Below are 144,179 nucleotides of genomic sequence, written 5' to 3'. Positions count from 1 at the left end.
GATCCTAAAAAGGGACCCCCGCATTGCCAAAATGATGAACGATGACGACTACTGGTTGGCCAGCATCCTGGATCCACGCTATAAAGGCAAATTACAAAACATCATGCCACAGGAGAACCTTGACCTAATATTGGCTAATAAACAAGCAACTCTGGTAAATCGGTTGCTTGAGGCATTCCCAGCACACAGCAGCGGTGATGGTTCTCACATGAGCCGTACGGGCCGGGGGCAGCTTGGCAGAGGTGTTCGTGGTGCACACAGCAGAAGTGGCGTTGGAGACAGGGGTTTCATGACAATGTTGTGGACTGATTTTTCAAATACCGCTCACACAACTGGTAATACTGCATCGATGGAAAGTGACAGGAGACAGCAGTTGTCAACTATGGTTACAAACTACTTTTCCTCCCATATCGATGTTCTCCCACACAGGTCATTCCCCTTTGACTATTGGGCCGCTAAACTGGACACCTGGCCTGAATTGGCCCAATATGCCTTACAGGAGCTCGCTTGCCCAGCTGCAAGTGTGCTATCGGAAAGAGTCTTCAGTGCAGCTGGATCAATCCTGACAGAAAAAAGGACCCGTCTGTCAACCTAAAATGTGGATGATCTAACCTTCATTAAAATGAACCACGCATGGGTTTCCAAGGATTTTGTCCCACCTTCCCCTGATGACACATAGGGTGACAGAAAAATGGCTTGCTTTGGTCCACCTCTTCCTGGTACTTCACCTATTTCGCCTTTTGCATCAGCTGAATGTCCAACATCAACATATGCCACTTTCTAAAACTCCCTAACTGTGCTGCCTCCCCCCCCATGGCCGGGGTCACCACCTACCGCACGACACCGTGCGAGTGCCGTTGCCCTGGACAGGTGGGTATGCCGACTCTTGGGCGCGGGCACTGGCACAGGGTCCCTCATAGTGCAATCAAGTGTCTCTGACGGTGGTGGTGCACACCCGCCGTCAGACACACCGCTGTACTATGAGGGGCCCAGTGCCAGTACCGACGCCCACGAGTGGGCCCCCCTTGCTTGGGCAGGGCCCCAGCATTTGCAATCTTTACCTCTCCCTGCTCCTCCGCTGTGTAATCTGGGCCGTCAAATCCATACTGTGCCTGACACCGTCTGAGCCTGCCTCCTGAGACATATATTTTGAATGTGTACGCTATCCATACATGTTATCCGGGGATACGGTACCCTTTCTAACCTTTGTGCAATCACGTGCAATCCATACTGGGCCTAACACCGTCTGAGCCTGCCTCCTGAGACATATATTTTGAATGTGTACGCTATCCATACATGTTATCCGGGGATACGGTACCCTTTCTCACCTTTGTGCAATCACGTGCAATCCATACTGGGCCTAACACCGTCTGAGCCTGCCTCCTGAGACATATATTTTGAATGTGTACGCTATCCATACATGTTATCCGGGGATACGGTACCCTTTCTAACCTTTGTGCAATCACGTGCAATCCATACTGGGCCTAACACCGTCTGAGCCTGCCTCCTGAGACATATATTTTGAATGTGTACGCTATCCATACATGTTATCCGGGGATACGGTACCCTTTCTAACCTTTGTGCAATCACGTGCAATCCATACTGGGCCTAACACCGTCTGAGCCTGCCTCCTGAGACATATATTTTGAATGTGTACGCTATCCATACATGTTATCCGGGGATACGGTACCCTTTCTAACCTTTGTGCAATCACGTGCAATCCATACTGGGCCTAACACCGTCTGAGCCTGCCTCCTGAGACATATATTTTGAATGTGTACGCTATCCATACATGTTATCCGGGGATACGGTACCCTTTCTAACCTTTGTGCAATCACGTGCAATCCATACTGTGCCTGACACCGTCTGAGCCTGCCTCCTGAGACATATATTTTGAATGTGTACGCTATCCATACATGTTATCCAGGGATACGGTACCCTTTCTAACCTTTGTGCAATCACGTGCAATCCATACTGGGCGTGAGAACGGCTGGCGAGCTGTTAAGCAAGCTACAGCACCTGTCCAGACAAGTACAGGGATTCCCTAGCGAGGAGACTTATTTGATTGTTTTCAATGTTGGGACAGCAATTTTTGGGGAGCACTATACTCTGGAGAATGATGGATGGGGCCCACCATACACTGGAACATTCCAAAGGTGGACATCAGACACTGGAGCAGCATTTACAGGGCCCATTATACACTAGAGCATTAGAAATGGGGCCCATTATGTTTGGAGCATTATTTGGGCCCATAAGACAGTGGAGCTTCATCCATGGGGACCAACATATACTGTAGCATTATGTGGAGCTCATCATATACTGTTTCAAACATTATATGGGACCAATGATTCTGTATGGAGAAATAGATGGGCCTCGTCATGAGATGTAAAAAGTGAGGTATTTTTCATTGTACTATACCGCTATTTATCTGCCGTATCGGAGCATGATGAGTTGTGGTATGTGTTAAAGGGGCGCTCTTTCGCCCAGGGCACATGAAAACCTGCAGCCAGCCCTCCCCCCCCACAACTTTAGCCAAATAACCCCCATTTTTCAGTGCGTAACTTGTATTATGAAGTTAATTAAGGTTGACAAGCTTAAGTAAGAAGAATTGATGCTTTTGGCATTCAAATGGGCACTGTAGGTGTGTTTCCTGTCCTCCTCTCACTGCCGACTTTTATTCCCCATTGACTTACATTGGGTTTCGTGTTTCGGGACGACCCCGACTTTTCCCTATAATCGGACGATCTTGCTCGACCCGACTTTTGGAAAAGTCGGGTTTCACGAAACGAAACGCGACCCTAAAAAACCAAAAGTCGCTCAACTCTAGATGTGACCATTAGGGGTGGAAGGGTGTCACAGCGTTTGGCTCAATTATATTCTGGTATATTGGTATATTCTGAAGACAGAGCAAAAAGAGACATAAGAATGGAAATTCAGCACAGCCCCAGCAGGGGCTGGCTGACCACAAAACTGAGTAAACCAGACCAAACCTCATGTGAAAAAATGGCAGAGCACAATTAGCTTGAGAAGGCAGGAATAGAACTGGAAATAGGAACCTCAGGGCGGGAAAAATTCACCAGCACAAAATTAGGGAGTCGGCTGTCTTAAATCCAGTCAGAGACTCCTGATGTCCAATCACAGTCCTCCTCCTCAGGTGGCAGGTCTCTGCCATTTAGATCAGCTTCATTACCTGATGGAGAACTCATGACTCCTCTGTCAACACAGCCAGCTCCACCACCCTCACCAGAAGCCAGAGGCAAACCAGAAAATGAGTTCACAACAGCTCACCACACATCTAGATAAGTTCTTTAGGGGGTCTAGTTTCCAAAATGGTGTCATTTGTGGGGGGTTTCCATTGTTTAGGTACATTAGGGGCTCTCCAAATACAACATGACACCCGCAGAGCATTCCATCAAAGTCTGCATTCCAAAACGTCACTACTTCCCTTTCAATCCCCGACGTGTGCCCATACACTAGTTTTCTCTCACATATGGGGTATCAGCGTACTCAGGACAAACTGGACAACAACTTTTGAGGTCCAATTTCTCCAGTTACCGTTGGGAAAATAAAAAATGGGGACTAAATGATCATGTTTGTTGAAAAAATATGTTTTATTTATTTTCACGCCCGGTCTTTATAAACTTCTGTGAAGCACTGGGGGTTCAAAGTGCTCACCACACATCTAGATAAGTTCCTTAGGGGGTCTAGTTTCCCAAATGGGGTCACTTGTGGGGGGTTTCCACTGTTTGGGTACATCATGGGCTCTCTAAATGCAACATGACACCCGCAGACCATTCCATCAAAGTCTGCATTCCAAAACGTCACTACTTCCCTTCCGAGCCCTGACGTGTGCTCATACAGTAGTTTTCTCCCACATATGGGGTATCAGCGTACTCAGGACAAAATGGACAACAAGGTTTGGGGCCCAATTTCTCCTGGTACCCTTGGGAAAATAATAAAATTGGTGACTAATAGATCATGTTTGTGGAAAAAATACGTTTTTATTATTTTCTCTCCCGGGCGTTATAAACTTCTGTGAAGCACTGGGGGGGGGGTTCAAAGTGCTCACCACACATCTAGATAAGTTCCTAAAGGGGTCTAGTTTCCAAAATGGTGTCATTTATTGGGGGCTTTCACTGTTTTGGTACATCAGGGGCTTTCCAAACGCGACATGATGTCCGATCTCAATTCCAGCCAAAAACATCAAATGGCGCTGCTTCCCTTCCGAGCTCTGCCATGCGCCCAAATAGTGGTTTACCCCCACATGTGGGGTATTGTTATGAATGGGTCACCGAGGAGGAAAGCTAAACAAGCTAAGTCACAGAAAACCAGAGAGGTTGGTAACTATGCAGATTGCAGACCCCTGATCCTAACCACACAACTAGCAGCAGCCGTGGAGTGTTCCTATAATGAATCTAGACACCGTGTCACAGCCGGAGGACTAAGTAAGCCTAAAGCAAGAAAAGGGGAAAACTAACTGCCCCAGAGCAGACCCCAAAGGAATAGACAGCCCCCACACATGTATTGACGGTGAAACAAGATGAAAACACAAACACAGGCAGGAAAATAGGCTGAGCAAACGATGGGGCCCAAACTAACTAGAAAGAACAGGAAAGGAAAGACACTGTCTGCAATTTACCCCCAAAACCCTACAAAAATAAAGTCCAACACTTCTGATAACAAAATTAACCCTGAAGTCACTAGACTTCTCCCACTATATCAGCACTCTGAAATATTCTGAGACAGAGCAAAAAGAGGCCAATCTAATAAGGGACAAAAAGCAAATTGGCAAATACAGATAACTAAGAGTGGAAATTCAGCACATCCCCAGCCGAGGCTGGCTGACCACTCAAAAAACTGAATAGACCAACTAAATCAAGTGTGAACATTAGCAGAAACAATTAGCTTGAGATGACTGGAACAGAGCTGAAAACCAAGACCTGAAAAGCCAGAAGGAATCACCAGCGCCAGAATAGGGTGTCGGCTGTCTTAAATCCAGTCTGAGATTCCAGAGATCCAATCATTATCCTCATCATCAGGTGGCAGATCTCTACTAATTAAATCAACCTCACTACCTCCTGTTACCACCAGAGGGAGACCGGAAGGAGAACTCACAACTGGTAGACCAGAAAATGAGCTCACAACAGTACCGCCCCTTGAGGAGGGGTCACCGAACCCTCATCCACGCCACCAGGCCAATCAGGATGGGCCCGGTGAAAAGCACGAACCAATCTATTGGCATGAATATCAGAGGCAGAGACCCAAGAATTATCCTCCTGGCCATAACCCTTCCATTTGACCAAATACTGGAGTCTCCGTCGAACCAAACGAGAATCCAATATTTTCTCTACCTCATATTTCACATTGCCTTTAACCAAAACAGGGTCAGGAGGTGCTGCCATAGGAACTACTGGCTCAACAAACCTCTTCAACAGTGATTTGTGAAATACGTTATGGATAGTGTTGAGCATTTCGATACTGCAAATATTGGGTATCGGACAATATTCGCTGTATCGGAATTCCGATACCGAGTACCGATATTTTTTCAATATCAGATACCGGAATCGGAAGTTCCCATAATGCAATGAGCCACTGTTGTGGCTGTGATTGGCTGCTGAAATGATGTCATCATGATGCGCGGTCTGTGCCGACTGCGGGGGGCCTGTACTGACTGCAGGGGGCCTGTACGGGCCTGCCGGGGGCCTGTGCAAGTTGTCGGGGGTCTGTACAGGCCTGCCGGGGGCTTGTGCCGGCTGCCGGGGGTCTGTGCAGGCCTGCCGGGGATCTTGTGTGTGTGCAGGCATCGTCCGATGGGACTATAAGTCCCATCTGATGATGCCTGCTACAATGACAGTGATTGACACATTAGCCAATGATGGGACAGTAGTAGTCCCATCATCCGGCTAATGTGTTGAATGTAAAACAAAAAATATATATATATATATACATACTACATACATACTACATATATAGTACATTCATACTACGTACATACTACATACATACTACATACAAACAACATGCTACAGACATACAGTACATACTACATTCATACTACATACATACTACATATATACTACATTCATTCTACATACATACTACATACATACTACATATATACTACATTCATACAACATACATACATACTACATACATACTACATATATACTACATTCATACTACATACATACTACATATATACTACATATACACTACATTCATTCAACATACATACATACTACATATATACTACATTCATACTACATACATACTACATATATACTACATTCATACTACATACATACTACATACATACTACATACATACAACATGCTACAGACATACAGTACATACTACATATATACTACATTCATACTACATACATACAACATATATACTACATTCATACAACATAAATACTGCATACGTATTACATATATACTACATTCATACAACATACATACATACATATATACTACATTCATACAGCATACATACATACTACACACATACAACATGCTACAGACATAAAACATACATACAACATACATACTACATACAACATATATACATTCATACAATACATACTACATACATACTACATACAATACATTCATACTATACATACATATAGACATACAGTACATATAACATAGAGTACATACTCACCAATACTTGTCACTTTGTTCCCGAAGTCAGTGTCATCTAAGAAAAAATATGAAAATAACAAACAAGCCATATACTCCCTGATCCGTAGAAATCCACGTGTCCCACGCCGATTTCCCGTGGAGAACAGCAGCATCAGCTGATGCGACTGCTCTCTACGGGGCTCCAGGAATCCAATAACGGGAGGTAGGTATCCTTCTGCACTGTATTCCTCCGCCACTGTAAAAAAATAGTCCCTGGTCTCACTTTATGGCAAAAGCTGTGTGGGAACTTTTTCACACAGCAATGCCAAAAGTAAGACTAGGGACTATTTTTTTTTACAGTGGCAGAGGAATACAGTGTGGAAAGATACCTACCTCCCGTCATTGGATTCCTGGAGCCCCATAGAGAGCGGTCACATCAGCTGATGCTGCTGTTCTCCACGGGAAAACGGCGTGGGACACTCGTGAATTTCTGCGGATCAGGGAGTAGAGTTGAGCGACTTTTGTTTTTTTAGGGTCGAGTTTCGTTTCGTGAAACCCGACTTTTCCAAAAGTCGGGTCGAGCAAGATCGGCCGATTATAGGGAAAAGTCGGGGTCGTCCCGAAACACGAAACCCAATGTAAGTCAATGGGGAATAAAAGTCGGCAGTGAGAGGAGGACAGGAAACACACCTACAGTGCCCATTTGAATGCCAAAAGCATCAATTCTTCTTACTTAAGCTTGTCAACCTTAATTAACTTCATAATACAAGTTACGCACTGAAAAATGGGGGTTATTTGGCTAAAGTTGTGGGGGGGGGAGGGCTGGCTCCAGGTTTTCATGTGCCCTGGGCGAAAGAGCGCCCCTTTAACACATACCACAACTCATCATGCTCCGATACGGCAGAGAAATAGCAGTATGGTACAATGAAAAATACTTCACTTTTTACATCTCATGACGAGGCCCATCTATTTCTCCATACAGAATCATTGGTCCCATATAATGTTTGAAACAGTATATGATGAGCTCCACATAATGCTACAGTATATGTTGGTCCCCATGGATGAAGCTCCACTATCTTATGGGCCCAAATAATGCTCCAAACATAATGGGCCCCATTTCTAATGCTCTAGTGTATAATGGGCCCTGTAAATGCAGCTCCAGTGTCTGATGTCCACCTTTGGAATGTTCCAGTGTATGGTGGGCCCCATCTATCATTCTCCAGAGTATAGTGCTCCCCAAAAATTGCTGTCCCAACATTGAAAACAATCAAATAAGTCTCCTCGCTAGGGAATCCCTGTGCTAGTCTGGACTCCTCATCGTCCCCATCTTCCATCTCACTGCACAGTATTTCAACCTTGCAAGTGCTGTGATCCTGAGCAAGCAGGGGGGGCCCACTCGTTGGCGACGGCACTGGCACAGGGCCCCTGATAGTACGGTGGTGTGTCTGATGGCGGGTGGGCCGAACCTGCACTTTCATCTGCAGCTTCTTCTTTGTCACCGTGTAAGATGGAACTGTATATGGGAAGGGTAACCTGAGTTTCATCAGGGTCAGATTCAGGCCGTGTAGCGTGCGAGGGGAATGTAGTGGTCTGGGTCAATGTACCAGCAGATTCATCGAGCAGTGGCTGGGCATCAGTGCACTTGTGTCGCCCCCAGGAGTACGGTCGCCACAGTGGCATTACCTTCCTCCTAGGGAGTGTGATGTCATGCTTGGGAGCAACGAAGGATCTCTCTAGCAGGTTAACTGATTGGGCGGCGTTATTCCCACGAGTCATGACCCTCCAAACAGCGTTCATGAAGGCAAAGTGTTTGTTTTACGTGGGCAGTATGGTTGCAAAGCTGAACCTTAAAGGAATGTCCAGAAGGGCACCACCAGGAGTGGAGCCTACGGTTAAATTCGACTCCACCTGGGAAACCTCAACCATGCCAGCTACAGAAAAGATGCACACATTGCAAGCTTAATTCCGTTAACGAACGAGACTCCGTCATGCCCCGCGGTCCGAGTCCGGCTTACTAGAGGGACACGTGAGGCTCTGGCACATGAGATTGGCCAATAACTGGTGTGTCAAGCCCTTACATGACCGTGGCTGCATGTGCGCTACACTGAAAAGGCCAGCGTTTGTCGCTTACAGGTGCAGATAACCCGCTGAACAACGTTAGTGATGGGGATCACTGATTACAATTATTACCCGTGAACGATGATTTCCCAGTAAGTGCAGGTCAACCGCAGTTCCGGAATTAGGCCTAACCGTCATTCCTGAAAAAATGAAAAACTTACGTGTGCAAACCACAGGTGCTGTAGCTTGCTTAACAGCTCGCCAGCCGTTCTCACGCCCAGTATGGATTACACGTGATTGCACAAAGGTGAGAAAGGGTACCGTATCCCCGGATAATATGTATGGATAGCGTACACATTCAAAATATATGTCAATACATCAGGAGGCAGGGTCAGACGGTGTTAGGCCCAGTATGGCTTGCACGTGATTGCACAAAGGTGAGAAAGGGTACCGTATCCCCGGATAACATGTATGGATAGCGTACACATTCAAAATATATGTCAATACATCAGGAGGCAGGCTCAGACGGTGTTAGGCCCAGTATGGCTTGCACGTGATTGCACAAAGGTGAGAAAGGGTACCGTATCCCCGGATAACATGTATGGATAGCGTACACATTCAAAATATATGTCTATACATCAGGAGGCAGGCTTAGACGGTGTTAGGCCCAGTATGGCTTGCACGTGATTGCACAAAGGTGAGAAAGGGTACCGTATCCCCGGATAACATGTATGGATAGCGTACACATTCAAAATATATATCTATACATCAGGAGGCAGGCTCAGACTGTGTCAGGCACAGTATGGATTTGACGGCCCAGATTACACAGCGGAGGAGCAGGGAGAGGTAAAGATTGCAAATGCTGGGGCCCTGCCCAAGCAAGGGGGGCCCACTCGTGGGCGTCGGTACTGGCACTGGGCCCCTCATAGTACAGCGGTGTGTCTGACGGCGGGTGTGCACCACCACCGTCAGAGACACTTGATTGCACTATAAGGGACCCTGTGCCAGTGCCCGTGCCCAAGAGTCGGCCTACCCACCTGTCCAGGGCAACGGCACTCGCACGGTGTCGTGCGCTAGGTGGTGACCCCGGCCATGGGGGGGAGGCAGCACAGTTAGGGAGTTTTAGAAAGTGGCATATGTTGATGTTGGACATTCAGCTGATGCAAAAGGCGAAATAGGTCAAGTCCCAGGAAGAGGTGGACCAAAGCAAGCCATTTTTCTGTCACCCTATGTGTCATCAGGGGAAGGTGGGACAAAATCCTTGGAAACCCATGCATGGTTCATTTTAATGAAGGTTAGATCATCCACATTTTGGGTTGACAGACGGGTCCTTTTTTCTGTCAGGATTGATCTAGCTGCACTGAAGACTCTTTCCGATAGCACACTTGCAGCTGGGCAAGCGAGCTCCTGTAAGGCATATTGTGCCAATTCAGGCCAGGTGTCCAGTTTAGCGGCCCAATAGTCAAAGGGGAATGACCTGTGTGGGAGAACATCGATATGGGAGGAAAAGTAGTTTGTAACCATAGTTGACAACTGCTGTCTCCTGTCACTTTCCATCGATGCAGTATTACCAGTTGTGTGAGCGGTACTTGAAAAATTAGTCCACAACATTGTCATGAAACCCCTGTCTCCAACGCCACTTCTGCTGTGTGCACCATGAACACCTCTGCCAAGCTGCCCCCGGCCCGTACGGCTCATGTGAGAACCATCACCTCTGCTGTGTGCTGGGAATGCCTCAAGCAACCGATTTACCAGAGTTGCTTGTTTATTAGCCAATATTAGGTCAAGGTTCTCGTGTGGCATGATGTTTTGTAATTTGCCTTTATAGCGTGGATCCAGGATGCTGGCCAACCAGTAGTCGTCATCGTCCATCATTTTGGCAATGCGGGGGTCCCTTTTTAGGATCTGCAAGGCATAATCTGACATGTGGGCCAATGTTCCCGGTGTCAATGATGCACTGCGAGTGCTGGGTGGAGGAGCACTTTCTGGCAAATCCACATCCCTCCAGTCACGCACAAACCCTGTACCAGACCTTGCCACGCCAACATTTTCACTTGCCCCACGAGATGCATCCTCCTCCCCTAAGTATTCATCCCCATCATCATCCTCCTCCTCCTCCTCTTCTTCCTCCACCTCGTCCAGGAGAGGTCCCTGAGCAGACAATGGCTGAATGTCATCAAGGATTCCCTCCTCCTCTTCCTCCTCATCAACATTGGCTGCAGACGCCTGCTCCTTAAGGTGCGTCAAAGTTTGCATGAGCAGACGCATAAGTGGGATGCTCATGCTTAGGATGGCGTCGTCTGCGCTTACCAGCCGTGTGCATTCCTCAAAACACTGAAGGACTTTACAGAGGTCTTTCAGCTTCGACCACTGCACACCTGTCAACTCCATGTCTGCTCTCAAAGTGCCTGGCCGTGTATCCTCCCACAAATGCATTATGGCCTGCCTCTACTCGCACAGCCACTCCACCATGTGCAGGGTGGAGTTCCACCTTGTTGCAATGTCGATAATGAGGCGGTGGTTGGGAAGGTGGAGCAATCGCTGCAGCTTCTGCATACGAACGGAGTGTACAGGCGACCGACGGATGTGCGCGCACAGTCTTCGCACCTTCTGGAGCAGGGCTGTTAACTCCGGATAATTTTTGAGGAAGCACTGCACCACCAGGTTCAAGGTGTGAGCCAAGCAAGGTATGTGGCTGAGTTTTGAAAGGGCTATGGCTGCCACAAAATTACGGCCGTTATCACTAACCACCTTGCCTGCCTCAAGATGTACACTGCCCAGCCATGACTCAGTTTGTCGCTTCAAGTACTCGGCCAGCACCTCGGCGGTGTGTCTGTCGCCCAAATACATCATCTGCAACACAGCCTGCTGACGCTTTCCACTAGCTGCTCGATAGGGGGACACCTCGTGTGCAACAGTGGCAGCTGCAGATGGAGTGCTCGTACGACTGCGCACTGTGGACGAGCTTTCACTTCTGGAGGAGGAGGAGGAGGGTCGTACGCCTACAGCCAACTGTTTCCTATACCGTGGGCTAGGCAGCACTGTCCCACCACCGCTGTCCCCTGTGGACCCTGCATCCACCACATTAACCCAGTGCGCAGTGATGGACACGTAACGGCCCTGGCCATGCCGACTGGACCATGCATCAGTTGTGAGGTGCACCTTTCCACTCACTGACTGCTTGAGTGCATGGACAATGCGGTCTTTTACATGATGGTGGAGGGCTGGGATGGCTTTGCGAGAGAAGAAGTGGCGACTGGGTAGGTCATAGCGTGGTACTGCATAGGCCATGAGTTCGCGGAAAGCTGCGCTTTCCACCAACCGATAGGGCATCATCTCAAACGAGATTAGTTTGGCAATGTGGGCGTTCAAACCCAGTGTACGCGGATGAGAGACTGAGTACTTTCTTGACCTACTCATAGTGTCTGGGAGGGTGAGCTGGACTTGAGAGCTGCATATGGTGGAAGTAGCGGTGGACAGGGCGGACTGAGAGAGGGTTGATGATGGTGATGGAGTTGGTGTTCTTTCTGATGGCCTAGATTCAGTATTTCGTTGATATAACAGTGGGATTCCCTGACTGCTGTGGCCTTGCTACGACACCTCAACATTTGCTGCTGTGCTAACCGGTGGGCTTACAGTGGGGGAAACAATGTAGCGTTGCTGACTACCTTCTTTGTGATCAGTTGCACATGTGGCACTTGAGGTTTGGTGTTGTGTCCACGCTTGCAAGTGCATGGTGGTTAAATGTCTAAGCATGCAACTGGTATTCAAATTTTTCAGATTTTTCCCTCGGCTAAAGGTCTTTGCGCACTTCTTACAGATAACCTTGGCCTGATCATGAGGATTTTGTTCAAAAAAGTGCCACACTGCACTCTTCCTACTTTGGCAGACATTTTGCGGCCTAGCACGCTGTGATCTTTTGACCCTCTGGACAAGCTGTCCAGCAACTCTTTTGATTTTTGGAACCTGTCTTTGGAGTGCTCCGGGCCTGCCAGATAACAGCTGTTGCGATGTCGATGTCTGCTGTGGATGCTCCTCATCTGAGCTATTGGAAGCAGCACCCTCTTCCCCCAATGGATGCCAATCTGGGTCAACAACTGGGTCATCCATCACCTCCTCTTCAATGTCATGTGCACCTTCCTCTGTGTCACCGTGTATGGTGGTATAGTGTGCGGGAAGGGGCACCTGAGTCTCATCAGGGTCAGAATCTGGCTCTGTACACTGCGAGGACAATGTAGTGCTCTGAGTGAATGTACCAGCAGAATCATCTATCAGCGGCTGTGCATCAGTGCACTCCATGTCAGATTCATCTTGGCCTGGGTAATTCACCATTTCACTTGATAATCCAGGCATGGTATGTGAAAACAGCTCCATGGAGTAATCAGTAGTATGGCCTGCGTCATCCTTCAATCTTGGTTGGGGTGAAGGACACAAGGAAAGGTGTGGTTCATGAACATGAGCCTCCAATGACGACTCAGTGCTTTTACTTTTTACAACTTCAGAAGAGGAGGCGATAGAGCTGGAGGCTGAGTCAGCAATGTAAGACAAAACTTTTTCCTGATGCTCTGGCTTTAAAAGCGGTTTGCCAACTCCTAGAAAACTAAGCCTTCGAAGCCTTATGGAGCCAGACGATGACGCAGGCTCAACACCTCCTGCATTCGGTCCTATTTTGCTCTTGCCACTACCATCAGATCCAACACCATCACTACCAGCTGCCAACCCCCGCCCAATTCCACAGCCTCTTCCACCAGCCTTCCTCATTTTTTGTAGAAATGTAGACAAAATCCAACAAACTATATAGTAATGTAAAACAAGGTACAAGGTGTCTATAGGACAGGGGAGATTTTGAATTTCTGCACACACTTGTGGACACTGGACACTTATGGATTGTGTGAGGCCCACTGAATATCACAGCGCTATGTCACAGGCTCGATGGCACAGGTGTGAAAAAAGTGACTACAGGATAAGGGAGATTTTGATTTTCTGCACACACTAGTGGACACTGGACACTTTTGGATTGTGTGAGGCCCACTGAATATCAGAGCGCTATGTCACAGGCTCCATGGCACAGGTGTGAAAAAAGTGACTACAGGATAAGGGAGATTTTGAATTTCTGCACACACTAGTGGACACTGGACACTTTTGGATTGTGTGAGGCCCACTGAATATCAGAGTGCTATGTCACAGGCTCGATGGCACAGGTGTGAAAAAAGTGACTACAGGATCACAGAGATTTTGAATTTCTGCACACACTTGTGGACACTGGACACTTATGGATTGTGTGAGGCCCACTGAATATCACAGCGCTATGTCACAGGCTCGATGGCACAGGTGTGAAAAAAGTGACTACAGGATAAGGGAGATTTTGAATTTCTGCACACACTAGTGGACACTGGACACTTTTGGATTGTGTGAGGCCCACTGAATATCAGAGCGCTATGTCACAGGCAGAAATTGTCTAGTGTATCACAAACTACAAGGTGTATGTAGAATTGGGCAGAATAGGAATCTCCCTAGAGTGTAGGTCTGTAAGAACGGAACAAGTCCTCCACTTATCCTTCCACAGTGACACACAGATAGCTTCACTGTGGCCATGATAACAGCCGTTACATGGTACTGAGAGGAGCGTGCACGTACACGGCTGTCCGGTGTACGTAAAATTGTCAAGCTCCGTGTTTTTTAAGTATACGGACTGACACACGCTGTCTCTCTATAGTTTTGAATGTGATCAAACAGCAAACATATTTAACTGTTTGAAAGCTAGACAAAACTAGTAGGTGCAGGTCTGTGAGAACGGAACATGTCCTCGACTTATTCTCACAGAGTGACACACAGATAGCTTCACTGTGGCTGTGATAACAGCCGTTACACGGTACTGTGTGAGGAGCGTACACCGCTGTATGGTGTGAAAAAATGCACACTCAGTACCTCAGCAGGAGAAAAAAAAAATTGGGATTGCTTTTAAAAAAGCAGTTTGCAGAGCAGTGGGTATACAGCAATGCAGCTGTCAGGAAGCCTTAGAAGGCAGCCTAACAACCAACACCGCTGATCCACCACAATATAGCCTCCCCTTGCACTGCACACACAGTGACTGGTGTGTTGTACAGGCAAAATCGCTAGCAGCAGAAGCAGTTTTTTTTTCTTCTTCCCTGCCTAACGCTCTCCCTACAGAATCAGCAGCAGCAACCTCTCCCTATGCTAAGATCGGCAGACGTAAGATGGCGGTCGGCGTGCGCGCCCTTTTATACACCCTGTGACGCCCACCAAAGCAAGCCAATCACTTGCATGCCCTTCTGAAAGATGGTGGTGACCCCTGCCTATGTCATCACATTGCCCACAGTGTCCGTGGATCCTGATTGGCTGAAAAAGAGCGCAAAACAAACTTTTGAAACGCGACTTTGGCGCGTAAGTCGCCGACCTCGTGGCCGACCTCATCCTAGGGTCGGGTTTCGTTTCATGAAACCTGACTTTGCCAAAAGTCGGAGACTTTTGAAATTTTTCGACCCGTTTCGCGCAACTCTATCAGGGAGTATATGGCTTGTTTGTTATTTTCATATTTTTTCATAGATGACACTGGCTTCGGGAAACAATGTGACAAGTATTGGTGAGTATGTACTCTATGTTATATGTATTGTATGTCTATATGTATGTATTGTATGAATGTATGATTGTATTGTATGTAGTATGTATGTAGTATGTATGTATTGTATGAATGTATGCATGTTGCATGTAGTATGTATGTTGTATGTCTGTAGCATGTTGTATGTATGTTGTATGTATGTAGTATGTAGTATGTATGTATGTTGTATGAATGTAGTATGTATGTATTGTATGAATGCATGTATGTTGTATGTAGTATGTATGTAGTATGTATGTTGTATGTCTGTAGCATGTTGTACGTATGTTGTATGTATGTAGTATGTATGTTGTATGAATGTAGTATATATGTATGTAGTATGTATGTTGTATGAATGTAGTATATATGTAGTATGAATGTAGTATGTATGTTGTATGTATGTCTGTAGCATGTTGTATGTATGTTGTATGTATGTAGTAAGTATGTAGTATGTATGCATGTATGTATGTTGTATGAATGTAGCATATATGTGGCATGTATGTATGTATGTTGTATGAATGTAGTATATGTAGTATATATGTAGTATGTATGTAGTATGTATGTAGTATGTAGTATGTATGTATGTTGTATGAATGTAGTATATATGTATGTAGTATGTATGTATGTTGTATGAATGTAGTATATATGTAGTATGAATTTAGTATGTATGTTGTATGAATGTAGTATATATGTAGCATGTTGTATGTATGTAGTAAGTTTGTAGTATGTATGTATGAATGTATGTTGTATGAATGTAGTATATATGTAGTATGAATGTAGTATGTATGTTGTATGTCTGTAGCATGCTGTATGTATGTTGTATGTATGTAGTAAGTATGTAGTATGTATGTATGTATTCTGTATGAATGTAGTATATATGTAGTATGTATGTACTGTATGTTGTATGAATGTAGTATATATGTATGTAGTATGTATGTATGTATGTTGTATGAATGTAGTATATATGTAGTATGAATGTAGTATGTATGTTGTATGTATGTTGTATGAATGTAGGATGTATATATGTATGTTGTATGAATGTAGTATATATGTAGTATGAATGTAGTATGTATGTTGTATGTATGTCGTATGTCTGTAGCATGTTGTATGTATGTTGTATGTATGTAGTAAGTATGTAGTATGTATGTATATTGTATGAATGTAGTATATATGTAGTATGTATGTATGTTGTATGAATGTAGTATATATGTAGTATGTATGTAGTATGTGTATACTGTATATATATTTTTTTTACATTCAACACATTAGCCGGATGATGGGACTACTACTGTCCCATCATTGGCTAATGTGTCAATCACTGTCATTGTAGCAGGCATCGCCCGATGGGACTTGTAGTCCCATCGGACAATGCCTGCACTCACACAAGACCCCAGCAGGCCCGCACAGACCCCCGGCAGCCAGCACAAGCCCCCTGGCAGGCCCGTACAGACCCCCGCCAGCTGGCACAAGCCCACGGCAGACCCGTACAGACCCCCGCCAGCCGGCACAAGCCCCCGGCAGGCCCGTACAGACCCCCACCAGCCAGCACAAGCCCCTGGCAAGCCCGTACAGACCGCTGGCAGCCGGCACAAGCACCCGGCAGGCCCGTACAGACCCCCGCCAGCCGGCACAAGCCCCCGGCAGGCCCATACAGACCCCCGGCAGCCGGCACAAGCCCCCGGCAGGCCCGTACAGACCCCCGGCAGCCGGCACAAGCACCCGGCAGGCCCGTACAGACCCCCGGCAGCCGGCACAAGCCCCCGGCAGGCCCGTACAGACCCCCGGCAGCCGGCACAAGCCCCCGGCAGGACCTTACAGACCCCCGGCAGGCCCGCACAGACCCCGCACACACAGACATGCACAGTGTCCGCCCACGCACTGCCCACACTCTTCCCCCTTCCCGAACTGGATGTGCAAGTAAAGAAAGGGTTTTTTCTTTCCGATATTTCTGTCCCATTGACTTGAATGGGACTTCCGGTATCGGAATCGGCGATACCCAATACTTTTTTTGTATCGGGCCGATCCAATCCGATCCGATATTTCTCTTTATCGGATGGTATTGCTCAACACTAGTTATGGATCTTGAACGTAACTGGAAGAGTCAATCGAAAAGAAACAGGATTAAGAATCTCCAAAATCTTATAAGGTCCAATAAATCTAGGCTTAAATTTTGGAGATGCAACCTTCATAGGAATATTCTTAGACGACAACCAAACCATATCACCCACTTTAAACCGGGGACCAATGGTCCTCTGCCGGTTGGAAAATCACTGGGCCTTTTCCTGAGAGAGTGACAACTTATCCACCATTTGGTCCCATATCTGCTGCATTCTCTCAGCCACAGTGTCCACACCTGGGCAGGACGAAGATTCCACTTGCCCTGAAGACAATCGAGGATGAAACCCAAAATTACAGAAAAAGGGTGACATCAAAGTGGCAGAACTAGCTCTATTGTTCAGCGTGAATTCGGCCAAGGGCAAAAATGAGACCCAATCATCCTGATCAGCAGATATAAAACATCTTAAATAAGACTCCAAGGTCTGGTTTGTTCTCTCAGTCTGCCCATTGGTCTGGGGATGAAACGCGGAGGAGAAGGATAACTGAATTCCCAGATTGGAACAAAAGGCTTTCCAGAATCTGGAAACAAACTGGACTCCTCTTTCCGACACAATGTTCTCAGGAATCCCATGTAACCGAACCACCTGTTGTAAAAGCAAGGGCACCAACTCAGCAGAAGATGGCAACTTTGAGAGTGGTACAAGATGGGCCATCTTCGAAAGTCTATCACAAATCACCCCGATAACAGTCATTCTCTGAGAGACAGGAAGATCCGATATAAAATCCATTGAGATATGGGTCCATGGCCTCCTGGGCACCGGCAAGGGCATCAGCAACCCACTAGAACGAGAACAGGGTTTAGATTGAGAACAAGTCCCACAGGACTGTACAAAATTCCTGACATCACGAGATAAGGCAGGCCTCCAAAAAGACCAACTCACCAAATCTCTGGTACCAAAAATACCTGGATGACCAGCCAATGCGGAGCAATGAACTTCAGACATCACTCTCTTTCTCTACTGGTCAGGAACATACAATTTTCCCATAGGGCAACGCTCAGGTTTATCCTCCTGAAATGCCACCAGGGCATGTCTCAAATTGGGCGAAATGGCAGAAAGAACTACCCCCTCACCTAGGATGGTAGTAGGCTCGGTCACATTAAGAGAATCAGCAAAGAAACTCTTGGAAAGGGCGTCTGCCTTAACATTCTTAGTGCTCAGAAGAAAAGAGACCACAAAATTAATTAAAACACGTGAAAAACAAGGCCCATCTAGCCTGTTTAGGATTCAAGCGTTTGGCCGACTCCAGATAAATCAAATTCTTGTGATCGGTGAGGACCACAACTTGATGTCTAGCTCCCTCCAACCAATGTCTCCACTCCTCAAATGCCCATTTCAAGGCCAACAATTCCCAATTCCCCACGTCATAGTTGCATTCAGATGGGGAGAGCTTTCGAGAAAAGAAGGCACAGTGATTCATCTTAGAAGTCACAGGGTCTTTTTGGGACAAAACAGCTCCTGCACGAATCTCAGAAGCATCTACCTCCACCTGAAATGGAAGTGAGACATCAGGTTGCCGTAAAATTGGAGCTGAAGTAAATCTCCGCTTAAGCTCCTAAAATGCTGAGACAGCCTCAGGAGACCAATTCAGCACATCAGCGCCCTTCTTGGTCAGATCAGTCAGTGGTTTGACAATACCAGAAAAATTATCTATAAATTTACGATAGAAATTAGCAAAACGCAAAAGCTTCTGGAGAGCCTTCAAAGAAGCAGGCTGAACCCAATCATAAATGGCCTGTACCTTGGCCGGGTCCATTTCAATAGTCGACGGAGACAAGATAAATCCCAAAAATGAAATCCTCTGTACACCAAAGAGGCATTTCGATCCCTTAACAAACAAGGAATTCTCCCTCAAAATCCGGAACACAATCCGGACGTGTTCCACATGAGAATCCCAATCATTAGAAAAGATCAAAATATCATCAAGATAGATGATCAAAAACTTATCCACAAAGTCTCGGAAAATATCATTCATAAAGGACTGGAAGACAGAAGGGGCATTAGTGAGCCCAAAAGGCATCACTAGGTATTCAAAATGTCCCTCCGGAGTATTAAACGCCATCTTCCATTCATCCCCGCGCTTGATGCGAATAAGATTATATGCCCCCCTGAGGTCAAGCTTAGTAAACCAGCAGGCATTCTTAACTCTGGAGAATAAATCAGATATCAGAGGTAATGGGTACTGATTAGAGATGAGCGACTTTGGCTTTTTTTAGGGTCGAGTCGGGTTTCGTGAAACCCGACTTTCTCTAAGGTTGGGTCGAACGAAATCGGCCGACTATAGGGAAAAGTCGGGGGTCCGACTGAAACACAAAACCCAATGCAAGTCAATGGGGAAGCAAAGTCGGCAGGGAGTGGAGGACAGTAAACACACCTACAGTGCCCATTTGAATGCCAAAAACATCAATTCTTATAACTCAAGCTTGTCAACCTTAATTTACTTCATAATACTATTAACGCACTGAAAACTGGGGGTTATTTGGCTAAAGTTGTTGGGGGGTAGGGCTGGCTCCAGGTGTTCGTGTGCCCTGGGCCAAAGAGCACCCCTTTAACACATACCACAACTCATGATGCTCCGATATGGCAGAGAAATAGTGGTATAGTACAATGAACAATACTTCACTTTTTACATCTCATGACTGATATCGATTTTAAATTCTCCAATAGCTCCAAAAACAGACAGTATATTCCTCCATACAGTAATATGGCCACCGCATAGTGCGCTATACAAAGTAATGAGGCCCATATATTTCTCCATACAGAATCATTGGCCCCTCCACCCGGGAAACCACAACCATGCCACCTAAAGAAAAGATGCACACATTGAAACCTTTGTCGATTCTGTGTGTGGTGTGGTATGTCCGTTTGTAGCGATTTCTCAGCTTTATTCCGTTAACGACAGAGACTCCGGCATGCCCCCGTGGTACGCGTCAAGCTTACTAGAGGGATACGCGAGGCTCTGGCACGCGAGATCAAGCAATAACAGGTCTATCATGCCCTTACATGTCCGGGGCTGCATGCGCGCTACACTGAAAGGACCAGCTTTTTTCGCTTACAGGTGCAGATAACCCGCTGTATACCATTAGTGATGGGGATCTGGGATTCCAATTATTCCCCGCGAACGATGATTTCCCAGTCAGTGCAGGTCAACCGCAATTCCGGAATTAGGCCTAACCGGCATTCCAGAAAAAATGAAAAAATTACGTGTCCAAACCACAGGTGCTGTAGCTTGCTTAACAGCTCGGCAGCCGTTCTCAGGCCCAGTATGGATTCTACAGCATTGTAGAAAGTTGATAAAGGGTACAGATTCACCGGATAACACGTATATATGTAGCATAGTCTACACATTAAAAACCTATGTTTATATATCAGGAGGCAGGCTCAGACGGTCTCAGGCCCAGTATGAATTAGACGTGATTGGACACAGGTGAGAAAGGGTACCGTGTCACCAGATAACTGGTATGTATAGCATAGTTTACACATTAAAAACCTATGTCTATAGAGCAGGAGGCAGACTCAGACGTTCTCAAGCCCAGTATGGATTTGACCAGATTGTACAAAGTTGAGAAAGGGTACATTATCACTGGATAGCAGGTGTATATAGCATAGTTTAAACATTTCAAATCTCCGTGTTCTCAGTATGGATTAGACAACAATCTAAAAAGTAGAAAAAAGGAAATGTATTTGAAGCGTACTCCAGTATACAATTTGGTGGTATTTTTAAATCTTCATATATATTTCTGTGTCAGTAAGACAGTCCAGCCTCTCTGCAATAAGAAATGAGATGCATACAATTACTGACATAAAGTCTAGTGAGTGCAGAAATCTAGGAATTACTAATCACGGGAAAAACTTAATTAAATTAATTTGTGCGTGGAGACGGTGAAAACATTCCTTTGTGAAGAAAGTGTTGCTGTATCGCAGTACCGTTGATCCCATCACCGTTACTCATCTCCATCAAATTTTTATCACAGGGAGAGATGTAAACATGGTGCTCACTGCCTATCATGATCTGTCACGTAACTTTGGAGTGCAAAAGGCAGAAGCCACAGGCCATAGGCCATTCTATTGGATTGGCATGAGAGGGCACATTTAAAAATGTGCGCTGGAATGTCACACGTCTGTGAGTAGGAAAACTGTGAAACCTGATGATAAACCACCACTGCATGTCATTGTGAGTCGACGTCCATAAGAAATGGAAGCCATTGATCATCTGAAGCTAGAGCCCGGCCATTGGGACAGCGCATAGCTACGTCTTAACCATCATCTATCAGTTTACCAAATTTGTATTGGCAGTCCCAGTGAAGGATTTGACAGCCCAGACTACACAGCGGAGGAGCAGGGAGAGGTAAACATTGCAAATGCTGGGGCCCTGCCCAAGCAAGGGGGGCACACTCGTGGGCGTCGGTACTGGTACAGCGGTGTGTCTGATGGCGGGTGTGCACCCCCACCGTCAGAGACACTTGATTGCACTATGAGGGACCCTGTGCCAGTGCCCGCGCCCAAGAGTTGGCCTACCCACCTGTCCAGGGCAACGGCACTCGCACGGTTGCGTGTGCTAGGTGGTGACCCCGGCCATGGGGGGGAGGCAGCCCAGTTAGGGAGTTTAACAAAATGGCATATGTTGATGTGGGACATTCAGCTGTTGCTAAAGGCGAAATTGGTCAAGTCCGAGGAAGAGGAGGACCAAAGCAAGTCATTTTTCTGGCAACCTATGTGTCATCAGGGTAAGGTGGGACAAAATCCTTGGAAACCCATGCATGGTTCATTTTAATGAAGGTTAGATCATCCACATTTTGGGTCGACAGACGGGTCCTTTTTTCTGTCAGGATTGAGCCAGCTGCACTGAAGACTCTTTCCGATAGCACACTTGCAGCTGGGCAAGTGAGCTCCTGTAAGGCATATTGAGCCAATTCAGGCCAGGTGTCCAGTTTAGCGGCCCAATAGTCAAATGGGAATGACCTGTGAGGGAGAACATCGATATGGGACGAGAAGTAGTTTGTAACCATAGTTGACAACTGCTGTCTCCTGTCACTTTCAATCGATGCAGTATTACCAGTCGTGTGAGCGGGACTTGAAAAATCAGTCCACAACATGGTCATGAAACCCCTGTCTCCAACGCCACTTCTGATGTGTGCACCACGAACACCTCTTCCAAGTTGCCCCAGGCTCCTACGGCTCATGTGAGAACCATCACCGCTGCTGTGTGCTGGGAATGCCTCAAACCAACCGGTTTAACAGAGTTGCTTGTTTGTTAGCCAATATTAGGTTAAGGTTCTCTTGTGGCATGAGGTTTTGGAATTTGCCTTTATAGCATGGATCCAGGATGCTGTCCAACCAGTAGTCGTCATCGTTCATCATTTTGGCAATGCGGGGGTCCCTTTTTAGGATTTGCAAGGCATAATCCGACATGTGGGCCAATGTTCCCGGTGTCAATGATGCACTGCGAGTGCTGGGTGGAGGAGCACTTTCTGGCAAATCCACATCCCTCCAGTCATGCACAAACCCTGTACCAGACCTTGCCACACCAACATTTTCTCTTACCCGACAAGAAGCATCCTCCTCCCCTAAATAATCATCCCCATCATCATCCTCCTCCTCCTCTTCCTCTTCTTCCTCCACCTCATCCATTTGAGGTCCCGGAGCAGACAATGGCTGACTGTCATCAAGGATTCCCTCCTCCTCTTCCTCATCATCCTCGGCTGCAGACGCCTGCTAATGTGCGTCAAAGTTTGCATGAGTAGACGCATAAGTGGGATACTCATGCTTATGATGGCGTCGTCTGCGCTTACCAGCCGTGTGCATTCCTCAAAACACTGAAGGACTTTACAGAGCTCTTTCAGCTTTAACCACTGCACACCTGTCAACTCCATGTCTGCCCTCAAAGTGCCTGCCCGTGTATCCTCCCACAAATGCATTATGGCCTGCCTCTGATAGCACAGCCGCTCAACCATGTGCAGGGTGGAGTTCCACCTTGTTGCAACGTCGATAATTAGGCAGTGCTTGGGAAGGTGGAGCAATCGCTGCAGCTTCTGCATACGACTTGAGAGTACCGGCGACCGGCGGATGTGCGAGCACAGTCTTCGAACATTATGGAGCAGGGCTGTTAACTCCGGATAATTATTGAGGAAGCACTGCACCACCAGGTTCAAGGTGTGAGCCAAGCAAGGTATGTGTCTGAGTTTTGAAAGGGCTATGGCTACCACAAAATTCCGGCCGTTATCACTAACTACCTTGCCTGCCTCAAGATGTAGACTGCCCAGCCATGACTCAGTTTGTCGCTGCAAGTAGTCGGCCAGTACCTCCACGGTGTGTCTGTCGCCCAAACACATCATCTTCAACACAGCCTGCTGACACTTTCCACTAGCTGATCGATAGGGGGACACCTCGTGTGCAACACTGGCAGCTGCAGATGGAGTGCTCGTGCGACTGTGCTCTGTGGACGAGCTTTTGCTTCTGGAGGAGGAGGGTCGAACGCCTACAGCCAACTCTTTCCTATACCGTGGGCTAGGCAGCACTGTCCCACCACCGCTGTCCCCTGTGGACCCTGCATCCACCACATTACCCCAGTGCGCTGTGATGGACACGTAACGGCCCTGGCCATGCCTACTGGACCATGCATCAGTTGTGAGGTGCACCTTTCCACTCACTGATTGCTTGAGTGCATGGACAATGCGGTCTTTCACATGAAGGTGGAGGCCTGGGATGGCTTTGTGAGAAAAGAAGTGGCGACTGGGTAGGTCATAGCGTGGTACTGCGTAGGCCATGAGTTCGCAGAAAGCTGCGCTTTCAACCAACCGATAGGGCATCATCTCTAACGAGATTAGTTTGGCAATGTGGGCGTTCAAACGCTGTGTACGCGGATGAGAGGATGAGTACTTTCTTGTCCTACTCATAGTCTCTGGTAGGGTGAGCTGGACTTGAGAGCTGCATATGGTGGAACTAGCGGTGGACAGAGCGGACTGAGAGAGGGTTGATGATAGTGATGGAGTTGGTGTTTTTTCTGATGGCCTAGATTCAGTCTTTCGTTGATATAACATTGCGATTCCCTGACTGCTTTGGCCTTGCCACGGCACCTCAACATTTGCTGCTGGTGGTGTGCTAACCGGTGGGCTTACAGTGGGGGAAACAATGTAGCGTTGCTGACTACCTTCTTTGGGAGCAGTTGCACATGTGGTACGTGAGGTTTGGTAGTCCATCCACGCTTGCAAGTGCATGGTGGTTAAATGTCTAAGCATGCAACTGGTATTCAAATTTCTCAGATTTTTCCCTCGGCTAAAGGTCTTTGGGCACTTCTTACAGATAACCTTTGCCTGATCATTAGGATTTTGTTCAAAAAAGTGCCACACTGCACTCTTCCTACTATGGAAGACATTTTGAGGCCTTGCACACTGTGCTATTTTGACAGTGTGTCCAAGCTGTCCTGTAACCCTGTTGGTTTTTGTAACCCGTTTTTGGACTGCTCCGGGCCTGCCAGGTAACAGCTGTTGCAATGTCGATGCCTGCTGCGGATGCTCCTCCTCCTCTTCTGAGCCATTGCCAGCGGCACCCTCTTCCCCCAATGGATGCCAATCTGGGTCAACAACTGGGTCATCCATCACCTCCTCTTCAATGTCATGTGCACCTTCCTCTGTGTCACCGTGTATGGTGGTATAGTATGCGGGAAGGGGCACCTGAGTTTCATCAGGGTCTGAATCTGGTCTAGCAGTGGCTGTGCATCAGTGCACTCCATGTCAGATTCATCTTGGCCTGGGTAATTCACGGTTTGACTTGATAACCCAGGCATGGTATGTGAAAACAGCTCCATGGAGTAATCTGTAGTGTGGCCTGCCGCATCCTTCAATTTTGGTTGGGGTGAAGGACACAAGGAATGGTGTGGTTCATGACCAGGAGCCTCCAATGATGACTCAGTGCTTTTATTTTTTAAAACTTCAGAAGAGGAGGTGATAGAGCTGGAGGCTGAGTCAGCAATGTATGCCAAAACTTGTTCCTGAAGCTCCGGCTTTAAAAGCATTTTACCTACTCCCAGAAAAGGAAGCCTTCGAGACCTTGTGGAGGCAGACAATGACGCAGGCTCAGCACCTCCTGCATTAGGTGCTATTGTGCTTTTGCCACTACCAGCAGATCCACTACCACCACCAACACCATCATTACCAGCTGGCAAACCGCGCCCACTTCCACGGCCTCTTCCACCACACTTCCTCATTTTTTGGGAAAATGTACCCAAAATTCCACCAACTATATGGTACTGTAAAGCAAGGTACAAGGTGTATATAGTAGTGGGGAGAATTTGAATCTCCTTACACACTTCTGGACACTGTTGGATTGTCTCAGGCCCAGTGTATATTACACCTCTATATCACAGGCTGAATTTTGGATGGTGTAAAAAATGTGTATATAGGCCTGGGGAGAATTTGAATCTCCTTACACACTTCTGGACACTGTTGTATTGTGTAAGGCCTAGTGTATATTACACCGCTATATCACAGGCTGAATTTAGCTGGTGTAAAAAATGTCAATATAGGACAGGGGAGAACTGGAAGCTCCTTACACACTTCTGGACACTGTTGTATTGTGTCAGGCCCAGTGTATATTACACCGCTATATCACAGGCTGAATTTAGCTGGTGTAAAAAAAGTCAATATAGGACAGGGGAGAATTGGAAGCTCCTTACACACTTCTGGACACTGTTGTATTGTGTCAGGCGCAGTGTATATTACACCGCTATATCACTGGCTGAATTTAGCTGGTGTAAATAATGTCAATATAGGACAGGGGAGAACTGGAAGCTCCTTACACACTTCTGGACACTGTTGTATTGTGTCAGGCCCAGTGTATATTACACCGCTGTCACAGGCAGAAATTGGCTAGTGTATGACAAACTACAAGGTGTATATAGAATTGGGCAGAATTGGAATCTACCTAGAGTGTAGGTCTGTAAGAACGGACAAACTCCTCGGCTTTTCCTTACAGAGTCACACACAGATAGTTTCACTGTGGCCGTGATAACAGCCGTTACACGGTACTTTGTGAGGAGCGTACACCGCTGTACGGTGTGTGAAAAAATGCATGCTCAGTACCTCACAGGACAAAACAATTAAATTTGGATTGCTTTTAAAAAAAGCAGTTTTAACACCAGTGTGAAAACAGCAATGCAGCTATCAGGGAGCCTTAGAAGGCAGCCTAATAACCAACAGAGCTGATCCACCAAAATATAGCCTCCCCTTGCACTGCACAGTGACTGGTGTGTTGTACAGGCAAAATCGCTAGCAGCAGAAGCAGTTTTTTTTCCTTTTGGCCTTCCTAACGCTCTCCCTACAGAATCATTATCAGCAGCAGCTCTCCCTGTTCTGAGATCAGCATAAGTAAGATGGCGGTCGGCGTGCACGCCCTTTTATACCCCCTGTGATTCCCCCCAAAGCAAGCCAATCACTTGCATGCCCTTCTCAAAGATGGTGGTGACTGCTGCCTATGTCATCACGTTGCCCACAGTGTCTGTTCTTCCTGATTGGCTGAAAAAGGGCGCTAAAGCATCTTTTGAAACGCGACTTTAGCGCAAAAGTTGCCGGCCTCGTGGCCGACCTCACCCTAGGGTCGGGTTTCGTTTCATGAAACCCGACTTTAGCGAAAGTCGGCGGCTTTTGAATTTTTTCAACCCATTTCGCTCAACTCTAGTACTGATATTTATCCGTCATCTTGTTAAGGGAACGATAATCAATACATTGCCTTAATGAACCAACTTTCTTGGCCACAAAAAAAAACCCAGCACCTAAAGGTGACAAGGATGGTCTAATATGACCCTTCTCCAACGACTCCTTAATATAGGATCGCATAGCATCATGTTCGGGTACTGATAAGTTGTAAAGCCGACCCTTGGGAAATTTACACCCAGGCATCAACTCAATTACACAGTCATAACTCCTATGAGGAGGCAAAGATGCAGACTTACTCTCACTAAATACATCAGAAAAATAGGCCAGAGAACACACTGTCAACCCCAACTCACCACAGACCCAGATTTCCAATCCAAAACTGGATTATGAATTTGCAACCAGGGAAAACCCAGAACAATAGTATCATGCAAATTATGCAGCACCAAAAATTTACAGTTTTCTTGGTGGTCTAGGGCAACTCGCATTATCATCTGGGTCCAAAACTGAGGTATATTCTCCACCAAAGGAGTAGCATCAATACCCCTCAAAGGAATAGGCATCCGCAGAGGCATTATAGAAAAACCACAACGTTTAGCAAAGTCCAAATCCATCAGATTCAAAGCTGCTCCTGAATCCACAAAAGCCTTAGTGGAAAACATGGATAAGGAGCAGATCAGAGTAATTGCCAAAAGGAACTTAGGTTGTACACTGCCCACAGCAAATGTGTGTGCAAAATGTTTCTCTTGTTTAGGGCAGACAGAAATAGTATGAGAGGTGTCTCCACAGAAAAAACACAGCTTATTACACCTTCTAAACTCCTGACGTTGCGCCCTAGACAAAACCCCATCACATTGCATAGGTTCAGACATTTGTTCAAAAGGTGGCAGCGCCTCCCGTATAGTTTTACATTCACGTAAACGCCGATCAACTTGAATGGCTAATGACATAGAATCATCCAGACCAGGGGGAACAGGAATTCCCACCATAACATCTTTTACGGTCTCTGATAAACCCTTCTGAAAGAGAGCTGGCAAAGCACTATAATTCCATGTAGTAAGGACCGCCCACTTTTGGAATTTTTGACAGCATAACTCTGCAGGATCCTGACCCTGGTTTAATGCCAACAGGGTTCTCTCAGCTTGATAAACAGCATTAAGCTCATCATACAACAACCCCAAGGCTTGAAAAAATACATCCACATTAGTCAGAATAGGATTTTCAGGTGTCAGAGAAAAAGCCCAATCCTGAGGATTGCAGCGCAGCAAGGAGATGACAATTTTAACCTGCTGCGCAGAGCTCCCCGATGAGTTGGGCTTCAAGGCAAGAAAAAATTTACAATTATTCTTAAAATTCAAAAATTTAGACCGATCCCCAGAAAACACATCAGGAGTAGGGATCTTAGGTTCAGCAGCATATGACTGAATAAGGTAGGTGGAAATTCCCTGCACTTCAGCAGCAAGTTGCTCCACATGATCAGACAATTGCTTAATCTCCATTAGGAAAAAAAAAATCCTCCTACGGCCCCAGAGAAAAAGAAGAAAAAATACATAAAAAAAAAATTCTGACACTTTTTTTTTCTTTAAGCAATTTTTGCCTGCTTTTGAGTACCCTAGAATCTGCGATATGGCAGGTGATTCTGTTATGAATGGGACACCGAGGAGGAAAACTAAACAAGCTAAGTCACAGAAAACCAGAGAGGTTGGTAACTATGCAGATTGCAGACCCCTGATCCTAACCACACAACTAGCAGCAGCCATGGAGCGTTCCTACGATGAATCTAGATGCCTCGTCACAGCCGGAGGACTAAATAAGCCTAAAGCAAGAAAAGGGGAAAACTAACTGCCCCAGAACAGACCCCAAAGGAATAGACAGCCCCCACACATGTATTGACGGTGAAACAAGATGAAAACACAAACACAGGCAGGAAAATAGGCTGAGCAAACGATGGGGCCCAAACTAACTAGAAAGGACAGGAAAGGAAAGAAACTCTGCAATCTGCCCCAAAAACCCTACAAAAACAAAGTCCAACACTTCTGATAACAAAATTAACCCTGAAGTCACTAGACTTCTCCCACTATATCAGCACTCTGAAATATTCTAAGACAGAGCAAAAAGAGGCCAATCTAATAAGGGACACAAAGCAAATTGGCAAATACAGATAAATAAGAGTGGAAATTCAGCACAGCCCCAGCCGGGGCTGGCTGACCACACAAAAAACTGAATAGACCAACAAAATCAAGTGTGAACATTAGCAGAAACACTTAGCTTGAGATGACGGGAACAGAGCTGAAAACCAAGACCTGAAAAGCCAGAAGGAATCACCAGCACCAGAATAGGGCGTCGGCTGTCTTAAATCCAGTCTGAGATTCCAGAGATCCAATCGTTATCCTCATCATCAGGTGGCAGATCTCTACTAATTAAATCAACCTCACTACCTTCTGTTACCACCAGAGGGAGACCGGAAGGAGAACTCACAACAGGTAAACCAGAAAATGAGTTCACAACAGGTATCAGCATACTCAGGACAAATTGCACAATAGCTTTTAGGGTCCTGTTACCCTTGGAAAAATAAAAATTGGGGGTGAAAAAATCATTTTTGTGGAAAAAATATGATTTTCTAATTGTACCGCTGCACGTTATAAACTTCTGTGAAGCCCTTGTGGGTTCAAAGTTCTCACCACATATCTAGACAAGTTCCTTGGGGGGTCTAGTTTCCAAAATGGGGTCACTTGTGGGGGTTTTCCACTGTTTAGGTACATCAGGGGCTCTCCAAACGTGACATGGCGTCCGATCTGAATACCAGCCAATTTTGCAATGAAAAAGTCAAACGGCGCTCCTTCCCTTCTGAGCTCTGCCATGCGCCGAAACAGTGGTTCCCCCCATATATCAGGTATCAGCGTACTCAGGACAAGCTGCACAATAACTTTTGCAGTCCAATTTCTCCTGTTACCCTTGGTAAAATAATAAAAATTGATTCTGAAGTATTTTTTTTGTGAAAAAAGTTAAATGTTCATTTTTTTTAAATATTCAAAAAATTCCTGTGATGTACCTGAAGGGTTAATAAACTTCTTGAATGTGGTTTTGAGCACCTTAAGGGGTGCAGTTTTTAGAATGGTGTCACTTTTGGGTATTTTCTATCATATAGACCCCTCAAAGTGGCTTCAAATGTGATGTGGTCCGTAAAAATAAAATGGTGTTGCAAAAATGAGAAATCGCTGGTCAACTTTTAACCCTTATAACTTCCTAACAAAAAAAATTTTGGTTCCAAAATTGTGCTGATGTAAAGTAAACATGTGGGAAATGTTACTTATTAAGTTTTTGTGTGCCGTATCTCTGTGATTTAAGGGCATAAAAATTCAAAGTTGGAAAATTGTGAAATTTTAAAAATTTTCGCCAAATTTCCATTTTTATCACAAATAAACGCAAGATATTTGAATTAAATTTTACCACTATCATGAAGTACAATATGTCACGAGAAAACTTTGTCAGAATCACCGGGATCCATGGAAGTGTTTCAGAGTTATTACCTCATAAAGGGACAGTGGTCAAAATTGTAAAAATTGGCCTGGTCATGAACGTGCAAACAAGAGTATATGAATTCCAGGCTCTACCACACACTGAAGGTGCTCTAGGGGTAAAGAATCATGAGCAGACAATAAAGTAAACCCCAGCACTCAAATGAAGAGAAGAAGGGATGTATATGCAAAAGTGAATTTATTAATTGACACACTGCAAAGGGAACCTAACCAGAGCAACAGCACCAACGTTTCGGCATAGAGCCTTTCTCAAGGTTGTTGCCTGAAAAGGTGTGAAAATAACAATAGTGAGTGCGGTATGTACAAGTGATACATAGAATATTTACATACATATTTACATACAAAATAGCACAGATCAGTATAGTGCAAATGGAACATACATCACTGGTCAGAGCAAGGAAACAAGGGTCTCAAAGGACTACCGGATTTTCAAATAGAGGTGAGGTTCCATACGATTTGCAGAGTGTGCTATTACATGAAAAGAGAGTAAATTAGCACAAATATGAATATAACAACATGAAGCGTACCCAGGGAGACAGATTAGATCAACTGGCAAAAATAGTGGAACAGCCAAGGATAGTATCCATATCAGTAGAGGATGGTGGGAAGCAGAAAGGAGGAAGGAGGAGAGAGAAAAAAAAAAAAAAAAGAGAGAGAAAAAAGGGAAAAGAGAGAAGAAAAGAAGAGAGAGAGAGGAAGAGAGAGAGAGGGAGAAAGAGAGAGAGAAAGAAAGAGAGGGAAGGAAAAGAAAAGCAAGGAGCAGGAAGGAACAAGATGGAGAAAGAACAAGAGAAAAAGAAGGAGGGGGAGGAAGAAAAAGAGAGAAGGAAAAGAAAAGGGAGAAAAAGAGAGAGAAAAAAAAGAGAGGGAAGGAAAGAAGGAGAAAAGAGGGAGAGAGGAAAGAGAAGAAGAAAAAAAGAGAAAAAGAGAGGGTGAGAAAGAGAGAGAGAGAGAAAGAGAAAGAGAAAGGGGGAGGGAGAAGGACACAGGGAAGTAAGAGAGAAAAAAAAAAAAAAGGGAATGAAACTGAAAGACAGAGGAAAAAGGCAGGAAAGAAGGAAAGAAAAGAAAGGATAGAGCAACAGAAAGAAAGAGATAGAGTAAAAAATGGAAGTGAGAAGAAACAGAAGAGAAAGGAGGGGAGAGGGGAGGAGAGGAACACAGCAAGGGAGTACAATCGACAACAACAGAGAGGCTACATACCATGGGTGAGAAATGTGATAGGATCACTATGGAGAGTGAATGGACGCCTGGAAGAAAAAGCAGCATGGTGAAGCAGACCAATACATAGACTGAGAAGAAGCCAAAAGGAGCCGGGCAGCAGCGCTACCTGCAGTGGAGGTCCAGGACAAATGCGGGCGGCGTGGTGTAGAGGGCCAGCGGCGCCATTATAAGGAAGCCGGCAATACACAAGGGGGAGGGCACTTCCGGGAATGCAAGGTCTGTGACGTGCATGGTCACATGACCAGGGATGGTCAGTGAGGGCAGGGAAATGCTGTATCCCGGGTAACCAGCTAAGGGGCGTGTGCGGGGTGTGCCACTGGGAGGATATAGGAAAACAGTGTGGATCAGTTGTGTGAGATCTGAAAGGGAAACAAAACACAGGGAGTTAGTACTGTGGATGAAAAAGGAGACATAAGAAAAATGGATGCACGGGTATATACAGACACAAAAAGGCACCTATGTAAATATGCAAGACAATAAGTGCAGGGAATGCCGTACTGTACGTCAAAATAACTCAAGGTGAGCATACAAAATGGATGCATGGGTATATACAGACACAAATAGGCACCTATGTAAATATGCAAGACAATAAGTGCAAAGAATGCCGTACTGTACGTCAAAATAACTCAAGGTGAGCATACAAACATACATTGATGTATAGTAAGGGTCAGATAGGAAAAAAAAACAAAAAACAAATCAGTTAAGTGCAGTGGATAAATAAATCAACGGGGGGCCTCATATTCCCTGTTGAGCCCTAATGGCTCTAAGGTTTGGAGGGTATGGATCCAGAACGCCTCGCGTTCTCTGAGTATTTTAATCCTATTTCCGCCGCGGCGGGGTTGGTCAACATGCTCAATCACTTGAAATCTGAGCTGCGGAATGGTGTGGCCAGCGGCACTAAAATGGGCTGGAATGGGTAGGGTAGTCAATTTACAGCGGATAGTGGATTTGTGCTTATTAATGCGGTCACGGATATGCTGGGTGGTCTCCCCAACATACCCGAGACCGCAGGGGCATTTAATCAGATAAATGACATAATTTGATTTGCAAGTAAAATATCCAGGGATTGGGAACTTCTTCCCAGTACGTGGATGTGTGAAAAACTCGCCTTTGGTAATGTGAGAGCACTGAAGACAGTGTAAATAGGGGAAAGTACCTTTGCGTTGGCTTGAGAAGAAAGTCTGTTTGGCAATTGGCTTAGAGGGGCCAATGTCGGCTCTGACTAGAGAGTCCCTAAGGTTCTGGGGGCGTTTATGGCAAATGAGGGGCCGGGAGATAAATTCTGGAACCGAAGGATAGGCTTGATGGAGTAGGGGCCAATGCTTAAAGATGACACCATTAATGAGAGGACTGAACGGGTGGTATGTGCTCACAAAGGGAATACACTTACGGCTCCGTGAGCTGGCAGCCGGAGTGGGGGGCGAAGGTCTAACATACGGCGGAAAGCCCCTTGCTGAAAATTTAGTATCCATATCAGTATGTCGTGCCTCCCTAACAGAGGGATCTGATACGATCCGGTCGACAAGGCAGTGTTGGGAATGGGGTAAGGACCTCTTGATGTGTCGAGGGTGGCAGCTTGAGTGTAGAAAAAGACTATTTCTGTCCGTAGGCTTAGTGTACAGGTCTGTCGAGAGGGTATGATCAGGATTAATGATAACCAAAGTGTCAAGAAAATTGATGGAATGGTCACTATAGTGGAGGGTGAAAGAAATATTGTTAGTGGCGTTATTGATGTCGGAGAAAAAAGAGTTCAATGATATGGCGTCACCTGTCCAAATGAGGAAAATATCGTCAATGTAACGTTTCCATAGTGTCACCTGAGTATCAAAGAGGGGATGGGAATAGATGTGACTATGCTCGAAGTGGTCCATATAAATATTTGCATAGGGGGGCGCGACGTTAGATCCCATCGCAGTCCCCCTACACTGCAGGTAAAACTGGTCCTCAAAGAGAAAGAAATTCTGGGTTAGGACCACCTCGAGCATGTCAAGACAGAACTCCTTTTTTGAGGAGGAAAAATCGGTGTGGATATCAAGGAACCTGTCAACCGCATGAATGCCTTCTTGGTGGTCGATGCTTGTATAAAGGCTCGAGACATCTAGGGTTGCCAGCAGACATTTGGCAGGGACACTCGGAATGGATCTAATGATAGACAAGAAGTGGTTAGTGTCCTTCAGATATGAGGGAATTTTGGAGATGTGTGGAGTAAATATTTTCTCAAGGGTAATTGAAATAGGTGATAATAATGAATCGGTGGACGCAACAATGGGACGACCGGGTGGGGAGGTCAAGTTTTTGTGAATCTTTGGTAACGTATAAAAGACGGGAGTGATGGGATGGTTGTTTATCAAGAAATCACTGAGTTTGTCGTCAATGACGGCATTCTGCTTGTACATTGTCACTTTCTCCTGTATAAGGGTGGAAATGTGAGATGTGGGATCACGGGATAGTGGACGGTAGGTACTGGAGTCACCAAGTTGCTGGCGGATCTCATTAATATAGAAGGTTCTGTCAAGGACCACAATAGCCCCACCTTTGTCGGCTGGCTTGATGATGATGTTCTTATAATTTTTGAGTGAGGCCAAGGCTCTGCGTTCATCAGGGGTCATATTGTTTTTTAAATGAAAAGTGCCCTTACCGATGTCGGTGGTAATAGCGTGGACGTCCCTAGAGACTAGACTAATGAATGTCTCAATGGGGTGGTAACAGTGAGGAGGTTGATAGCTACTAGGGATCCTGAGGTTGAGACCCGCGAGTGTGAACCCCATAGGGGATGAGGGTGTCATGGAGGCAACTAGAGGTCGGTCGGTATCAGAGATTTTGTTATGAAAATGTGCCTTCAGGCGGAGATTTCTGAAGAATCTGTTAAGGTCATGTTCTAAATTAAAGGTGCTGAAGGCGGGGGTGGGGCAAAAGGAAAGACCCTTCTGTAAGACCTGGGTCTCAAGAGGGGAGAGGGTCTGACTGGAAATGTTGTAGACAATGTTGTCCCTACCTGGGAGCGGGTAGTGACTCGGTCTGAGCGTCCCCTGGTGTTTACGACCCCTCCTCGTCTGTTTTTTCCGGGGCGTCTCGGACCTAAAAAAGATTGAGAATCAGTGGAGAAGTGGTCGCTGTCGGACCCAGAAGAAAAACCGCCTCCACGGCGAGAGTTGCGGGATGGAGCGGACGAGTGCCATCGGTAAATACGATTCTTCAGATAGTCTTCCTGGTCCCGCAAGAATTTGTCGCGTTTGCGTATCTGTAACGTGTCCCTGTATTCAGAAAGCGTAGTATTGCACTTTTTCTTAAGTTCTTCAAAAGCCGTGGCATTCAGCGTCTGGGAAAGTTGTGTCTCTATGTTCTTGATATTCGTGTCAATGCTGATAAGTTCCCTCTGCAGGTAGTCAATTGTAAGGAGAATAATATCGAAGGAACATTTGTTGAGAATGCTCTCAAAAGACTTACAATACTCAGAATTATCTGAGAATAGCGTGGGCCGCAGAGAGACTCTAAGTCCCATCGGTATTCTCTGGGTTTTATGATATTCAGCCAAAGTAGCTGCGTGTAATTCAAGGGCTGTGTTCCTCTTAATTTCCCTCAAATAGTCACGGGTACGGATCTCATCAAGAACATAGAGACACAACTTTCCCAGACGCTGAATGCCACGGCTTTTGAAGAACTTAAGAACAAGTGCAATACTACGCTTTCTGAATACAGGGACACGTTACAGATACGCAAACGCGACAAATTCTTTCGGGACCAGGAAGACTATCTGAAGAATCGTATCTACCGATGGCACTCGTCCGCTCCATCCCGCAACTCTCGCCGTGGAGGCGGTTTTTCTTCTGGGTCCGACAGAGACCACTTCTCCACAGATTCTCAATCTTTTTTAGGTCCGAAACGCCCCGGAAAAAACAGACGAGGAGGGGTCGTAAACACCAGGGGACGCTCAGACCGAGTCACTACCCGCTCCCAGGTAGGGACAACATTGTCTACAACATTTCCAGTCAGACCCTCTCCCCTCTTGAGACCCAGGTCTTACAGAAGGGTCTTTCCTTTTGCCCCACCCCCGCCTTCAGCACCTTTAATTTAGAACATGACCTTAACAGATTCTTCAGAAATCTCCGCCTGAAGTCACATTTTTATAACAAAATCTCTGATACCGACCGACCTCTAGTTGCCTCCAAGACACCCTCATCCCCTATGGGGTTCACACTCGCGGGTCTCAACCTCAGGATCCCTAGTAGCTATCAACCTCCTCGCTGTTACCACCCCATTGAGACATTCATTAGTCTAGTCTCTAGGGACGTCCACGCTATTACCACTGACATCGGTAAGGGCACTTTTCATTTAAAAAACAATATGACCCCTGATGAACGCAGAGCCTTGGCCTCACTCAAAAATTATAAGAACATCATCATCAAGCCAGCCGACAAAGGTGGGACTATTGTGGTCCTTGACAGAACCTTCTATATTAATGAGATCCGCCAGCAACTTGGTGACTCCAATACCTACCGTCCACTATCCCGTGATCCCACATCTCACATTTCCACCCTTATACAGGAGAAAGTGACAATGTACAAGCAGAATGCCGTCATTGACGACAAACTCAGTGATTTCTTGATAAACAACCATCCCATCACTCCCGTCTTTTATACGTTACCAAAGATTCACAAAAACTTGACCTCCCCACCCGGTCGTCCCATTGTTGCGTCCACCGATTCTTTATTATCACCTATTTCAATTACCCTTGAGAAAATATTTACTCCACACATCTCCAAAATTCCCTCATATCTGAAGGACACTAACAACTTCTTATCTATCATTAGATCCATTCCGAGTGTCCCTGCCAAATGTCTGCTGGCAACCCTAGATGTCTCGAGCCTTTATACGAGCATCGACCACCAAGAAGGCATTCATGCGGTTGACAGGTTCCTTGATATCCACACCGATTTTTCCTCCTCAAAAAAGGAGTTCTGTCTTGACATGCTCGAGGTGGTCCTAACCCAGAATTTCTTTCTCTTTGAGGACCAGTTTTACCTGCAGTGTAGGGGGACTGCGATGGGATCTAACGTCGCGCCCCCCTATGCAAATATTTATATGGACCACTTCGAGCATAGTCACATCTATTCCCATCCCCTCTTTGATAGTCAGGTGACACTATGGAAACGTTACATTGACGATATTTTCCTCATTTGGACAGGTGACGCCATATCATTGAACTCTTTTTTCTTCGACATCAATAACGCCACTAACAATATTTCTTTCACCCTCCACTATAGTGACCATTCCATCAATTTTCTTGACACTTTGGTTATCATTAATCCTGATCATACCCTCTCGACAGACCTGTACACTAAGCCTACGGACAGAAATAGTCTTCTTCTACACTCAAGCTGCCACCCTCGACACATCAAGAGGTCCTTACCCCATTCCCAACACTGCCGTGTCGACCGGATCGTATCAGATCCCTCTGTTAGGGAGGCACGACATACTGATATGGATACTAAATTTTCAGCAAGGGGCTATCTGCCGTATGTTAGACCTTCGCCCCCCACTCCGGCTGCCAGCTCACTGAGCCGTAAGTGTATTCCCTTTGTGAGCACATACCACCCGTTCAGTCCTCTCATTAATGGTGTCATCTTTAAGCATTGGCCCCTACTCCATCAAGCCTATCCTTCGGTTCCAGAATTTATCTCCCGGCCCCTCATTTGCCATAAACGCCCCCAGAACCTTAGGGACTCTCTAGTCAGAGCCGACATTGGCCCCTCTAAGCCAATTGCCAAACAGACTTTCTTCTCAAGCCAACGCAAAGGTGCTTTCCCCTGCTTACACTGTCTTCAGTGCTCTCACATTACCAAAGGCGAGTTTTTCACACATCCACGTACTGGGAAGAAGTTCCCGATCCCTGGATATTTTACTTGCGATTCAAATTATGTCATTTATCTGATTAAATGCCCCTGCGGTCTCGGGTATGTTGGGGAGACCACCAAGCATATCCGTGACCGCATTAATAAGCACAAATCCACTATCCGCTGTAAATTGACTACCCTACCCATTCCAGCCCATTTTAGTGCCGCTGGCCACACCATTCCGCAGCTCAGATTTCAAGTGATTGAGCATGTTGACCAACCCCGCCGCGGCGGAAATAGGATTAAAATACTCAGAGAACGCGAGGCGTTCTGGATCCATACCCTCCAAACCTTAGAGCCATTAGGGCTCAACAGGGAATATGAGGCCCCCCGTTGATTTATTTATCCACTGCACTTAACTGATTTGTTTCTTTGTTTTGTTTTTCCTATCTGACCCTTACTATATATCAGTGTATGTTTGTATGCTCACCTTGAGTTATTTTGACGTACAGTACGGCATTCTCTGCACTTATTGTCTTGCATATTTACATAGGTGCCTATTTGTGTCTGTATATACCCATGCATCCATTTTGTATGCTCACCTTGAGTTATTTTGACGTACAGTATGGCATTCCCTGCACTTATTGTCTTGCATATTTACATAGGTGCCTTTTTGTGTCTGTATATACCCATGCATCCATTTTTCTTATGTCTCCTTTTTCATCCACAGTACTAACTCCCTGTGTTTTGTTTCCCTTTCAGATCTCACACAACTGATCCACACTGTTTTCCTATATCCTCCCAGTGGCACACCCCGCACACGCCCCTTAGCTGGTAACCCGGGATACAGCACTTCCCTGCCCTCACTGGCCGTCCCTGGTCATGTGACCATGCACATCACAGACCTTGCATTCCCGGAAGTGCCCTCCCCCTTGTGTATTGCCGGCTTCCTTATAATGGCGCCGCTGGCCCTCTACACCACGCCGCTGCAGCCGCTCCCCCTGCCACCCGCATTTGTCCTGGACCTCCACTGCAGGTAGCGCTGCTGCCCGGCTCCTTTTGGCTTCTTCTCAGTCTATGTATTGGTCTGCTTCACCATGCTGCTTTTTCTTCCAGGCGTCCATTCACTCTCCATAGTGATCCTATCACATTTCTCACCCATGGTATGTAGCCTCTCTGTTGTTGTCGATTGTACTCCCTTGCTGTGTTCCTCTCCTCCCCTCTCCCCTCCTTTCTCTTCTGTTTCTTCTCACTTCTATTTTTTACTCTACCTCTTTCTTTCTGTTGCTCTATCCTTTCTTTTCTTTCCTTCTTTCCTGCCTTTTTCCTCTGTCTTTCAGTTTCATTCCCTTTTTTTCTCTCTTACTTCCCCGTATCCTTCTCCCTCCCCTTTCTCTTTCTCTCTCTCTCTCTCTCTCTCTCTTTCTCACCCTCTCTTTTTCTCTTTTTTTCTTCTTCTCTTTCCTCTCTCCCTTTTCTCCTTCTTTCCCTCCCTCTCTTTTTTTTTTTTTTCTCTCTCTTTTTCTCCCTTTTCTTTTCCTTCTCTCTCTTTCTCCCTCCCCCTCCTTCTTTTTCTCTTGTTCTTTCTCCATCTTGTTCCTTCCTGCTCCTTGCTTTTCTTTTCCTTCCCTCTCTTTCTTTCTCTCTCTCTCTTCTTCTTTTTCTTCTCTCTTTTCCCTTTTTTCTCTCTTTTTTTTTCTCTCTCTCTCTTTTTTCTCTCTCCTCCTTCCTCCTTTCTGCTTCCCACCATCCTCTACTGATATGGATACTATCCTTGGCTGTTCCACTATTTTTGCCAGTTGATCTAATCTGTCTCCCTGGGTACGCTTCATGTTATTATATTCATATTTGTACTAATTTACTCTCTTTTCATGTAATAGCACACTCTGCAAATCGTATGGAACCTCACCTCTATTTGAAAATCCGGTAGTCCTTTGAGACCCATGTTTCCTTGCTCTGACCAGTGATGTATGTTCCATTTGCACTATACTGATCTGTGCTATTTTGTATGTAAATATGTATGTAAATATTCTATGTATCACTTGTACATACCGCACTCACTATTGCTATTTTCACACCTTTTCAGGTAACAACCTTGAGAAAGGCTCTATGCCGAAACGTTGGTGCTGTTGCTCTGGTTAGGTTCCCTTTGCAGTGTGTCAATTAATAAATTCACTTTTGCATATACATCCCTTCTTCTCTTCATTTGAGTGCTGGGGTTTACTTTATTATGAACGTGCAAACCACCCTTGGGGGATAAGGGGTTAATTGCTTATCCAAATGTAGCAGGATAATTTTTATTTTGATAATTTGGTATGACCCACAAATGATGGTATAAATATCCTGTAGCTTCCCCACTCCTGCTTTATATATAAGTTCATGAGTGAAAACATCCATTGTTAAAGCAGTTGACTAAAGCATAAAAATGTATTTTTATTTTATTTCAGATGCATTGGAGTGGTTAAGTTTTACATACCCATAAATTAATCGAGCTAGCACTGCACACTGTATCTGGACACTGCAATAAAGTACTGTGACAGAAATGAAAAAAGAGAAAACTCTCACCCTATGTATCTGGCCAAAACATGGGAACATAAGCAGAAAACCCTTTGACAATTTAACGTCTATGATGAAAAACTTCCTATCATGAAATCATACTCATTACATGATTTCCTGCATGTTATTGTGCATGTATAAAATGAATAATTGTATTGTGCAGACTGGCTTAGCATAACTCTTAGTGCTTGACTTTTTTCACAGAATCGGCATTATTTTTCCTTCTGTTCGTTTTTGCTTCTTTATCCTTTCCTTTTACCACTTGCTGAGTAATTATAACTTCATTTATTTTTCTTGCGTTTGGTACAGTTTTACTTGAGTTTATTTCTTCACCTGTCTCCATGGGCATGTTTAGATGTCGGACAATTTGTTTGGGTCTGGAAACAACTTCTTTTGGACCATGTGTTGCAGGTATGAAGGGCATGCGGGGTACAAACATAGGAAAGTGCTGAAAGAAGCTATTTTGTTGCTGAGTAGGATTAATCTTATCTCTTGGGTACACTGGAAAATGTTTAGTTTCTTGAGTTTGAGAAATTGAAGGAGAGTCAACAAAATATGGCTTGATGCCAGTGATAAAGTGAATCATGTGTGCGTTATAGCTATCAGCTGAAGCCCTAGCAGGCAGAACGGGCTGGTCCAGGGTGTTCTGGGAAACCTCTTTCACAAAGGAATATAGAACAGTTTTCCAAACTCCATCACTCAGTGGATTCAGCGTTACTCTCGGCCAGTGACCTGCAAGACTTTTTAAAGCTTCTTTGTTCCAAAAAGAAGCAGGGAACTCTTCTGCAACGTGGTACATCTGTGAGAAATAGATATCTAAGCGCATCTCTGGGTACCTCATTAGTAAATCATACATTTTACTGATGCAACAATGTCCAAACTCGTTGCAAGGAGTAAAGTTTGTGTAAAGAGTTAAGTAGCCAACTGGGTAATGCTGGTAAAGGAAAACATCTAGATATCCATTTTTTTCAAACATCATTGACTCGGCATGAATGTTAGAATGAGTGCAGTTTGTAGCCTGGCCTTTCTGTATGACGGCTCCATTAAATGCTTTTATTTCATAAAATATCAGCTGTTTATTTTCAGGCATTGTTGGTCCATATGGAAAGCCAAATGCCTCGTAGAACTCTCCATAAGTAACCCGGGACTCTTCTCCTGTTCTAATATGATACGGACATTTCACACAATTGTGGTTTGCATAGAGCCAGTAATAAGGCTTTATTAATGTGCCATTATATGCAGAGAATTCCTGAAAAATAGTTTCCATGTACAGGTGAAAAAAGGTATAGGCTCCAGGCTGTGTTCACCAACTATGAAGTTTTCCTGTAAAACAAATATAAATAATTTATTTATTTTCATTATGAATTGTCAATTGGTTGTAAAACATAAACCAAAGATGATGTCATTAGTTACATTAATACCTTTTTCCAATATATAAACATTTAATGAATTATTTAATTCTCCTTACAAATTCAAAATATTAACTGAAACATTAATTTTGCCAAGCTAGTTTTTTATTAGACTGAAAGTGTGTTGTTGGTGGAGATATGGGCTTGGACCAGAAGAGAATGAGTACCTGCTCTGTTTCTCATGTTAAGAATATAAAAGTATTTGAGGTCTATTTCTTTTAATGTTGAAAACCCCTTTAAACTGGCAATACATATAAAATACAAAATATTTGGAATCCGGCACTCTCAAAAAAGAGCTAGTTTTTATTGAAATCAAGAAATAGTATATCATATATAACATTGTGGTCTAGATGACCTTCATCAGATATACAGTACACTAGTAGCATATATTTTTATAAATGTCTGAAGATTAGACACCAGCTGTCTAAATTCAAAATAGCAGCTCCTGTCTTGGAAACCAAGAATGCCTGATGCAATACCGCGGTTGCGACTGTCGCAATGTTTATCAGCCCAGACTTCCAGTGGGGAAAATGGCCTACGTATCCAGGAATCTCCCTATGGTAATGGCCGTGGACAGCTGAAGTTGTTTCCCTCTTTCCAACTTTTGTTGTGCCTGTTGCGCATCTCCTTGCTGGACTGTAGAAGCATTGCAGCCATTGGAGGGTCCTACACCTTCAACCTGGAAGTGGATCTCGGCCAGTAAGGGAAGATGTCGGTAAGGTACTGTGTGCCTGCCTCGTGGGCTGAGGTGAGGAAAAGGACAGTGTCCCCATCCCACAGGCCGATGGAGGACCAATGGACTGTGTCCTTGCCACAGGGACCAATGTTTGGGGGAGGTGGAATGGACGACTCGATGTTCCAGCCTTGTTGAAGTTGTGCCCATGGTGGAAAGGGCTACCCTTATAGGAACAGACTGTGTTACCAAGTTAAGGGCCATTGTTTCATAACTTCAAACTAACTCGATGGACTGATGTTGGGTAGGCACAACAGAAATCTGGATTCAGAGGGACATAAGTTCTATGGTCCTAACCGAGAGGAGCAGCTAATATTGAGTGAAAACAGATGTTCATTAACATAAGTAATGTGCAGGAAGATAATCAAGAGACTTCGGTGCTAAATGGCCTTGACCAGTGAGAACTTTTAAATTCTAAGTAAAGTGCAGGAGGATGTACTGACGTCAGAACATTTTGGTATATTATAGGCTCCGTATTGTCAAAGACGACTAACATTAAAGGAGGGTGAAATGTAATGATATGGATATGCTGACCACATTTCTCCCTTGAAGAAGTAAGTTTTATTGTGTATTATGTTGTGTGAATAGAGTGTGATAGGCATTGATAATGTAATGTGTTACATGATGTGAAATAGATTGTTGAATATAGGGTAATTTAAGACTTAAAGATTTGGAATAGCCCACAGCACAGTCGGAGGAACTAGTGTAAGGGAAAGTGACAGCTTTCTGCTAGTTAGACAGATAGGGACTGGAGTCTAAAGTGAGCAGTGCCACTTACGAGGGTGAGAGTAGACCAAACAGGAGTCATAGCTAGATCCTGAACATAAGTGACTAAGAGGAAAAAAGTGGCCTTCCGGAGATGGATCCTAAGAGGCAGACTCCTAGCCATGAGACCTTGGGCTTGTAACAGTGAGAAGTAATGGGCCCGAACAGGACTGAGCATGGAGGACTAGTGAAGGATCCCAAGAGTACGTCCCAAGGCACCAGTAGTGTAAGAAAGAGGATGTGGATGCAGAAGCGCTGAACAAGTGAAGTGGACTTGTTAATCAGGACTGTAGCGTTAAAACTGGGTGTGGTGCAGTAAAGCGAAATAGTGGACATAAACAGCCCTGGAGTATACTACAGATGAAGGATACAATGTAGAAAATGCTCTGTACTGTAAAGGAAGCGTCCATAAGACTTTGTACCTGCTATCCCTTGAAATTAACACTTAGCAAATTACCGTTCAGTGAAGAGTTTATTAGTGAATGGTGGTCTCACTCAATGAACTGTGAAACATTTTCAAATTGATTTTTTTTCTTTTTTCTTCTAGCTGAATAACCTGAATAAAATGTTTTATTGGCACACAAAACATGCGGTTTTGCTGCAAAGCAGGAGCCACGGCCGGAACCTGCCTGCAGAAGGTTTTTTTTTTGAGTATATACAGATATTCATTATGTAAACTAGGGGGCAGGTCAGTGAGGGATCAGTGACCTGTCAGCAGTCTGCATTATGAATATCTAATCAGAGCACCACATACACCAACCCCGCTTTAGGGCATAAAAATCTCATTAACAAAAAACTGAAAATAAAGATTAAGTAACAACCATAAGACAGATTTCATCAACCAAGGTCTCATTTTAATCATTATAGCGGTGCCGACCTGACAGTGTGTGTAGGTTACTGTGCACAATCCTGCTGACAGGTTCCCTTTAAGGTTTGAGAGTTTGGCAATACAGACAAAGAAGCAAAATGACACGGTTTCTTAAATGTGTCTATCACTATCCAAATTCTAGTTTTCCCTTCTGAGGGTGGAAGATAAGTTATAAAATCCATGGAGAGGCAGGTCCATAGACTTTTTGGAGTAAGGACTTAAGAATAGATATGAGCGAAAATTTAAATGTTTGATTTGGATTATGATCGCCGAATTTGCAATATTCGCCGATCAATTCATTGAGTATTCGCCGAACATTACCGAACGTCATTCAGGTCAGTGGGAGGCAAAAAGAAACACATGCACAACACCTTATAATGGCTCCAAATGCAGCCAAAACACATCAAATGAGGGGAAGACACCAGGAAAGTGGCCTCAATTCACTCACAGTACAAATTTTAGCATGGCACTGCAGCAATCAGCCAGGCATGAGGTATCGGGGTCTGGGACAGCATTTACAGCTTTCAATTGAACGTCACAGTAAGGCGAGGTGGGTGAGAGATCGGTGTAGGCTTCCTGTGCTGGGAGCCCTGTTACCACAGGCAACAGCTCAACCTACTTTCATACTCAGCCACACTCAGATGGCACTAATTTCATATTAATTTCGTAGACTACTAATGTCAGAAAAATCTAAGGAAAGTAACACGGGTAGTTGAGTCCAAGGAAGTGGATGCCTGATGGTCTCATAGGCCTACTGCTACAGGCAACACGCATGAAGAAGACCCAACCAGGAGTGTTCACGTTTCCAAAAATTACTGTCAGACAAAACAAAAGTGGCATCAGTTTCACAAGAGTAGAAATTGTATAATAGGGACCGATAGGTCTTCCACTACACCCAATCCAACAGATGGACAGCCAACCAGGAGTGTTCACATTTAAACAAATGAGGGCCATACACCACAGATGTGGCATCAATTTCACCACAGTAGAAAAAGTATAAAAGGCACACGTAGGGCTTCCACTAAACCCAATCCAGCATATGGACACCCAAACAGGAGTGTTCACATTTCCAAAAATTACTGGCAGACAACACAAAAGTGGCATCAATTTCACCACAGTAGAAATAATATAATAGGGACCGACAGCTCTTCCACTACACCCATTCCATCAGATGGACACCTAACCTGGAGTGTTCACATTTTAATAAATGAGTGTTTGACACCACCAAAATGGAATAACTGTGACAAAAATAGAAATAGTATAATAGGGACCGACAGGTCTTCCACTACACCCAATCCAACAGATGGATACTCAACCAGGAGTGTTCACATTTCCAAAAATTACTGGCAAACACCACAAAAGTGGCATCAATTTCTCCACAGTAGAAATAGTATAATAGCGATCGAAAGGTCTTCCACTACACCCAATCCAAGAGATGGACAGAACACCCAAGCAGGAGTGCTCACATTTATACAAATGAGGGCCTTACACTACAGAAGTGCCATCAATTTCACCACAGTAGAAATAGTATAATAAAGACCGACAGATCTTCCACTAAACCCAATCCAGCAGCTGGACACCAACCTGGAGTTTTCACATGTTAAAAAATGAGGGTCTGACAACACCGAAGTGGAACAACTATCACAAGAATAGAAATAGTATAATTGGGACCGACACGTATTCCACTGCAGCTAACTCAGCAGATGTAAACTAACCATGGCTGTTCACTTTTCCACAAATTTGTGTTAACATTAGTAGCAGCAGCACCCACAGCAGGCACAGAAGTCACACTAAAGATATCACAGAGTGCAGTTATGTGACATTAATGCATCACACTAAAAATTGCAATATCACCTACTTTAGTCTGTATTGTCTACGATTGGGGTGCAAAAGTCCATGGAGATCCATGACTTGTATATATTGATGAAAGTTAGGTGGCCTAAACTTTCAGGGGACAGCCTGCTGCGCTTATCTGTCAGGATAATACCAGCAGCACTGAAGACACATTCTGAGAGAACGCTGGCTGCCGGGCACTATAAAACCTCCAAGGCGTGTGAGGCAAACTTAGGCTACTTTCACACATCAGGTTTTCGGCGTCAGGCGCGATCCGGCGTCGTGCCGGAACGCCGGATCCGGCAAATGTTTAGTAAAACCGGATGTGACGGATCCGGTTTTCTGCCGGATCCGTCTTTTTCTTGACAGACAAAACCGGATCCGTCTCATCCGGTTCATCCGTTTTTCTATCCGTTTTTCGACGGATTACGCCGGATCCGGTTTTTAAAATTGACCCTTGTGGCCTTCCGAACGGGATTGGCTACTGGAAAACTATATATAGCATGTTCCTACAGCCCTTCTTTGACAGGTTGTAGAGGAGAAAGTGCAGGTTGGAGAGAAGAGCAAGTACTGGCGAAGATGGATGTTGTCATTGGAAATATTTTGAAGAATTTGGCGGATTTTACAGCGGAGGCAAATCGTTTGAGGGTGATTGTTCTGGAGAAGGAGAGAGCGAGACAGCAGCGCATCAGGCATCGTAGACGACGTTTGTGGATCCACCCCATCACAGCCAAGAGAATGACGCGTGGGGTCTATTCTACACTATGCATGGACCTTCGACGAAACCCGGATACATTTTTTGGATATGTTAGGATGAAAATGGAGAATTTTGATTACTTGGTGGAGCGCATTGCACACCTCATAAGAAAAGCGGACACCTATTGCCGCTTCTCAGTTTCACCCGCAGAGCGTCTGATGGTGACTTTAAGGTAAGCCACATTTATTGGATATGATCGCATCAGAGCACACTTTCACTGCAATCTTGTTGGTGGTAGTTTGTATCTCCAAGTGTTATAGGTCAGTTTTGGTATGTAATGCTGTGATTTAAAACTAATTTATTGTTTGTTAATTCCCCACAGATTTCTTGCAACTGGAGAATCCCTTTCGTCACTGCATTTCCAGTACAGACTCGGGATTTCCACCATATCTGGAATTGTGAAGTACACATGCCGTGCACTGTGGGACTCCTTAGCTGAAGAGTTTTTACCAGAGCCCACAACAGAGAGGTGGATTGAAATTGCTGACAAGTTTCAACAGATATGTCAGTTTCCAAACTGCTTGGGCGCTGTGGACGGGAAACATATCCGCATTGTAAAGCCAGCTGGATCGGGATCGGAATATTTCAATTACAAGAAATATTTTTCAATTGTCCTCATGGCCATCGCTGACGCGGAATACAAATTTATTGCGGTTGATATTGGGGCCTATGGCCGCTCCAATGACTCTCAAGTTTTCAATCTGTCTGCCATGGGGCGTAAACTGTATGGAAACACCTTCCAGTTCCCACCACCTAGACCGCTGTCGCAAACATCTGGTCCACCTATGCCATTTGTCTGTGTAGGGGATGAAGCCTTCCAGCTGTCAGAACACCTTTTGAAACCGTACTCTAGCAGAGGATTGACAAGACCAAAACGCATTTTTAATTACCGCCTCACAAGAGCAAGAACAATGGTTGAATGTACCTTTGGTATTCTGACAGCCAAATAGCGGGTCCTATTGACTGCGATCAACCTCAAGACAGAAACTGTGGACGAGGTGATCAAAGCGTGCGTGGTACTCCACAATTTTGTTATCTGCAAGGAACCCATTTCCATTGAGGACATCTCTGAAGAAACCACCTTGCAAGATTACCATGACATTACCACTAGAAGTTCTGTGACGGTTTCAGTAATGAGGGACAATTTTGCACTATACTTTATGTCACCTCAAGGCAGAGTACACTGGCAGGATGACAGAGTGTGAAAGATTTGTGCCCTAACCAAACTTGTGTACCTTCTGTACCAACAGTATATACCTTTGCCAACCAAAGTTGGCTATCTTGTCATGGTCTCTATTTTTAGCTTTAGGCCACAGGTGTGTACCTGGTTGTGTTTTATGCAAAGTATTTCACCTTTTAACAAAAGTTGTGTACATTGTTAGGAAATCACCAACAATAAACACAACTTTTTAGGTGAAATACTTTGCTTCAAACACAACCAGGAACACAACTGTGGCAAAAAGCTAAAATTTACCCACAGTTATATACCTAGTTTTGAATACCATTTCACCTTTTAAATACCCTGTATTTAACCTTTTTCGCCGCAGAAAGAAATGACAGACAACCAGTGTAAAATAATTTAACTTTTATTGAAAAATTTTTTTTTTAGTAAACTTTTTTACAATTTTAATAAACATGTTTAATAAAAATTTTAAACTATAAAACTGAAACCATAAAACTGGTCATTTTTATTTAAATACACACATTATAATTCTGTGTAGTGTGTGGTGGAAATACTGCTGTAGGGGCTGCGGGACACTTGGACACTGGGAGTGTGGAGAGAGGACTGGGATCGTGGTGGGGAAGGAACAGTTAGAGGTGAAGGTGTGGAAAAAACTACAGAATGGGTGGACATGTGGGAAGCAGAAGAGGTGGTGGGTGGTGGAGTGGAGGGTTGGGCAGGGACTGTAGGAGCAGATGATGTTGATGGCAAGTTGTATGGGGAAGGAGTTTGGTACGGGGCAGGTTGCTGGAAGTGGGGAGATGTCTGGTACGGGGCAGGTTGCTGGAAGTGGGGAGATGTCTGGTACGGGGCAGGTTGCTGGAAGTGGGGAGATGTCTGGTACGGGGCAGGTTGCTGGAAGTGGGGAGATGTCTGGTACTGGGGAGGTTGCTGGTACTGGGGAGTTTGCAGGTACTGTGGAGGTTGCTGGTACTGGTGAGGTTGCTGGTGCTGGGGAGGTTGCTGGTGCTGGGGAGGTGGATGGTGCTGGGGAGGTGGATGGTGCTGGGGAGGTGGATGGTGCTGGGGAGGTGGATGGTATGTAATAGGAGGGGGAGGATGGAAAGTGGCTGGAGGTGGATGGTATGTAATAGGAGGGGGAGGATGGAAAGTGGCTGGAGGGGGTGTAGATGTAATAGGAGGGGGAGGATGGAAAGTGGCTGGAGGGGGTGTAGATGTAATAGGAGGGGGAGGATGGAAAGTGGCTGGAGGGGGTGTAGATGTAATAGGAGGGGGAGGATGGAAAGTGGCTGGAGGGGGTGCAGGTGGAGGAACTACTGTGTTGGGAGGAGGAGGAGGTTGGGAGGTAACTTGCTGGAGAGCAGCGTGGCATGAATGCATTACATGCATCTGCTGGGCAGGAGAGAGCGTTTCCATGCGCTCCACAACAGACCTGAAAAAGGTGTGGTTTGGCGAAGATCTTGCTTCTGAATGCATGGTTTGCAGAAGTGTCTTCACCTCCAGAATGCTGGAGTTGATCTGCTGATAGCCTGCGGAGATTTGCTCTGACAAGACTTTTAGACAGTTCTGGAAAGATGCATTCAGATGCAAGAACTCTGGCGCATAAGTCTTTTCCTGACCCCTCTGCCGCTGCCGCCCAGTACCCGCAGGTGTACTAGAGGTGGCAGGGGCAGAAGGGTGGGGTAAAGGGAAAGCGATCTCCTCACCAGCAGCTTCATGTAATGTAGGCGGCCACGATGCTCCTGTGCTGGTGGATGGGACAGATGGGTCGAATGTGTTGGAAGGCTGGGAAGGTGCAGATGTACCGGGGCGGTCGAAGTGTCCCTCGGTGCCGGTCTCCTCAGGGATCGCCTCAGAAGGGTCCAATCGTGCCGGCTCCCGAGTGCTGCTCACCGTGCTGTGGAATAAAGAGAAAAAAAAACAATTAAAATACTGACATGGTATGGCCCTGGCTGAAAAAAAAATTTACATCTAACATTTTTTTTCACATGTGGTGTGTAATATTTACCTTCTGGTGACCATTGTTTCCCGGAGGAACGACAGGGCTTCTGCGTACTTGTACTTGCTCCTGCGTCCTCCAGATCCACTCGGGGCCCGCATCTCTTTATTGAACTCCTTCTTGAGACGATCCCTCACAGACAGCCACCGATTCACAATTCTGTTCCCTGAAACGAGAAAGGAGTGGTTAGTATACAACATCAGTGTTTCCCAAACTCCAGTCCTCATGGTCCCCAGGGGTCATGTTTTCAGGATTTCCATAGTAAATAGAAATCCTGAACACATGATCCGTGGGGACCACGAGGACTGGAGTTCGGGAAACACTGGTTTAAATCAAGCAACCGATACTGTATATACTTACGCTCTGTAATCTGGGCCCGAACATCGAGGTCCTCCCAGCGGCCCACAAGGAGCGAACAGATTTCCTCCCAGAGTCGTCGGGTAACGATCAGGTCAGCGTGGCGGCGGTCAGCCATATTCCAGAGCGGCTCCCTTTCTCTGACGAGATCGATGAGGCGGTCCACATCAATCCCTCCATCCTCAACGTCAGAGTCGGGAGCACGCTGTGAAGGCTGTTAAAGAAAAAGACAAAAATAACATAATTAGCCTCCACAAAAGAAATGAAATAAAAAGTGCAAAAAAACAAAGCAAAAATATTTATACTTACACGGCATTGCATTTCGCCGGATCCGGTTTCTGTCAAAAGCGCCGGATCGCGCCTAACGGCGAAAACCTGATGTGTGAAAGAGGCCTTAGGCCACTTCATCCATTTTGGAAGACTAAAATGTGAAAGAGTCCAAACCTTCCCTGATGGTATGGATACTCCTGCACCGTCTTCTACATTCGTTCACTACGTGTAAGACTTGGACACTGTTGTGCTGGTGAACGAGTTGGACCATAAAAAAGTTTCAAAGGACTCACAGAAATTGCCTCTTCCACCACTGTTGCTGCTGCTAATGTTTTGGCATTGACGAATTGATGTATCCGATGTTGAAGTCTAGAGCTGCGATGCAATCTGTGTGCTTCACTGCTGTCTTGGTGAAAAGTTCTCTTAAGGTTGTGTAAAAGTGTGTTTTGATACTCCAGCATCTGCGGGTCCCTTTCCAGAGCAGGAAACATCTGGCAAAATTTGGATTTGGGGATCCTCTGACATTCTTCCTTGCAGATAATCTCCAGTTCCGTCAGGTTGGATGGTGAACTTTGGTGGACAACAATTTTCAGGTCCCTCCGGAGATGCTCAATTGGGTTTAGGTCAGAGCTTTGTCTGGGCCAGTCAAGAATGGTCACGTTCTGAAGCCACTCCTTTGTTATTTTAACCCCTTCTCGACCTTTGAAACTACGTAGGTATCATGAAAGTCGGTGCCAATCCGACCTGTGACGCCTATGTGGTGTCATGGGGAGATCGCCCTCCTGCGGGTTGGGTGATCGGTGTCATTGAAAGGTCACCCAACCCACAGGTACAGGAGGCCTTTTACTTCACCCCAGGGGGGGTGGCTTAGCCTGCCCCATGCCTAGGATCGCTCTGATTGGCTGTTGAAATTGAAACAGCCAATCAGAGTGATTGTAATATTTCACCGGCATTAACATTGGTGATCTGCCGCCGTCAGTATTTGCTCCCACTCCGATCACCCCCCTCCCCTCCGATACCTCCTGAGTCCCAGTGTCCCTCCCGGTGTCCCTGCTTCCTCCTCTATGGGTGCTGCTATCTTTCAAAATGGCGGGCGCATGCGCAGTGCACCCACCGAATCAGCGGACAGCATTCATTCATTACAGGTACATTTTTTTCACTGTTTTAAACTCTATCCCAGTGATCAAAGTAAAAAAAGTGAATAATCCCCCATTTATCACCCCCATAGGTAGGGAGAAATAATAAAATAAAGAAAATTTATTTATTTTTATTTTTCCATTAGGGTTAGGGTTAGAATTAGGGTTAGGGTTTGAATTAGAGTTAGGGTTGGAATTAGGGTTAGGATCAGGGTTAGAATTAGGGTTAGGGTTAGAATTAGGGTTTGAATTAGCATTAGCATTAGGGTTGGAATTAGGGTTAGGGTTGGAATTAGGGTTGGGATTAAGGGTGGAATTAGGATTAGGGTTAGGGTTGGAATTAGGGTTAGGGTTTGAATTCGGGTCAGAGTTGGAATTAGGGTCAGAGTTGGAATTAGGGTTAATATTAGGGTTAGGGGTGTGTTGGGGTTGGGATTAGGGTTAGGCTTGTGCTTAGGGTTGGGATTAGGGTCAGGGATGTGTTGGGGTTAGGGTTGAGGTTAGGGTTAGGGTTAGGGGTGTGTTGGGGTTAGGGGTGGAACCAGAATTGAGGGGTTTCCAATGTTTAGGCACATCAGGGGGTCTCCAAATGCGACATGGCGCCACCATTGATTCCAGGCAATTTTGCTTTCAAAAAGTCAAACAGTGCTCCCTCCCTTCCGAGCCCCAACATGTGCCCAAACAGTGGTTTACCCCCACATATGGGGTATCAGCGTACTCAAGAAAAATTGCACAACAACGATGGGGGTCTAATTTCTCCTCTTACCCTTGGGAAAATAAAAATTTGGGGGCTAAAATATTAGTTTTGTGGAAAAAAAATGATTTTTTATTTTCACGGCTCTGCGCTATAAACGTCTGAGAAGCACTTGGGGGTTCAAAGTGCCCACCACACATCTAGATAAGTTCTTTGGGGGTCTGGTTTCCAAAATGGGGTAATTTGTGGGGGAGCTCCAATATTTAGGCACACAGGGGCTCTCCATAAGTGACATGGTGTCCGCTAACGATTGAAGCTAATTTTTCATTCAAAAAGTCAAATGGCGCTCCTTCCCTTCCGAGCCCTGCCGTGCACCCAAACAGTGGTTCACCCCCACATATGGGGTACCAGCGTACTCAGGACAAACTGGGCAACAACTTTTGGGGTCCAATTTCTCCTGTTACTGTTGTGAAAATAAAAAATTGTGGGCTAAAAAATCATTTTTTGAGAAAAAAAAAGATTTTTTTATTTTCACGGCTCTGCGTTATAAACTTCTGTGAAGCACTTGGGGGTTCAAAGTGTTCACCACACATCTAGATGAGTTCCTTGGGGGGTCTAGTTTACAAAATGGGGTCCCTTGTGGAGGGTTTCTACTGTTTAGGCACATCAGGGGCTCTGCAAATGTAACATGACGCCCGCAGACTATTCCATCAAGTCAGCATATCAAAACGTCACTACTTCCCTTCCGAGCCCCGACGTGTGCCAAACAGTGGTCCCCCCACATTTGGGGTGCCTAGCGTATTCAGGACAAACTGGACAACAATTTTTTGGGTCCAATTTCTCCTGTTACCCTTTTGAAAAAAAAAATTGCGGGCTAAAAAATCATTTTTTTAGGAAAAAAAATTACTTTTTTATTTTCACGGCTCTGCGCTATAAACTTCTGTGAAGCACTTGGGGGTTCAGAGTGCTCACCACACATGTAGATAAGTTCCTTGGGGGGGTCTAGTTTCCAAAATGGGTTAATTTGTGGGGGACCTCCAATGTTTAGGCACACAGGGGCTCTCCATACGCGACATGGTGTCCGCTAAAGGTTGGAGCTAATTTTCCATTCAAAAAGTGAAATGGTGCTCCTTCCCTTCCAAGCACTGCCGTGCGCCCAAACAGTGGTTTATGACTACATATGTGGTATAGTGTACTCAGAAGAAATTGCCAAACAAATTTTATGATCTATTTTATCCTGTTGCCCATGTGAAAATGAAAAAGTTGAGGCTAAATTTTTTTTTTTTTTTTTTTAAGTACTTTTTCATTTTTACAGATCAATTTGTGGGGGGGTTCAAAGTGCTCACAATGTATCTAGATAAGTTCTGTAGGGGGTCTAGTTTCCAAAATGGGGTCACTTGTGGGGGAGCTCCAAAGTTTAGGCACACAGGGGCTCTCCAAACACGACATGGTGTCAGCTAACGATTGGAGCTAATTTTCCATTCAAAAAGTCAAATGGCACTCCTTCCATTCCAGGCCCTGCCGTGTGCCCAAACAGAGGTTACCCCCCACATATGAGGTTTCAGCGTACTCATGACAAATTGGACAACAATGTTTGGGGTCCACTTTCTCCTTTTACCCTTGAGAAAATATAAAAATTGTTGCTAAAAGATCATTTTTATGACTAAAAAGTTAAATGTTCATTTTTTCCTTCCACGTTGCTTCTGCTGCTGTGAAACACCTGAAGGATTAATAAACTTCTTGAATGTGGTTTTGATCAGCTTGAAGGGTACAGTTTTTAGAATAGTGTCACTTTTGGTTATTTTCAGCCATATAGACCCCTCAAAGTGACTTCAAATGTGAGGTGGTCCCTCAAAAAATGGTTTTGTAAATTTTGATGTAAAAATGAGAAATTGCTGGTCAACTTTTAACCCTTACAACTTCCTAACGAAAAAAAAATGTGTTTCCAAAATTGTGCTGATGTAAAGTAGACATGTGGAAAATGTTATTTATTAACTATTTTGTGTCACAAAACTCTGGTTTATCAGAATAAAAATTCAAAATTTGAAAATTGCAAAATTTTAAAAAATGTTGCCAAATTTCCAATTTTTTCACAAATAAACGCAAAAATTATTGACCTAAATTTACTACTAACATGAAGCCCAATATGTCACAAAGAAATAATCTCAGAATTGCTAGGATCCGTTGAAGCATTCCTGAGTTATTACCTCATAAAGGGACACTGGTCAGAATTGCAAAAAATGGCCAGGTCATTAAGGTCAAAATAGGCTGGGTCATGAAGGAGATAACTGTGAGGTTAGTGTCATTGTCTTGCTGGAAGGTGAACCTTCAGCCAAGTCTGAGGCCCAGAGCACTGTGGAAGAGGTTTTCATCCAGGATATCACTATACTTGGCTGCATTTATGTTTCCTGCAATTGCAAGCAGTTGTCCTGTCCCTGCAGTTGAAAAACACCCCCATAGCATGATGCTGCCACCATCATGTTTCACTGTTGGAATTGTATTGGGCAGGTGATGAGCAGTGCCTGGTTTTCTCCACACATACCACTAAGAATGATCAACAAAAAGTTCTATCTTCGTGTCATCAGACCAGAGAATCTTATTTCTCATAATATGGGAGTCTTTCATGTGTATTTTAGCAAACTCTATGTGGGCTTTCATATGTCTTGCACTGAGGACAGGCTTCCGTCGGGCCACTCTGCGATAAAGGCCTGACTGGTGGAGGGCTGCAGTGATAGTTGACTTCATGGAACTTTCTCTCATCTCCCTACTGCATCTGGGAAGCTCAGCCACAGTGATCTTGGGGTTCTTCTTTATCTCTCTCACCGAGGCTCTTCTCCCACGATTGCTCAGCTTGGCTGGATGGCCAGTTCTAGGAAGACTTCTGGTGGTCCCATGTTTCTTCCGTTCAAGAATTATGGAGGCCATTGTGCTCTTAGAAACCTTCAGTACTGCAGAAATTCTTTTGTAACATTGGCCAGATCTGTGCCTTGCCACAATTCTGTTTCTGAGCTCCTTGCCCAGTTCTTTTGACCTCATGATTCTCATTTGGCCTGACATGCACTGTTAATTGTGAGGTCTTATATAGACAAGTATGTACCTTTACAAATCAAGTCCTATCAGTTTAATTAAACATAGCTGGACTCCAATGAAGGAGTAGAACCATCTCAAGGAGGATCACAAGGAAATGGACAGCATGTGACTTAAATATGAGCGACTGAGCAAGGGGTCTGAATACTTATGACTACAGTTGAGCGAAACGGGTCGTTCAAATTCAAAAGTCGCCGACTTTCGCTAAATTGTATTGGATTGTAGTGATTGGCTTGCTTTGTGTGGCATCACAGTGGCTATAAAAGCCCTGACCACCGACCGCCATTTTACTTCTGCCGATCTTAGCATAGGGAGAGGTTGCTGGCTGCCGCTGTTTCTCAATAGGGAGAGTGATAGGCAGGAAAAAAAACAGATAAGCAGGGAAGAAAAAACATTCTGTGCTTGTGCTGATAGCAATTGTGCTGTACAGTTAGTGTGCAGTGACAGGGGAGGATTTTTTGTGTGCAGCAGCGTTGGTTATTAGGCTGCCTTATTAGGCTACCTGATAGCTGCATTGCTGTGTGCACACTGCTGTGCAGACTGCTTTTTACACAGCACTCCTACTTTTATTCTTTTTTCTGAACAGTTACCGAGCGTTCATTTTTTCCCACACCGTATTGGGGCTGTACGCTCCTCACACACTACCGTGTACCGGCTGGTATCACAGATAAATACATGCTTTTTCCATACATACACCATATAGAGCTGTCCGCTTCTGATACAGTACCATATATCTTTTCTTTGGATTAAGGTCAAATCCATACTGAGACAGCGTCTGTGTGTGACTCTGGAAAAAAATATATGGAGATTTACATTTTTCCATACATACACCGTATAGAGCTGTCCACTTCTGATACATTACCGTATATCTGGTGTTTTGATTACGGTCAAATCCATACTGAGACAGCGTGTGTGTGACTCCGGAAATAAATATACATAGATTTACATTTTTCCATACATACACCGCATAGAGCTGTCCGCTTCTGATACAGTACCGTATATCTGCTGTTTGGATTACGGTCAAATCCATACTGATACAGCGTGTGTGTGTGACTCCGGAAATAAATATACATAGTGTGAGGTAGCACTGTCCTTCAGGGTTAGGGGACACTCGTTTGCAGCGATCAAAAACACATCCGGCACAGGATTTTCCAACAAATCATAGTCCATGAGGTTTATTCATCCTTCATAAACCTCCAGCAGTAATATGCAACAGTCTTATAGCAGACAGTAGGGTATCTTCACACTGGAGCTCTGCTCCCCTATAGCCCTCCTAGTCACACAGGCTGTGCTACATCTAGCCAGCAGGCTATACAGTCTCTCAGTAGCAGTCCCATTTCCGGGTTACCTTGCATGCTGCTTTACACTGCAAAAGTTCCTTCCCTCTCCCTGGGAACGGTCAGGCACACATCGCCATTAGTCACAGCGTCCACACGTGCTGTTAGTGAGGAGATCGTTCTCCACACGGGACCTTCAAAACTGGACCAATCAGGTCCCAGCATTCACCCCCATGTGACCAGACCTCAGGTACCTTATATGGTCCATAACCACACCCACAGATGATCACATGGCTATGACCTCACCCAAGGTCTTATTGCACACAACCACACACAGGTTTCCCTGACACATTGTAACAGAACGTACTAGTCAGCAGTACCTCTGCTGATCATTATGATCTTTCAGTATCCTACACCTATCAGGGCAATGGAAATGTTTATACGGCTGTCCTGGGACACCCACACAGCGCCCCCTAGCGGACACAGAGGTCACTGCACCACAATAGATTTAAATTTTTCCATACAGCGTATAGAGCTGTCCGCTTCTGATACAGTACCGTATATCTGCTGTTTGGATTACGGTCAAATCCATACTGAGACAGCGTGTGTGTGTGACTCCGGAAATAAATATACATAGATTTACATTTTTCCATAGACCGTATAGAGCTGTACGCTCCTCATATAGTGCGGTCAAATCCATACTGAGACAGCGTGTGTGTGTGTGACTCCGGAAATAAATATACATAGATTTACATTTTTCCATACAGCGTATAGAGCTGTCCGCTTCTGATACAGTACCGTATATCTGCTGTTTGGATCACGGTCAAATCCATACTGAGACAGCGTGTGTGTGTGACTCCGGAAATAAATATACACAGATTTACATTTTTCCATACACCATATAGAGCTGTATGATCCTCATATAATGCGGTCAAATCCATACTGAGACAGCGTGTGTGTGTGACTCCGGAAATAAATATACAAAGATTTAAATTTTTCCATACAGCGTATAGAGCTGTCCGCTTCTGATACAGTACCGTATATCTGCTGTTTGGATTACGGTCAAATCCATACTGAGACAGCATGTGTGTGTGACTCTGGATATAAATATACATAGATTTACATTTTTCCATACACCGTATAGAGCTGTGCGCTCCTCATATAGTACCATATATCTGATGGTTGGATTACGATGAAAAACATACTGGGAGAGCGTCTGTGACTAAGGAAATATATACAGAGATTTAAAATTTTCACTACACCACATACAGCTGTATGCTCCTCATATAGTACCATATATCTGCTGGTTGGATTATGGTCAAATGCATACTGGGAGAGCATCTGTGACTAAGGAAATATATATGGAGATTTAAAATTTTCACTACACCTTATACAGCTGTTCGCTCCTCATATAGTACCATATATCTGCTGGTTGGATTGCGGTCAAATACATACTGGGAGAGCGTCTGTGACTAAGGAAATATATACAGAGATTTAAATTTTTCACTACACCTTATACAGCTGTACGCTCCTCATATAGTACCATATATCTGCTGGTATTTTTGGTACATTTTCCCAAACATGTGGAAGAGGCCACGTACGTGGGTGGGGGGGCAGCTGGTACTGATGGTGGTGGTGGTACATCTGCTGGTTATGCCAAACGCACAATAGCAGCTAAGGAGGGAAATGTTGAGCCAGCGTCATCATCTGGCTCAAGAAAGACTGTAAGGTTCCCTTAGCTGGGCGTGGGTAAACCGCTTTTAAAGCCAGAGCATCAGGAGCAGGTTTTGGCTTACATTGCCGAAACAGCCTCCAGCTCAATCGCCTCCTCTTCTGAAGTTTCAAAAACTGCAAGCACTGAATCGTCAGTGCAGGCTTCTGGTCAGGAGCAACACCTTTCCTTGTGTCCTTCACCCTCACCAAAAGTGAAGAATGCGGCAGGCCACACTTCAGATTACTCCACGGAGCTCTTTTCACATACCATGCCAGGGTTATCAAGTCAAATCCTAAATTCCCCAGTCCAAGATAAATCTGACATGGAGTGCACTGATGCACAGCCACTGCTAGATGATTCTGCTGGTACATTGACCCAGAGCACTACATTGCCCTCGCAGTCTACTGAGCCAGAATCTGACCCTGATGAAACTCAGGTGCCCCTTCCCGCATACTATACCACCTTATACGGTGACACAGAGGAAGGTGCAGATGAAATTGAAGAGGAGGTGATGGATGACCCAGTTGTTGACCCGGATTGGCATCCATTGGGGGAAGAGGGTGCCGCTGGCAATAGGTCAAAACAGGAGAAGGATCCACAGCAGGCATCATCATCGCAGCAGCGGTTATCTGGCAGGCCCATAACTGGCCAAAAATGTGGTAAAAAAACAAAAAGAGTTGCAGGACAGCATGACCAGACGGTCAAATTAGCACAGCGTGCAAGCCCTGAAAATTTATACCACAGTAGGAAGAGTGCAGTGTGGCACTTTTTTGACCAAAATCCTATTGATGAGGCAAAGGTTATCTGTAAGAAGTGCGGAAGGACCTTTAGCCGAGGGAAAAATCTCCGAAATTTGAATACCAGTTGCATGCTTAGACATTTATCCACCATGCACTTGCAAGCGTGGATGGAATACAAAACTTCAGGTAGCACATATGCACCTGCTCCGACTGAAGGTAGCCAGCAATGCTCCATCACTTCCCCCACTGTAAGCCCACCGGTAAACACACCAGCAGCAAGAAATGTTGAGGTGTCATCACAAGGCCAAAGCAGTCAGGGAATCACAATGTTTTTGTAACGAAAGACTGAATGTAGGCCATCACCACCACCACCATCACCAACTCCCTCTCAGTCCGTCAGGTCCACCGCTAGTTCCCCCATATGCAGCTCTCAAGTCCAGCTCACCCTACCAGACACTCTGAGTAGGACAAGAAAGTACTCATCCTCTTATCCGCGTACACTGGCTTTGAACACCTACATTGCAGAGGCTGCAGTGATCTCTCCACCTCCCCAAGCACCGCCTAATCATAGACGTTGCAACAAGGTGGAACTCCACCATGCACATGGTTGACAGGCTGTGCGAACAAAGGCAGGCTGTAATTCATTTGTGGCAGGATACACGAGCAGGCAGTTTGAGGGCAGACATGGAGTTGTCCGATGTGCACTGGTCAAAACTGAAAGACCTCTGTAAAGTCCTTCAGTGTTTTGAGGAATGCACATGGCTGGTAAGCACAGACGACGCCATCATAAGCATTAGCATCCCACTTATGCGTCTGCTCATGCAAACTTTGACGCACATTAAGGATCAGGCGTCATCAGCGGAGGAGGAAGAGGAGGAGGAGGAAAGCCTTGATGACAGTCATCCATTGTCTGCTCAGGGAACTGTCCTGGATGAGGTGGAGGAAGAAGAGGAAGAGGAGGAGGAGGATGAGGGGGATGATTATTTTGGGGAGGAGACAAAAAGCGCAATAGGGCCTTATCCACGTTACAAAGGATAGAGTATATCATGAAATTTGCTCACCTGGTTAGGATGAGATAAGAGCATGTAGGTAGCAGCTGCTGCAGATCCACAGGTCCTTAGTGACCAGAAGAAAAGATATATCCAAAGGGAATTCGTAGTTATATTCCGCGCTGCCGCTGAGACAAATTCCAGGAGAATGCTGTACGATTGCAGTGGTTATATTCAATGCATTTCAGGGGTCTCATGCCCCCTTCATCAGGAAATACCACACAGTACATACAGGCATCACAGACATAAATAGTTTTGAGAGGACGCTGGATTTCAAAAAAATAAGCGCCAACAAGTCAGATGATGCAGTGTCAAAGTTCAATGAATATAATCTATAGGAGGAAAGAGCGCAATAGGGTCTTACCTGGGTAAACTTGAAAGAAAATAAGATAATTATACTCACTAGAGTTGAGCGATACCGTCCGATACTTCAAAGTATCGTATCGGATGGTATCGGCCGATCTTTAAAAAAAGTATCGGTATCGCCGATTCCGATACCGGAAGTCCCATTCAAGTCTATGGGACTTCCGGTATCGGAATAAGAAAAATCCTTTCCTGCCCTTGTACAGCCTCTCTGGGGTCTGTACGGGCCTTTCGGGGGGCTGTGCCGGCCTGCCAGGGGGTCTGTGCAGGCTCCGGTGGTCTGTGCCGGCCTGCCGGTGGTCTGTGCAGGCTCCGGGGGGCTGTGCCGGCCTGCCGGGGGGCTGTGCCGGCCTGCCGGTGGTCTGTGCAGGCTCCGGGGGTCTGTGCAGGCTCCGGGGGTCTGTGCAGGCATCGTCCGATGGGACTACAAGTCCCATCGGGCGATGCCTGCTACCATGACAGTGATTGACACATTAGCCAATGATGGGACAGTAGTAGTCCCATCATCCGGCTAATGTGTTAAATGTAAAAAAAAAAAAAAAAAAAAAATTACATGCTACATACATACAACATGCATACTACATACATGCTACATTCATACTACATGCAACATACATACTACATATATACTACATGCATGCTACATACATACTGCATGCTACATACATACTACATATATACTACATACATACTACATGCATGCTACATGCATCATACATAACACATATATACTACATGCATGCTACATACATACTACATGCTACATACTACATATATACTACATGCATGCTACATACTACATGCTACATACATACTACATATATACTACATGCATGCTACATACATACTGCATGCTACATGCATGCTACATACATACTACATACATACTACATGCTACATACATACTACATATATACTACATACATACTACATACATACTACATACATACTACATACATACTACATACATACTACATACATACCACATACATAACACATATATACTACATGCATGCTACATACATACTACATGCTACATACATACCATATACATACTACATGCATGCTACATACATACTACATGCATGCTACATATATACTACATGCTACATACATACTACATATATACTACATGCATGCTACATACATACTACATGCTACATACATACCACATACATACTACATACATGCTACATACATACTACATATATACTACATGCATGCTACATACATACTACATATATACTACATGCATGCTACATACATACCACATATATACTACATACATACAATACATTCATACAATACATACATAGACATACAGTACATATAACATAGAGTAACATACTTACCAATACTTGTCACATTGTTCCCCGAAGCCATTGTCTTTCCGGAATAAATATTAACATAACAAACCACAAAAATACTCACCCACGATCCGAAGCAGTCCACGAGTGTGTCCCACGACGATCTTGGGTAGAGAACTGCAGCATCAGCTGTTGCTGCCGTTCTCTACGGGCTGCAGGAATCCAATGACGGAAGGTAGGTATCCTTCCGCACTGTATTCCTCCGCCACTTAAAAAAAAAAAAGTCCCTAGTCTCACTTTATGCCATTGCTGTGTGGGAAATTCCCACGCAGCAATGGCATAAAGTGAGACTAGGGACTTTTTTTTTTTTAAGTGGCGGAGGAATACAGTGCGGAAGGATACCTACCTTCCGTCATTGGATTCCTGCAGCCCGTAGAGAACGGCAGCATCATCTGATGCTGCCGTTCTCTACCCAAGATCGTCGTGGGACACACTCGTGGACTGCTTCGGATCGTGGGTGAGTATTTTTGTGGTTTGTTATGTTAATATTTATTCCGGAAAGACAATGGCTTCGGGGAACAATGTGACAAGTATTGGTAAGTATGTTACTCTATGTTATATGTACTGTATGTCTATGTATGTATTGTATGTATGTAGTATATATGTGGTATGTATGTAGTATGTATGTAGCATGCATGTAGTATATATGTAGTATGTATGTAGCATGCATGTAGTATATATGTAGCATGTATGTAGTATGTATGTGGTATGTATGTAGCATGTAGTATGTATGTAGCATGCATGTAGTATGTATGTGGTATGTATGTAGCATGTAGTATGTATGTAGCATGCATGTAGTATGTATGTAGTATGTATGTAGTATATATGTAGCATGCATGTAGTATGTATGTGGTATGTATGTAGCATGTAGTATGTATGTAGCATGCATGTAGTATGTATGTAGTATGTATGTAGCATGCAGTATGTATGTAGCATGCATGTAGTATGTATGTAGCATGCATGTAGTATGTATGTAGCATGTAGTATGTATGTAGCATGTAGTATGTATGTAGCATGTAGTATGTATGTAGCATGCATGTAGTATGTATGTAGCATGTATGTAGTATGTATGTAGCATGCATGTAGTATGTATGTAGCATGTAGTATGTATGTAGCATGTATGTAGTATGTATGTAGCATGTATGTAGTATGTATGTAGTATATATGTAGTATGTATGTAGTATGTATGTAGTATATATGTAGTATGTATGTAGCATGTAGTATGTATGTAGCATGCATGTAGTATGTATGTAGTATTTTTTTTTTTTTTTTTTTTTTTAACATTTAACACATTAGCCGGATGATGGGACTACTACTGTCCCATCATTGGCTAATGTGTCAATCACTGTCATGGTAGCAGGCATCGCCCGATGGGACTTGTAGTCCCATCGGACGATGCTTGCACAGACCCCCGGACATCAGCACAGCCCCCCGGCAGGCAGGCACAGCCCCCCGGCAGGCCGGTACAGACCCCCACAGGGTGCACAGACCACCGGCAGGCCGGCACAGCCCCCCGGCAGGCCGGCAGAGACCCCGGGCAGTCCACACAGCCCCCCGGCAGGCCGGCACAGCCCCCCGGCAGGCCGGCAGAGACCCCCGGAAGGCCCGAAATGACGGCGCATCATGATGCGCACACACCGCGCATCATGATGACGTCAGGCCGTCAATCAACTGAACTTCCGATTCCGATGCCGAATTCCGATATTGAAAAAATATCGGAAGTCGGTATCGGAATTCCGATACAGCAAGTATCGGCCGATACCCGATACTTGCGGTATCGGAATGCTCAACACTAATACTCACCCTTTCCAGGAGAGATTTTAGCACGTAAGGTTAATAGTCAGCTTGCTGCACGTCCAAGGGTCCACTCCGTGACCGCCAAAACATTAGTTTTATAGGGAACAAATTTATGGACTTTCGTGCGCTCCTTGACAAACCACCACATCCAAGTTATGTTGAAGGATTAACCATTTATTACCCAACGCGTTTCAAAGTGTACAACACTTCTTCTTCAGGGGTTGACATGTCATCCCCTGAAGAAGAAGTGTTGTACACTTTGAAACGCGTTGGGTAATAAATGGTTAATCCTTCAACATAACTTGGATGTGGTGGTTTGTCAAGCAGCGCACAAAAGTCCACAAATTTGTTCCCTATAAAACTAAAGTTCAATGACATCACATACTTAACAATTCATGTGGAATATATTACAAAGATATGCATAGTATAGAAGACTGTTGATGTTATCTTGCATTTCCAGGAAATAAGTCCGGTTTACGGTTTTGTCAAAACCGTAAACCAGACTTATTTCCTGGAAATGCAAGATAAATCAACAGTCTTTTATACTATGCATATCTTTGTAATATACTGTATTCTACTTGAATTGTTAACTATGTGATGTCATTGAACTTTGACACGGCATCATCTGACTTGTTGGTGCTCATTTTTTTTTAAATCCAGCGTCCTCTCAAAACTATTTATGTCTGTGATGCCTGTATGTACTGTGTGGTATTTCCTGATGAAGGGGGCATGAGACCCCTGAAACACGTTGAATAAAACCACTGCAATCGTACAGCATTCTCCTGGAATTTGTCTCAGCGGCAGTGCGGAATATAACTACGAATTCCCTTTGGATATATTATTTTGGGGAGGAGGATGCTTCTCAGGGGGCAAGAGCAAATGTTGGCGTGCCAAGGTCAGGTACAGGGTTTGTGCGTGACTGGAGGGATGTGGATTTGGCAGAAAGTGCTCCTCCACCCACCACTGTCAGTGCATCATTGACACCTGAAACATTGGCCCACACGTGTGATTATCTCTTGCGGATCCTAAAAAGGGACCCCGGCATTGTCAAAATTATGAAGGATGACGACTACTAGTTGGCCAGCATCCTCGATCCATGCTATAAAAGCAAATTACAGAACATCATGCCACAGGAGAACCTAGAGCTAATATTGGCAAACAAACAAGCAACTCGTTTGTTAGAAGCATTCCCAGCACACTGCAGCAGTGAAGGTTCTACCACGAGCTGTACTGGGCCAAAAGGAAGTGGTGTTCTTGGTGCACACAGCCGAACTGGCATTGGAGACAGGGGTTTCATGACCATGTTGTGGACTGATTTCTCGAGGATTGCTCACACGACTGTTAATACTGAATTGATTGCAACAGACAGGAGACAGCAGTTGTCAACTATGGTTCAAAATTACCTCTCCTCCCCTATCGATGTTCTCCCTCACAGTTAATTTCCCTTTGACTACTGGGCCTCTAAACTGGACATCTAGCCTGAATTGGCACAATATGCCTTACAGGAGCTCGCTTGTCTTGCTGGTAGTGTGCTATCAGAAAGAGTCTTCAGTGCTACTGGATCAATGCTGACAGAAAGAAGGACGTGGCTGTCGACCCAAAATGTTGTTGATCTCACCTTCATTAAAATGAACCTTGCCTGGGTTTCAAAGGCTTTTGTACCACCTTCCCCTGATGACACATAGGTTGCCAGCAAAATGGTTTGCTTTGTCCTCCTCTTCCTCCGACTTATGCAATTCCTCCATTTGCAGCTGCTGAACGTCCAGCCTACACCTCAACATATGCCAGTTTTTCCACATCCCTAACTGGCCTTTACCCCTCCAGGGCCAGCGTCAGCACCTGGCGCACCCGGGCAAGTGCCAGGGCCCGGAGCAAGTGGGGGGCCCACTCTTGGGCAATGGCACTGGCACAGGGCCCCTCACAGTACGCAAAAGTCTCTGATGGTGGGGGTGCCCACTCACCGTCACAGACACATGCTATGAGGGGCCCTGTGCCACTGCTGTCTCCCACGAGTGGGCCCCCCTGCTTGCTCAGGGCACCAGCACTTGCAATACTTACCTCTCCCTGCTCCACCGCTGTGACCTCTTCCGTGTTTCCTGACAGTGACATTCAGATCAGAGAGCGCGATGATGTTACGTCTGTACGCCCTCTGCCTGAACAGTCCAAGTGCAGAGAGCTGGAAGATGGCGACGCTGAGGAGTCTAGAGTAGTGCCCAGCGAGGAGAGGTATTTCATTTTTTAATGTTTGGAGCAATATATGGGGAGCATTATACACTGGAGAATTATGTATGGGGCCCATCACACACTTGAGCATCATAGATAGGGCCCATTATACACTGGAGCATCATATGGGGCCCATTATATATGGAGCATTATATGGGCCCATCATACACTGGAGCATTATAAATGGGGCCCATCATACACTTGAGCATCATAGATAGGGCCCATTAAACACTAGTGCATCATATGGGGCCCATTATATATGGAGCAGTATATGGGCCCATCATACACTGGAGCATTATAAATGGGGCCTATCATACACTGGAGCATCATCCATGGGGCCCATCATACACCTGCGAATTAAAAATGGGACCCATTATATATGGAGCATTATACACTGTTTGCATAATTATTTTTTTTATATCAGGTAATTTTTTATTAAACATTTTCAAAAATTGAAAAAACAGGTAGTCATATACAAGATATTACCCAAATAGTGTATTACATAAACACAATAGAACCCCACAAAAATCCCTCCCAACTCACCCCCCACCCTCACCCGAAAAAACACCTCTCGTCTCTCCCGATGCATTTGGCCTCTCACAGCTACAATTTTTGGGTTATATCCTCCTCAACACTCTCATCCATGTTAATCTAGGAGGCACCAACCTGGGTGTGTCCAACCAAGGTGCCCACATATCTTCCCATTTCTTAGTTGTTCTTCTCTTTTGATATACATATTTTTCCATATCTTTATTATTATTAACTGCATCGGTTACTTCCGTGAATGTGGGTATAGATCCTTTCCAGTGAGCCGCCACCCTTTTACGAGCTTGATATAATATTTGTGAGATTGCCAGCTGGTGCTCCTCCGAAAGCGGCAAAGTCTCCACCCGCCCCAGAAGAGAAATTTTGGAGTCTAGTACTATTTGACATTGATAGACAGTATTAAGTAAATCATTCACACCTCCCCAAAACCTACGTAACCGAGGACAGTTCCAGGTCATGTGTATCAGATCCGCATTGGGCGTTCCACATTTCCAACAATCTGCCTCTCTAGCATAGCCCATTTTCAACAGCCGTACAGGGGTTCGATAAACTCGATGAAGCAAATAAAGATGTGACACTCTCTGCGCCTCGCTAACCGAGACTTTCATGACTTCTTGCAATGCATCCTCCCATTCATCATCTGTTAAATCACCTACATCAACTTGCCACTTATTCTTCAGCGTCTCCAAACTTGCCACTCTCTTTTCCAACATGGTTGCATATATCATGGATATAATACCTCTTGATCCTCCTCCCATCACTATTCTATCCAACAGTGGAGTTTTAGCTGGATTACCTAGTAAAGTGAGTCGCTGTTGTGCGTCACAAGCATGTCTCAGCTGGAGATATTGAAAAATTCTTTTATTAGGGATGGAAAATGTCTGTTTGAGATCCTCAAAAGATCGAAATTCCCCTTCCGAATAAAGCTGTGATACTAGTTTAAGCCCTCTCCCATAGCTCAAAACCCTCTAATTTATTTAGCTCTGTACATGTCAAGTTTCTCCAGATAAGGGAATGCACCGTGACTCCCAGTATACCCAATATTTCTTTGTCCGTCTTCCATACCTTATCCATGCACTTCATTATCGGACTATTGATAGCTTGACCCTGACGGAACCGCCCTGAATCTAGCGCCTGCACCAGTAAGTCCTTTCCCACTACGCATTTAAGCATACATCCCGAGGAACATCGCATGAAGGAATCCTCCTCCTCCCATCCTCTGAAATGTTGCAACTGCGCTGCAAGATAATGCAGAAACGGGTCAGGAACCGCTAATCCCCCCAGTTCTTTAGATGTACGCAAATCCTCCAACCGAATTCTAGGAAAACTCCTCTTCCAGATAAGCACTCTAAATATTCTGTTTATCTGATAAAAGATTTGACCAGGAATCCAAATGGGCGCATTGTGGAGGGCATGCAATGCTTGTGGCATGAGAACCATTTTTACCAGGTTTGCCCTTCCCACCATACTCAGCGGTAACTTGCACCAGTTCTTTATTTTTTGATGAAATTTAGCAATTAGCGGGGTAATATTTAAAAGCTCAAAATCTTGTATATTATACCCAATATGAATTCCCAAGTATTTAAACTCTTTGACTACATTTAATCGTCCGGCCACTTCCAAGGAGTTCTCGGGAGCATCTCCCACCGGCATAATTGAAGATTTCTCCCAGTTGATACATGAACCAGAGATCACTGCGAAGGATCCAAAGACTTCCATTGCCACCCTCAGAGAAGGTGGCCACTCTCCCAAAAACAAGAGCATGTCATCAGCATACAACGCTATTTTTTCCTGCAAAGACTCATACCAAAACCCCTTAATTTCAGGTGTCGCCCGAATTACTACTGCCAAGGGCTCAATTGCCAGAGCAAACAGCAGGGAAGACAGGGGGCACCCCTGTCTGGTCCCTCTGTGTAAGTATATTATATGTAAGAACTCCCCATTAATTCTAATTTTGGCATCTGGACTCGAATACAGCAGCTGTATCCAGGCAATAAAATTTTTACGGAAACCCATCTTGGCTAATATAGCCCACAGATATGGCCATTCGACGCTGTCAAATATTTTAGTAGCATCCAAAGATGCAACAGCCCTAGGTTCCTTTCCCTTTGATGGGATCTGGAAATTTAGATACAACCGCCGGATATTAATTGCAGCTGATTTCTCTGGCATAAAACCAGTTTGATCTGGATGAATAATACTAGATATTACTCTTGACAGCCGCATCGCCAGAATCTTTGCAATAATCTTGACATCAACGTTTAAAAGGGAGATAGGCCTGTATGACTCTGGAAGACAAGGATCCTTATCAGCCTTGGGGATCACTACTATGATTGCTTCATTCAAGGACCAGGGCAAGTGCCCATCTTCCATAGCCGCCTCAAATACCTTCAACAGCTGTGGAAGCATTATATTTGAGTACTGCTTATATACCTCCACAGGCAGCCCATCAGACCCCGGTGTCTTATTCCCTGCCATAGAATCTAGAGCCTCCTCTAATTCCTCCAGAATAATAAGTGCCTCAAGCTCAACAGCTTCCGATTCCGACAGAGTAGGCAGACCAGCAGTCCCCAAAAAGCTACTGAGCAACTCGTCAGAGAACCCGCCCTGCAAATTATATAATGTCTCAAAAAACTTGCTAAAAGTTGCTAGAATTGCCTCAGAAGATCTTTCTAGTTCCCCATTTTTGTTTTTTTTATCTCCGCTACCATTGCAGGGCCAGATTGAGTCTTGATAAGGTTAGCTAGTAGATGTCCAGTTCCCTCCCCCTCCCCGAAATAGACCTGCCACCAGAAGTATCTTTTATCTGCAGCTTTTGAAAGCTTATGTTGGGCTGATCGTTTTTCCGCATCTTTTAATGCGTTAAAATGTATATCCGACGGAGTTTTCAAGTATTGCATTTATGCAGAGATAGCTTCCTTCTGTAAAAGTTCCTCATATTCTCTAGACTTAGTTCTACAGTAACTCTATTCACTTCCGAGATCAACAGTCCTCTCAGATAAGCTTTAGACGGATCCCATATTATTTCCCTGGGGTCTGTACCCTCATTAATAGCGAAAAATTCTTTTAGCAAGTCAGTGATCCTAGCATCTGCTTGAATAATAGGTAACCAGAATGCGTTAAACGACCATGGAGCCAGTTCCTCTCTACTGCCATTTTCCCAATTAAATGTCGCCATAACAGGGGAGTGATCTGACAAGGCCCTAGGTTAATACTTGTTTGCATAATTATTACTAGGAAAGTTGTATTTGAGAGGATTCTTTTTATTAGTGAACATCAACTATGTTCTCAATCAACCGAAAAGACTCATAAATATCAAAGCTTAATATTTTTGGAAGTTGAAGTGGGTTTTTTTTTAGATTTGGCTATCTTAGGAGGATATCTGTTTGTGCAGGTAACTATTACTGTGCAGAATTATTAGGCAACTTAATGAAAACCAAATATATATACCCATCTCACTTGTTTATTTTCACCAGGTAAACCAATATAACAACACAAAATGTAGAAATAAACATTTCTGACATCCAAAACCAAAAAAAAAGGGACCAACATAGCCAACTTTCTTTACAATGACACTCAAAAGCCTTCTATCCATACATTCTGTCAGTTGCTTGATCTGTTTACGATCAACATTTCGTGCAGCAGCCACCACAGCCTCCCTGACACTGTTCCCAGAGATGTAATGTTTAGACTCCCTGTAGATCTCACACTTTATGAGGGACCACAGGTTCTCTATGGGGTTCAGATCAGGTGAACAAGGGGGCCATCTCGTTATTTTTTCTTCTTTTAGACCTTTACTGGGCAGCCACGCTGTGGAGTATTTGGATGCATGTGATGGAGAATTGGCCTGCATGAAAATCATGTTTTTTTTGAACGATACCAACTTCTTCCTGTACCACTGGTTGAAGAAGGTGTCTTCCAGAAACTGGCAGTAGGTCTGGGAGTTGAGCTTCACTCCATCCTCAACCCGAAAAGGTCCCACAAGTTCATCTTTGATGATACCAGCCCATACCAGTACCCCACCTCCACTTTGCTGTCATCTGAGTCAGAGTGGAGCTCTCTGGCCTTTACTGATCCAGCCTCGGGCCCATCCATCTGGCCCATCAAGAGTCACTCTCATTTCATCAGTCCATAAAACCATACAAAAAACTGTCAACATATTTCTTGGCCCAGTCTTGACGTTTTATCTTATGTTTCTTGTTCAAAGGTGGTTGTTTTCCAGCCTTCCTTACCTTAGCCATGTCCCTGAGTATGGCACACCTTGTGCTTTTTGATACTCCAGTAACGTTGCAGCTCTGAAATATGGCAAAACTGGTGACAAATGGCATCTTGGCAGCTTTACGCTTGATTTTCCACAATTCATGGACAGTTATTTTGAGCCTTTTTTTATCAACACGCTTCTTGCGACCCTGTTGGCTATTTGCCATGAAACGCTTGATTGTTCAGTGATCACGCTTCAAAAGTTTGGCAATTTCAAGACTGCTGCATCCCCCTGCAAGACATCTCACAATTTTTGACTTTTCAGAGTCCGTCGAATCTCTCTTCTGACCCATTTTGCCAAAGGAAAGGAAGTTACCTAATAATTAAGCACACCTTATATAGGGTGTTGATGTGATTAGACCACACCCCTCATTACAGAGATGCAAATCACCTGATTTACATAATTGGCAGTTGGCTTTCAAGCCTATACAGCTTGGAGTAGCACAACATGTATGAAAAGGATGATGTGATCAAAATACTCATTTGCCTTATAATTCTGCACACAGTGTATAGGTCCATCATACACTGGAGCATCATCCATGGGGCCCATCATATACTGGAGCATCATATGGGGCCCATCTTATACTATAGCATCATATGGGGCCCATTATATATGGAGCATTATATAGGCTCATCATACAATGGAGCATCATCCATGGGGCCCATCATATACTGGAGCATCAAATGGGGTTCATTATTTATGGGGCATCATATAGGGTATGGAGCATTACATGGAGCACATATGGGGCCTTTTCTGTATGGAGCATTATATGGAGTCCATTCTGTATGGATCAATATATGGGGCCCATCATATACTTTATGGAGCTTTATATGCGATTCATTATACTGTATGGAGCAATATGTGGGGCTCATTCTACTCTATGAGGACCGTCCTATACTGTATGGCACATTATATGGGGACCATCATATATTTTGTGGAGCTCATCATATACTGTATGGAACATTATATGGGACCAATTATTCTGTATGGAGCAATATATGAGGCTCATTATTCTGTATGGCGCACAATGTGGTGGTCATAATACTGTATGGAGTAATATACTGTCCTTTTTTTGAGCTATTGTACAATTTAAAATAGATATCAGTCATGTAATATAAGAAGTGAAAGTGAAGTATTTGTCGTTGCACTATACCAATATTTCTCTGCCGTATCGGAGCATCATGAATTGTGGTATGTGTTAAAGGGGCCCACTGACACTCTTTCGCCCGGGGCACATGAAAACCTGGAGCCAGCCCTACCCCCCCCACAACTTTAGCAAATAACCCCCAGTTTTCAATGTGTAACTATTATTATAAAGCAAATTAAGGTTGACAAGCTTAAGTAATAAGAATTGATGTCATTGGCATTGAAATGGGCACTGTAGGTGTGTTTACTATCCTCCACTCCCTGACGACTTTGCTTCCCCATTCAAGCAAAAAAGGAAGCACACTGTAGCGCCATAACATGCAAATATGAAAAATGAAAAATGAATTGCATTACTGCATTAGAAATATGAAAAATTGGGAAAGTTTAGCGCATAAAATGGCCAAGTTATGTGTATCTGGAAGCCACGTTAAGGCATTTCTCATTTTCCAGGGACCGTGTTATAGCGGTCACATGTTGCCGATGCTTGGCGCCTGCGCTGTGTGTGTGGCAGTGCTGGGTAAACAGCGCATGTCAGTAACAGAAGCGGTCATGTGACCGGAGCGATCGCATCATCGCTAAGTGACATGACGGTCATGTGAGCCACAACACTGAGAGGAGTGCGCATGTCAGGGGAGAAGGATGTAATTCATAGTAATGGGTTACAGTTTGGCGATTATATACACTGGATCTATAGCGCCCATACATAAGGGGGGGGTTTAAGCGCTTATAGTGGCTCAAGCCAGGGAGGTTAACCCCTTCAAGGGAATTCAAGGAGAAACTATAAAGGGAAAAAATAAACCATTACATGAACACTAATATGGAAATCATGGCTTATGTGCAGGTATGAGGAAGGATAAACAACTGGTTGAAAAACGGTTAGTGAAAACACGGTCAGTGAAAATATACTATACCGAATGAACAGTGGTGCCCAGTGGGGAGGTGAAGAAAAGGGTTAACGATTCTATTAAGGGAAAAGAGAAGACATTGTTAATAAGTGAATCATGGCATAATTCAAAATACAGCATAAACACCCCTATCTCTCACAAGATACAAGAGTAGTATCCCTTAACCGGGATTGCTCTTCCAGTTTGAGGATGAAAAATTTGATTCCCCCTTTGTATGTTACCGCATTGTTGACAAGATAAGCATGGATAGATCTGATTACCTAACTGAATCTATAGACAACTTAATGACAAAGAGGTGCATATGGCCATTCCTCACAATCCCCTTAACTCTATCATTAATAAGATCAAACCTATCATTGATTACCACATGGGGGTAGGCAGAATAGACAAAAAGATAGGGGAGTTCTGAAGGGGCCACCGATTACAGGTATAGCGATTCTCCCACACTCCATACAGCACTATGTCCCTTATCTAAAGATTACATCCAGCGCTGTTTATTTCTCTATTACAGCGCAATTCAACAAGTGACTTTGGTCTCCAGACAGAAGTGCTTTCTTTTCCCTTTTTGCCTTTATAATACAACATCTAGGTAAAACAAGGATACGTTTTTAACTCCCTCACTTCCTTCTGGGCATTATCTCCACACGTATAACTATTATGTACACAGCAATTTTATACGTGGCCTTATGTTACCTTCTCTTTGTTTCCTCCTAGGAGGACCAGCGTACTCAAACTACATATAATATAAGCATCACTATATATCTTACAGGCACGATCTGCACTAGTATTTGAAAGCATTAGTATCCTTTGCTTCATAGAAGTCTTCTTTTCTTCGGTTGTCACCTAGGATAAACTTCTGTTTATTATTTTTTCTTAACACCAATTCATATATATGCGTTTGTCATTTTTCCTCACAAACCACGAGCACCTTTGGATCAATCTCTAGAATCCAAGCCATAAACGCGCTGATTCGACAGATTATGTTTATTTCAATTATGTGCTGTTATTTCTTTTATGCATCATATGATATTAAATTCTCTTTGATGTTTAATGAATTCCCCATAACATTGAGATTAATTTTTATTTCTCTTTATATGTGTTCTTTCAGCAAACATTTAGAGAATCTCTGATGAAGGTCCACTGTTTGGATCAAAAACGTTTAGTAATAAATACTTATCTGGATGCCAATAAACAAAGAATCATTTTTTCACAATTTCTGAGTGCCAAGTTCTTCTTTTTAATTGCAATTTACAATATATCAGGGGGTGCCGTTTTTAAAATGGTATAACTTTTGGGGTTTCCCAATATATAGGACCCCCATAGGCACTTCAAACCTGGATAGATCCCTAAAAAAAAAAAGTTGTAAATTTTCTTGAAAAAATAAAAAATTACTGCTATACTTTTAAACCTCCTAAAATGCTAACAAAATAAAAGAACATTTTACAAATGGTGCTAATGTAAAGTAGGCATGTGGGAAATGTTATTTATTAATGTTTTGCCGTGGTTTGACTTTCTGGATTAAAGGGATAACCATTCAAAGTTGGAAAATTGCAAATTTTTTAACATTTTTCTCACATTTCTGATATTTTTTATAAATAAACACAAAACATATTGACCTACATTTACCATTATCATAAAGTATAATGTGTCACGAAAAAACAGCCTCAAAATCACTGGGATTTGTTGAAGCGCTCCAGAGTTATTACCACATAAACTGACACTGGTCAGACTTAAAAAATTTGGCTCTGTCACTATACCAGTTTGACGGCTGGTGGTGGGGCAGAGGGAGGTCTGGGGACCCCCACCATCCATCACACCGGTATGTTTGGGCACTACTTTTTTCATTTTGAAAGTGCCTAGCACACGCCATGGCAAGTGGTTCCATTTTATGGTGATATATCAGGACTAGTGTTGAGCGATACCGTTCGATACCCAAAAATATCGTATCGAATGGTATCGCCCGATACGAAAAAAATATTGGGTATCGCCGATTCCGATACCGGAAGTCCCATTCAAGTCAATGGGACTTCTGGTATCGGAATTAAAAAAAGCCCTTTATTTCCTTGTTGGCTAATTCTACATAATTGAAAACAAATAAGAATCATGTAGAATGTATTGTGGGAGGTGGAGGAGACATTAAAAGCATAGTGGTTTATTCAAATCACATGGCATAGCATTAATTCCAATTTTTTTTTTAAGACGTTCGGAGTTAAAATGATATTGACTGTGTTAACTTTTTTATATTTAGTCAGATATGTATGTTTCGCAACTTCCATGCTTTTCACCTTCTTTTGTACTTCTCCAACACTTTCTCCTTCATGATCCGCAGCAGTAGCATTTTTTTCATCAACTTTTTCTTCACCTTATTCATCTTCTTCTTCTTCACCTTCTTCCCATTAATTTTTTTTTTCCATTCTTCATATTCTTCTTATTCAGCTATTATTAATTTTCATATGCTATTTCTTCATCTTCTTCCTATTCTTCTTTTTCTTCATTTTCTTATGGTGACAGGCATTCCTGTAGTACTTATCTATAAAAGTTATAAGATTACACCTTACGTTCTGCCTGTCACTAAAGATTTACAACAGGATTTGTCCGCGTTCAGTTTGGCCTGCAGCAGCAGGCATTTTCCAGGGGCACCACGAGGAGGAACGGACTCACCCCCATTTACTGCTTAGTCTTCTTCTGCTTATAATTTTGATTTCTTCTATGCTGATTTTTTGTCTTATGCTTAATGTTCTTCTGCTTTCTGTTCTTCTGCTTTTGCTTCTTCTGCATCTTGTTCTTCTGTCTTTTGTTCTGTATCTTGGTGGTTGTCTTCATGCGAGAACCAGCTGACAGGACTGGAACCCGTAGTGGCAGCAGAAGGAACAATAGCCAATGGCACTACTGGGGAACAGCTGATGGTGCTGGACCCTGGTTACTATGCAGGAGGTACCTGTGCTAGAAACCACTACCAAGGACCAGCTGATGGTGCTGGACCTCGGATACCGAGATGGAGGCACCTAGGCCAAAGGCTGTGGCAAGAACCAGCAGACAGTACTGGCACCCGGATGGGTAGCAGAAGGAACAAGAGCCAATGGCACTACCGAGGACCAACTGACGGTGCTGGACAACGGTTACTAAGCAGAAGGTACCTGTGCTAAAAAGCACTACCAAGGACCAGCTGACGGTGCTGGACCTCGGATACCAAGATGGAGGCACCTAGGCCAAAGGCTGTGGCGAGAACCAGCAGACAGTGCTGGCACCCGGATGGGTAGCAGAAGGAACAAGAGCCAATGGCACTACCGAGGACCAACTAACGGTGCTGGACCACGATTACTAAGCAGAAGGTACCTGTGCTAAAAAGCACTACCAAGGACCAGCTGACGGTGCTGGACCTCGGATACTGAGATGGAGGCACCTAGGCCAAAGGCTGTGGCGAGAACCAGCAGACAGTGCTGGCACCCGGATGGGTAGCAGAAGGAACAAGAGCCAATGGCTCTACCGAGGACCAACTGACGGTGCTGGACCACGGTTACTAAGCAGAAGGTACCTGTGCTAAAAAGCACTACCAAGGACCAGCTGACTGTGCTGGACCTCGGATACCGAGATGGAGGCACCTAGGCCAAAGGCTCTGGCGAGAACCAGCAGACAGTGCTGGAAGCCGTGTGGGTAGCAGAAGGTACCCATTGAAAGCAAAGTAGCCAGGCCGCAAGCCGGCCACAGTTACCGAAACCCACAGTCCTACAGGGGGTCCCTGTCCCATTGGCACTACGGATCCAGCCTTCAGTGCCAGTTCCCGCAGCCCACATAGGAGTCACCTAAACTGCAGGCACCGTAGAGTCGGCTAACCCGGCCGCAAGACGACAGGACAACGGATTGGTGGCATAGTGACCTTGACACTACCCGGAAACAGCAGGCGTGCTGGAACCAGGCTGGGCAACAGGGAGTCCCCGTGCCAAAGACACTGCTGAGAACCAGCTGACGGTGCTGGAACCCAGATGGGTATCAAAAGCTACAAGAGCCAATGGCACTACCGAGGAACAGCTGACGGTGCTGGACCACGGTTACTAGGCAGGAGGTACCTGTGCTAGAAAGCACTACCAAGGACCAGCTGACGGTGCTGGACCTCGGATACTGAGATGGAGGCACCTAGGCCAAAGGCTCTGGTGAGAACCAGCAGACAGTGCTGGAACCCGGGTGGGTAGCAGAAGGTACCCATTGAAAGCAAAGTAGCCAGGCCGCAAGCCGGCCGCAGTTACCGAAACCCACAGTCCTACAGGGGGTCCCTGTCCCATTGGCACTACGGATCCAGCCTTCAGTGCCAGTTCCCGCAGCCCACATAGGAGTCACCTAAACTGCAGGCACCGTAGAGTCGGCTAACCCGGCCGCAAGACGACAGGACAACGGATTGGTGGCATAGTGACCTTGACACTACCCGGAAACAGCAGGCGTGCTGGAACCAGGCTGGGCAACAGGGAGTCCCCGTGCCAAAGACACTGCTGAGAACCAGCTGACGGTGCTGGAACCCAGATGGGTATCAAAAGCTACAAGAGCCAATGGTACTACCGAGGAACAGCTGACGGTGCTGGACCACGGTTACTAGGCAGGAGGTACCTGTGCTAGAAAGCACTACCAAGGACCAGCTGACGGTGCTGGACCTCGGATACCGAGATGGAGGCACCTAGGCCAAAGGCTCTAGCGAGAACCAGCAGACAGTGCTGGAACCCGGGTGGGTAGCAGAAGGTACCCATTGAAAGCAAAGTAGCCAGGCCGCAAGCTGGCCGCAGTTACCGAAACCCACAGTCCTACAGGCGGTCCCTGTCCCATTGGCACTACGGATGCAGCCTTCAGTGCCAGTTCCGCAGCCCACATAGGAGTCACCTAAACTGCAGGCACCGTAGAGTCGGCTAACCCGGCCGCAAGACGACAGGACAACGGATAGGTGGCATAGTGACCTTGACACTACCCGGAAACAGCAGGCGTGCTGGAACCAGGCAGGGCAACAGGGAGTCCCCGTGCCAAAGACACTGCCGAGCACCAACTGGCGTTGTTGGAGCCCAGGGACAATCATGGTGTAGGCCGAGGCCTACTTGTTGGTAGTTTTAGATTGTTTGTAGGCTACAACAGACTGTCAACGTGCTCCAATTAGGCATCTGTCTCCACTCTGTTTCCAGGATTTCACGTGACCACCAACACCGCCAGTTTATGCGTACAGCAGCCGTCTGCCCAATCCACACGTGTTGCTGTGTTACTGGGATTCTGTAATGTCAGCAGATCCCCTGATGTTTGTCTGCCAATGTCTCCTGCTCTGTCCACATTCCCACCACTTGCAGTGGGAAGGTGGACAGCGCAGGAGACAGTGGCGGACACACATTGGGGGATCTGCTGACGTAACAGAACCCCAGTAACACAGGAACACGTGTGGAATGCGTGGACAGCAACTGTGAGCAGGAACTGGCAGTGTTGGAGGTCAGGGGAAATACTAGAGACAGAGTGGAGACAGAGGCCAAATCAGAGAATGTTTAAATCTGAAGTAGTTACAATTTGAAGGCAGCAGCAGTTTGCCCTCCACACAGCAGGGGATCAGCTGACGTTACTGAACCCCACTTTCACATGAACGAGTGTGTTTTTCTGTGTGGACAGCACTTCCGAGCACCAACTAGCGTTGTTGGAACCCAGGGACAATCATGGTGCAGGCCGAGGCCTACTAGGAGCGAGGTGTAAAGCAGAGGTATTTTGACTTTGGAGGGAGCAGGACACTTTGCCCTCCACACAGCAGGGGATGAGCTGACGTTACTGACCCCCACTTTCACATGAACGAGTGTGTTTTTCTGTGTGGACAGCACTTCTGAGCACCAACTAGCGTTGTTGGAACCCAGGGACAATCATGGTGCAGGCCGAGGCCTACTAGGAGCGAGGTGTAAAGCAGAGGTATTTTGACTTTGGAGGGAGCAGGACACTTTGCCCTCCACACAGCAGGGGATCAGCTGACGTTACTGACCCCCACTTTCACATGAACGAGTGTGTTTTTCTGTGTGGACAGCACTTCTGAGCACCAACTAGCGTTGTTGGAGCCCAAGGAGAACCAGGGTGCAGGCCGAGGCCTACTTGGTGGCAGTTTTAGATTGTTTGTAGGCTACAACAGACTGTCAACGTGCTCCAATTAGGCATCTGTCTCCACTCTGTTTCCAGGATTTCACGTGACTACCAACACCGCCAGTTTATGCGTACAGTAGCCGTCTGCCCAATCCACACATGTTCCTGTGTTACTGGTGTTCTGTAATGTCAGCAGATCCCCTGATGTTTGTCTGCCAATGTCTCCTGCTCTGTCCACATTCCCACCACTTGCAGTGGGAAGGTGGACAGCGCAGGAGACAGTGCCGGACACACATTGGGGGATCAGCTCACGTTACAGAACACCAGGAACACAGGAACAAGTGTGGAATGCGTGGACGGCAACTGTGAGCAGGAACTGGCGGTGTTGGAGGTCAGGGGAAATACTAGAGACAGAGTGGAGACAGAGGCCAAATCAGAGAATGTTTAAATCTGAAGTAGTTACAATTTGGAGGCAGCAGCAGTTTGCCCTCCACACAGCAGGGGATCAGCTGACGTTACTGAACCCCACTTTCACATGAACGAGTGTGTTTTTCTGTGTGGACAGCACTTCCGAGCAACAACTGACGATGTTGGAGCCCAGGGATAGTCATTTTGTAGGCTGAGGCCTACTTGGAGGCTGTTTAAGATAAGACGTTGTTTGAATTTGGAGGCAGTAGCAGTTTGCCCTCCACACAGCAGGGGATCAGCTGACGTTACTGACCCCCACTTTCACATGAACGAGTGTGTTTTTCTGTGTGGACAGCACTTCCGAGCACCAACTAGCATTGTTGGAGCCCAGGGAGAACCAGGATGCAGGCCGAGGCCTACTTGGTGGCAGTTTTAGATTGTTTGTAGGCTACAACAGACTGTCAACGTGCTCCAATTAGGCATCTGTCTCCACTCTGTTTCCAGGATTTCACGTGACTACCAACACCGCCAGTTTATGCATACAGTAGCCGTCTGCCCAATACACACGTGTTCCTGTGTTACTGGGATTCTGTAATGTCAGCAGATCCCCTGATGTGTGTCTGCCACTGTCTCCTGCTCTGTCCACATTCCCACCGCTTGCAGTGGGAAGGTGGACAGCGCAGGAGACAGTGGCGGACACACATTGGGGGATCTGCTGACGTAACAGAACCCCAGTAACACAGGAACACGTGTGGAATGCGTGGACGGCAACTGTGAGCAGGAACTGGCGGTGTTGGAGGTCAGGGGAAATACTAGAGACAGAGTGGAGACAGAGGCCAAATCAGAGAATGTTTAAATCTGAAGTAGCTAAAATTTGGAGGCAGCAGCAGTTTGCCCTCCACACAGCAGGGGATCAGCTGACGTTACCGAACCCCACTTTCACATGAACGAGTGTGTTTTTCTGTGTGGACAGCACTTCCGAGCACCAACTGGCGTTGTCGGAGCCCAGGGAAAATGAGGTAGTAGGCCAATGCCTACTTGGAGCCAGGTGTAAATCTGAGGTTGACTGTGGAGGGAGCAGGACACTTTGCCATACACACAGCAGGGGATCAGCTGACGTTACCGAACCCCACTTTCACATGAACGAGTGTGTTTTTCTGTGTGGACAGCACTTCCGAGCACCAACTGACGTTGTCGGAGCCCAGGGAAAATGAGGTAGTAGGCCGAGGCCTACTTGGAGCCAGGTGTAAATCTGAGGTTGTTTGACTGTGGAGGGAGCAGGACACTTTGCCATACACACAGCAGGGGATCAGCTGACGTTACCGAACCCCACTTTCACATGAACGAGTGTGTTTTTCTGTGTGGACAGCACTTCCGAGCACCAACTGGCGTTGTCGGAGCCCAGGGAAAATGAGGTAGTAGGCCGAGGCCTACTTGGAGCCAGGTGTAAATCTGAGGTTGTTTGACTGTGGAGGGAGCAGGACACTTTGCCATACACACAGCAGGGGATCAGCTGACGTTACCGAACCCCACTTTCACATGAACGAGTGTGTTTTTCTGTGTGGACAGCACTTCCGAGCACCAACTGGCGTTGTCGGAGCCCAGGGAAAATGAGGTAGTAGGCCGAGGCCTACTTGGAGCCAGGTGTAAATCTGAGGTTGTTTGACTGTGGAGGGAGCAGGACACTTTGCCATACACACAGCAGGGGATCAGCTGACGTTACCGAACCCCACTTTCACATGAACGAGTGTGTTTTTCTGTGTGGACAGCACATCCGAGCATCAACTGGCGTTGTCGGAGCCCAGGGAAAATGAGGTAGTAGGCCGAGGCCTACTTGGAGCCAGGTGTAAATCTGAGGTTGTTTGACTGTGGAGGGAGCAGGACACTTTGCCATACACACAGCAGGGGATCAGCTGACGTTACCGAACCCCACTTTCACATGAACGAGTGTGTTTTTCTGTGTGGACAGCACTTCCGAGCATCAACTGGCGTTGTCGGAGCCCAGGGAAAATGATTGGAGCCAGGTGTAAATCTGAGGTTGTTTGACTGTGGAGGGAGCAGGACACTTTGCCATACACACAGCAGGGGATTAGCTGACGTTACCGAACCCCACTTACACATGAGCGAGGGTTTTGTCTGTGCGGACAGCACTTCTGAGCACCAACTGGCGGTGTCGGAGCCCAGGGAAAATCAGGTAGTAGGCCGAGGCCTACTTGGTGGCAGTTTGCGATTGTTTCTAGACTACTACTAACTGTCAACGTACTCCAATTAGGCCTCTGTCTTCACTCTGTTTCGAGTAATTCCGCTGGCTTCCAACCACGCCAGTTGCTGCTCTGAAATGCCGTTTGCACAACCCACACTTGTTCCTGTGTTACTGGGGTTCTGTAACAGCAGCTTTTGCCTAGAGGTGAGTCAGGCAATGTCTCCTGCTCTGTCCACATTTCCACTACAAGTAGTGGGAATGTAGACAAAGCAGGAGACATTGCCGTGCTCAACTCTGGAGATGAGCAGATGTTACAGGACCCAGGTACCACAGGAACAAATGTGGATTGTGCAGACGGCACTTGTGAGCAGAAACAGGTGGTGTTGTAGGCCGGAGGAAATACTCAAAACAGAGTGGAGACAGAGGGCAAATCAGAGAACATATTAAATCAGAGGTAGTCAGAAGTTGTAGGCAGCAGGAGAGTTTGCCGTACACACAGCAGGGGATCAGCTGACGTTACCGAACCCCACTTACACATGAGCGAGTGTTTTGTCTGTGCGGACAGCACTTCCGAGCACCAACTGGCGTTGTCGGAGCCCAGGGAAAATGAGGTAGTAGGCCGAGGCATACTTGGAGCCAGGTGTAAATCTGAGGTTGTTTGACTGTGGAGGGAGCAGGACACTTTGCCATACACACAGCAGGGGATCAGCTGACATTACCGAACCCCACTTACACATGAGCGAGTGTTTTGTCTGTGCGGACAGCACTTCTGAGCACCAACTGGCGGTGTCGGAGCCCAGGGAAAATCAGGTAGTAGGCCGAGGCCTACTTGGTGGCAGTTTGCGATTGTTTCTAGACTACTACTAACTGTCAACGTACTCCAATTAGGCCTCTGTCTTCACTCTGTTTCGAGTATTTCCGCTGGCTTCCAACCACGCCAGTTGCTGCTCTGAAATGCCGTCTGCACAACCCACACTTGTTCCTGTGTTACTGGGGTTCTGTAACAGCAGCTTCTCCCTAGAGGTGAGTCAGGCAATGTCTCCTGCTCTGTCAACATTTCCACTACAAGTAGTGGGAATGTAGACAAAGCAGGAGACATTGCCGTGCTCAACTCTGGAGATGAGCAGATGTTACAGGACCCAGGTACCACAGGAACAAGTGTGGATTGTGCAGACGGCACTTGAGAGCAGAAACAGGTGGTGTTGTAGGCCGGAGGAAATACTCAAAACAGAGTGGAGACAGAGGGCAAATCAGAGAACATATTAAATCAGAGGTAGTCAGAAGTTGTAGGCAGCAGGAGAGTTTGCCGTACACACAGCAGGGGATCAGCTGACGTTACCGAACCCCACTTACACATGAGCGAGTGTTTTGTCTGTGCGGACAGCACTTCTGAGCACCAACTAGCGTTGCTGTAGCCCAGGAAATAAAGTTCAGGTCATAGAAACATGAACACAACAGGAGACCTGGATCCTGTTGCCAGCCAATTATTTATTCTGGAAGAGGACTGGCAAATTCAGGTGAGATCCAGGCCTTGTTCATTTTCACAAAAGTAAGCCGGTCAACATTATCGGCGGATAGTCGCGTGCGACGGTCTGTTACCACACCATCTGCAGCACTAAAGACACGTTCCGATAATACACTGGCAGCAGGGCAAGCCAGCACCTCCAATGCATACTGGCTAAGCTCTGGCCATGTATCCAGCTTAGAGACCCAATACTTGAACGGGGAAGAGCCGTCTGGGAGAACACTAACAGGGCACGACAAGTAGTCTGTCACCATCTGACGGAAACGTTGCCTCCTGCTGACTGGAGCCTTCTGTGATGGTGTAGCCGTTTGTGGCGGTCCCACAAAACTTTTCCACATTTGGGCCATACTGGCCTTGCCTTGTCCTGCGGCACTGCCTCTGCTACCTCTTTGTGCAGAGCTTCCTCCACTGCCTCTACCCACATGGCTGCTTTGAAAAGCACTACCAGCAACACTTGTGGGGGGAATGGAGAACATGATGGCCTGCACAAGTGTTTCTTGGTACTCCCGCATTTTTCGCTCCCGGTTCAACTGTGGTATGAGGCTTTGTAAGTTGTCCCGGTAGCGAGGATCTAGGAGGGTGTACACCCAATAATCAGCCGTGTGGAGAATGTTGGCGATGCGGCGGTCATTTAACAAGCACTGCAGCATGAAATCAACCATGTGCTGCAGACTGCCAACTGGACCGGAAACGCTGTCCCCAGCTTGAGGCAGCATCTCTGCCTGCTCAGCATCACCCCACCCTCGCTGTACACACTGACTACTAGAGCCTTGTGTACCTCCCTCCTCTGGAGAGATGTGTTCCTCCTCCTCCATTGACTCCTCGTCATCCTCCTCACTAAGTGTCCCCTGCCTGGGCCTTTGTGTGGAAGCACGTTGCGCAGACTTGCCAGAAGCAGATGGCATTTCTGACTGCTCATCCTCGACCTCTTCAAAAACCTCCTCACTTAGTGCTTGTAAGGTTTTTTGAAGCAGACAGATGAGGGGGACAGTCATGCTGATTAGTGCATCATCTGCACTGGCCATGCGCGTGGAGTCATCGAAGGCACGCAAAACTTGGCAGATGTCCCTCATAGTGGCCCACTCAGTGGTGGTGAAGTGTGTCCGGCGCACAGTGCGACTTGTTTGCGCCTGATGCAGCTGGTACTCCATTACTGCTGCCTGCTGCTCACACAACCGCTCCAACATATGTAACGTTGAATTCCACCTGGTGGGGAGGTCACATATGATGCGATGTTCTGGCAGGCGGAATCGGCGTTGCAGAGATGCAATGCGCGATCTTGCCATGCTGGAACGCCGCAAGTGAGCACACTCTAGGTGAACCTTGTGCAGCAGTGCATCAAGATCCGGATAGTCCCTCAGAAAGCTCTGCACGACCAAATTGAGCACATGTGCCAGACATGGTATGTGAGTGAGGTTGCCTAGGCCCAGAGCTGCCACTAGATTTCGGCCAATGTCACTCACTACCAAACCTGGCTGGAGATTCGCTGGCACAAACCACACATCGCTCTCCTGCTTGATGGCATTCCAGAGCTCCTGTGCTGTGTGGCTCCGATTCCCCAAAGAAATTAATTTAAGGACGGCCTGTTGACGTTTGGCCACACCTGTGCTCATATCTGGCCTAACAGGCTCACGCAGTGCTGATTCCGAGGAACTAGAGTAGGAGGAGGACTCAATATGTACAGACTGCATTCCTGCAATCCTTGGAGTTGGCAGAATACGTACAGAGCCACTCTCCAGATCTGTACCCGGCTCCACAACATTGACCCAATGGGCAGTGAGGGAAAGGTATCATCCCTGTCCATGGCTACTGGTCCACGCATCGGTGGTCAGGTGGACCTTGCTACTGACGGCATTTAGTATCGCATTTTTAATTTTTCCCTCCACATGCTTTTGCAGGGCAGGGACGGCTTGCCTGCTGAAATAAAAGCGGATGGGCACATTGTATTGTGGAACTGCCAATGACATAAAGTTCCGGAATGTGTCAGTCTCCACCAGCCTGAATGACAGCATCTCAAGGGCCAGTAGTTTGGCAATGCCGGCATTCAGAGCCAGTGCTCGGGGATGGTTTGCCGAGTATGGCCGCTTTTTCTCACATGCCTGTGCTACCGATTGCTGGTGAGTGGCCTGGGAGGGAGCTGATGACTGCGAACGTGGTTCGGTGGGTGGAATTTCACTGGGTCTCTGGACAACAGTGGCAGTGGTTCTTCCATGGCGTTCCAGTGAGGAAGCCGAACCAGCTGTGTGTGAGCTGGAGGAAGAGGCCCCAACACGAGCTGAAGAGGTGGTAGGTGCTGCTGAAGGTTGGCCTACATCTTCAGTGTGTCTGTGTAACTCCACCTCGTGCTTGGTACGCACATGTTTCCACATATTTGTGGTATTGAGGTTGCTCACATTTTTCCCTCGTTTCACTTTCTGATGACACAGCTTGCATTTGACAAAGCAAATGTCATCTGCAACTGTGTCAAAAAAAGACCACGCACTGCAAGTCCTGGGAGCGCCTGTTTTGTGTTTTGGAAGAGGATTGCTCCTCACGGGTGCCAAAGTGGAGGCTACAGGCAACCAAGTCTGCCCCCGCCCTCTCCCTCCTCTTTTGGCCGTTCGGGGAATCTCTTCCTCAGAGCTGCTCCCACCACCTTCCTGTGGCTGACGCCATGATGGGTCAAGGACCTCATCATCTCCACTCCCCTCTTCAAGCACCGGCTGGTCCTGGGTTGTCTCACCAGCACCGTACGCACCAGAAATTGGCAACTGAGTCTCATCATCATCTGATGCATACTGAGGTGTGCTGACCATAGGCACTGGCCCACCCGCCTCTTCAGATTCAGAGGGACAAAGCAGTCGCGCATCACTGCATACTCCCTCTTCTTCACGCTCTAGAATGCTGCTTGGCTGGCCACCTCTTTCCAAGCCAACAGATTCTGAGAACAGAAGTAAAGATTGAGATGGCTCCTGTCCAGGGCTCTCAGACTGCCTGGGCAATTTGGCAGGTGGTGAAGAGACAGATGGTTGCTCTTCAGTGCTCTGGCCTTGGGAGGATGCGGAAGTCATTGAAGTGGATGCGTTAGCTGCCATCCATCCGACAATGGCTTCAATTTGTTCGTCACGCAGCAGTGGGGTACGGCGAGGTCCTACAAAGCTGCGCATGAAGGACTGTTGCCTGGTAAAAGTGGGGGATGCCGGGTCACTGGTGGCCGCAGCAGATACCGAATCCCCACGTCCTCTCCCTGCTGAATCCCCCATTCCTCTCCCTGCTGAAACTCCACGGCCACGACCATGTGCCTTACTCCATGCCTTCTTCATCTTGGTAGACTGATAAAGATAGGCAGAAAAGTAAAAAAGGGGTGGCTTAGTGTTCTCATTCCTGAACACCTGCTTACCAGTATAAGAAACACTAATTTGGCTAAGAGTGTGTGTACTACACTTTAATATGATCTAATGTGGCCTAGACAACTGTAAAGTGGAGTGTTTGGTGAACTTTATTTCCTTTTTTTTTTTTGGGTGGGGGGAAAGGAAAGGAAAGGATGTGACCAAAGTTTGAAAGCTATAGTATCACAAACTTTTTGGAGCGATTACAATGCAGGAAGCTAACCTACAATGCAATTGATGAGGCTCCAAAAAATAGGGTGATACTAGCCTGGCTGGCCCTGAAGGGCACAAGCCAGCAAAAAGGCTCCTCTATCTAATCCTATATAGTGTTTGCAACCAACCAATGACAATGGATGCGGTTGGAAGCACACTAATATAGGAGCAAAAATCTGGCTAAATTAGCTGCAAAAAAAGGACTATGTATGAGGCAGTGACGCACGCTGAGCGGACTACAGCTAGCGGTGGCTGTAGAACACACTGCAACGTGAGCTGCACTCACACACAGAGAGACCTATCAGACAGCCAAAAACAGTGCAGAGAAATGGGCTATAGCACTGAAAGGCTGCTGAAAGGCTCCGCTGTCTACTCCTTTAGTGTTTGCAACCAACGTATATGGATACGTATGGAAGCACACTATACAGGAGAAAAAAAAAGCAGCAATAAAAGAAAAATGTGTATGAGGCAGAGACACACGCTGGCCGGCCTACAAGCAGACGTGCCTGCAGGACACACTACACAGCGTGGGTCTGCACTCACACAGCCCTTGCAGACAGCTGTGAAAACAGCGCTGCTAGGGAAAAGCAAGCTACAGTGGTGGTTTATGTAGCCTGGGTTAAGCACTATATGTTTTGTGGAATCGCTATTTCTAACTGTCCCTCACAGTCTTCAACAGCAGCCTGTCCCTAACTGAATTCACAGCAGAGTGACCAGAAATGGCGGCTGCAGCGCTTTTTATAGTGCAGCATGACATAATTTCAGCAGCCAATCACAGCTATGCCAGTAGTTAACATGCCTACATGCCTAACAGGATATGCCCACACTTCTGAGGATCCCCATTGGCTGAATCAAATCGAGCGGGCTCCTAGCATTATGGGAACTTCCGATTCCGGTATTCGATATGAAAAAAGTATCGGAACTAAGTATCGGAATTCCGATACAGCTAATATCGGCCGATACCCGATACTTGCGGTATCGGAATGCTCAACACTAATCAGGACACCTATCCTCCTGGCTATTCACTGCAATATGCTCTATTGAGCAGTCTATATTATATAGCAGGTTATTTCAGTGTGTTCTCACCTGTTAGGCTAAGTGCCCATGTTGCAGAAATACTGCGGAAATGTCCGCAGCATTTCTGCAACTCGCTGCCGCGGGTAAAACGCATGTGGAATTCGCATGGGTTTTCCCGCAAAACACAAGCATTTTGCAAGCGTTTTTAGCTTGCAGAATACTTGCACTTTCCAAGTGATTTGAAGCATCGCTTGGAAAAGTGATTGACAGGTTGGTCACACTTGTCAAGCATAGTGCTTGACAAATGTGACCAACTTTTTACTATTGATGCTGCCTATGCAGCATCAGTAGTAAAAGATAGGATGTTAAAAATAATAAAAAAAAATAAATTCTCACCTTCTGATGGCCCCTGATCTCAGCGGCTCTCCCGGTATGTTCCGTTCCCAGGGATGCTTTGAGCGAAGGACCTTTGTGACGTCACGCTCGCGAGACCGCGACGTCATCTCATGTGATTCGCGCAATGCATCCCTGGGAATGGAAGATGCTGGCAGCGTGGCTGAGAGGCGAGAAGACTCTGGGGTCCATCAGAGGGTAAGTATATCCCGATTTTTTATTTTAATTCTATTTTTAACAAGATTATGGTACCTAGGGCATTGAGGAGAGTCTCCTCTCCTCCAGATCCTGGGTACCATCTGCAAATGAAGCGCTCACTTTATGCATGGTGGGCATAGCCACATGCGTAAAGTGAGCATTTCAATGCAATCCTATGGTGACGGAATCGCCGCGATTCCGCAGTAAGAATGGACATGCTGCGGGCATGGGCACTGCAACTGCAGAATCCCATAGTATTGCATGGGAATGCATTTTTTAAGCGTTTCCGCTGCAGGAAATACGCAGTGGAAACTTTTAAAAAACGCAACTTGGGCACACAGCCTCAGGTGTCAAGTTCCCGCCACTACACAGGGGGAATCTCAAGTCATGTCCTCTGCAGACTCCCATCCTTCTTCAGCCACAGAGTTTCCTTCTCAGCAGACACATGAGTCCCAGCGCCTTGCTAAGGCTAATGCTATGCGTCAGGTTGATACTGCCGCCCCAGGTTCAGCTATAGCATTCAGCATTAGTCAGATGCTCCTTAGCATTAGAGCAGATGCTCCTGGGACTAAGTCCTGCTTTTTTCCATCTGAGGATGCCTGTGAGACGACCGCTCATTGGTGGTCAGAGGTCACATGCTCAGAGGTCCTCAAGCAGTTCGGATTGGGCCATCAGCATGGTCCTGGAAGGCTGCTGTTATAAAAGGATCGCATGGCCGTGCACTAGTATAGACCATGTGGAGTGAGTGTTGCTTGCACGTATGAATGTCTCTGGTGAATGACTCATTATGAAACCCCTACTCTTGGTACACATGTGTTGTTCAGCCTTGCCAGTAAGTGCCTAGGCTGTTAGTGCAGGTAGGAGGCAGAGTCAGGGACTAGCTTCAGTGCTAAGTAGTGGCTTTTCCTGTACACCACTGTGCACTTGGTCTGCACTCCACAGTAGCCAGCGTCTATTAGTGGCCTTCACAGGTGCGATGCTGTGTGCTTAGTGGGTTTAGAGAGGCTCTTACCCCACGTCCTTGGGGGCAGAGTCTTGTGACCGTACACTAGCGCTGAATCAGATGTGCCCTGTGACAGTCAACAGGGTATGGCATCTGTGTTCTGCAGTTCCGTGGCTCTGTGAAGCAACAGAGCCTGTTGCTACTACACACTGGGTGGCGTTTAACCCACGTGTGTCAAGTGCGATATCGCCATTTTGTGTCTGCAATTACCAAGCAGCGGTTAACATCACTGCACGGTGGACCACGGGATGCGAATGCACCTTAATACCATCTTATTATTATATGGTGCATTCTGCCAGCCCGTAACATTATACTAGCGCCAGGGTCTGGCTAGTAATTGCGGACGGACAGCGACTACAGCGGTACATCCAGCAGCTGGAGGGCAGATTGTCAGCTCTCGAGTGTACAACCTCAGCTATGGATGTGACTGCAGCCAGTAAGGCTGCAGCCCATATGTCCGCTGCCACCCCTGTTCCGACCTTATCCTGCCTCCCACTGCCTGAGAGGTTTTCAGGTGACAGCAAGTCATGTAGGGGATTCGTGATCCAGGGTGCGATACACCTGGAGCTACTGGCTGCACGTTTTCCCTCAGAGCGGGCTAAAGTAGGGTTTATTATTTCCCTGCTGTTGGACAGGGCGTTGGAGTGGGCTACGCCGCTGTGGGAGCGCGACGATTATGTGGTGCAGAGTACTCCGTGGTTTTTGAGCACTCTGAAACTAGTCTTTTTGGGACCTCGAGTCATCCATGATACGGCGCTCCAACTGCTGGCATTGACACAGGGCTCGTCCATGGTCAGCCATTTTGCCATTCACTTCCAGACTTTAACTTCTGAGCTGGAGTGGCCAGATAAAGTCCTCATCCCAGTATTTTGGAGGGGACTGGCTGACCATGTGAAGGATGCCTTCGCCACTAGGGAGATTCCTGCCACACTGGAGGAGCTAATAGCGGTATCAACTCGCATCGACCTTCGTTTTAACGAGTGAAGGTTGGAGCGAGCCCAGTGTAGGCAGAGGTTTCGGCTGGTTCCCACCTTGATCAAACCTTTGGAATCTCCAGTCCAGGTGTCTGAGCCACATGCAGCCATGGAGGTTTCTCGAGCGGGATCTAAGTCCTGAGTCGCTCAAACAGCCATGGTTTGTCCTGTATGCCAGCAGTCGGGACATTATGCCAGAAAATGTCCCCAGCGGTCGGAAAAATGAGTGACTATAGGAGGAGGTCCACTAGACACAGAGGTGTTTTCATCCAAACTGTCCTTCAAAGGGACAATAACCATTGGCCATCCACTCATACAGTCGAGCTTGCGTGGATACTGAGGTGGAGGGCAACTTAATGTTATCTGCCTTCACCCAACAGCACGCAATACTCCTAGTGATGATCGTCAAGCCAGTGACCGTACGAGTGGCAAATGGGTCGACACTGCCCTCACAGATAACACATCAAAACATCCCATTTACCCTCTCTATGTCGCTGTCCCATCAGGAGATAATCTCTCTGCTTGTCAATCCGGAGGGAATTGATGAGGTCCTGTTAGGGATACATAACCACTCTCCTCATATAGAGTGGTCCACAGGGAGAATCTTGGGATGGAGTGAAACTTGTGAGGGCAGATGTTAAAGGGAGTGCATTCAGGTTGCTACTACTGAGGTACCCGCAGATCTTTCCTCTCTCCCCAGCACTATTGGCACTATGCGGATGTGTTCTTCAAGAAGGCTGCGGAGACACTTCCACCTCACCACCCCTATGACTGTCCTATTGACCTCTTGCCTGGTGCAGAGCATCCCCGGGGTCAAGTCTATCCACTATCTCTCCCAGAGACAGAGGCGATGACCCAGTACATCAAGGAGAATCTGGCAAGAGGATTCATTAGGAAGTCAGTGTCACCCGCGGGGACTGGGTTCTTCTTCGTTAAGAGTAAGTACCCCCTGCCGCTGATACCTGATCTCTTCGATAGGTTGCGGAGAGCGAGGGGTTTTACTAAGCTTGATCTGCGGGGTGCTTACAACCTGATTCGCATCCGTAAAAGGAAGACGGCATTTAACACCAGGGACGGGCACTATGAATATCTGGTGATGCCCTTCAGGCTCTGTAATGCCCCTGCCATCTTCCAAGACTTTGTGAATAATATCTTCCAGGATATGCTCACCACCTTGGTTGTAGTCTATCTGGATGATATTCTCATCTCTCCAGATGTAGACTCTCACCGGAGAGATGTTTGCAAAGTCTTCGACCTCCTATGGGTAAACTCACTCTATGCCAAGTTGGAGATGTGTGTGTTTGAGCAGAAGTCCTTGCCTTTCCTAGGCTATATCATCTCTGCCCAGGGATTGGCCAAGGATCCTGCCAAGCTTCAGGTGGTGATGGATTGGCAGGAGCCCCATTCTCTCAAAGCGGTGCAGCGCTTTGTGGGGTACATTAACTATTATCGCCAATTCATTCCCCACTTCTCAACTTTGGTAGCTCCCTTGGTTGCCCTCACCAAGAAGGGAGCAAATCCCAAATTGTGGTCGGAGGAGGTATCCAAGGTCTTCCTCTCTATCAAGTTACTTCGCTAGCGCTCCCATTTTACATCGCTCCGATGTTAATAAACCATTTATTATGTAGGTGGATGCTTCTTCTGTCGGTGCTGGAGCGGTCCTCTTCCAAAAGGATGCTCAAGGTCGGAAGCATCCTTTCTTCTTCTTCTCCAAGACTTTCTCACCGGCAGAGAAGAATTATTCCATGAAGTTGGCCTTTTCGGAGTGGATACACCTCCTAGAGGGGGCTCATTTTCCCTTCCAAGTTTACACCGACAACAAGAATTTGGTGTACCTACAAACCGCCCAGAGACTAAATTCTCGCCAGGCTAGATGGTCCCTGTTCTTCTCCTGGTTCCATGTCACCCTCAATTTTCTCTCCGGGGAGAAGAACATTCGTGCCGATGCTCTCTCTCGCTCTGTAGTGTCATCAGAGGAGGAGGTGCCTCGGCTAATTGTCTCTTCTGAGAGCCTGAGAACTGTGGCCCCGGTCTCGCTAGAGTCTGTGCCCCTAAGCAAGTCTTTTGTACCACCTAATTTGCGACCAGAGGTTCTCGCTTGGGCTCACTCATCCAGGGTGGGTGGACATTTTGGGACCAACAGGACATCTGAGCTCCTGGCGGACATACTGGTGGTCGTATATGACCTGTGACGTTGGAGACTATATTCGGGCGTGTGTCTCCTGTGTCAAGAATCGGTCTCCTTGGCAATGGCCTGCTGGGTTACTTTACCCCCTGCTGGTGGCTGACAGGCACTGGGAAATGGTCAGGATGAACTTTGTGGTGGGTTTACCCAAGTCTCGTAGCTGCAACGATATCTGGGTAGTCACCGACCATTTTTCCAAAATGGTGCACTTGGTGCCTCTTCTGCGGGTGTCTTCTGCACAGACCTTGGCGGCGTTGTTCATTAAGCACATTTTTCACCTGAACGGTATGCCTGACAAAAGTCTTGTGACTGAACACTAGCGCTGACTCAGCTGTGCCCTGTGACAGTCAAAAGGGTACAGCATCTGTGTTCTGCAGTTCCATGCATCTGTGTTCTGCAGTTCCATGGCTCTGTGAAGCAACAGAGCCTGTTGCTACTACACACTGGGTGGCATTTAACCCACGTGTGTCCATTGCGATACCGCCATTTTGTGTCCACCATTACTGAGCAGCAGTTAACATCTCTGCACGGTGGACCCCGGACTGCGAATGCACCTTATTACCATCTTCTTATTATTTGGTGTGTTCTGCCAGCCCATAACACTCACCAGTATTGATTATTGGGTTGCTTTCCTTTTTGTATGATGTTACTGTATGGTTTATTCCAATGTTGTATTTCAAACTTTTTTGTGTGCATTATATCGGTGGGCATACAGTGCTGTGCAAATTAATTGGGACAAAGCATTTTTTTAAGTAAAATCGTAAGTTGGTTACCAGTCAGTGATTCAAACCAGTTTTAAAGGCTTAGAACAAGTGTGACTGCCTGTTCAAAGCAGTTAAAACTGGTTTGAATCACTGACAGGTAACCAACTTACGATTTTACTTAAAAAAATGCTTTGTCCCAATTAATTTGCGCAGCACTGTATGTTGTAGGGGATCCTGTGGTACTGTAGTCCCTCTTACTAGGTCTAACATCCTTTGTTTGTCATTGTTTTTAATTGTATTTATAATAAAGGAAATATTTTTATCTACATTATACCATTCTTTGGTACCATTCTTTCACTTCTTGGTCACCATAACAGTGATGATATAGTATGAGCAGTGGTATGCTTGCCCTCTTTTATGTGGGGAATATAATTTAAGGCTATTTTTGTCATTATATTGATCAAACTCAGCCAGGAGAGCTGTTCACAACTCTTCAGTTGTATGACTGCGATCTCCAAGGCATATCAATTTTAATAATCATCGAATCATAGGATGGTAGAGTTGGAAGGAACCTCCTGGGTCATCTGGTCCAGCCCCCTGCTCAAAGCAGGATTCACTAAATCATTCCAGACAGATGTCTGTCCAGCCTCAGTTTGAAGAATTCCGTGAAAGGAGAACTCACCACCTCTCGTGGCAGCCTGTTCCACTCATTGATCAACCTAACTGTCAAAAATGCTTGATTATGGTGAGCACTGGCTGCACAGTAAGGAGGTGGTGGGGATTCGCTCTGCACTGTTGGAACGAGTGTCTCATTAAGGCAGAGGTTGAGGGCGCAGGTGGAGGCTGTAGAGGATATAGAGGAGGCAAAAGCAATGGAGGAAGTGTTCAAAGTAGAGGTTTGTCCTGCAGGCCTTGCAGTTTCCAAGACATGTGGAGCAGCGCCTGCTACCAGAGTTACCCAGTGCCCAGTCAGCGAGATGTAACGCCCTTGGCCATGCTTACTCGTCCAAATGTCTGTGGTGAAATGCATCCTGGCAGACAGAAATTTTGTCAAGGAACTGGTGATGTTGTCCGTGACATGCTGGTGTAGTGCAGGCACAGCTTTTTTAGAAAGTAATGGTGACTGGGCAATTGGTACAGGGGAACTGCAACGGCTCTTCTCTCATGATTGCTCAGTTTGGCTGGATGGCCAGGTCTAGGAAGACTTCTGGTGGTCCCAAACCTCTTCCATTTAAGGATTATGGAGGCCACTATAATAGCGTGCAGGAGGAATATATGTCACCTCGGAGCAGGTAGACCAACAGTAAAAGGGGAGGTTTATTTACAGGGAGTAAAACTGGTAAACATATAATATAACAGAGAAAATGCTGTTAAAGGTAATATCAGAAACTGGAGAAATAACAGAGGTACAAAAAAACAGAAAGATATTCTCTTATGGGGAAGAAACTTATCAGTTCCTGGAGGTCTTGATTGCAGAGATCACTCTTCTCCCACGTAGGCACCGAGGCACAAGCAGTGTTTGATGTCCTCTGTCTCTGGGGTCCTAGGTATAGTCCAACTGGTGTATGAGGGGTTAACGTGGGAACCCAAGGGGTATGCGGATGGCGGTATCCCCCTGTACTCAGGGCCCTTACCTCTGCTGCGGCAGCGGCGTTCTCTCACCACGGTCAGGGGCTCTGCCTGGGACAGTCTCTCTTGGCAGGTCAGTGACCCATTACGGTACATCCCTTGGTCACAGGGTAGCGTCTCAGGGTAAGGCAGGGTCTCACTGCAGGGGAGCGTGTTGTCAAAGCACGCGGTCTGTCAGTGTGACAAAGTCTCTACCAGGGGGGAGCAACCAGCCCTCCAAGCGGTGCAGTGACAGGCTTCTCGTACTCAGTCTCGTGCTCAGTGCTCACTGCCTGTGTCTCAGGTCCCTCATTGTTCAGTTGCTGTACCCGTCTCCTCTCCTGTGTCAGCGTCCTCTCCGCTCCCGTCTCTGCGCTGCTCTCCTGAAAGCGCACGCAATTCTCCCGCTCTCAGTCCTGCCCTCTTCCTGTTCCTGGTTCTAGTACAGTTCCCTAAAGCATCCCCCTGGGAACCTAATGCCCTGCTCGATGGTTCCGGGCACGGAGCTAGGAAAGCAACTCCCCCTTGGCTCTTTCGGTGATTCACCACCTTACACCACTGTTCTCTTAGGAACCTTGAGTACTGCAGAAATTCTTTTGTAACCTTAGCCAGATCTCTGCCTTGCCACAATTCTGTCTCTGAGCTCCTTGGCCAGTTCCTTTGACCTCATGAGCCTCATTTTGTCTGACATGCACTGTGAGGTCTTATATAGACAGGTGTGTGCCGTTACAAATCAAGTCCTATCAGTTTAATAACACACAGCTGGACTACAATGAAGGAGTAGAACCATCTCAAGGAGGATCACTAGGAAATGGACAGCATGTGACCTAAATATGAGTGACTGAGCAAAGGGTCTGAATACTTACGACCATGTGATATTTCAGTTTTTCTTTTTTAATAAATTTGTAAACATTTCTACATTTCTGTTTTTTTTTTCATTCAAGATGGGGTACAGAGTGTACATTAATGAGAAAACATGAACTTTTTTGAAATTACAAAATGGCTGCAATGAAACAAAGAGTGAAAAATTTAAAGGGTCTGACTCTGAATACTTTCCGTAACCACTGTACATATTGGCATAACATTCATAAACATTAATAACAACCTATTCTTACGACCTTTTACTTGTCGGGCTCCTGTAAGAAATAACAATTAGAACAAACAGCATCTCTTCAGCTGGAGCTTTTCGTACATCTTCAACCAGCTCTCTCTCTCACTAGACCTTAACAGTTCTTTGTTTCTACAAAGTCTTTTAAGGAAAATAACAGCATGAAAACAAGTCTTTCCAGGGGGCAACATCTTCCATACTGCATCTTGGTGGTGAATACCACTCAAGCAGGCTTACCTGGTCCATAGGCAGGGACACCTGTTTCCAATCAACAGTCATTGGCACTTGACTAGGTTCACCAATTCAATCATCACGGGCCTCCTCACTTCTCGAGTTGACATCCTCGTGATGGGTTGTTCCTCAGATACCACGGGATCTTCAGTTGCAGGAGTTTCTCCAGCTGCACTCATTTCTTGTACTTCCTCAGATGCTCTTGGAACTGCCTCTGTATGTTCTTGTACTTCTCCTGAATCATCTGGTTCCACACAGTCTGGTAATACCACTCCCCCTGAGTGTTGATCGGTCTCTGCAGTGATAGGTGTTCGATTATCACAACTGAAATGGACTTCATCTGTACTCCTTGGCACAAACTCTGGAGCCTCTGGACTTAGTTCACTCTTCTGAGGATAGTACATCCTTCTCTTTGCCAGTCCGAGAGGTACAACAATGTGCTCTTCATCAGAACTCTCAAGGTCACTATCCACCTCTGGAGGTTCAGTCTGTGGTAGTCCCGTAATCGATCTCGATCGATGTCGGTCTACTTCTGTGGAGACTTGTTGTGGTGGGAGATAATCACAGGGTAGTAGTAAATTCAGATGGACTATTCTGTTTTTCTTGCCTTCGGTTTCCAATCGGATTTCATACTCTGGACTGTCATTGGCTTTCCTTCTTACGACTACATACACCTTGTCTTCCCAATACAAACAAAATTTTCCTAGACCATCTTTTTTCATATACGTTCTTGACTAGCACCCAACTTCCCGGTGTTAATTCTGCGCCAGAACATTTTCAATCATAGTACTCCTTACTCTTGCTCTGCCCTTGGGTAGCCACTTTGGAGGCTATGTTGTATGCCTCTGTCATCCGTTCCTTCCATTTCCGAACATACTCCAAATACGTTTTGTAAGTCCCTGACACTGGAGTGTTGAGCATGACGTCGACTGGCAGTCTTGGCGATCGTCCATACAATAGGAAGAGAGGTGAGTAACCCGTTGCCTCACTCTTGGTACAGTTATATGCATGAACCACTTTTGACACTCTAGCAATCTTTCTTCTCGTAAGCATCTGTTTTGCTACCGCTAGATCTTCAGCACACAAGTGTTCCAGGGGTACTTAGAGATCCCAAGGTGGGTCATGCAATTTCCTCCCCTGGGCAATTCCTATTCCTTGGTGGTGGTACTGAATTCATGATAGACCACTAGGTGGGACTGACACTTGCTGGATATACCACTTTGATGGTTTCAATGTGACCTAACACAGTCTTTGGATTCAGTCTAATTTCGTGTTTCGTGGTATTCATCACCGGCACTGTCACTCGGGCAAACCCACCAGTAGGAATTCTAAGCACAGTCTCACCTTGAACTAGGCCTTCTGGGAGTTCAGAGGAGTCTTTTGGCACGAACAGTCTCTTCTGAACTTTTCTTCCTGGTTCCACCCGGACTCCCACCATTTGGTTTGCAGGGATGGTGGTTGGGCGCAGGCCTACCTTGACTTCTTTCAGGTCCATTGTATTCTGTGCTTTCTTTACTCTATGAATCATGTTTTCTGCCACAGCGTTGGGCATGGCGAACGATGTGGCAATTGCATCCACCATCAGTGTCCATGACTTGTGTTTTGTAATGACCTCACTGATTACATAATAACCCAGGATAGGATCCTCTGCCACGTTCTGATCACTGGTCACGAGAAAAGGTACCAAAAGCTTGATGGTGTTGCTGTTGTAATGGTTACGTGTGACTGGACACACCGCCTCCAGCAGGCGACACACGCAACCCTGGATACACCGCCTCCAGTAAGGCGAATTTAAATAATAAGACGTACAGCCGGATACACCGCCTCCAGCAGGCGAATTTCAGAAGTACACGTAAAACCGTATACACCGCCTCCAGCAGGGCGAATTTAAATAATAAGGGGAAACACCAGGGAAACAATTACAATGGTGGGCCCTGTGATAGGAAACGGGGACGTGGAGACCTCCTGCAGTCCCCTGAGTCAGTGTCACTACAATCCTACCGATCCCTAGGCTGGTTCCGCACTGGGTGCCGCTCAGGATACCTTTAAACCCTAGCTCGCCCTGCACCTACCCCTTTCTAGTGAAATGGCCGTTGCAGAGACTAATCCCACCACTGCACTGAAACACACATAAAGGAAAGGCACAAACAGGGAAACACCACTTAGCTTTACTCTGTTGCACTTGCTCCTGACAACAGAGTCCACCACCAGAATGCAGTTCACCTCCTGAAACGCTGCCACCAAGCTCTGTCAGAGCTGCAAGGAAATCCCCTCTGACTCCTTCCACACCAGGGCTCTGACCGTGCTGCAAGGAGCTCTCTGCAGCTCCTTCCTCCACCAGGGATAGTTGGAAATGAATACTATCACCAACGCTGATTGCAACACCTGTGACTCTTTTATAGCAGAGCCAGCAATCACACCTGCATTATAAACATGTGCACTTAACTAAAGAAACAGAGTGCAATGACGCTCACCACCACCTGGGGCAACCTTAGAGCAAAGGACACCACAGTGCAATAATCCCAATGGCCACCGGGGGCAAAAAAACCCACACCTAAGCACACAGCTTAAAGACAATAAAGGTCATTTGTGTGCATGGATATGCGCACGTCTGCGTTTAAAAACGCATGCGTTTTAAGAGTAAAAATGGCTAAAAAATGGTTAAAACACATGCGCAAAAAAGCAGCAAACGCATACAAAATGCATGATGCGTTTTTTGTATGCGTTTGCACTGTGCAAAAACGCAGCGCAAAAAAACGCTAGTGTGAAACTAGCCTTACATGCGCTTTTAACTGTCATCATCCAACCTGGATCATGGCAGTACCCTCCCTTTATGAGGGGCCTCTGGACCCTCAAGACCGCTGCTCATCAGGGAACCACCTACAGCGGGGACGCCCAGATCCAGAGTTCACACCTGCATCTACCTGCACTACAGGTTTATAACAAACGAACACCGCTGGTATTGGCAATGTATCTTCTGGAGGGACCACACATCTCCGAAGCACTGACCTGAGGACCGAGTTGTGTATGTGCATGTCTGGGAGTAACTCGAGCTGGTAAGACTCCGGGCCCTGGATAGCTGACACCAGATACGGCCCGATCACCTGAGAATTCCCGCAACACACTTCCACTGGATGTTTTTGGTGGCCACCCATACATGCTCGTTCACACACAGGTCCGGACCTGAATGTTTATTGCCACACATTCGTTTGTCAAAATAGGGTGAACTCTTTCTGGAATCAACAACAGAGGCGTCCCCCTGGGTCACCACACTCACACTACTGCAATTCACCAAGGGAAACACCACCCTCCAACCCCTCCTACCACGAGGTCTCCGCCTCCCAGGGTTGGCTAATGACGAGGGTTGAGACTTGCCCCTACTCTCCCGCAGCACCTCTGCTGCCCCCACTGGAGAGGCAGGGGATGGTTGTAGAGAGACGGCAGAGACAGTAGCCCCTAGGCAGCAGCCCTTACACGACTGCTCTCAGCTGACAACTTCCTTAGTCCGCCAATCTAAAACCGGGTTGTGTTTTTTAGACCAAGGGGGGCCCACAACGATAGGTGCTGGATATCCCTCCAAGACGTAGTATGACTGGGACTCGTCATGATGTTCACTAAACAGCACAATGTCTTCTACGACTTGGTTTAACCCCTCCTGGCTCAGTTGGACAGAGTCAATGGCCTGGACGCTTATGGGTCTGTCCGGCGTCTCACACCTCAGACCATGAGTCTGGACAAACTGAGCATCCACCAGACTGGCTTCAGCTCCACTGTTCACAAGCACCGGTATGCCCTCAGGTGCCTCGCCAACCATCACTTCTGCTGACATGGTACCTTCTGAAGGCGAAGAGGAAATATACACTCCCAGGTCGTCTTCCTCCACATGACCAGGGGGGCACAGCTTCTCTGACAATACAGAATTTTCGGCGTCAGTGCCAAGGACTAAATCATTAGTCTGCTCACTACAGGCACGTACCCCTTCACCTTGGGACCACCAGGCAGCACCATGGGGACACCGACTCCACCCACCTGCCTGGGTACGTCCGCCTGTATAAGCAAGTCCTGCTCCCCAGCAGTGACTCCACGGCACATCCTCGCCAAAGCCATATATGGACCCTCTAGTTGAGGCAGAGGATAGGCCTCAGACCCATAATTCTGCTGCAGGTGCTGCTGAACCGCATCATTCAACTCCTCACTAATCTTAGTGAGGGCCAGCAACAACTGCTCACTGGTCTGAACTTGGCCCATGGCTCACCAGAGGGAAAAAAATGTTATGGTTGGTGATAATGTAATGGTTACGTGTGACTGGACACACCACCTCCAGCAGGGCAAATTTATATGACACATGCAACCCTGGATACACCGCCTTCAGCAGGCGAATTTCAGAAGTACACATAAAACCGGATTTACCGCCTCCAGCAGGGTGAATTTAAATAATAAGGGGAAACACCAGGGAAACAATTACAATGGTGGGCCCTGCGATAGGGAACGGGGAAGTGGAGACCTCCTGCAGTCCCCTGAGTCAGTTTCACTACACTCCTACGGATCCCTAGGCCGGTTCTACACCGGGCGCCGCTCAGGATACCTTTAAACCCTAGCTCGCCCTGCACCTACCCCTTTCTAGTGAAATGGCCGTTGCAGAGACTAATCCCACCACTGCACTGAAACACACATAAAGGAAAGGCACAAACAGGGAAACACCACTTAGCTTTACTCTGTTGCACTTGCTCCTGGCAACAGAGTCCACCACCAGAATGCAGTTCTCCTCCTGAAACGCTGCCACCAAGCTCTGTCAGAGCTGCAAGGAAATCCCCTCTGACTCCTTCCACACCTGGGCTCTGACCGTGCTGCAAGGAGCTCTCTGCAGCTCCTTCCTCCACCAGGGATAGTTGGAAATGAATACTATCACCAACGCTGATTGCAACACCTGTGACTCTTTTATTGCAGAGCCAGCAATCACACCTGCATTATAAACATGTGCACTTAACTAAAGAAACAGAGTGCAATGACGCTCACCACCACCTGGGGCAAACTTTGAACAAAGGACACCACAGTGCAATAATCCCAATGGCCACCGGGGCAAAAAACCACACCTAAGCACACAGCTTAAAGAAAAAAAAGGTTACATGCGCTTTTAACTGTCATCATCCAACCTGGATCATGACAGCTGTCCTTCGTGGCACTGAGTTGGAAAGTCACTTTCACCCATCTTATGAAAGGAATTTCGGTCTGGTTGACGGCTTTGGCATGGAGTTCCACTGGTCCTAAGAGCTCCTTTAGCGAACGAAGGCAGGTGTGTAGCAGGTGGTGCCTTCTCCATTCTTCATGTAAAAGGCTCGCTTGGGCTCCTGTGTCCCACAGTACTTTAAACAGGAGTCCATCTAGCTGGCACTGCATATATAGAGAGAAAAAGCCCAAGCTTGTGGAGCCCCTCTTAATAAAGAAAAAATAATTCCCACCCTCTGGCTTTCATTCCCAAGAGGTGTGCAGATGCAGAGAGAAAAACAATTTACACCCCTCTTTAAACATCCTAAATAATTTTTTTATCCCTAGAAAAGGTGTCAGACAACTTAACAGGTGGAGATTAAGGAAACATCTGTGGTACCCTAAACCACGGGCCCCAGAAGGAAAAGAACCCTGCACAGCATCATTTGAGTGAGGCTATTCACTTGCTCAGAGAGAGCATGCAGCGTATCCATGACCAAAGGAAAAAAAAATGTAAAATCTCGTTTAAATGTTTGGGTCAGTGATAGTATCAAGAATCCTGCTGCAGACTTACAGCAAGAGTCTGTGCACGTGTTACAGAAAGACAGAGAGTGAGTGAGGAGCACTGCGGTGAGCTTACCTGCCGGAGTGCAGAACCTGAGACACATGACCACCAGAGGAATGGCCGGAGGAGGAGCCAGACAAAGCTGGAGAGTAGTCTGAACGTGCCGAGGTCAAGCTGGGAGGTCGATAAAAGTGCCAAAGGGTGAGACGCTAAGATTGGTCAGGATGTAGCAAAAAGGTCGGGAAGCCGGAGATAGCGGTGCAGTACAAACGGGACAGACAGGTTGGAAGTTAGAGTACCAAGCTGAGGGTAAGAGCCAGAAAAAGACTATAAGCACAGAGTCACAAGGCAATGCACAGAATGAGAAAACAGACCAGGTCATAAACAAGAAAGCAATCGGACTAAACAGTATGCAAGCACACCAGGGGGTCAGACACACAGCCAAGACAGATGTGTGACTAACAAGGATCCCCAGACGAAGGCGGGTAAATAAAGCCCTCCCCAAACCAAAAGGAGGCCATACAAAATTAACCGTGAGAGGACACGGAAAGAACTCTGTCCACAACCATGACATAAAGTCAGGTCTCCTACTGTATGACACTAGTAACAGAAGTATTTTTGGTGGCTTCTGTATCAGGCCTCTATAACATACCAGATGCTGCAAACTGTTTGAAAGTCAGGTCCCCTACTTTATGACACTAGGAACAGAAGAATTTTTTGTGTCCTATGGATCAGGCTTCTATAAGAAACTAGATGCTATAACCTATTTTATAGTCATGTCTCCTACTGTACTGTATGACACTAGTAATAGAATGATTTTTGGTGGCCTCTGGATCAGGCCTCTACAGCTTAATTTCAACCCAAGAAAATGACACAGCTGGTTGTCTAATTTTTTGCAAATGAAAAATTATATATTTTTTTAATGTGCCTTAGGTCTGCAGACTAGAGTTGAGCGAAACGGGTCGGTCAAATTCAAAAATAGCCGACTTTAGCTAAAGTCGAGTTTCGCCGATTGAAACATGACCATAGCGTGAGATCGGCCATGAGGTCGCAGAGCAGAGCGCCAAAGTCGCGTTTCAAATAATGCTTCCAGCGCCTTTTCTCAGCCAATGATGGGGGACGCACATTGTGAGCAAAGTTATGACATGCGCAGCGGCCACCACCATCTTAGAGAAGAGCATTGAAGTGATTGGCTGGCTTTGTGTGGCGTCACAGTGGCTATAAAAGGCCGTGACCGCCATCTTACTTCTGCCGATCTTAGAATAGGGAGGAGTGCTGCTGCTGCTGATTCTGAATAGGGAGAGCGTTAGGCAGGGAAGAAGAAAAAAAATTGCTTCTGCAGTGCTTTTCACTGTACAGCTAGTGTGCAGTGAAAGGGGAATATTTTTGTTGTGTGCAGCAGCTCTGGTGGTGATTAGGCTGCCTTTTAAGGCTACCTGATAGCTGCATTGCTGTGTGCACACTGCTGTTCAAACTGCTTTTTTCAAAGCACTTCATCTTTTATTATTTTGTTCTGGTGAGTTAATGAGCATTCATTTTTTCACACACCGTATAGTGGTGTACGCTCCTCACACACTACCGTGTACCGGCTGGTATCACGGACAAATAGAAGCTATCTGGGTGTGACTCTGGAAAAACAAGCCGAGAAGTTTTTCCATTTTCCAAGACCTACACCTTATAGAGCTGTCCGCTTTTCAAACAGTTTCGTATATCTGCTGTTTGATAACGGTCAAAACTAGACAGAAACTGCGTGTGTCAGTCCGTATACAAATAGACGGAGATTGACAATTTTCCATATAGACACCGTATAGCATGGTATGCTCCTCACGCACTACCATGTACTGGCTGGTAACATGGACAAATAGAAGCTATCTGTGTGTGGCTATGGAAAAACAAGCCGAGGAGATTTTCCATTTTTCCAGACCTACACCTTAAAGAGCTGTCCGCTTTTCAAACAGTTTTGTATATCTGCTGTTTGATAACGGTCAAAACTAGACAGAGACAGCATGTGTCAGTCCATATAAAAATAGACGGAGATTGACAATTTTCCATACACACACCGTATAGCGGTGTACGCTCCTCACACACTACCGTGTACCGGCTGGTATCACGGACAAATAGAAGCTATCTGTCTGTGACTCTGGAAAAACAAGCCTAGGAGTTTTTCCATTTTTCCAGACCTACACCTTATAGAGCTGTCCGCTTTTCAAACAGTTTCGTATATCTGCTATTTGATGACGGTCAAAACTAGACAGAGACAGCGTGTGTCAGTCTATATACAAATAGACAGAGATTGACAATTTTCCATACAGACACCGTATAGCGATGTATGCTCCTCACACACTATCGCGCACCACCTTGTATCACGGACAAATAGAAGCTATCTGGATGTGACTCTTGAAAAACAAGCCGAGGAGATTTTCCATTTTTCCAGACCTACACCTTAGAGAGCTGTCCGCTTTTCAAACAGATTTGTATATCTGCTGTTTGATAACGGTCAAAACTAGACAGAGACAGCGTGTGTCAGTCCATATCAAAATAGACAGAGACTGACAATTTTCCATACACACACCGTATAGTGGTGTACGCTCCTCACACACTACCGTGTAGCTGCTGGTATCATGGACAAATTGAAGCTATCTGGGTTTGACTCTGGAAAAACAAGCCGAGGAGTTTTTCCATTTTTCCAGACCTACACCTTTATAGAGCTGTCCACTTTTCAAACAGTTTCGTATATCTGCTGTTTGATAATGGTCAAAACTAGACAGAGACAGCGTGTGTCAGTCCGTATACAAATAGACGGAGATTGACAATTTTCCATACAGACACCGTATAGCGGTGTACGCTCCTCACATAACCGTGTACCGCCTTGTATCACGGACAAATGGAAGCTATCTGTCTGTGACTCTGGAAAAACAAGCCGAGAAGATTTTCCATTTTTCCAGACCTACATCTTAGAGAGCTGTCCGCTTTTTAAACAGTTTCGTATATCTGCTGTTTGATGACAGTCAAAACTAGACAGAGACAGCGTGTGTCAGTCCATATAAAAATAGACGGGGATTGACAATTTTCCATACATACACCGTATAGCAGTGTACGCTCCTCACACACTACCGTGTACCGGCTGGTATCACGGACAAATAGAAGCTGTCTGTGTGTGTCTCTGGAAAAACAATCCGAGGAGATTTTCCATTTTTTCAGACCTACACCTTAGAGAGCTGTCTGCTTTTCAAACAGTTTCATATATCTGCTGTTTGATAACGGTCAAAACTAGACAGAGACAGCATGAGTCAGTCCGTTTAAAAATAGACGGAGATTGACAATTTTCCATACAGACACCGTATAGCGGTGTACGCTCCTCACACACTACCATGTACCGACTGGTATCATGGACAAATAGAAGCTATCTGGGTGTGACTCTGGAAAAACAAGCCAAGGAGTTTTTCCATTTTTCCAGACCTACACCTTATAGAGCTGTCCGCTTTTCAACCAGTTTCGTATATCTGCTGTTTGATGATGGTCAAAACTAGACAGAGACAGCGTGTGTCAGTCTATATACAAATAGACAGAGATTGACAATTTTCCATACAGACACCACATAGCGGTGTACGCTCCTCACACTGCCGTGTACCGCCTTGTATCATGGACAAATAGAAGCTACCTGTGTGTGACTCTGGAAAAACAAGCCGAGGAGATTTTCCATTTTTCCAGACCTACACCTTAGAGAGCTGTCCGCTTTTCAAACAGTTTCGTATATCTGTCGTTTGATAACGGTCAAAACTAGACAGAGACAGCATTCGTCAGTATGTATAAAATTAGACGGAGATTGACAATTTTCCATACACACACCATATACCAGTGTATGCTCCTCACACACTACCATGTTCCGGATGGTATCACAGACAAATAGAAGCTATCTGTGTGTGACTCAGGAAAAACAATCCGAGGAGATTTTCCATTTTTCCAGACCTACACCTTGGAGAGCTGTCCACTTTTCAAACAGTTTCGTAAATCTGCTGTTTGATGACGGTCAAAACTAGACAGAGACAGCGTGTGTCACTCCATATAAAAATAGACTGAGATTGACAACTTTTCATACAGACACCAAATAGAGCTGTCCGATTCTCAAACAGTATTGTATATCTGCAGTTCGCATTACAGTCACATCTATACAGAGTCAGCGTGTGTGTGTGACACTCCGTAAATACATATACGGAGATTGTTAGTTACACAAAAAAACGCATACAGATGTTCACTTCTGATACAGTTCCGTATATCTGCTTGTTGGATTACGGTCAAATACATACTGTGAGAGCGTCTGTGACTAACAAAATATATACGTAGATTTAATTTTTTTAATACACCTTACACAGGTGGACGCTCTTCATACAGTACCATCTCTCTGATGGTATTTTTGGTACATTTTCCCAAACATGAGAAAGTATGGTGGAAGAGGCAACGGACATGGACAGGGGGGTGCAGCTGGTACTGATGGTGGTGGTGCATCGGCTGATTCTGGCAAAAGCACAATAGCAGCTGAGGCAGGAGGTGTTGAGCCTGCATCATGGTCTGGCCCAAGAAGGCCTGTAAGGTTGCCTTTTCTTAGAGTAAGAAACCGCTTTTAAAGCCGGAGCATCAGGAACAGATTTTGGCTTACATTGCCGAAACAGCCACCAGCTCTATTGCCTCCTCTTCTGAACGTTCGAAACCTGCAAGCACGGAGTCATCAGTGCAGGGTTCTGGTCAGGAAAAACACCTTTCCTTGTGTCCCTCACGCCCACCAAAAGTTAAGGATGTGGCAGCCCACACTTCAGATTACTCTATGGAGCTGTTTTCACATACCATGCCTGGGTTATCCAGTCAAATCCAGAATTCCCCAGTCCAAGATGAATCTGACAGGGAGTGCACTGATGCACAGCCACTGCTAGATGATTCTGCTGGTACATTGACCCAGAGCACTACATTGCCCTCGCAGTCTATTGAGCCAGAATCTGACCCTGATGAAACTCAGGTGCCCCTTCCTGCATACTATACCACCTTACACGGTGACACAGAGGAAGGTAAAGAGGAAGGTGCAGATGACTTTGAAGAGGAGGTGATAGATGACCCAGTTCTTGACCTGGATTGGCATCCATTGGAGGAGGAGGGTGGCGCTGACAATAGTTCAGATAAGGAGAAGGATCCACAGCAGGCATTGACATCGCAGCAGCGGTTATCTGGCAGGCCCGTAGCTGTCCAAAAACGTGGAACAAAAACTAAAAGAGTTGCAGGACAGCTTGGCCAGAAGGTCAACTTAGCACAGCATGCAAGGCCAGAAAATGTATACCATAGTAGGAAGAGTGCAGTGTGGCACTTCTTTATCCAAAATCCTACTGATGAGGCAAAGGTTACCTGTAAGAACTGCAGAAGGACCTTTAGCTGAGGTAAACAACTCAGAAATTTGAATACCAGTTGCATGGTTAGACATTTAATCAACATGCACTTGCAAGCGTGGACGGACTACAAAACCTCAGGTAGCACGTGTGCACCTGCTCTGAATCAAGGTAGCCAGCAACGCTCCATCGCTTCCCCCACTGTAAGACCACCGCCACTGTTAAGCACACCACCAGCACTAAATGTGGAGGTGTCTTCGCAAGGCCAAAGCACTCAGGGAATCACAATGGTTTTGCAACACAACACTGAATCTAGGCCATCACCACCAATACCATTACCAACCCCCTCTCACTCAGTCCAGTCCACCGCTACTTCCCCCATATGCAGCTCACCAGTATAGCTCACCCTACCAGACACTCTGAGTAGGACAAGAAAGTACTCATCCTCTCATCTGCGTACACTGTGTTTGAACGCCTACATTGCCAAACTAATCTCATTAGAGATGATGCCCTACCGTTTGGTTGAAAGCGAAGCTTTCCGCGAGCTCATGGCCTACACTGTCCCATAATAATAATAATAATAATCTTTATTTATATAGCGCCAACATATTCTGCAGCTCTTTACAGTTGAACAGTTTCAAACACAACAGTCATAAGTAACAACGTTAACAATACAATAATTAAAGCGAAATAAGACGACCCTGCTTGTGGAGCTTACAATCTACAATGAGGTGGGGGAGAGACAAAGCATAGGTTTGTATTTACAATGATGTATTTACAATGACGGTCCAGCCATCTTCAGGGGGTGGGGGTTAGATGGAGATAGTAAATGGGCCACACACACAAACCTAACATGACTTTGATTACTGAATGTGATAGGCCGCTCTGAACAAATGTGTTTTGAGCGAGCGCCTAAAACTATGCAAATTGTGGATGGTCCTAATATCTTGGGGTAGAGCATTCCAGAGGATTGGCGCAGCACGGGAGAAGTCTTGGAGTCGGGAGTGGGAGGTACGGATTAGGGCAGAGGTTAGTCGAAAGTCATTTGCAGAGCGCAGCGGTCGGTTAGGCCGGTAGACAGAAATGAGGGAGGAGATGTAAGGGGGTGCCGCACTGTGGAGAGCTTTGTGGGTGAGAACAAGTACTTTGAATTGTACCCTGTAATGAATTGGCAGCCAGTGTAACGACTGGCGAAGAGCGGACGTGTCTGAGTAACGATTAGCCAGATGGACAACCCTGGCTGCTGCATTAAGGATAGACTGGAGAGGGGAGAGTCGAGTGAGAGGGAGGCCAATTAATAGAGCATTACAGTAGTCCAGGCGGGAGTGGATCAGGGAGACAGTGAGAGTTTTTGTTGTTTCCATGGTGAGAAAAGGGCGGATTCTAGAGATGTTCTTTAGGTGTAAGCTGCATGAGCGGGCAAGAGATTGTATATGGGAGGTGAAGGAGAGATCGGAGTCGAACATAACACCCAGACAGCGCGCCTGCTGTCGGGGTGTTATTATGGTGCCACCCACAGAGAGGGAAATGTCAGATTTAGGGAGGTTAGTAGATGGTGGGAGCAGAAGAAGTTCAGTTTTGGAGAGGTTGAGTTTCAGATAGAGAGCAGACATGATGTTGGAGACTGCAGACAGACAGTCAGTGGCGTCCTGTAGTACAGCGGAGGTAAGGTCAGGGGATGATGTGTACACTTGTGTGTCCCATGCTATGCTATGCTGTGTGTTGTCCCATGCTATGACCTACCCAGTCGTCACTTCTTTTCTCGAAAAGCCATCCCTGCCCTACACCGGCAAGTGAAAGACCGCATTGTCCATGCACTAAAACAGTCAGTGAGTGGAAAGGTGCACCTCACAACAGATGCATGGACCAGTAGGCATGGCCAGGGCCGTTACGTGTCCATCACTGCGCACTGGGTTAATGTGCTGGATGCAGGCTCCACAGGGGACAGCGGCGGTGGAACAGTGCAACCTAGCCCACGTTATAGGAAACAGTTGGCTGTAGGCTTTCGACCCTCCTCCTCCATCAGTGAAAGCTTGTCCACAGAGCGCAGTCGCACGAGCACTCCATCCGCAGCTGGCAGTGTTGCACACGAGGTGTCCCACTATCGAACAGCTAGTGGTAAGGGTCAGTAGGCTGTGTTAAAGATGGTGTCTTTGGGCGACAACAGACACACCGTGGAGGTACTGGCCGACAACTTGCAGCGACAAACTGAGTCATGGCTGGGCAGTCTACATCTTGAGGCAGGCAAGGTAGTCAGTGATAACGGCCGTAATTTTGTGGCAGCCATAGCCCGTGCAAAACTCACACACATGCCTTGCCTGCCTCACATTTTGAACCTGGTGGTGCAGTGCTTCCTAAATAATTATCCGGAGTTAACATCCCTGCTACATAAGGTGCGAAGACTGTGCTCACACATCCGTCACTCAAACGTCCACTCCACTCATATGCAGAGTGGAGGATGCGGAAGTGGGCGTGGGGGGCCACCTGGTACTGATGGTGGTGGTGGTGCATCTGCTGGTAGTGCCAAAAACACAATAACAGCTAAGGCAGGAGGTGTTGAGCCTGCATCATGCTGTAGCTCTGGAAGGTCTTTAAGGCTCCATTTTCTGGGAGTAGGTAGACTGCTTTTAAAGCCGGAGCATCAGGAACTGTTTTTGGCTTACATTGCTGAAACAGCCTCTAGCTCTATCGCCTCCTCGTCTGAAGTTAAACAAGTTGTAACTGCAGGCTTCTGGTCAGGAGCAATCCCTTTCCTTGTGTCCTTCACCTTCACGAAATGTGAAGGATGCGGCAGCACACATTTCAGATTAGTCCATGGAGCTCTTTTCACATACCATGCCTGGGTTAATTAAAAATAGGGCCTATCATATACTGGAGCATTCCAAATGGGGGACATCAGACACTGGAGCAGCATTTATGCGGCCCATTATACACTGGAGCATTAGAAATGGGACCCATTACATATGGAGCATTATTAGAGCCCATCATATACTGGAGCATTCCAGATTTGGGACATCAGACACTGGAGCAGCATTTACGGGTCCATTATACACTGGAGCAGGAGAAATTGGGCTCATTATATATGGAGCATTTTTAGGGGCCATCATATACTGGAGCATCATCCATGAGGCCCATCATATACTGGAGCATTATAAATGGGGCAGATCAGACACTGGAGCAGCATCTATGGGCACGTGATACACTGGAGCATTAGAAATGGGGCCCATTATATATGGAGCATTATTAGGGCCCATCATACACTGGAGCATCATCCATGAGGCCCATCATATACTGGAGCATTGTAAATGGGGCAGATCAAACACTGGAGCAGCATCTATGGGGCACATGATACACTGGAGCATTAGAAATGGGGCCCATTATATATGGAGCATTATTAGGTCCCACAATACACTGGAGCATTATGTGGAGCTCATCATATACCGTATGTAGCACTATATGTGACCAATTATTCTGTATGGAGAAATATATGGGGCTTATTATTCTGTATAGCGCACAATGTGGTGGCCATAATACTGTATGGAGTAATATATTGTCCTTTTTTTGAGCTATTGTACAATTCAAAATAGATATCAGTCTTGTCATGCAAGCAGTGAAGTATTTGTCATTCTACTATACCTATATTTCTGTGCCGTATTGGAGCATCATGAGTTGTGGTATGTGACACTCTTTGGCCCAGGGCACACGAAAAGCTGGAGCCATCCCTACCCCCCCCACAACTTTAGCCAAATAACCCCCAGTTTTCAATGCGTAACTATTATTATGCAAACAAAAGAGAACAGGAGTACAAATACCCATATAAAATATAAATTTGATTACATACGGTGATAATAGATACTCAATCCAAAATAGTAAAAATATTAAAAATAACCATATACAAATTCCAAAGTGAAGGACACATGACCTTAAATCTGACACATTTACAGATTTTGTATAGACCTGGGATACAGAGATTCTAAAACTTTCATGTCGATATAATCCATATATATACACCTATTATAACACTGTCATAGTGCTGGGCACTCAAAGAGATCACCATGGGTACTGTCAACTCCAATTTAATTATATCTCCATAAATATGTCCCCATATACATCCTAAAAGTTGCCATAAAGAGCACACTAAGCACAATATAGAGTCTCACCCAAATTGGTCCCGGTAAAAGGTCAGATGGTGCAGCCATTATTATGAAGTAAATTAAGGTTGACAAGCTTCAGTAATAAGAATTGATGCTTATGGCATTGAAATGGGCACTGTAGGTGTGTTTACTGTCCTCCATTCCCTGCCGACTTTGCTTCCCCATTGACTTGCATTGGGTTTCGTGTTTCAGTCGGCCTCCGACTTTTCCCTATAGTCAGCCGATTTCGTTCGACCCGACTTTTACGAAAGTCGGGTTTCATTAAACCCGACTCGACCCTAGACAAGGCAAAGTCATTTATCTCTACTGCAGACGGTTTCATATCCCCACAGCACAAAATGACAAGGTGGGAAAGAGCAGGCTGTTTCACATTTAGCTACTGAAAAAATATTATTTAGAATGCTATACTCATGCATGGAGCACAATAGAAGCCGTGCACAACACACTTGTAGGACATGTGCCCTGCTGGCTTTGTCTGTGGACTTCAGTAATGGCCAAAAAACCCCAAAGTGCTGAAAGGTAAATTTAAATGGAATCTGTCCTTTTTTTCGACTATGAGCTGCCGCCACTGACATCAGGGGCTTATCTACAGCATTCTGCAGTGCACAGGCATCAGGAGAGGTCCGGAGCCTGTGCACTGCAGTATTCTGCTCTGCCCTCAACAGGGCAGAGCAGTGCACCTGCGCTGGAGTTACGACAGGAAGGAAAGAAGTGGACGTCACCGTTAGAAGATGGGAGGAGTTGGACCACAACACACATCGGACCAAGACCGGACCGCCCCCCCGGTGAGTATAATCTAACTCTTTTTTCTTATCTTTCAGGTTACATCGGGGGGGGCTAAGCACCTGATGTCAGTGGTGGTAGCTCATAGTCGAAAAAAAGGGTGACAGATTCCCTTTAACAGCCACACTGGACACTAGCTAGCTTCACTATCTGACCGATATACAACCACCTAGCTAACTAGCTAAAATCTGTGATACAGCAGGGTTTTTAGCTAGTGAAAAAATAATATTTAGAATGCTATATTTGTGCATGGAGCACAATAGAAGCAGTGCACAAAACACTTGTAGGACATATTTGTGGACCACAGTAACGTCCCAAAAAAAAAGAGTTGGAATGTAAATTTTACAGCCACACTGGAAACTAGTTAGCTACACAATATGACTGCTATACAACCGCCTAGATAACTAGCTAAAATCATGTGATTTCAGCAGGCAATGACACAAACCATTATGTCAGGACATTGTTTGTGTTTCCTACACCCTGATTAGCTAGCCGCAATGTGCACAGGAAAAAAAAATGACTGTTTACAAGAACGCCGTGACTCTGAGCTCTGCAAATCCCCTCCCCCTCATCAAACATGTGCCAAAAGCTCATGATACACCACCATTATTGTTGCCAAAGTGCTGAAAATACTTTTGTGGCAACACAAATGTTTTCCCGCACTTTTACGGAATGTTACCGATTTTTTCCAATTTTATAATATTTTGCTTGTGTTTCCGATCACGAATCCAAATGTGCCATATTCGTGAATTTATGTTTGGCGATCGCGTTCTGAACAAATTTGCTCATCACTACTTAAGAAGTCCAGTAGGGAAGGTTCAGGGTGCTTTTGTTTTGGGCACAAATGTTACAAGCATTAACATATACCCTACAATATCAACCAATGATTGGCCACTGAAAATTAATGGTTATTGCTTTGATTGTATTGCTAATCCAGGGTGACCTGCTATAACAGAATCATGAGACTCCTGGAGTACTCAAAGATGAAACTGGGAAGGCCCATATAGTCTTTGGGAAGGAGTATTGTCAGGGGCTAGCACTTGATTTTTAGGTTTCTCTTCAACAAGATCTAGAGAGACCGTGGACACAACTGTCTGATGAGCCTATTTATAGTCTGATTAGCCACACCTCCTCTCTCTCCATGTTTTAAAGGACTCTAATATATGTGTGATATTACACGGTGTGTGCCACTTTCTTTTTCCCTTTGGATCCACAGACACAGTTATGCCTTCAGCTAGAATAGAAACTAGTTCTGAAAAGAGCATCAAGGCAGATACTTTGTCAAGCTGCTTGCAAGCTATCGATGTGGAGGAGGTCCCATCCCATATTATCGATCCTTCCAGGGTCATCACCATGGCTCCCCTGAATCTTGCTACCCTTCCGCAAGGAGTAAAACATTAGTTGCAGAGAAGGACAGAGAGAAGGTGTTGCGCTGGGGCCATTCTTCTAAAATTGCCGGCCGTGCAGGAACCAAGAAGACGTGTCTTCGTATCTCCCGTCATTATTGGTGGCCTTCCCTTCCCCGGGACGTTGAAGATTTTACTGCGTCATGTCCTTCCTGTGCTAGAAACAAGATTCCGAGACAACTGCCCTCCGGGACCCTGCATCCTCTTCCTGTGCCTTTGGTCCCTTGGTGGCATATAGCCATGGACTTTATCACCGATGCTCCTCGCTACAAGTGTTGCACTGCTATTCTGGAGGTTATGGACTGTTTCTCTAAAATGGCCCACTTCCTCCCACTCCCATGCTTGCCCTACACTCCTAAGTTGGGAAAGGTTTTTGTACAACATGTCTTCAGGATCCATGGATTCCCGCAAAACACATCGTGTTAGACAAGGGAGTCCAATTCATATCCCGGTTCTGGAGAGCTCTCTGTAAGCTAATGAACATGACCCTGGACTTCTCCTCCTATCATCCACAGTCCAATGGTCAGGTGAAACAGACTAACCAAGTCTTGACCACTTATCTCCGAGATTTTATTAACGCTCACCAGGACGATTGGGTCCATCTTCTTCCTTGGGCGGAGTTTGCAAACAATCATACCAGTGAATCCACTGCCAATTCTCTGTTTTTTATCATCTCTGGTCAGCACCCCCACCTGCCTTTACTGGTTTCTCCTACCTCGGGTGTCCTGGCAGCTGACTCGTTGACCATGGAATTTTCTATGATTTGGAAGGAGACTAAGGAGACACTCAAGAAGTCGTTTATTCGGATGAAGAGGCATGCCGATAAAAGGCGTTTGGACGTTCCTTCTTTTCAACCCGGTGATATAGTCTGGCTCTCCTCCAAGTATGTTCAGCTCAAGATCCCCTCTTTCAAATTGGGACCCAGTTACATTAGTCCTTTCAAGGTCCTGGGATGAATTAACGATGTTGCCTATAAATTGAGGTTGCCTGCCTCGCTCCGTATTCCCAACAGATTCCATGTTTATCTCCTCAAACCTGTGGTACTTAACTGCTTTCATTCTTCCTCTGGTTCCTCTCCTCCTCCTGTCTGTTCAGATAACATCTTTGAGATGAGGGATATACTGGACAGGAAGAGAGTTAGGGGTGAACTTTCTTCTTGATTGATTGGAAGGGGTATGGTCCTGAGGAGAGGTCATGGGAACCACTGGAGAACATTAAGGCACCCCGTATCCTGAAGAAGTTTCTTGTCAGCCTTGAGAAGGAGGGATGTAAGGGAGGGGGTACTGTTACTCACCTCTCTTCACCCGCCGGTCGGGTCCATCGATGAGTCTCTTCACCCGCTAGCCGTCACGGCTAGCTGGAACTTCCAGGTCCTCAGCTGTTCTGGGGATCTCGGGCTCCGCGCATGCGTGTGCGCCCTCTTAGGTTGCGGGCACGCACTCCCCTGACAGTTTAATACTGTCGGGTTGTTTTGGGTCCCGTAAGCACTGCCCAATCTGGGCAGTGGCTACCGGGTATATCAGGGCGTTTCCTGTTAGAGGAAGCGCCTGAATATTGATATTGCCTACTACGTGCCTACCTTAGGGTTCGTCCTAGCGCTGCCTCTCTCAGGTTCCTTGTCCTCTCTTAGCCACATTTTGTCCCTTTTTGACTTGCAGTGCCCGGCTACCTGGTATTGGAGCGCCCCACCAGAGCCTAGCGGGGTACTTGGTACCGAGCCCGTTGATCTCAATGGGAGTTGTCACCGAAGCTGTGACCTGGTCCGTGGCCCTGGGGCTCCATGGCAAAAAGGGGGTTGAATGAACAATGAAATAAAGTTTATGAATAGTTCGTGATGCCACCTGTGGTGTTCGGCAAGTGAGGTGTTAGGCCGACGCTGCATGCAGATCCTCTGGGACTGGTGGTGGGTTGCAGCCAAGATGGTGAAGCTCCCCACAGGTGGAGCTGTGGTCCCAGGGCAGTGTAGATGTAGCAATGGAGGAGAGGCACAGGTGGTGTAGAGGCCGGTGCCCAGATGTAGTAGTGCGGGGTGTAGTGATGCGGGAATAAGTGGAGGACACTAGGGCATGTAGTTCCAAAGCTTTACTCACAGTCTGCAGTTCACACAGATGCCTGCCTCCGTGCTGTGTCCTCCGGGTCCTGGGCTCAGTCAACCTCCAGGCAAGATAGGATGCTCCCTTTCAACACTCCGCCAACATGTACCTTTCTGAACGTCTCCTCTATTAAGTGTCTTTAAGTGAAGTATTCCTAGTACTGAGTTACACTGGAGTGGCTCCTGACAGATGTTCCCAAGAACTCTACTTGTACGGCAGACAGCTGTAGCCTGCTTCGGGGACTCGTTACTCCTGAGTCCCGGCTCACTATCCAAGTTGCTGTTGTGCCCCCAAGTCTTAGATGGGAGCAGTGCATTTACAGCCCACTACTCCACCGGTGTCTGCTGCAGGCCCTTCAGTATCCATACAACCTCGGGGACCGGGCCCCGGCCTTGCGCTTAGAACTTCTAGGCAGGGTTCTTCCTCTAACCCAGGGCCTCTGTGTTCCCTTTTACTCCTTCATTCCGTACTAATCCCTCTCTCTCATAGAAGGTCAGGTTTCAGTCCTATGTCTTTCTCCTTCTTTCCTTTCCTGTGCCAGCTGGCTCAGATCACTGAGGCAGCTGCAGCACTCCTTCCTCCATCCCTCTTCCAGGGATCCTCACTCCTCTCCGAGTGACTCTCTCTCTCACTCACTGACTGACTGACTGACTGACTCTTCCCGCTCTTATGCATTCTAAACTCCACCCGCCTCCCAGCACGTTTCATGTTCCAAGCAGGGAACCACCAAAGGTGCTCTGCTACTCTCTAAGCAAGGAGCCGCAGTGTGGCTTTGCTACACTACTTTGTGGTGACGGGTGCAGGTGTCGGAGGGTGGTTAGGAGTTCCCACCTTACCTGGATAGTGGGGCACCACACCTCAGGGGGAGGTGCAGTACCTCTGTGGTGACTGAAGCCTCAGGAGCTCCACATTGTCTCCCTGTGTCTGCACCCTGTGCCCTTGGCTCCTGGGCCACGGATCCCATTTCAGCTCTTGCTTCTTCCTGCAGTGTGCTCCATGTCCCTGTCTGCACCTCGCCTACATAAACCATTTCCTGTTGTTCCCTCAGTCATCCTGTAGACCCCTCATTCTCTTACCTGCCTCCTCTGAGCTGCCCCTTGTTACAGGCAGTCGTAATATTCCAACACCCTGAACTTGCCCCTGACGCTCCCTGTATAGGGAGTGGTTTCACTAGGCCAGCTTGCTCAGGTGGGTTTGTTTATGTCGATCCTGAGGGTCCACTCTTGGAGCATAATAGTATAATCAGGCCATGGACCCCTCTGGTGCTTCAGCCACTGCTCAAAAGGAGTTAGTTTACTTGTGGCAGAATCAAATGCAGATCATGTCCTTCATGAAGTCCATGGAGTCCCGGTTGTCAGCTTTACAGACCTCCGATCCAGGGAATGCCTCCCAGTTGGCCAGTCTCCAACAGGAGCTTGCTCAGAAGTGGGACACTCAGGCCCACATACTCAGCTACATGGCATCGGTGGATGACCGACTACTTTCTCTTCAGTCTGCTGCCGCTGCCTCGGCACAGATTAAGGCCCAGCACCCTCCACCCCGTCTTGGTAAACCACCTTGGTATAACGCAGACCCCAAGCTGTGTCGGGGTTTTCTGAATTAGTGTCATCTACAATTCGAGCTCCTGCCACAGCAATTTCCCACCGATTGGGCTAAGGTGGCATTTGTGGTGTCTCATTTAGAGGGTGAGGCTTTGGCGTGGGTTAACCCTCTTTGGGAGCATGATCATCCCATCGTTTCCCAGCTGTCAACTTTTCTGGAGACCTTTCACAGAGTTTTTGATGAGCCAGGCCGCTGGGCCTCCACTACTGAGTCTCTCTTTAATCGCCGCCAGGGTTCTCTTTCTGTGGGTCAATACGCCATTCAGTTTTGCACTCTGTCCTCCTAGGTGGGTTGGAACAACGAGGCTCAGGTAGGGGCCTTTTGGCGAGGTCTGTCGGGTCATATTAAAGATGAGCTGGCCGGACATGATACACCAACTTCGTTAGAGGATTTAATCTCCCTGGCTACACGTATAGATCTACGCTTTCAGGATCGCTCTCGTGAATCCGCCCGGGAGAGAAATTTTCCTCGTCCGTCCTTGATCCCTCACAGGCTACCCGGCCCATGACCTGTGACATCCTCTACAGCCTCCACACCTGAGCCGATGCAGGTGGATCGCCTCAAAAATGGCGGAGCAGCATCGTAAGGAGAGACTCACGCAAGGTCTCAGCTTCTACTGCGGAGATGCCTCCTATTTGCTCCGATCCTGTCCAGAGCGTCCGGGAAACTCCTCCACCTAGGCCAGGTAAAAGGGGCCTCCCTCGGTGCATGTGATTCCTCTCTACCCTTGACTCTGTCCGGCCAGCTGTTCGTGGGTTCCAAGCGCTACACTGAGGTAGATTATGTGGATTCGGGCACAGCAGGTAACTTCATTAGGCTTGAGGAGATCAGCAGGCTACGGATCTAGACTAAAACCTTGGAGAATCCTCGGATGTTAGCATCGGTGGATGGCAAACCCTTGCAGGAGAAGGTCACTGAGGTTACTGAAGAGGTGGAGCTACAGGTTGGAGCCCTGCATCGGGAGAAGATAGCGTTTTACGTCTTGTCTAATCTGTCTCATCCCGTTCCCCTGGGCCTTCCTTGGCTTAGGGCTCATGATCCCATCCTCAGCTGGTGTACAGGCGGCATACTGCGCTGGGGACAACTTTGTCAGGAACGATGTCTGGTGCTGAATCGTCCACTCAGTCTTCCACCGCCTCCTACAGTTCCTGATGGATTACCTCCTGCCTACTGGTCCTTCGCGGACGTCTTCAAAAAGAAGGAGGTGGAGACTCTTCCACCACATCGACTGTATGATTGCCCGGTTGAGCTTCTACCTGGTTCAGTCCCTCCCAGAGGCAGGATCTATCTACTATCCTCAGCTGAGACCCAGGCCATGTCGGAGTATATCCAGGAAAATTTGGCCAGAAGCTTTATTCAGAAATCTTCCTCTCCCGCGGGCGCGGGCTTCTTCTTCGTGAAGAAGAAGGATGGCTTTCTCCATCCCTGTATAGATTACAGAGGTCTGAACAAGGTTACGGTCAAGAACAAATACCCGCTGCCGCTTATCCCAGAGCTCTTTGATTGCCTGAAAGGGGCACGAATCTTCACCAAGCTTGATCTCCGCGGGACCTACAACTCAGTCTGTATCCACGCCAGGGACGAATGGAAAACTGCATTTAACATGCGGGATGGGCACTACAAATATTTGGTTCTGCCTTTTGGCCTCTGTAATGCTCAGGCGGTGTTCCAGTAGTTTATTAATGACGTCTTCTGGGATCTCCTGAATTCCTGCATGGTGGTGTACCTAAACTACATTCTTGTCTTTTCTCCAGATCTGCCTTCTCATAGACAAAACATTCATCAGGTGTTATTACGTCTGAGAGAGAACCGTTTATACACCAAGTACGAGAAATGTATCTTCGAGCAGAATTCCTTGCCATTTTGGGGGTTCATCATCTATGATTCCGGTCTCAAAATGGATCCCAAGAAGGTCTCCGCCATCCTCAATTGGCCGCAACCCCTTGGGTAAAGTGCTACCCAGAGATTTCTTGGTTTTGTGAACTACAACAGGCAGTTCATACCCCACTATAACCACTCTAACCACGCACATCTTTTCTCTCATCTGCAAGGGGGCCAATCCCCATGTTTGGTCTTCAGAAGCCAAGAATGCCTTTTTGAACTTAAAGCAAGCTTTTGCAAGAGCTCCAGTACTACATCGTCCAGATGCCAGCAGACCATTCATTCTTGAGGTGGATACCTCCTCTACCGGAGCCGGGGCAGTCCTGTCCCAAAGGTCATCGTCCGGTCGTCTGGTCACTTGTGGATACTTCTCTAAAGCATTTTCTACTTCTGAACGCAATTACTCCATCGGAGATAGAGAGCTACTTGCCATAAAACTGGCGTTGGAGTGGCGGTATCTTATTGAAGGAGCAGTGCATCCCTTCACAATTTTCACCGATCATAAGAATCTGGCTTACATTCAGTCTGCACAGAGACTCAACCACCGGCAAGCCAGGTGGTCTCTGTTCTTCGCCCGTTTCGACTTCGAGCTGCACTTCTGGCCAGCTGAAAAGAGCGTCAAGACCGATACTTTGTCAAGCTGCTTGCAAGCTATCGATGTGGAGGAGGTCCCATCCCATATTATCGATCCTTCCAGGGTCATCACCATGGCTCCCCTCAATCTTGCTACGCTTCTGCAAGGAGTAAAACATTAGTTGTGGAGAAGGACAGAGAGAAGGTGTTGCGCTGGGGCCATTCTTCTAAAATTGCCGGCCGTGCAGGAACCAAGAAGACGTGTCTTCGTATCTCCCGTCATTATTGGTGGCCTTCCCTTCCCCGGGACGTTGAAGATTTTACTGCATCATGTCGTTCCTGTGCTAGAAACAAGATTCCGAGACAACTACCCTCCGGGACCCTGCATCCTCTTCCTGTGCCTTTGGTCCCTTGGCGGCATATAGCCATGGACTTTATCACCGATGCTCCTCGTTACAAGTGTTGCACTGCTATTCTGGTGGTTATGGACTGTTTCTCTAAAATGGCCCACTTCCCCCCACTCCCAGGCTTGCTCTACACTCCTAAGTTGGGAAAGGTTTTTGTACAACATGTCTTCAGGATCCATGGATTCCCGCAACACATCGTGTTAGACAGGGGAGTCCAATTCATATCCCGGTTCTGGAGAGCTCTCTGTAAGCTATTGAACATGACCCTGGACTTCTCCTATCATCCACAGTCCAACGGTCAGGTGAAACAGACTAACCAAGTCTTGACCACTTATCGCTGAGATTTTATTAACGCTCACCGCGTTCCCCGTCGCGGCTTGCCGGCACTTCCGGGTCCTCAGCCGTACTGGGGATCTCGGGCTCCACGCATGCGTGCCAGCCCACTTAGGTCGCAGGTGCTCGCTCCCCTGACAGTTTTATACTGTCGGGCTGTTTTGGGTCCCAGAAGCACTGCCCAATCTGGGCAGTGGCTAGTGTGTATATCAGGCCGCTTCCTGTTAGAGGAAGCGCCTGATTATTGATAGTGCCTACTAAGTGCCTACCTTAGGGTTTGTCCTAGCACTGCCTCTCTCAGGTCCCTTGTCCTCTCTTAGCCATATTCTGTCCATTTTTGCCTTGCAGTGCCTGGCTACCTGGTATCTCCCTGTATCTGCACCCTGCTCTGTGCCCTCGGCTCCTGACCCACGGATCCCATTCCAGCCCTTGCTTCTTCTTGCAGTGTGCTCTGTGTCCCTGTCCGCACCTCACCTACGTATACCATTTCCTGTTGTTCCCTCTGTCATCCCGTTGACCCCTTATTCTCTTCCCTGCGTCTTCTGAGCCGCCCCTTGGTACTGGCAGTCATGGTATTCTGACTCCCTGGGCTTGTCCCTGACACTCCCTGTTTAGGGGGTGGTTTCACTAGACCAGCTCGCTCAGGTTGGTTCAGGTATCTCAATCCCGAGGGTCCACTCTTGGAGCATAACAGTTATCCATGATAAGAGTGATTTTAGGTTTGGCATCTTTGAGGAAGTGGCGCCATTCCTTGAAGGCTCACTTAATTGCCAACAATTCACAATTACAGATTGTCATAATTCCTATCAGTAGATGAAAATTTTCACAAAAAGAAGGCACCCAGATGAAGTTGAATGAGACTGGATACCGTGCTATACCATAGTTCCAACTTCAACCTCAGAAGCATCAACCTCAATAAAAGGACTCCCAATATTTGGCTAAACCAATATCAAATCAGAAAAAAAAATGTTCCATACACTCAGTGAAGGCACGGATTGCCTCAGGCTTCCAATTAACCACATCTACCCCCTTTTTAGTCAAGTCAGTAAGTGGTTTGGCAATCTTGGAAAAAATTTAATAAATTTACGTTAGTAGTTGGCAAACCCAAGGAAACGCTCCCAGGCCTTCAGAGGCTTGAGTTGTATTCTTTCCTTAACGGCTTGGAGTTTAGAAGGGTCCAGTCCGAAACATTTAGTAGACAAGACATAACCCAGGAAATTAACTTTTTGATCCAAGAACACAGATTTTTAAAGTTTAGCAGATAAAAAATTGAATCTAAGTCTTTGTAGTACAGTATTACAGTATTTTGAATGTGTGATTTGATATCAAGTGAATAAACCAAATTGTCATCCATGTAAACAACCACTTATTGACCAATTATATCTCCGAATATGTCATTAACATGCCATTAACTGGGCAGCATGGTAACTCAGTGGTCAGCCCTGTTGCTTTGTAGCACTGGGGTCCTGGATTCAAATCCCACCAATGACAACATCTGTAAGGACTTAATTTGTTCACTCTGTATTTGTGTGGGTCTCTTTCGAGGACCCCGGTTTCCTCAAACACTCCAAAGACATACTGACAGGGGATTTAGATTATGAGCCCCACTTGATACATTAATGCTGATGTCTGTAAAGCGCTGCAGAAGATGATGGCGCTATATAAGCAAGTAAAATAAATAAATCAACAACATTTTGAGAAAAAGCCAGAGCATTAGTTAGTTTAAAGGCATTACGAGATACTAATAGTAGCCCTCAGGTGTGTTAAATGTTGTCTTCCATTCATCACCTTCTCTTATATGGATCAGGTTACATGCACCCCTAACATCAAGTTTAGTGAAGCAAAAGTCTCCCAGCAGCTGGTTATAGAGATCAGGGATGAGTGGCAGAGAATATTGATTTTTTTTCAGTAGTTTTGTTTGAAACCTGTCATCAGGTTTGTCATGTCTCATATAAGCTCCTGCCCTGTTGAGGGCAGAGCAAAGCACTGCAGTGCACATGTGCAGGAAAAGGCCAAAGAGCCCTGGCACATGCAAACTGCAGTACTTTACTCTGCCCTAGTCAAGGCAGAGAAGAACGCCTGCACAGAAGAGTGATGCCAGGGACACTGTGTGGATGACATAGGATGTGTCATCCACACAAAGCACAGAAGGAGGATGCCATTCCAAGAAGAGTCACCAGACCAAGACATCGATGCCCATTGGACCCTACCATCCCGAAGGTCTTTTTCTTGTCTTGCAAGCTGGATTGGAGCCTTACACAGGATCCCTTAACAAGGGCCACAGAGTCAACTGCTGTTTGGTGGTGCAATCTGGCAAGAAGAAGAATCAAGTAGCTAGATCAGATTCAGGAGGTCACATCAGGAATAGATTTGTTAAGGCCCCGTCACACATGACGATTTACCAGCGATCCCAACAACGATATCAGCGTGTCAGGATCGCTGGTAAGTCGCTATGTGATTGCTGGTGAGCTGTCAAACAGACAGCTTCACCAGCGATTAGCACAGCGATGCCGAGCGTGCGGCATCGCTGTGTTCTGTTAGTTACCAGTGCGCTGATGCAGGCAGCTGGTAACTAACGTACACATCGGGTATCCAAGGGACGTGCGTCCCTTGGATACCCGATGTGTACTTTAGTTACCAGGTACCTGCATCAGCGCGCTTGGTAACTAACTGAACGATCCTCCCACAATCCTCTGCGCACTGCAGGGGGCGTAACCAGAAGATCCCGGGGAAATTCAGAGGCCCTTTTGCGTCGCTGCGCCTGGTACCATGGCAACTACCAGCACAACCAGGGCCCCCAGGGGCCAGCCGCATGGCCCGGTGCAGGCGTCCATTCCCGGGGGTGGGGGTGTATAGCACATGCTGGTGCTATACACCCAAGGGAGCAGAAGTCACAGCCTGCCCGCCAGGCCTGCATCAGCGCGCTTGGTAACTAATGTACACATTGGGTATCCAAGGGACGCACGTCCCTTGGATACCCGATGTGTACATTAGTTACCAGCTGATTGCTGGGCTCCCGCCGGTCACGCACAGCGATGCGTGCTGGCCAGTGGGAGCCCAGCGACCAAAGAAATGTCCTGGGCTTTCCTGCAGCGATCAGTGATACCGGCAGGGGAGCCGGTCGCTGATCGCTGTCACACACAGAGATCTCGCTGGTGAGATCGCTATTGTGTCACAAAACTTGTGACTCAGCAGTGATCTCGCTAGCGAGATTGCTATGTGTGACTGGGCCTTAAGACAAGAGGATGGCTAAATTCATACAGAGGTCAGAAAACAGGAGGAGTCGAGAAAACAGCAGAGCAAGGACTGAAGCACAAGTCATGTAGCAAAACTAATTGACTGGCAAGGAAAGTCAGAGACTCAGGGGTATAAGTAGCAGGAAGCCCAGTCCAAGATACTAAGATTGGAGTAATCAAAAGACCATGCAATTCACTCCATAGCATCCTAATCTAGCGACACCACAAATCACAGTAATAAAACAGAACCAATGCTGTCACACACCACCAGCAACAAAGGTGCTGCGCCGCCTAGTGGCTAAAGGAGGAACAAAAGGGACAGGAACCTGCACAGAGGTTACACTTCCATTTTGGTTCCACTTCTGCTGTCCATTAAAAACATGCATCAATAACTTCCCTGTATAGATAAACTTATGGATAAATCAATAAACCTAGATGAATTCCCATAGAAGAGATTGAACACCAGAATATTTCTAGTAATTTTCAGTATGATGACAGCAGTTTCACTGGCACATGGTTGTGCTCTGCTTTAAGACTTGAGGATCAGTAAATGAGTCTACATCAGAAGTCTCCATAGTATACAAACAACACACAGAATGGAATTGCAGACACTTTGTAGTTATTTGTTGTACATGGCAAAAACATTTGGGACCTATTTAAAACAGTTTATTCTTCCCTAATGTACAGAAAACATCAAGAGTAGTTAAAAGTAATTATAATTATTCCCATGGTGTATACAGTGCTAATGTTGTGTGCAGCTTGCCATACAAACACTATGTTGTCTCCATTGTAAATAAACCAAACTGGATGAAAAGCATTATACATAAGATAAGACTTCAAGAGCAGGAGCGTAAACTAAATCTGACACCAATTTGACAATATATACCCTGAAAATAAAAAAAACAAGTTCAGTAACAAAATAAGAAAATATATCAAATTTTATATAATTAAAAAACATCAAGATTAAAAAACACAGCTGCCGAAAAAACAAGGGGATGAGCCAGGACCAAGTAATTATCATAGAGTGAAAGAATATATTTATATTTACTATTTGTATCTCTTTATGTGATAGATATAGTGCAAAAATTGTATTTCAGTATTTCAGCAAAATATACTGCTAAAATGTTCCCTTTATTTTTTTGAGCAGTATATAACATGGAGTATAAGAAATATTAATAGAGGCAGGAAAATCACAAAGGGAAAATAATAGAGGCAGGAAAATCACGAAGGAAAAAAAATACCCTATGTATTGGTCAAAAAAGTTACACGATAAAACCAATCTAAAAATATTAAGTATCACCCACCAGACCCGACATGCGTTTCACTTATTGCTTCTTCAAGGGTTGATGATACATCATGGTTATACATTTTCATATGAGGGGTTTCTATAAATCATGCAAACCTAACATAATGGCACATTGTAAAATGTCCAGCAAGTTCAACTGATTGAGGAGAAAAAAAGGGACAGTGATTCGTAAATTTGTTGTACACCAACAACTGCATCTATACACAGTCAAAAAGTCAGGTGTACATTGTAATTGTAGTGTATTAGTGTCTGGAATGTATCATTCCAAACCATTCAGGAATGTAATAAATACATTAGATATGATGGACCATTTTAATTTCAGAAATTCCAGTACATACATGGAAAAATCATCTGTTCTGTGTCTGCTTCATATCTTCATTACCTACTCCTAGCACTAGATCAGCACTCCACATCTAGTAATATGTAGCTACATAGTTACACGGAAGAAGCATAATAGAAATCTTGACTGATCAAATTGAAAATCTGTCATGCGATGTCTTTAAGTGTCCTACTTATCAGACAATCAGAGATGTCAAGTACAGACATAGAGATATTATTGCTACACACAAGTGTTGCATCCTCTTGACAAGCACATGTAACAATAGGGACAGGATTGTTCACATTGTGATTAGTGTTTAGCATTCCGATACCGCAAATATCGGGTATCGGCCGATATTCGCGATATCGGAATTCCGATACTGAGTTCTGATACTTTTTGCATATCGAATACCGGAATCGGATGTTCCCATAATGCTATGAGCCAGTTTGATTTGATTCAGCCAATGAGGAATCCTAAGAAGTGTGGGCACATCCAGTTAGGCATGTAGGCTGCGAGCAGACCACCCAGCTGCTCCTCCCCCAGACACACTCTGAACAGTGATCTATGGAAAGTGAAACTAGTGAGGGCAGAGGAAACGACAAGTTCTCATTTCAATGTCAGAACACCCCCCCCCCCCGGACGTTTATCTTAGAAGCAAGAGATGATATCTTGGAAACCGTGCAGACTAGCCACAGAAGGTAAATGACTTATTGTCAGCATTCTGCAGCCTAGATATGCACTGAGATTATGTGAAAAGCCCGGACAACCTGTTCTGTTATGTATTTCCGCCAAGTTGGATCGCCCACCAGGGCTTGGTGGGGTACTCGGTAACAGGCCCGTTGGTTTCAATGGGAGATGTCACGGTAGCTGTGACCCGGTCCGTGGCCCTCGGCGTCCATTGTAAAAGGGAAATGTTGAATGTGTGGATGATGATTAAAGTTTGAGTGAATGATTCGTGACGCCACCTGTGGTGTTCGGCAATGAAGATGTTAAGCCGACGCAGCAGAGAGATCCTCTGGGACAGATGGTGAGGTGCAGCAATGATGTTGTGGCCCTCCACAGGTAGGGCTGTAGTTCCAGGACAGTGTAGATGGAGAGGTAGTGAAGAGACGTAGATGGTGCAGTGACAGGCACAGAGATGTAGCAGTGCTTAGTGTGTTGGCACAGGAATAACTGGAGGACACCAGGGCATGTAGTTCCAAAGCTTTACTCACAGTCTGTTGTGCATACAGGTGCCCGCATCCATGCCAGGGGCTCAGTCAACCTCCAAGCTAGATGAAGCACTCCGTTCCAACACTCCGCCAATATGTGCCTTTTCTGAATGTCTCCCTCTATTGCTACACAACCCCTTTAACATAGTCAATATCTTTGTAACTCCGAACGTCTTAAAAAAAAATTTAATTCCTGCTATTCCATTTGATTGGGCTAAACCTCTATGCCTTTTATGTCTCCTCCACCTCCCCCAATACATTCTACATTATTCTTAGTTGTTTTCCTTCATGTAGAATTAACCTGCAAGGAAAGAAAGGGTTTATTTTAATTCCGATATTTCTGTCCCATTGACTTGCATTGGTTTCCGGTATCAGAATCTGAGATATCCGATACTTTTTGGGTATCGGTCTGAACCAATCCGATCCGATATTTCCCGATATCAGAAGGTATCGCTCAACACTAATTGTGATGTGTTATTAGGAGTAAGTAGAATGCCTCCAGAAAAATGTAAAAATACATATCTTTAGTATCAGGAACAAATGTCACTTATGAAAGGTAAAAGCAATGACGAGGTAGATTTCTTGCATATTATCTGCAATTGTTCTTTTCTTTGGAATAGGATTTTCAAAAATCTATTTACTTGCAGCAGAAGCAATCCCTTTTATGCTCCTCGGCATTGAAATTGCAACACCAAAAAGGAAAAATCTTGGAATTCTCTAAATTGCAGGACAGACGTGTGCATGATATGCAGATGATGGAAATATGGAAACAAAATTCTCAAAATATCTCAATTTATTCAGTATCGAGTATGATCTTAACATGCAGAAAGCCTCACATTTGCACTTCTTGGCTGCTATCAATGAGGTTAGTGATGGTTGTCTAAGGAAGGTTCTGGCACTTGGGTAGGCAAATAATTAGGATCCACTGCTGGCAGATCCCTTTATAATTGTCTCCCAATGACGTCACAGATGTGCTTGATGGGAGACAAGTCTAGAGATGTTGCAGGCCATGATATCATGTTTAGCTCATGCTGGCTATTCACAGTAGTACAAGCAACATGCGGCCTGGTGTTATCATTTCAGAATGATTGAGTGAAAGATGAATGGACAAATATACTGAGACATTTTTGATAAAAATCCACTGCCATATACCAGGATGATGAAAATGAAATGAGGGGGTACATTTCAGGAAGACAATGATCACAAACACACAGCCAAGGAACCTCTCAATTGCTTTCAAAGAAAGAAAATAAATCTACTAGAATGGATGACCCAATCACCTGACCGGAATCAAATAGAAAATGTATGGAAGAAACTAAACCTCAGCATTCATAGAAGGAGCCCATGGAACCTTCAGGATTTGAAGAATGGGCCAAAATCACACCTGAGCAATGCATGCGACTGGTTTCTCCTTGCAGGAGAAGTCTTGCAGCTGTCACCACCAACAAAGGCTTTTGTATGAAGTATTAAATACATTTCAGTAAACGTATTCAACACTTTTTCCTTGTGTCATTTCTCATTATTGCACATAACTTATGGACATCTATGGTTTAATTTCTTAGCCTGTATGGATTGGATGGGTTGTGACCGAGATCTGGTGAGAACTTCTTTTCAATAGCACCTTTAGAAGTATATTTACTTAGGAAATGGGAGATATGATCAATACTTATTTCACCAACTGAATATATGTATATGTTTTTGTATATGTATGTATATATATAAATGTTTGTGTGTGGTGCCCTGCAAAGTCAGGCGTCACAAATGTCTGTGAACTCTGATGGTGTGAGAAGTCAGCTCTTCAGCCATTTTATACATGCATGCAATTAGTGAGAGGGCTATTGTGAAGTCTGGTGGGTAACAGCCCCTACAGGAGAACTACTCAGCCCAGGAAAAGCAATCCTGAACTCCTTGGATTGAATGGTGCTGGAGATTAAGGAGGCCAGCCCGTTCCTTTGCTGTAGTCCCTGTTGGGACTACAGCAAATCTGTGCAGCCACATGGGACATAGTGTGCCTGACAGTTCAAGAAGGGTCCAACTGCTAGACGACGTCAGTTAGGGATCAGCGGAGAGATATCTAGACATGATCCTTAGTTGTCAGTGGTGGGAAGAGAGCTGAGGTACTTTCCTGTAGGCCTGAGGTGTGGAGGATGCCAAAGTCCAGGCTGAGGGGAGAAGTTTTAGTGCAAATATAGTGCTTTATACAGCGGGAGTGAGGAGAGCTGCTACACATTGCCGGAAAAGAGCTGGGTCATCACCAAGAAGGGCTGTTGGCTCAGTGTACTGAATAACTGTGGAGAGCGCTAATCATTCATCATCAATTGCTCCAGTAAAAGCGAGCCTTTTTACCTCTTGCACCTGAGGTCTGGACATTGCTGATTGAGATACAGCTGATCCTGCATCCCTTCCATAACCTTACCCTTTTTATTCTACTGAGGATGGCCCACTGGCCGGTGAGACAACTGTGACAATTGGCCACCATTACGCCCGGTGGAGGCCAACCCAGACATATGTAGTATATAAATATTACATTTATGTAGCAATGAAATATATATAATATGATTATGTTTATTGCTCTGTACAAAGCCCTTTTTATACTTTTATAATACGGTACTATACATAATTAATACAGAAACTCACTATAACTTCATGTAATCCAACTATTAATATATTAATACTGTTTAGTAAAGATATCCTAAATCTGCTCATTAATTTATTGGGAGCATTTTACCAATAGAAACATTTAATTATGAAAAAAATCTCACATTGATTTCAAATAAGAATCCCATAGATTGATTGCAGATCAAAAGATAACAATAGGGCCTAGGCACAGTATAGTCTGTCCCATAAAAAGAAACTGTCCCTGGAAAAAGCAGGGGATATCTATTTCCCAATTTCCAAACAGTGCAGTGCGTTGCTATAGCAGACTGCACGTTATAACTGCCCCATAGACCAGCAGAAAGTCAATTTATTATCTTTGCACACACAACAGGCATTTTCTTACCTGGTCTGATCTGTTGTTCGTGGTTCTGTGCACTGAGCTCTCACTTCAGTAAATGTGATAAGTTGCTGGATGAATTTCTGGACAATACAAAGAGGTTGCTAAGCCGCGAGCCTATTGCACGCCTTGTACTGGCTACAACCAAGGTGTGTCCTAATGATCGTGCAATGCAGACTTATCACCGCAGCATTCCCTTCACCTTCACGCAGAAATGCAAACATGGTTTCTCTGTTGCCTGCTGACTATTTGTACCTGGTCATTTAAATGAAACCAGTCATCAGCATTCTTACTTTGCAGTATTTTCTCCTCTCCGGTCTAAACCTTTTGCACAATACTGAAATTATATATACAGTATACAGTCATGGCCAAAAGTGTTGGTCCTCTTGAAATTGTTCCAGAAGATTATTGCTATTACACATTTCTTTATACACATGTTTGTTTCCTTTGTATGTATTGGAGCAACACAAAAAACAGAGAAAGAAAGGAAAATTAGACATAATTTCACACAAAACCGAAAAAATATGCAGTACAAAATTGTTGGCACCCTCAACTTAATATTTGGTTGCACACCCTTTGGAATAAATCACTGCAATCAGTCGCTTCCTATAACCACCAACAATATTACACCTCTAAGGCCTCTTTCACACTTCCGTTTGTCACCATCAGTCAAAATCCGCCGTTTTGCAAAAAAAATGGATCCGCCATTTCCCTTTGTGGATCCGGTTTTTTCCTCATTGACTTGCATTGTGGGCGGATTTTGACTGATAATCGTCCGTTGCATCCGTGTTTGTGCGGATCCGCGAGAATTTTGTCGTCCGCCAAGATCACCGAACAGAGTCTGTAACGTTTTTTTGCTTCACGGATCCACATTTTCCCTTTTTAACCCTGAATCTTCTCTGGCTGCTGGAAGAAAATTCTCTCTCTCTCCTTTTTCCAGGCGCGGTTCCTTTAAATTTTTACCATCGGCGGATCCGTACATCTGCCGATCCGCTGTCCCCCGTTTCTGTCAGTCTGCCTGCGGATCTGTTTTCTGCTATTTTGGCGGATTTAGACTGACAGAAAAAACTGAAGTGTTAAACAGGCCTAAACTGGAATATTGGACCACTCTTCTTTTGAAAACTGCTCCAGGTCTCTAATATTTGAAGGCGCCTTCTCCCCATAGTCAGATTATAATGAGGGCAATTTGGGCTATCGCCTGGGGCCTGTGGCTCCTGGGGACCCATCATTAGATTGCACTTATTATAATGTTTTCTGGTCCACCATCTGCGGCGCATACATGCCAGCAGGGAGCTTTCCTGGAGCTGCGCTGCCGACGGCTCACTTTGTATGTAGTAAGTAGAGATGAGCGACTTTGCCTTTTTTAGGGTCGATTCGGGTTTCATGAAACCCGACCCAACTTTTGCAAAAGTCGGGCGGAACGAAATCGGCCTACTATAGGGAAAAGTCAGAGGCCGACTGAAACACGAAAACCAATGCAAGTCAATGGGGAAGCAAAGTCGTCAGGGAGTGGAGGACAGTAAACACACCTACAGTGCCCATTTCAATGCCAAAAACATCAATTCTTATTACTGAAGCTTGTCAACCTTAATTTACTTCATAATAATAGTTACGCATTGAAAACTGGGGCTTATTTGGCTAAAGTTGTGGGGGGGGTAGGGCTGGCTCCAGATTTTCGTGTGCCCTGGGCCAAAGAGTGTCAGTGAGCCCCTTTAACACATACCACAACTCATGATGCTCCGATACGGCAGAGAAATATTGGTATAGTGCAATGACAAATACTTCACTGCTTACATGACATGACTGATCTAGTTTAAATTGTACAATAGCTCAAAAAAGGACAGCATATTACTCCATACAGTATTATGGCCACCACATTGTGGGCCATACAGAATAATGAGCCCCATATATTTCTCCATACAGAATAACTGGTCACATATAATGTTCCATACAGTATATGATGACCTCCACATAATGCTCCAGTATATGATGGGCCTCATGGATGATGCTCCAGTGTATGATGGGCCCTAATAATGCTCCATATATAATGGGCCCCAATTCTAATGCTCCAGTGTATCATGTGCCGAATAGATGCTGCTCCAGTGTCTGATCTGGCCCATTTATAATGCTTCAGTATATGTTTGGCCTCATGGATGATGCTCCAGTGTATGATGGGCCCTAATAATGCTCCATAAATAATGCGCCCCATTTCTAATGCTCCAGTGTATCATGTGCCCCATAGATGCTGCTCCAGTGTCTGATCTGCCCCATTTATAATGCTCCAGTATATGATGGGCCTCATGGATGATGCTCCAGTGTATGATGGGCCCTAATAATGCTCCATATATAATGGGCCCCATTTCTAGTGCTCCAGTGTATCATGTGCCCCATAGATGCTGCTCCAGTGTCTGATCTGCCCCATTTATAATGCTCCAGTATATGTTTGGCCTCATGGATGATGCTCCAGTGTATGATGGGCCCTAATAATGCTCCATAAATAATGCGCCCCATTTCTAATGCTCCAGTGTATCATGTGCCCCATAGATGCTGCTCCAGTGTCTGATCTGCCCCATTTATAATGCTCCAGTATATGATGGGCCTCATGGATGATGCTCCAGTGTATGATGGGCCCTAATAATGCTCCATATATAATGGGCCCCATTTCTAGTGCTCCAGTGTATCATGTGCCCCATAGATGCTGCTCCAGTGTCTGATCTGGCCCATTTATAATGCTCCAGTATATGTTTGGCCTCATGGATGATGCTCCAGTGTATGATGAGCCCTAATAATGCTCCATATATAATGGGCCCCATTTCTAATGCTCCAGTGTATCATGTGCCCCATAAATGCTGCTCCAGTGTCTTATCTGCCCCATTTATAATGCTCCAGTATATGATGGGCCTCATGGATGATGCTCCAGTGTATGATGGGCCCTAATAATGCTCCATATATAATGGGCCCCATTTCTAATGCTCCAGTGTATAATGGGCCCCGTAAATGCTGCTGCAGTGTCTGATGTCCCCCATTTGGAATGCTCCAGTATATGATGGGCCTCATGGATGATTCTCCAGTGTATGATGGGTCCTAATAATGCCCCATATATATGGGCCCCATTTTTAATGCTCCAGTGTATAATGGGCCCCATAAATGCTGCTCCAGTGTCCGATGTCCCCCATTTGGAATGCTCCAGTATATGATGGGTCCCATTTTAATTAACCCAGGCATGTTATGTGAAAGAGCTCCATGCAGTAATCTGAAGTGTGTGCTGCCGCATCCTTCACTTTTGGGGTGGGTGAAGGACACAAGGAAAGGGGTGGCTCCTGACTAGAAGCCTGCAGTTACGACTCAGTGCTTGCATTTTGTTAAACTTCAGAAGAGGAGGCGATAGAGCTGGAGGCTGTTTCAGCAATGTAAGCCAAAAACAGTTCCTGATGCTCCAGCTTTAAAAGCGGTCTACCTACTCCCAGAAAACAGAGCCTTACAGGCCTTCCAGAGCTACACCATGACGTAGGCTCAACACCTCCTGCCTTAGCTGCTATTGTGTTTTTGGCACTACCAGCAGATGCACCACCACCACCATCAGTACCAGGTGGCCCCCCATGCCCACACCCGTGTCCTCCTCCACCATACTTCCTCATGTTTTGGAAAATGGACCCAAAATACCAGCAGATATATGGTACTGTATCAGAAGCGTACAGCTCTATACAGTCTAGGGATAACAGAAAATCTCCGTATATATTTCATGATTCATACACAGACGCTCACAGGCTCAGTATGGATTACCCAATAAAATAAAAAGGTGAAAAAGGGTACAGTATCACCAGATACAAGGTATATATAGTATAGTGTAAACATTCTGAATCTCCGTATACATTTCAGGAGGCAGACACAAACGCTCTCAGGCCCAGTATGGATTACACAAGAATATGAAAAGCTGTAAATGGGTAATGTAACACAAGCGTACAGCTGTATACAGTGTTGGGGCAATCTTAAAGCTCCTAATATATTGCCGGAGTAACAGACAGATGTTCACAGGCTCATTATGGATTACACCAGAATCTAAATAGCTAAAAAGGTTACTGTATCAGAAGCGTACAGCTGCATACAGTGTTGGCCAAATTTGAAATCTCGGTATATATTTCCAGAGTCACCCTCAGACGCTCACTCAGTCTGAGTTTGACCATAATATAAAATGTTGTAAAAAAGGTACTGGATAACAAGATAGCAAGTATATATATTATAGGGTACAATTGAAATTTCCGTATACATAGTCGCGGAGTCACTCTCAGACGCTTACTCAGTATGGATTTGACTGTAACACTAAATGTTGAACAAAGGTACTGTATAACAAGATACAAGCTGTATCGAGTATAGGGTAAAAATTGGTATCTCCGATTCACCGTATATATAGAAGGTGTAAACCACACACGCTCACTCACTATGGATGATACCATAATACAAAATTTGGAACAAAGTTACTGTATCAGCACATAGCAGGTGTATCCAGTCTAGAGGTAATTGTAAATTTCCGTCTATACTTCCGGCGTCAGACACAGACACTCACAGGCTCACTATGTATTACACCAGAATTTAAAAAGTAGAAAAAGGGAAAGGTAGTCGAAGCGTACAACAGTATACAGTGTTGTGGTACTTTTAAATCTTCGTATATATTTCAATCTCAGTAAGCCAGTCCAGATTCTCTGCTACTGGAAACTACATGGATACAAGTACAGACAGAAAATCGAGTGTTAGCAGAAATGTGGGAATTACTCATCGTGGGAAAATGTCCTGGTAGATGCTGCAGAGGCGATGCAGACCCTCAATTACTGTGTCTGTGGAGACAGCGAAAACGGTTCTTTGTGAAGAAAGGATTGCTTTATCTCAGTAGCGTGGATCACATCACAGTTACTCGTCTCCATCAAATTGTTTTTCCAGAGTCACACCCAGATAGCTTCTATTTGTCCGTGATACCAGCCGGTACACGGTAGTGTGTGAGGAGCGTACACCGCTATACGGTGTGTGTATGGAAACTTGTCAATGTCCGTCTATTTTTATATGGACTGACACACGCTGTCTCTGTCTACTTTTGACCGTAATCAAACAGCAGATATACAAAACTGTTTGAAAAGCGGACAGCTCTCTAAGGTGTAGGTCTGGAAAAATGGAAAAAGTCAGCTTGCTTTTCCAGAGTCACACACAGATAGCTTCCATTTGTCCGTGATACCAGAGGTACACGGTAGTGTGTGAGAAGCGTACACCGCTATACGGTGTGTGAAAAAATGAACGCTCAGTAACTCACCAGAACAAAATAATAAAAGTTGGAGTGCTTTGAAAAAAGCAGTTTGAACAGCATTGTGCACACAGCAATGCAGCTGGCAGGTAGCCTTAAAAGGCAGCCTAATCACCACCAGCGCTGCTGCACAGAACAAAAATCCTCCCCTTTCACTGCACACTAACTGTACAGTGAAAAGCGCTATCAGCAGAAGCAATTTTTTTTCTTCTTCCCTGCCTAACGCTCTCCCTATTCAGAATCAGCAGCACCTCTCCCTGTTGTAATATCGGCAGAAGTAAGATGGCGGTCGGCGGTCACGGCCTTTTATACCCACTGTGACGCCACACAAAGCCAGCCAATCACTTCAATGCCCTTCTCTGAGATGGTGGTGGCCGCTGCCCATGTCATCGCGTTGCCCACAGTGTGCGTCCTCCATCATTGGCTGAGAATAGACGCTGGAAGCATTATTTGAAACGCGACTTTGGCGCTCTGATTGGCGACCTCATAGCCGACCTCACGCTATGGTCAGGTTTCGATCGGCGAAACCCGACTTTAGCTAAAGTCGGCTATTTTTGAATTTGACCGACCGACTCTAGTAGTAAGCTATTTAAGGGCTCACACTGTATACAGGAGGCTATATAGGGGCATATCTATCTAATATATAAAGCTCAATGTGGGTGGGTGTGTATGTATGTATGTACGTAAGTCCGGGATTGGCATCCGCACCGTCGCAGCTGCAGCCACAAAATTTTGCACAGTCACACGTCTGGACCCCAAGAGCGTCATAGGCTATGTTGTTAGGCAAAATTTTAGCCCTGCACATTCCAATTCACCAAACAATTTTGCCCTTAATCTACATAATGGGGAAAAAAATGTATGTACTGTATGTATTGGCATCTGCACTGTCATAGCTACAGCCACAAAATTTTGCAAAGTCACATGTCTGGACCTCGAGAGAGTCATAGGCTATGTTGTGAGGCAAAATTTTAACCCCGCGTGTTCCAATTCACCAAACAATTTTACCCCTATCTACATAATGGGGAAAAAGTGAAATTGACAACTGCCAGATGTGAACAAGGGGGACTTAAAGAATGAGAGCAATGGCGCCAAAGAGTATATACCATACAGTTGCTAAGGTGGGGCCCTGACATGGGATACTCACCACACACAGGGATATGAACATACACACAAAATGCGCCACACACTACCACGTGCTTCAACACATATACCACCGTCAGCACACATTTCACCACACATACACCAACCTCGCCACATAAAAGTCAAAACACAAAAGTCTCCACTCAAAACTCGCCACGCTGTCCCAGAGCTGTTTAAAAGATGAAAAATGAGCTGTGATTTTTTGCTATCAGCAACAGTTTTCTTTGTAGACAGTTGTGGTAACTGAGGCCTATTATTCTTATCATTTCTATGGTGTTATCGTCCTTCTGTAAAGCTGGAAATAGCACAATTTATTACCGTGCCAACACAGACCACCCTCTGACACAGACTGCAGGGGGAGCCCAGTATCACACAGGATAGGATTAGATACACAGCTCAGCAGGCAGTATCACACAGGATAGGATTAGATACACAGCTCAGCAGTCAGTATCACACAGGATAGGATTAGATATGCAGCTCAGCACACAGTATCACACAGAATAGTATTAGGTACATGGTTCAGCAGACAGTATCACACAGAATAGGATTAGATACACGGCTCAGCCGTTAGTATCACACAGGATAGGATTAGATGCACATTTTTTATGTGCAATATAATCATTATAATTTGTTATAACTGACCACAGTTGGTTACTATGCCCAGGCAACACCAGGCTCTTCAGCTAGTATATATATAAAATTGCATGTATGTGTGTATCACCAACCAATCACGAAGCATCTTTCATTTCACCAGAGCTGTTTAAAAGAAGCTGAGCTGTGATTAACCAACTATGAGCAACAGTTTTCCTTGCAACCAAAGCATCTTTCATTTCACCAGAGCTGTTTAATAGATGAAAGCTGAGCTGTGATTGGTTGCTATGAGCAACAGTTTTCCCACTCCTCAACACCTCAGCAGACACTGACCGGGTGGGAGAAATCTAGCATCCTCATCACACATCCTCCATCCCATAGGCACATCTTCACTCTTAATGGGATCTCTGGTATGGATTTTAGGGCAAATCCATCAGCGCTCTGATTCTTACCCCAGGCTTCTATTAAAGATCATTGGTATGGAAGTCAGGGCAAATCCATCCAGCACTTTGGTTTCGACCCCAGGCCTCTCTTAAAGGGATCCCCGGTAAGGAAGTTAGGACCGTTCCACTCAGTGCTGTGGTTCTGACCCCAGGGTCTCTTAAAGGGACCTTTGGTATGGAAGTTAGGGCAATTCCACTAAGTGCTCTGGTTCTGACCCTCTTAAAGGGATCCCCGGTACAGAAATGAGGGCAAATCCACTCTGTGCTTTGGTACTGACCTCAGGCCTCTCTTAAAGGGATCGTCGATATGGAAGCTAGGACAAATCCCTCAGCGCTCTGATTCTGACCCCAAGCTTCTATTAAAGGGATCATTGGTATGGAAGTCAGGGCAATTCCACTCAGTGCTCTGGTTCTGACCCCAGGTCCCTCTTAAAGGGATCCCCGGTATGGAAGTGAGGGCAAATCCACTCTGCGCTTTGGCACTGACCCCAGACGTCTCTTAAAGGGATCTCCGTTATGGAAGTTAGGCCAAATCCCTCAGCGCTCTCATTCTGACCCCAGGCTTCTATTAAAGGGATCATTGGTATGGAAGTCAGGGCAAATCCATCCAGTGCTTTGGTTCTGACCCCAGGCTTCTCTTAAAGGGATCCCCGGTATGGAAGTTAGGGCAATTCCACTCAGCATTCTGGTTCTGACCCCAGGCTCTTTTAAACGGATCTCCGGTTTGGCAGTCAGGGCAATTGCCTTCAAATGGTCTGGTACTGACCCCAGGCTCTCTTAAAGAGGTCCCCGGTATGGAAGTTAGGACCATTCCACTCAGCGCTGTGGTTCTGACCCCAGTCTCTCTTAAAGTTATCATTGGTATGGAAGTTAGGGCAATTCCACTCAGCGATCTGGTTCTGACCCCAGGCCCCTCTTAAAGGGGTCGCTGGTATGGAAGTGATGGCAAATCCACTCTGCGCTTTGGTACTGACCCCAGGCCTCTCATAAAGGGATCTCCAGTATGGAAGTTAGGGTAAATCCCTCAGCGCTCTGATTCTCACCCCAGGCTTCTATTAAAGGGATCATTGGTATGGAAGTCAGGGTAAATCCACTCAGTGCTCTGGTTCTGACTCCAGGCCTCTCTTAAAGGGATCCCCGGTATAGAAGTTAGGACCGTACCACTCAGCGCTCTGGTTCTGACCCCAGGCTGATGGGATGATGTGGGATATTAGGGGTAGTAGTCCAGTGGCTCTGGCTGACTGAATGATGTGGGATATTAGGGGTAGTAGTCCGGTGGCTCTGGCTGATGGAACGATGTGGGATATTAGGGGTAGTAATCTAGTAGCTCTGGCTCATGGGATGATGTGGGATATTATAGTGAATGTGGCTATGAAAAGTGGGCGGGGCTCTACATTTAGCTTTATATATATAGATATAATCATTATAATTTGTTATAACTAACCGTAGTTAGCTACTATGCCCGGGCAATGCAGGGCTCTTCAACTAGCGAAAAAAATGAAATAAACAATAAAAGGACACATATTTGGTATCAACACATCCAGAACGGCCTGACCTATGACACAATCACACTGATTAACCCCTTTACTGAACGCCAATCAAAAAAACAAGACAAAAAACAATGCTTTATCATCATACCACTGAACAGAAAGTGGAATAAAATATGATAAAAAAGATGAATATAAATAAAAATGGTACCGCTGAAAACGTCATCTTGTCCTGCAACAAACAAGCCATCATGCAGCTCCATCAGCAGAATAATAAAAAAGTTATAGCTCTCAGAATATAGGAATGCAAAAATAATTATTTTTCAATAAAAAAAATTTTATTGTGTAAAAACATAGAAAAAGACATAACTGTGGTATCACTGTAATCTACTGACCTGAAGAATGAAACCACCTTATCAATTTTACCACAAGCGGAAAGTTATAAGCCCCCTGTTTTTTGTTCATTCTGTCTCCCCAAAATCAGAATAGAAAGCGATCAAAAAATGTAAAGTGTCTGAAAATGTCACCAATGAAAACATCAAAACTCCTCCTGCAAAAAACAAGCTCTCTCATGACTCTGTGGCCAAAATATGGAAAAATTATAGCTCTCAAAATAAGGTGATGCAAACACTATTTTTTGCAATAAAAGAGTCTTTTAGTGTGTGACAGTAGCCAAACATAAAAACCTGATAAAAATCTGGTATCGCACGTACCCGAAGAATATAGTCGTCTAAACACTTAAACTGCTCGGGGAATGGCGTAAAAATAATAATGTATAAAAGTATAAAACCAATTCTTCACCTGCTGCTTTGTTCATTCTGCCTCCCAAAGATTGCAGTAAGTCCCGGCCCACAGTTATCCTGCGGTCTACGCTGAACGCTTACACCGGGGTTTCCATGTAAATATCTGAAATAGTTGATTCAGACAGAATCCCCAGCAGAATATTCCCCATAATGAGGCAGATGGAGGCACTGTGGATGCCATAGTACCTGTGATTCGGTGGTGCTTGTCTTTTTAGGATTGCATAAAAGTGCAATCTCTCACAGTTTTCTGTACTTATAAAAAGAAGGACACTGCCAGACAGAGGCCAGACAGAAGCCAGAGTAACTCTGCTGCCTCATTATAGTGACTGGATCCCTCAGGTGTTTCATCTGAATCACGTCACTCAGAGATTTAGATGAAAACCCCAGAGTAAGCGCTCAGAGTAGTGCGCTGGATAAATGTGCTTCCAATAAAAGCTTCAACTCAATCCACCAAAAAGCAAGCCCACACTCTTTCATCTGTTAAAGGAAATATAATGGGCTTCCACATTGCTGATATACAATGGCTCTGGAAAAGCTAAATGGCTCCTCGACCCTCAAAAGAAATTCAGCAAATTCTGCACTCCCAATTCCAAATGCCCCCTTTCCCTTCTGAGTCCCACAGTGTATCTAAACCACATAAAGCGTCCACATATTTGGCATTTCGGATTACTGAGAGCCTGCCTAACTTACGGGTGCATGTCTCCAGAAGCATGATCTGGGAATAACGTACTGGTAACTGCATCATACTGTTCACTACAACGTACCAGTCACTACAGTGTACTGGTCACCACAGTGGCAGTTTGCAATTTTCACTAAACAGCATTCAACATTGCTGCTTGCTTCTAGAAAACACCCATGGAGTCAAAATCATCACTACAAGTGTAGATAAATTCCCAACGGGGTATCATTTCCAAAATGGGGTCATTTGAGGGGGCATTCTGCTCTTCTAGCAATTACGGGCTCTGTATATGGAGCCCGCAAACTATTCTAGGAAAAGCTGCCCTACAGCAGGCAAATAGCGCTCCGTCCCTCCCGAGTCTCTTCATATGGCTAAGCAGTACTCTTCAGCCACATAAAGGGTATTGCCATATTCAGTAGAAATTGTGGGACAAATTATGTTGCCATTTCTACCCAATTCTTGTGTGAAAATGTAAAATCTGGGGCTAAAACAAAATTTTGGCGGTAAAAATGTAATTATTTTTTCTTCTCTGCCTAATGGTATAAAATTCTGTGACACACCTGTGGTGTTGATATGATCACTGCACCCCTAGAAGAATTCATTAAAAGGTGTAGTTTGTAAAATGAAGTCATTTATGAGGGGTTCTGCTGTTTTGGCAACTCAGGGGCTCTTCCAGTGGGTCATGGCTCCCGCAAACCATAACAGTAAAATCTACACGATACTATAGCTCTCCTTTCTTTCTGAGCTTTGCACTGCGCCTGAAAAGCAAGACTCAGAAGGTGAAGGAATGCCATTGGAGTTTTGGAGCGTAAAAGTGTAACAGGTGAAATTGCACCATAAAATTTGTAGTGCAACTTCTCCTGAGTATGCCGATACCCCACATGAGGAAGAAAACTACTGTTTGGGCACACGGCAGGGCTCAGAAGGGAAAGAGTGTCATTTCACTTTTTGAATATAAAATTTCCTGGAATCATTAGCAGACGCCATGTCCTGTTTGGAGAGACCCTGATGTTCCTAAAGAATGGAAACCCTCCACAAGTGACCCAATTTTGGAAACTAGATCCCTCAAGGAACGTATTTAGATGTGTGGTGAGCACCTTGAATCGCCATTTTGAAGTTCAGATTTTGCTGGAATGGTTTGAGGGTGTGATGTCACATTGGGAGGGCCCCATGGGGTGCCAGAAGAACAGAAACCCCCATATGTGAAATCATTTTACAAGCTAAACTTCCCAATGAATTCATTTAGGAGTGCAGTGATCATATTGACACCACCTGTGCCTCAATGAATTTTATACCATTGAGCAGTAACGAAAGAATAATTTACATTTTTACCACTAAAGCATTGGTGGTGGGAAGTATTATGTTATCATCGTGTTTCTGGTGTCCAGGCACCCTTAGTCATGAAGTTCATGACTAAGGGTGCCTGGACACCAGAAACGCATTGATAATGCAATACTTCGCACCACCAATGCTGATGATTTTATACTCTATTTGAGAATGTTTTAGTGAATAAAGAATTTATTTTTTCCACTCTATCGTTGAGCTGGACAATCTACTCATTGGAATAAATGAGTAACCCAATAGGAATCTGTTCACATACAGTTGTGCTAAAAAGTTTACATACTCTGGCAGAATGTTTGCTTTCTTGGGCCTTTTTTTCAGAGAATATGAATGATAACACCAAACCTTTTTCTCCACTCATGGTTAGTGGTTGGGTGAAGCCATTTATTGTCAGACTACTGTGTTTTCTCTATTTAAATCATAATGACAACTGTGGCATGGCTAAGGATTGTATAGTTGATGGGAGGTATGTGTCTCAGAGACCACTTGTCTCTGTAATGTAAGCCCTAAGTAATATCACTATATTGCTAACGTATTGCAAGGACCTGTGGTGAGGTCACAGTCACGTGACCAGTCAGCTGCTGGGTTCGTGGGTGTGGCTATACCCTTATAACGTAGACTGCTCCTGAAACAGGGGGTTGTATGTGGGGAGGGGAAGTCTCCCGTGTGTGTTCTGGCTCCAAGACTGAGCCTAAAGGACTGGACATTTGTTATGTATTTTGCCTGAGCTAAAGGCTATTTCCTTTGTGCTCTTTTGTTTTATGGGTTCATGATGCAATAAACCCCATGAACTTTAAGGGAACTTGCCTCCTGATTTTCTCCCGCTGCACCTGAGTGAGTTGAATCCCTACAATTGTTGGAGAATGCAGGCAGTTTGCTCTTATTTTGTGCCCTTTACTCCCCTGATGATGGGTCCTCTTTAAATGATAGTTGAAATAGCTCCCCATTACCTATGATCACCCTCCCCTCTCGCAGTCTTCTTGAGGTACAATTTCAAGTGATCTGTAACATTGGTGCATTGTTGTCACCATTAAAAAGGTATTCAGATTTCATGAAATAATTTATATTAAAAAAACAACATTTTTTGAGTGGCTTCAAAATTTTATTTTGGTAAACATGTCCCATGTCCCGTGAAGGTGAATGGTCGAGCAGTAATGGCACTGCTAGACTCCGGGAGCTTGGTGACCCTTGTACGGGCCAGTTTTCCTCTCAACCTACTCCCAGGTAAAAAGGTTGGCGCTTGGTGCATACATGGCGATGCAAAAGGCTACCCTATGGCCAGGGTGAACATTGAAATGGCGCATGGCACCGAGTCCCGTGAAGTTGACGTCGTTCGGGACTTATTGCATCCTATAACTATAGGCCGGGATTTCTGTCTGTTTTGGGATCTGTGGGGTAAGGGTTCTGAGATTGCTAGCAAGAGCAGGGAACCAATGAACTCTAATAAGGTATCGCCACCACCAGAGGTAGATGGGTTTCCTTTATGTGTCCTTGTGGGGGATGAGGAGGAAGGGTCCCCGGTATCTGACATTCCGGAGTTACGGGTGGTCGGTGAGAATTTTGGGACTGCCCAACATAGGGACCCAACACTGAGAGAAGCCTTCAACAATGTCACCGTCATTAATGGGATTGCACAAGAGCCGGGAGTGGACACAAGGTTTCCCTATTTTATGATGAGTGGGGAGTTGTTATACCAGGTCACGAAAATAAAGGAGGAGTGGGTAGAACAGTTGATAGTACCAGGCCCCTATAGACAGAAAGTGTTGGACATGGCCCATTCACACATCTTGGGGGGACACCTGGGGGTGGAAAAAACGCAGGAACGGGTTGTGCAGAGGTTATATTGGCCTGGATGTCACTGGGAGATAGGAAAATATTGCAGGTCCTGCCCGACATGTCAGTTAACTGCCCCCATATCTCACTTACGGAACCCCTTTGTGTCATTGCCCATTACTGAGGTGCCATTTGATAGAAATGCCATGGACTTGGTCGGTCCCTTAGTTAAATCAGCCCGGGGCCATCAGTATATATTAGTCATCCTGGACTATGCCACACGCTATCCTAAGGCAATTCCCCTGAGAAACTCCTCTGCAAAGAGTATAGCCAGCGAGCTGGTCCATGTGTTTTCCCGGACGGGTTTGCCGAAGGAGATCCTGACCGACCAGGGGACACCTTTCATGAGCAAGGTGATGAGGCAGTTGCGCAAGGTTCTGCAGATCTCCCAGTTGAGGACTTCAGTGTACCATCCGCAGTCAGATGGTCTTGTTGAGAGATTTAACAAAACATTGCTATAGAGAAAGACGGTAGAGACTGGGATTGTCTCTTACCGTATCTGCTGTTTTCTATCTGTGAAGTTCCCCAGGCTTCCACGGGGTTCTCGCCCTTCGAGCTTCTGTATGGCTGACATCCAACATCTGCAAGGTCTCCTAGATATAGCCAAGGAAACCAGGGAAGCCGAAGTCACACCCCACAGAAGCATCATTGAGCATGTGGCACTGATGCAGCAGAGGATTGTGAAGGTGATGCCATTGTTAAAGAACATCTCCGCCAGGCACAAGAGGCTCAGGCCAGGGTCTACAACGGGTCAGCAAGAGTGAGGCAGTTCAGTCCGGGAGACCGAGTTCTCATGCTAATTCCGATGGTGGAGAGTAAGTTCTTGGCCAAGTGGAAAAGGCCGTATGAGGTGGTGGAGAAGCTTGGTGAGGTAAATTATAAAATTCACCAACCCGGAAGATGGAAACCATACCAGGTTTTCCATGTCAATCTCATCAAGCCGTGGAAAGATAGAGAGCCAGCAGTAACTCCGTGTTTACTGGACAACCTAGAAGGTGAGGTTGGAGCGATTACCATAGCGGAAACGCTATCGAAGGCCCAGAAACAGAAGTTCTCGGAGTTACTCCAGAGAAACCGGGACCTGTTTTCAGAATTGCCGAGATGCACGAAGGTTGTCGAGCACGACGTTCTGACCGAGCCACATGTGCGGGTGAACGTGAAGCCTTATCGAATTCCTGAGGCCCGTCAAGAAGTAATCTGCAAGGAGGTG

General features: G+C 45.8%; 1 protein-coding gene and 1 long non-coding RNA gene across 3 annotated transcripts; both read right to left on the bottom strand.

Annotated features, from left to right (window-relative positions):
* Positions 1-30,682: 30,682 nt before the first annotated feature.
* On the bottom strand, positions 30,683-32,025 carry LOC141096378 (uncharacterized). Its single transcript, XR_012233679.1, has 3 exons — positions 31,940-32,025; positions 31,813-31,859; positions 30,683-31,077 (listed from the first exon to the last, which is right to left on the bottom strand). It is a non-coding gene; the product is annotated as an uncharacterized lncRNA (long non-coding RNA).
* An 8,055-nt stretch (positions 32,026-40,080) lies between these two features.
* Positions 40,081-129,564, bottom strand: APOBEC4 (apolipoprotein B mRNA editing enzyme catalytic polypeptide like 4). 2 transcript variants are annotated; one of them, XM_073582932.1, is made up of 3 exons: positions 129,369-129,564; positions 72,709-72,758; positions 40,081-41,546 (listed from the first exon to the last, which is right to left on the bottom strand). In XM_073582932.1, the coding sequence occupies exon 3, from the start codon at positions 41,488-41,490 to the stop codon at positions 40,405-40,407; it is 1,086 nt and encodes a 361-aa protein (XP_073439033.1). In that variant the 5' UTR covers positions 41,491-41,546; positions 72,709-72,758; positions 129,369-129,564; the 3' UTR covers positions 40,081-40,404. The 2 variants fall into 2 exon arrangements, with proteins under 2 accessions (XP_073439033.1, XP_073439032.1); XM_073582931.1 differs by lacking the exon at positions 72,709-72,758.
* Positions 129,565-144,179: the final 14,615 nt, after the last annotated feature.

The sequence above is a fragment of the Dendrobates tinctorius genome, unplaced genomic scaffold (assembly GCF_039654945.1).
Source record: "Dendrobates tinctorius isolate UK_male_01 unplaced genomic scaffold, ASM3965494v1 ptg000074l, whole genome shotgun sequence".
NCBI lineage: Eukaryota > Metazoa > Chordata > Amphibia > Anura > Dendrobatidae > Dendrobates > Dendrobates tinctorius.
Note: the sequence above shows the minus strand (reverse complement) of the source record. Positions and strands in the feature narration are given on the sequence as shown.

Coding starts and splice junctions, on each gene's coding strand:
- APOBEC4 (XM_073582932.1), bottom strand. CDS start 41,490: ATGGAAACTATTTTTCAGGAATTCTCTGCATATAATGGCACATTAATA.